This window comes from Dreissena polymorpha, chromosome 15 (genome assembly GCF_020536995.1).
Source record: "Dreissena polymorpha isolate Duluth1 chromosome 15, UMN_Dpol_1.0, whole genome shotgun sequence".
Classification (NCBI taxonomy): Eukaryota; Metazoa; Mollusca; class Bivalvia; order Myida; family Dreissenidae; genus Dreissena; species Dreissena polymorpha.
Genome location: NC_068369.1, coordinates 23,376,247 through 23,520,425, shown reverse-complemented (window position 1 = coordinate 23,520,425; position 144,179 = coordinate 23,376,247). Strand labels below are relative to the sequence as shown.

The 144,179-nt window shown below is 34.7% G+C and overlaps 3 protein-coding genes and 3 long non-coding RNA genes across 16 annotated transcripts; 4 read left to right on the top strand and 2 right to left on the bottom strand.

Moving 5' to 3' along the window:
* The first annotated feature begins 26,431 nt into the window (after window positions 1–26,431).
* Window positions 26,432–36,029, top strand: LOC127860069 (uncharacterized). The gene is made up of 8 exons (XM_052397860.1): window positions 26,432–26,689; window positions 28,600–29,727; window positions 30,706–30,804; window positions 31,549–31,760; window positions 32,467–32,567; window positions 33,211–33,452; window positions 33,820–33,864; window positions 34,177–36,029. The coding sequence occupies exons 2-8, from the start codon at window positions 28,737–28,739 to the stop codon at window positions 34,716–34,718; spliced, it is 2,232 nt and encodes a 743-aa protein (XP_052253820.1). The 5' UTR covers window positions 26,432–26,689; window positions 28,600–28,736; the 3' UTR covers window positions 34,719–36,029.
* A 4,681-nt stretch (window positions 36,030–40,710) lies between these two features.
* Window positions 40,711–81,563, top strand: LOC127860066 (uncharacterized). Of its 6 annotated transcripts, none has more exons than XM_052397834.1 (8): window positions 40,711–40,928; window positions 41,729–41,826; window positions 42,310–42,396; window positions 43,777–44,039; window positions 44,432–44,532; window positions 77,324–77,511; window positions 78,038–78,100; window positions 78,305–81,563. In XM_052397834.1, the coding sequence occupies exons 2-8, from the start codon at window positions 41,802–41,804 to the stop codon at window positions 80,038–80,040; spliced, it is 2,463 nt and encodes an 820-aa protein (XP_052253794.1). In that variant the 5' UTR covers window positions 40,711–40,928; window positions 41,729–41,801; the 3' UTR covers window positions 80,041–81,563. The 6 variants fall into 6 exon arrangements, with proteins under 6 accessions (XP_052253794.1, XP_052253796.1, XP_052253797.1 ...); XM_052397835.1 differs by lacking the exons at window positions 77,324–77,511; window positions 78,038–78,100; window positions 78,305–81,563 and adding exons at window positions 44,765–44,952; window positions 45,503–45,565; window positions 45,771–48,718 and having other exon boundaries at window positions 40,726–40,928; XM_052397836.1 differs by lacking the exons at window positions 77,324–77,511; window positions 78,038–78,100; window positions 78,305–81,563 and adding exons at window positions 44,765–44,952; window positions 45,771–48,718 and having other exon boundaries at window positions 40,724–40,928.
* LOC127860078 (uncharacterized) lies at window positions 54,214–56,235 on the top strand. Its single transcript, XR_008039594.1, has 3 exons — window positions 54,214–54,323; window positions 54,915–55,072; window positions 55,443–56,235. It is a non-coding gene; the product is annotated as an uncharacterized LOC127860078 (long non-coding RNA).
* Window positions 58,069–71,196, top strand: LOC127860065 (uncharacterized). Of its 6 annotated transcripts, XM_052397828.1 has the most exons (9): window positions 58,712–58,731; window positions 59,476–59,555; window positions 59,818–60,950; window positions 64,531–64,629; window positions 65,555–65,766; window positions 66,474–66,574; window positions 67,166–67,407; window positions 67,878–67,916; window positions 68,173–71,196. In XM_052397828.1, exons 3-9 carry the CDS (start codon window positions 59,969–59,971, stop codon window positions 70,011–70,013), a joined length of 3,516 nt encoding a protein of 1,171 aa, XP_052253788.1. In that variant the 5' UTR covers window positions 58,712–58,731; window positions 59,476–59,555; window positions 59,818–59,968; the 3' UTR covers window positions 70,014–71,196. The 6 variants fall into 6 exon arrangements, with proteins under 6 accessions (XP_052253791.1, XP_052253789.1, XP_052253793.1 ...); XM_052397831.1 differs by lacking the exons at window positions 58,712–58,731; window positions 59,476–59,555 and adding an exon at window positions 58,069–58,161; XM_052397829.1 differs by lacking the exons at window positions 58,712–58,731; window positions 59,476–59,555 and adding an exon at window positions 58,071–58,352.
* Window positions 81,564–89,145: 7,582 nt separating the features above from the next.
* On the bottom strand, window positions 89,146–101,072 carry LOC127860074 (uncharacterized). The gene is made up of 5 exons (XR_008039590.1): window positions 100,996–101,072; window positions 99,657–99,777; window positions 95,200–95,320; window positions 93,715–93,835; window positions 89,146–89,390 (listed from the first exon to the last, which is right to left on the bottom strand). It is a non-coding gene; the product is annotated as an uncharacterized LOC127860074 (long non-coding RNA).
* Window positions 101,073–103,091: 2,019 nt separating this feature from the next.
* Window positions 103,092–109,897, bottom strand: LOC127860076 (uncharacterized). Its single transcript, XR_008039592.1, has 2 exons — window positions 109,156–109,897; window positions 103,092–107,612 (listed from the first exon to the last, which is right to left on the bottom strand). It is a non-coding gene; the product is annotated as an uncharacterized LOC127860076 (long non-coding RNA).
* Between the last annotated feature and the right edge of the window lie 34,282 nt (window positions 109,898–144,179).

Sequence of the window (144,179 nt, the reverse complement as noted above, 5' to 3'; positions counted from 1 at the left end):
GTACATACGGTGCGTGTTGTTTGACTATTCGACAAATTGTAATTAGCTCATGGATTTTTATTCAAATGAGCCGCACTGTGGAAAATCCGGACTAAATGAATGTGCTTAAGATGTCGTCCGGATCAGCCTGTACGGACTGCAGTGGCTAATCTGGGACGAAATTTCACACAAATGCATTATGGTTGGTTCAATTAACAATCATACACGATCCGTTGCTTAGAAAATGTGTAAAACCTTATCGCCGTGTTCCAAATTGTTCCCGAGCAGCTTTAAACTTTAAACTCATGCCGGCGCCTCATCCGGTCGTCGTCAGAACCGTTAAACGAGGAAGCGGAGTATCGTTGTTAACTGTATTCTTTGTAGAAAGGGTTGTTCAGCGTTCTTGTGTTGATCAGTGTGGACAATACGTGTATAAAGGAACTGTTTGCACTCGAGTCCCAGAAAAGTTGTTAACCTTACACTCATTTATGTTGTCATTCTCTGAACATCCATTCATTGGTATGAGCAATTCCGTAAAATATGCAATTCATTTAAATTCGCAATGCTCTTGGAAGAACGGAAGTAATACATGTACGTAAATCGTCGTCAAAGATTAGCCCCGGCAGTCCTCATAGGGACGAACCTATCCGCATTAAGTGAACTTACGTTAAGAGGAGAACTCCTTTACACGGAAACTTCTATAAAAGCGGTATGTGTTGTCCCTGATTAGCCTGTTCGAACTGTACAAGCTAAAGTGGGACGACACTTTACGCACTTGAATTAAGCCAAATTGTTTTCATAGCGCGGCTAAAATATAGTGCTGACTTTTGTCGTCTGTCTCCTTACTACGTGTGTGATTGCAACACCCACAACCAGACACGTGATCAAAAACTGCGGTATGCCTAATAGCAGTCCTTGAATCAGATCGTAATCATCTTTTGCTTACCTAGAAATTAATAAAATAACGTGGAATTCCATTCATATTTCCATTGTTAAAAACATAGAGTTATCACTACAAAATATATAGTTAATTGGAACCATGTTGGAAATTCAGTATCTGACTTTTAGTCATTAATGGGATCAGTTAATGATAAAATAACACAGTAAGTCACAATAAATGTATACTGTAGTATAAAAAAACATTTATTCATAACTTTGAATGTATTTTATATCTTTTTACATGTATTATAAATAAGGTTTCACGTAGTTACGAGGCAACTACGTATGTATATTTTTGTGTATATTGTATTGCATTGGACCGGTGGCCTTTATTTACTTGAATGCAATTATTTGAGTTTAAATTTGAGTTTGTTGTTTGTGTCGCAGTTCTCGTTAAGCCGTCATCCGTTGTTTGAACCTCCGTTATTGTTGAAGCCTCAGTGGTTGTTGTTTCCTGAGTTGTTAATGAAGCATCAGTTGTTCTTCAAGCCTCAGTTCCTGTTGCGACCTCAGTCATTGTTGAGGTATCAGCAGTTGTTGAGGCCTCAGTCATTCTTGAAGCCTCAGTTATTGTTGTGGCTTCGATGTTTAGGCATCAGTAGTTGTTGCGACCTCAGTCATTGTTTAGGCATCAGTAGTTGTTGCGACCTCTGTCATTGTTCAGGCATCAGTAGTTGTTGCGACCTCTGTCATTGTTTAGGCATCAGTAGTTGTTGCGACCTCAATGATTGTTGAGGTATCAGTAGTTGTTACGATCTCAGTCATTGTTGAGGTAACAGTAGTTGTTGCGACCTCAGTCATTGTTTAGGCATAAGTATTTGTTACGACCTCAGTAATTGTTGAGGTATCAGTAGTTGTTGCGACCTCAGTCATGGTTGAGGTAACAGTAGTTGTTGCGACCTCAGTCATTGTTGAGGTAACAGTAGTTGTTGCGACCTCAGTCATTGTTGAAGCCAAAAGTGTTGTTGACGCCTCCGTTATTGTTGTTGTTTGGAGCATCAGTTGATGTAGGCCGTTTAGTTGTTGCTAAAGCCTCAGTTGTCGTTAAGGCTTCGCTTGTTGAGGCCTCAGTTTTGTTGAGGCCAAAGTTTGTGTTGACGAGTCAGTTTTTGTGTGCCTCAGTTGTTGTTGAGCCCTATTCGTTGTTGGGCCTCAGTTTTTGTTGAGGCATCAGTTGTTGTTGGAGGCTCAGTTGTTGTTTGGGCCAAAGTTGTTGTAGGGACCTCAGCTATTGTAGGTGTCTCATTTGTTGTTGGGGCCTGAGTTGTTGTAGGTGTCTCATTTGTCATTGCGGCATCGGTTGTAGTTGAGTTACGATAGAATTAGACTTAACTATTGCGTAAAGTTCTATTTGCTTCACATTTTATGAAAAAGCAATTTTAAGTAAACAAGTTTTTACATCTTGAGAATATAATTAGTACTGTACATGTTAATACAAGCAGAATGTTTCCTTTAACGTGTCTTTTATATCATTTTGTCAAAACTGATTGGTAGGAAGTGTTCAGCGGACGTTTATTTAAAGTAAATATGACATATAACATGCATACTAAGTAATTTTCCCACGACCGCTATGTGTTTTAATACAAACATAATGACAGTAAGTGTATGTTTTTGTAAAACAAATCATGGGTGGACCCAAATTTTCTGAAAGAAGACCCGGAAAATCCTGGAAAGTGTAAAAGAAAATTAACAAGTATAAAAGCGCGATCTAGCAAACAAATAATGTATGCATTCTACAGCGCGGTTACATCGCATAAATTAGTAATACGTGCACAGTAATGTTTTTGTTTTATGAATTAAATTTGCATTTATAAACGCAGTAGCGTATTGAATTTAACAATAATATGACATCACCTAGATTATCCACCCAATTTTATCAGTGAACTTGACGTCATTTTGAGTTATTTTGGTGTTGTAGTCATGTTAACGAATGTTTATATAATTTTAGCGGGAAAATAACGGATTATAAATCGACATTGTTCTAATAAACAGGTCTACCAGTTAGATAAATTCGTGGTAAAATCAAAACAAGAGCTGTCCCCATAGGATGACTTATGCCCCCTATAAACGCTTGATATAAGTTATGAGCTTTTTTCGAAACCTAAACGCAGATTTCGAAACCTAAACACGGACCCTAAGTTCAAGGTCAAGGTAACAGGGGTCATGATTTGTGTACGTATGGAACGGCCTTGTCCATATGCACATGCATACCAAATATGAAGGTTATATCTCAAGGGACATAGAAATAATGAGTAGTTTTCGAAACTTAAACGCAGATTTCGAAACCTAAACGCGGACCCTTAGTTCAACGTCAAGGTCAAAGGGGTCAAAATTTGTGTGCGTATAAAAAGGCCGTGTCCATATACACATGCATACCAAATATGAAGGTTACATCTCAAGGGACATAGAAGTTATGAGCATTTTTCGAAACCTTTACACAGATTTCGAAACCTAAACGCGGACCCTTAGTTCAACGTCAAGGTCACAGGGGTAAAAAAAAATTGCGTATGGAAAGGCCTTGTCCATATACACATGCATACCAAATACGAAGGTTACCTCTCAAGGGACACAGAAGTTATGAGCATTTTTCGAAACCTAAACGCAAAGTGTGACGGACAGACGGACGGACGGACAGACGGACGGACAGTCCGATCACTATATGCCCTTCTACCGGGGGCATAATAATTTACCGTTAAGTGGGGTTTTTTAGGGTCAAAATCAAGAGTTGGTCGTTACCGATAGTTATTACTGCAATAACCAAACTTAGCCGTGTCGGACCGTATTTGGTACAAAAACGAATATGTACAAGTTTGTACCATATTCGGCCGAATATGGTACAACTGTCTAATTGTACCATATACGTATCTGCAGTTTTGGGGTAAAATGCCTGACCGAATATGGTACAAACTTGTACCATATTCGGATGAAAAATGTACCACATTCGTTCCGAATATGATACACACTCATCATCGTAATCATCATCATCATCATCATCGTTATCTCATCATCATCATCATCATCATCATCATCGTTATCTCATCATCATCATCATCATCATCATCATCATCATCATCATCATCATCATCATCACATCAATTATCAACACCCCAATGATCATCATCGTTGTTATCTTTACCAACACCACCATCATCATCACCATCAAAACCAACATCATCATATCCATTATCATGATCGTAATGGTGATCACAAAAGTTTTTTTTGTGATGATAATGACAGCGATGTTTTCGGTCGATAATGAGGATGTTGTGATGATGATGACGACGATGAGAATATCATCATCATCATCGGCCAATAAACATCGCCATCATCATCATCACAAATATTTTGTTATCATCATCATCATTATCATCATCGTCGGCCGATAAACATCGCCGTCATCATCATCTAAAAACTTATCATCATCATTATAACCATCATCATCGTCCGATAAACATCGCTGTCATCATCATCCCAAAACGTTTGTTATCATCATCATCATCATCATTATCATCATCATCATCATCATCACCACAATCATCAAACCCCAATCATCATAACCACTGTCATCATCATCACCACCACCATCATCATCACAATTTTTTTACCATCATCATCATCACAAATGTTTTGTCATCATCATCATCACATATTCATTTTACATTTTGTATTTTATAATTTGTTTCATTCAAGAGATTCAACAAACTTGTACTTTTTTCATTTATTGGTATACTGACAGGATTTTTCAAAGTAATATTGAAGAACATAGAACAGCATTTAAATTTTAATCCAACTGTAGCATTTTGACAAGACATAATATACATATATACATTCATTTTAGTAGCAGCCAAAATATCCCAAATGTGCTTCGTAAAAAGTTACCAGTAAATGAGCAAATGACAACAAATTTCCGGTAGAAGAACATAATCATCAATCACAAAAATAACATAACAGGTTTCCAAACACCGATATACATGTATATTTCACCTGTAATGTCTGTACATGACATCTATGATATCATACCAACCGATTCCACTAACACGCAAACGCAGCCATGCGTTTGCCCATTTTGGCCCCTTGATGATTTCTTTTATTGCCGAAATAAGACCGCTGTTTCTGCCCGCTCTTGTTAATAGGAAACGAACGCTAACAGGATTTCTGTTACTAGTATCTAGTCCAATATCCGGCCGAATGTAAATTCTAGGTGTTTGCAAACTCATTGACCTTATTAAATCTCTAAAGGGTTTGCCGACCTTCGCCAACACAAACTGGATTGACGGGTTTGATTGTATGCAGAACTTAAAAATTTCAACTTGAATGTGAAGTGGTAACATCAGAAATGGAAAAGTCGTTCGCTTCTGTGCCCTCCTATTGTTTATCATATCTTGAAGCTCTTTCAGGGCTGAACACACAGAGACGTCACCGTTGTCGCCAGAGTCACCGTTGTCGCCGGAGTCACCGTTGTCGCCAGACGCAGCGTTGTCGCCGGAGTCACCGTTGTCGCCGGAGTCACCGTTGTCGCTGGAGTCACCGTTGTCGCCGGAGTCACCGTTGTCGCAAGAGTCACCGTTGTCGCCAGACGCAGCGTTGTCGCCAGATGCAGTGTTGTCGCCAGACGCAGCGTTGTCGCCGGAGTCACCGTTGTCGCCAGACGCAGCGTTGTCGCCGGAGTCACCGTTGTCGCCGGAGTCACCGTTGTCGCTGGAGTCACCGTTGTCGCCGGAGTCACCGTTGTCGCAAGAGTCACCGTTGTCGCCAGACGCAGCGTTGTCGCCAGATGCAGTGTTGTCGCCAGACGCAGCGGTGTCGCCGGAGTCACCGTTGTCGCCAGAGTCACCGTTGTCGCTGGAGTCACCGTTGTCGCCGGAGTCACCGTTGTCGCAAGAGTCACCGTTGTCGCCAGACGCAGCGTTGTCGCCAGATGCAGTGTTGTCGCCAGACGCAGCGGTGTCGCCAGAGTCACCGTTGTCATACGACTGTTCTAAGCGTGATATTATGTCCTTGTACACGCGTTGATTGATACGGATACTAACGTAATGCATGCCAAATCCTTCTGGGAAATACCCCAATGCAATTGTTCCAATATCACCATCGAACTTTCCATCTGCTGACACAATTGATGAGTGTTCTAGTCCTCGGGTAGAAACTACCAGGCACTGCAAATTATATTCTCTCATAAGTGCAATGAGCGTGAGGTTGTCGCCGTATGTCCCATTCTTAGACATATTCTTAACGTATTCATCAAATGTTTCATCATAGACAAAAGTTTCATAGAAATATCTGTTTTCTACAATGTGATGGACTGCTTCCTTACGTAAAGCATCTACGTCTTTGTATATACCAATTTTACCAAGTTGATGCGATATAGCAGCAAATTGACAATTTCCATCCGGATTTGGGTCCATGGCAATATTCACCCCATCCAACAACTGCAGATTTTCATGGTGTGTTAAAACATGATAGTACTTAGTTCTGTGATTTTGTTTCTCTGAGCGGTTCTGTTTTAATGAATGTTTTTTAATTTTTCGTTGTTTCTCTAACGCAACAGTTAGGCTAGTCATGTTTTCGACCCCAACCGATTTGCTTACGAATCCAAGTTCGGGTTTGTTCGGTACTTGAAATGACACGATATAAACACCATTTCGTTTTACTTTTTCTACCTTGCCTTCGATAACATATCTTTTGGTTGGCACCCTGGATTTTCGAAAGGGATAGCGAATTAATACTGTCTCTCCTACTTTGTACTTGCTTGGGGAAGTTGCGTTTTTCAACAGCGACCTGTAAGCCTTTTTATTTGCTCGCCGTATGGTTTTCTTTATTTCACGAGAACTATGACGTTCTTTGGTAAAAACATGACTTCTTCCGTAGTAGGCTTCAAAGGGCGTGAGACCCCCAAGAACTCGTTTGAAACTTGTGTTTATGGCATAGGCTAAATCTTGAAGCCCTTCGACCCAGTTAAATCCACGTTTACTTTTTGTTGCAAATAGAATCTTGGCCTTTATAACACTGTTTGACCTTTCACACTTGCCCTGTGATTGAGGATGATACGGCCTACTATTGATCATTTTGATGTTGTACTTGTTCAACAAAAGTTTCATACTAGGGCCTTTAAATTCCAGTCCGTTGTCACATTGGATGATGTCAGGGGCAAGGTTAACCATCAACACGTCCTCTAATGCCTTTGCAACTTCACGCGAACTCTTCGTTTTCAGGGGTTTTGGCATAACGTACCTAGAATAAACGTCCACGACTTGTAGAATATAACTGTATGTGGACCCCTTGTAGCTAACACTTTGATTTTTCATGTTAATTATGTCAATCTGCCATCTTTTGCCTGGTTCCTCTTCTGTAATTGTCTTTGGCTTTGGCTTGTTTGTAAATCTCGGATACTTCTCATGGTAATACTTGCTATTGTACAGTATTTCAAGGATAGCTTGTTCCGAGAACCCCGTGTAATTTACTTTCAGTTTGTTGTAAATAACCCTTGCTCCACATCCTTTGTTTTCCATGAACATCTTCTCAACAAATCTAGGAAGATCTTCTTTCACAAGGACTTGCTTTCCGCCACACAATAAAGAACCCCGGTCACCAAGCTCGAAGTCCTTACGTTTTCTAATCATGGCCAAACAATTAGTCTCTTCAGGTGTCCGTTTCTTCACAGGGACATCGAACGATCCGTTTAAACATCTGACAATAATGTCGTACTTCGACCTGGGCAAGCACCCTAATTGCTTCCTTTTTCTCCTAATTGCTTCCTTCATCTGAAATAATATAATAAGTTATTATACATTTATACTTCATTAGTTAATAGAGCTTGTATTGAACACCGCGTGTCGAAAACGAATGTCTCACGACATGAGCTGAGCTAAAATCACTCGTCTGATAGCTCCGCTAAAATTTACAATCCGAACTTCCGGGCAATATGCGCAATGAAAGTAGCAAGTACTTCATGTAAAGTTTCATTGAAATCCAACCGAATTCAAATTCAGGGGAAAAATAGCGGGCAAACTTATGGCGGTCAACGGACAAACGGTCTGTAGAAACCAATGCTACGTGGATGGAAGGGATATAAAGAAGGGGCCCTGGGGGCCTAGGTCGCTCACCAGAAGTCACGACTAGGCAGGGTTCGAAGGTCAAAGACCTATAAACTCCATAAAATTTAAAATGTTCAAATCTACAGATTACAGGAGCTCGATCTGATTTTGGTGGAAAATACACTTTCGAAAAAATGACTGTAGCTTAAATATTTTAGCAGTTTAGGAGTTACGCACCCGGAAGGAATGCCACGGACAATTGGATAGACGGACGGACAACTGCAAATGCACTCTGAGGGGGGGGGGCATAAAACATAAAAATCAATGCATGTTAAAACATCAATGCATATTAAGACAACTGAAAATTAAAATTATGTACAGTACTTACTGTCAAGAATTCTTTTGAAGTTTGAAGAAAGTTTGGATTTCAATTCTTTCTTGTCGAAAATCACAACTTTTCTTGCCGACCGCCAAGTCAAATATGGTTACTGACTTCTGAGTAAGACTCGTGTGCAAAATTCCCGCCTTTTTAAAGCGGCACGTTATCAAAGAAAAAATCGGAAACTTCAAAGCTTTGTCGGCTTCTCAGCAATATGACGTCGGAACGACAAATCAACTTTACAAAGTAATGTTTAGGAATACAGTCACACCTGTCTAAAGCAGCCAGTCAAACATCCTTATTTTTGGAGAGATATATTCATTTAAAAGAGCTCAAAATCTCTTAAATCGGATTTTGGTGAAAATACACTTTCGAAAAAAAAAGTTTTAAAAATTTGAAAATTGCTATTAATGATCTCCACGAAAGTATCTGGCCCGCCCGGGAATCGAACCCAGGCCGCCTGCGTGCCAATCTGACGCGCAACCGACTGAGCTAGCCGGCGAAACAGTTACACAACCAGCAAAATCCATGTAAAGTGTGGTTAGGTTAGCTGTTTCTGTTACTGCTAGTTACGACGACGACGACGACGACGACGACGATGATGATGATGATGATGATGATGATGATACTTTTGTCACTTCCAATATTAGGTTAATACAATGTATTTGAGTTTGAAAAAAAGTTTACACATCGGCAGACTATTTCATTTATTAAGAAATACATAATTTATGTACCATATACGTAGGCCATTTTCATTTTTATGAGTTTTTTTGGTATGTACCAAATACGTTTTGGCGAGCATAGAAAAACTTATTCCAACCGAATATGGTACAATGTTTGTACCATATTCGGTCGAAAATTGTACCATCTTCGGTCCGAGTATGGTACATTTGTACCATATTCGGCCGAATATGGTACAAATGTACCATATTCGTTTTTGTACCAAATACGGTCCGACATAGCCGGATATCATTTTAAACCTGCCTTGTGGACTCGTTAATAAACAAACCTGACTTGTTAAGCATAAAAACATTTAAACGTGAAACATTCAAGCAAAAGATCTATCAATAAAGAATAACTGTTTATTCATAGTACATACAATTGGTTTGTTACTTGGATGGATATATTCCGGTACCCTGCCTCTTTTACTGCGTTACGTAGTGAAAGGGGAAAGAACTCCAGACTAGGATGGATAGTGCTTCAAATTCTCGTTATGTCTATTTAAGTTTGTGGGGAACTTTTTGCATGGCGGGCTAAAACGAGGCTAAAATGCGATTGTTAACCATTTCTCCCGTTAGAAGCAAAGTGAAAGTGGCTTTTGCAACCAGCATAAAACCAGCAGAGCCTGCGAGTAACTCGAAGTCTGTTCAGGTTGTATGCTGTTTGCTGCTCATCAGTATCAAAGGGTTGGAAATGAAGCCTTTAAAACTAGAATTTAGTAAGTAAGGTCTTGTTTTAAACTTTCTATGGACTACACACACGTCAAAATACGAATCTAAGTGGTAAAGGGTTAAAAAGATACAAAAGTATTACTTACTGAAACACACCGAGGAATGGCACCCTATATTACAGGCTGTTACGCAGTTCGTCAGAAGCTGAAGAGGCCTGGCCACCGGCTGCAGTTCCATACGCCATTGGGTTGCCTGATCAGAGGTGAAGAAAACACCAATGAACATTAGTAGAAGTTGTACATGATAATATCAAATGTGTAAGAATCACCATGCAATACCACATGACATCGTAGTATTCGGCAAATACAATATTAAAATTAAGTATGTCTTGAACAATATAAGGTTTCTATATTAACTTTTAGAATAGAAACACCGAACAAGCAGTGTCCACCGACAAAGCGGCATGCGGGCGGAATCCCTGATACGACAGTTACAGATTTAGGCATTTATGATAAGACAAAAACACGTTATGAAGCAATCGTCGTGTTTATTGGTATATTGAAGTGAACATTCTAAAGGTTTTAAGTGCGTAATGCAACTCCGACGTTGTTTACGTGTTTGTCTTTGGTGAATAGACAATTGTTACTCTTTCGGAATCTGCGACTGACCTTGAATGATAATCAATTCGTCAATTTGTGAAAATGCATCACACATATTTTCTAAGCCCACTAATAATATCAGTTATAATGCTTTTATAAGAAAATGCATGTTGTTTTTTCCAGTCGATTCTTTGATGGTTTTGGTAAAAAAAATAGTTTGTAGCTTAATAATACTGTGGTTTAGGCGTGTCCCATTTAGAATTATATTTACATACGTTTTTAATAGTTAGTGAACATTTAAACCTACTTACCGTTTCGTATTTACATAGGACCTTGAACGAGTTTATATTGGCTACTCAAATACGGCAAACCTATAAAAAAAATACCGACCCGGTATTAAATAAAATTTAATTTAATATTAGATCAATTACTACAGATATATTTTATTGCCAGCCAGAGTACAGGGCGTTAGAGAATTTCCACATCGCTTGCTATGACTCCATAAATCTTTCCGATTGACTGCTTTGATATAATTAGAAAGCCATTTTAATCCAGTCAAGTACATACCGACAAGAGATGTGACGATTGCAATGTTACTATTACGTCTAGCATGTACCAGCTTTTAAAGTCTAAATATGATCTTATTTGTCACATGACTAACATTAAAAATACAATCTGAAACGGAGTATACGTAATATCTCATGTTTTTTCATACTTTATTTGTATATTTAGTAACAATCGCATTTTAGTGTCACAGTATAATTATAATATGAATCAGCCATTATCATCAATAAAGAAATAAAGCGAGTATACATTTCAATAGCATTTTTTTGGATGAACACAATCTCTATTTCTCACATTTTGTGTTAGTTTTTTATGTCAAATAACATAAAAAAGGCAAACTCTCCAAATGAGCAAGAATGTGCACACCGCGTTTGAAAATATAATACATAAATACACAAATAAATAATACGTTCATTTATATAATTCCGTAACGGACAGATATAAAGTAACGCAAATTCCTTTAATGCGTTTCTTTTTTTAATTTCGAAGCGGTAACGAAGAGATTATCTGGGTAATATTACACGATACTATTTATTGAAAATTGTAATCTTGCCGCACGAACCGAAATGACTCGCCAATTTTCATAGATGCACAATAAGCGGAAAAGAGTGAGTAAATTATATGAAGTTCTTCAAATCGTGTCATTTAAACGCGACAATAAATTTGGGTGTTACTGATATACTTAATGGGGTGAGACACATGTAGTCGAGTAATAAACTGTACGCAAAAATAACTAGCAAAAACATAGTGATGATTTGTCAATGTGATTTCGTACAAATATTCTCTCTTTTTTTTTTTTGAATATCCGGGGATGGGTCACACAAACATTAACTTATACATATTGTTTTTACTCTTACAAAATACGATTTTTTGTGTTGGTGTGGCGGGGCGGGAGCTAGGTATTAATTTGTCGTAAAGCGTTCATTTAATATTTGAATAAGGATATATACATGTATCAACGTCTTTTTTTTTACTTTAATTATTCCCGTCTTTTCGGTGATTGTTCTAAAGAAGGAGAAATGGAAGTGTTGATTTGAAAATCGCATATCCCAAATTTTTTAGTTGATGTATACACAGCACATGGGCTGTGACTGAAAACTGGAATTTATTTTAAAATGACATCAAATAACCGTTAAAATAATATAGTCTTAGTACGTACTACCCATTGAACAATTGAGTTTTTTTATAAATGCCATAACGGACGGTAAAAACCCTCTTCAATAGACACGAACGCCGCCCATCTGCATATGAAATAAGTAACATAAAGTAAATGTGGAATAATCATGTCAACTAGTCACGTTTTAAGCACAATTGCTAAATTCTAGCGAAACAATCTTTATTGACAAAGAAAAACGAATCGATAGATAATACAAAATAATTATTAATCATTTTAAGAGTTGTTATGGCGAGTTTAATAATTACAAGAGTTCATATATAACTCTCCCTGCTTTAAATATTAATTATCACCTCGCTACATGTATAGACCGTTTCTTGCTTTTGTAAAATCAGCCCAGTCGCCTTTTGGCTATTGTGTGCCGCCCGTGATAACGGCACTTATTTGGGAATAAATTCACATTAATTCTTTTATTTCATATGTTATTTAATTATATAATTTATTTCACTCTATGCGCTTTACTTGTCTGTCAACAACCAGTTTTTAGCTAATGGTGTATAAAACATTAATAGTTGATTGCTCTCTATCGATTTGATAGTTGTCACATTGGGTGTTATCTTTTGTATGTGAAACACGTAGCAACAAGAAAATTTGACTCAAATGTTAATTTAATTTCTTTGCAAAACGATTCTCTTACGTTCGGAAATTCGAAAAAAATGTTCTAGTGAAAGCCAAGTATTTGATGTCATTCGTTTTAAGTTGTGCATGTTCGTTGAATGAATTTTGTTCGCTATTGTTTAGTTGGCAGAAACATCATCTACAAATTTATATTTATTTATGAGTGCATTTATTTAGTTTTTCATTTTCTGGTGTTGTCAATAAAAATACTTCAAATCAGCTTGCAAGTTAATTAATTGTGGTACTTTTTTTAATTCAGATTGAATATGATTAATATATTTTTTCTTATTTTGTCTGCCATTTTATCTGACATCATATGTACGTGTTAATGGTTTAGCACACCTTGAACTATAAGCTCAGCTTTTGACACACCGTTATTTGTCATTCAAAACCATATGGGTAACTGCAGTAATATTAAAACGAAGAATTCGCCACAGAAAATATAATTGTGTGTGCATTTTCTGTTATGAATCTTATTCAGCTATTTGTCGCCATCGTATAATTATATTTCATGTTAATTTGCTCTATAAATGTGAAGTCATATTGAGTTTTTATTCAAATTGCTTCTATTTGGACTATTTTGAAAAGCTACCCAAATAATAACGAATACGCTTTAAATAACCAACACGTTAACGCAAAATGTAAATGGGCTTTTTCTGCAATTTCGTTATTATAGCAATTACTCGTTACACATATATATTTTGTATATTCGCTTCAGGTGCAAAAATCCTTAACTTTAAAGCTTCCATTAGAATTCGGTAAATAAACCGTACTGCAGTGCTCGGACTCTGACGAAATGCCAGAAAGCAAACAGGGGACTAAGAAAAACATCAAAGAGGACAATTAGAAGAGCATTTAGGAGCAATATATCAACATTGACATCAGTAAGAAGTCCTAAGGCACCGTCAATACCATCACTAAGACCAGTCAGCTTGTTGCCAGTGTTATAGCAGACGCTGACGAGAAACTTCTGACCGAAAGTGTCAAAATCTTGAACTGGTATACTGAATTACTCTATCACCCTCTATAACTACCCGCTTTAACCAGACTACTTCAAACCAGGAGCCGACGACGAAAGTGCGCCCCGTCCATTCTAAGGGAAGAGATGGAGGAGGCAGTGCGTAATCTGAAGGCAAGCATATCTCCGAAACCGGACAACGTTTTTTCTGGGCTGATTAAGCTTGGAGGAAAGGCTGCGACTGCGCAAATGTCAGCACTATTCCATAAGATCCGGGAGAAGAGATGGCAAAAGGAGTGGACTTCTTCATGACATCAGTTTGTGTCCGTCAGAAATATATGCTCTGCCACGTTCTTTTAACCCTTTTCTTGAGAAGATAACGCAGGAGAACCTACAAGACAACCAGGCACAATAAATTCAAAGATCATGGTGACCAACGCACACAACAACTGTACAGAAATCATCATAAGCGGTGACAATCTTAAATAGTTGACCAGCTTCAAATACTTTGGAACATCCCTATCCAGTACCGATGATGCCTAAATATGCATTGAGTCTATATACTTCTATTCAGCTGCGAGATCTTGACATTTCACGCGGACACAGAATGAAGGTGACATGTCTTCAACACACGAAGACTGCTCCTTATCTTATACTTATAGAACATGCCCAACGAGTACGTCAGGAACATTTCATCAGCCCTTGTTGGCCCACAAAAAAGACTCGTGACGACCGTCAATCGACGAAAACCGGCTTAGTTCGGACGCGTCACCAAACACGTCTCTCTGTGCAAGACTGTTTTCCAGTGCACCCATGATGGAGGTCGCCCCGAGACAGTCGGTAGAAATGCTGGATGTAAAATGTGAACTAGTAAACGTTCCAAACCTGGATGAGCTACCCCAGCATCCTACAACAGACCTGACTGGCGGAGTATCTCTTTTTTGTCAACCCTCATCTCCCTCAAAGGACCGATTAATGGAGCAATAAAGATACTATTGACTTCTTTGGGAAGATTTGTTTAAACGACACAATTTTGGTTCTACGGTAAATATGAGTAAACATGTCGGTATCGGCGTTATCTTTCTCATCAAAGCTTTCTTGAAAGCAAACCAGTTTTGATTGATGGAACCATACAAAGATGGTACGTTTGTGTTGTTCAACATTCCTTGGCGTTATGATTCGTAAGCAAAGAATAGTCATATACAATAATTATAATTGACAATAAATAATTACTAAGTATAATTAAGGAAAACTTAGTGTTGCATATTTAAACAGAAAAACGTAATGGACGATTCTTAACAGATTTTATATAGCTTTGTCGTTTTATTTACATGAACATTAATTGTGTTATATGTATTAAAACAATTGAGTACATATTAGTAAACGTTATTTTGAACATGGATATTTTTATATATTGTCGCATATACGCGAAATATTTATTTACTACATTAATACGGTATATTATTTGAAGCAGTATCAATATAAATAAAACACACACGTTGTTATACAAAATACAACAAAGTATCTTACCTTTTCTTTATTTAATCTCATTTTGAATATACTGGTTAAATTTCTACTGACGTGTCTCAAAAGCTCATGTTGGTATGACAATAATTTATACAAAATTATCCAATGTGTCGCTTATCGATTCAATGGTTTCAGTGGTTGCAAAATTAGTGTAAAACTTGTTTCTAATCGATTCAATGATTGCGAGGGTTGAACTGAATAGGATACAAAATTTTGTTATGAATTTTGATTAGATCATGTGAAGCATTTCAAAATCCTATTGAGAGTGTTGCTTCAAGTATTGACAATGCTTAAAAAATTATGTTTTTATAATCATCAACATCAGCACAACGGTATATTGAAAGTTCAATAGGTATACGAATTGTCGACGCTCTTTTCTTAGATTTTGTCTTATTGGAGGGGACAGTTGTCAATGTCAAGTTATCGCTAAAGCAAAATTTCTTATTTTCTGGCAAATTTTCGTTCGTACGCTCACACCTACGTTCGCGGTGCGGTACGTGTATATGGTAATTTATGTGTATTATTCATGGCATATGTTCGCGGTACGTGTATATGGTAACTTGTATGTGTTGCCTATTTGGATGTAAGTGCATATGGTAACATGTACATATATATTATGGCTGGGACATGTTCGCGGTGCGTGTATAAGGTAACGTGCATGTATTGTCTCTGGGACATGTTCGCGGTTCGTGTATACATGTATGGTAACTTGCATGTATTGTTTCTGGGACATGTTCGCGGTTCGTGTATATGGTAACTTGTATGTGTTGCCTTTTTGGATTTGCATATGTACATGTATATTATGTCTGGTACATGTTCGCGGTACGTGTATAAGGTAACGTGCATGTATTGTCTCTGGGACATGTTCGCGGTGCGTGTATACATGTATGGTAACGTGCATGTGTTGTTTCTGGGACATGTTCGCGGTTCGTGTATATGGTAACTTGTATGTGTTGCCTTTTTGTATTTGCATATGTACATGTATATTATGTCTGGTACATGTTCGCGGTACGTGTATAAGGTAACGTGCATGTATTGTCTCTGGGACATGTTCGCGGTGCGTGTATGCATGTATGGTAACGTGCATGTATCGTTTCTGGGACATGTTCGCGGTTCGTGTATATGGTAACTTGTATGTGTTGCCTTTTTGGATTTGCATATGTACATGTATATTATGTCTGGTACATGTTCGCGGTACGTGTATACGGTAACGTGCATGTATTGTCTCTGGGACATGTTCGCGGTGCGTGTATATGGTAACGTGCATGTGTTGTTTCTGGGACATGTTCGCGGTGCGTGTATATGGTAACGTGCATGTATGGCTTCTGAAATATGCCATAGGAACGCTTGCATGTGTAGGGCATTGATAAATATACAACGCATTTATTTTTAAAAGAAGGAATGTAATTTCGCCCCGTTTGTTGTACAAATGTAACATGTGCTTATAAATTGTAATGCCACATGGTACCTTTTTGCACCAAGGGGACGATTTTAAATAACCAATACAATAAAAGTACGTTTTAATCTGTGATACAAAATGCCTAGTAAACTTTTTCTTAAATGTAATACTGGTCGACTATTTGAGCAAGCCTTGAAAAGGAATATAGGTTATTGACAGACCTAACGCTGAAGTTTTATCATTCCAACCCAAAATGGTAACTGCTATAGTATTTAAACGACGTTTTGTCGACAGAAAATGAAATAATATGTTCATTTTGTTTCCAAAACCAAGAAATGCGTTTGTGCCATAAATACTGTGCAGCTCGTTGTTATCTTCGTTTAAATATTATGGCATTTTTATTTGAAGCACAAATGCAAAGTCAAATTGAGTTCTTGTGTCAAAATTTTTTAGTGCGATTTTTTTAAACAAATCTCTCACCTCAGGAACATATCAATGTGAGTGTCCATTATCTTTATATTTAACGTTATTCAAAGAATAATATAGACTGTATGATGTTTTTTATTTGAAATTCTTTTCTTTAATACGAGTAACGAATTAGCTAAAGATTGATTATAATTGGACTATTGCGATTGATTTCAATCAAGGATTGGGTTTGCCGATGTTCGGCTCATATTTCATATAGTTAATGATTTCCTAATACAAACCAATAAAAGTAGAGGACACAAGATATGTTTGTGTTAATATATCTGGACTTGAGTTAACTCCGATGTTTCACATTCTTCTTCTTTATACTTTGATTTAATCACTGAGCTAAACATAAAGTCATGTCTCACGTATTGCAGTTAAATCGACCACTAGTTTAACTCTACAATTTGCATGTGTCACAATTATAAGTGACCACAACAGGAACAGGCAATTTTTATCTCACACTTGTTTAACACTCTTAAACCTTGCCCAATTGTACCTGCCTATAATAAACATTATTAATTATGTACCTATGATTACTGTTCTATCATTAATAATGGTTTTATGCAACCGTGAGGCACGCACACTTTTGATTGTTCTCATCACACCTTGTCAACTACGGTACTGGGCACCATACGAACTCACTTTGATGTCAACCAAAATTTTGTATAACGTACACGTAAACTGCTTTCTATGAATGACAATGACAATATGCATGGCGCTTTCAATAATTTCACCAATTTGCAATGCAGTTGTGCTAAAGCATGGGTCTTCTCCCTTCCCGTTATCGTGTGATTATCAGAATTATAAAGCATTATTAAGAAACACATCAGCATAAAAAATGCCATACACATAAACATTGTCTGTTTATTTAAAGACTTGCAGATCATTATGATGTTGCTATTGTTGTCGATGGCCATTATTAAAATGTTAATGACGACGCTGGTATTGGTGATAAGGAAAAGGAGGAAGAGCAGGTAAAGGGAACGGTATGTAAAAAAGATGCGGTGATGATGGGGCTGGTGATTCCCAAGATGTCAAGGTATTAAAATGTGTGTTTGTTTTTAGATTAAACTAAAGGTATTTCAGAAACGATGGTGCAGGCAAGAGCAGCGGAGAAGAGATGCGTACTCATGTAAGTAGTAATTTTAAAGAACGGGGATGTTGTACATAACTCAGCAACTCAAGTAACTTGATAATGTGTAGAAGAAAAATGAATATACAGCATAGTATATGGGAAACGTCCGGTTAAAATGGTTTCCACTATAGAATGCGCGATATGATTTTTATACAAAATATAGTGCTGTTCTCAATAATAAACATGAACTTTACGATCGTTTACATTTTCGCGAGAAATGAGAAGTTAGCTTGGATACAGTCGTCACTAACAGAGTTTAATCTGCCTACAGTCGGTGGTGGTGATAGAATCTCCGCCATTGAGACAACATAGAGTATGTTTTAACGTGTCAAATTAAAACGTTCCAGTGATTATAATCCATGTGTCATTAGTTCAGTTAAGATCGTGTCAGTCCATCTTTATTTCTTTAATTTCTACTTTTTAAAGCACGTACTCTGCCTTGAGTGAACGATCTTCTGAAGATGACATAAATGATTTCAATAATACCCGCATCTCAAGTATCATACAAACAATAGTATCCAGTGTCTTTCTATATCGTTTTACAATCATTACGCAGTTTACATTTTCTAAAAATGTTACATTAAAATTTTTTGGTATCGCGAAATACGTTAAAACGAAATTAAGGCCATGTATTTGATGAAAAGTAAAACCTGTACGCACTACTACATCGTTTATTATCCTTGCTAATTATGGTACAGTTTATTAACTTTTTCTTGTGTTATGCTAAGTATGTTATCCTAAATGATGCGACATACAACTTTCGTCTTGCAGCACGTTTGAATGTACCAGAAACGTCAACCAGCCCAGCCTTTCAACCAAAGTCTTTTACAATTATCTCTGAATATCGCCTTTTGACCTGTATTAGAACCAACCGAATCAGACACGCCAAGGGTCCATATTTGTTTAATATTTTGTAAATTTTGTAATGAATTCAAGAAGCCTAAACAGCCGGTACATTGAATAAACATTGTGATTAATCAAATATATTATACAAATATACCTTTCCAAAGAATAATATTTACTTTGAATTTAGCCAACACATTTTGAACAGTATGTAAGTGAACGGTAAGCAAATAGTCTATACTCGTTACCTAAGTGTGTACAAGGTCAATTTAAGTACAGCAAATACAAGGGCAAAACCATTTAGTGAAAACAATACCTGGATTTATAAAGGGGCGAAAATAACATGCATCGCTATATATCTTTAAATAGCATATATAAAAATTGAATAATACTAATTACCGACCTATATAATTATAATAACAATTAATATGCGTCACAAATATTGTTAACAAGTTTAAGAAACTGTCATAATTAAGATCAGCGTATTCAGTAGCAATGCATTTTTTATTTTATATTTCATGTTTAATTGTCTATGCCATCCGAAGTTCCATTTTATAAACGGTGGCATAAACGTCAGAATACTCTGTTCCATGCCTAATTATACGTGTATAAAAGGCGCATGATACATAACGACGCTAGATAAAGTATTGTATTTTGATGAAAGTCATGAACATCATTTAAGTAGATTTTATGGTAACCATCATCGATGAAAAGATCAGAATACCCTCAACAAAACTATTCATATCAAAGTATAAAAACACATATATTAAATTTCTAAAATAAACAATCTTGCTCTCTCCGAATAAATGCAAAAATCTGTGCAATAACAGAACGATAATAAGGACATTATGTTTGCCTGTTAAAGCTTTTTGAAGAGGACCAAAGTATCAGTAGACATAGGGCGTTGTGGGTTATTTATTGGAAGCCCTCTTCACCTCCCAGTGTTATTTGTTAACCATTTAAATGCGCTATTTCGATAACCGATAAAGTAAATTTATAAATATGGGGTGGAGCTTTCCTCCAGGCAAAAGCTTATTGAAATGTAAAGGAAGTGCTATAGAAACATTGGTCAGTTGCCTGTGAAGAGAATGATTGAAATAGTGTGATTACTCTGGTCTGTAACGAATACTTTAAGTAGGTGATAGGTGAACATTAAAGTTTAGTATGTCAAAAAGATCATTTTTTACATAGAAACGAGTGGACCCGTGTTAATTGAAACAAGTTTGTTGTTGTTGTGGACAACAATTATCATTTAAAAGGCATTTAAATGTTCCAAAATTCGCACAGTACACAAGTCGCGTACTTCAAGACTATATGGGGCATACTTCTACCGGAGACAGTATACAAACACTGTTCAAGAGCTTTATAACACATTCTTGTTACCCAACTCCTCCATTCAGCACGGAATTTAATTGCAACACACTGATCTACTTATCTATTCAATCACAATTTGTATTCATACGTCCATTTATATTTCACGGTATGCACATATTTGTTTAAGCTATTGTACTTATTCAATTATAGCTCTACTCAATTAACACGGCCGTTAATCACGCGCGCCACTTCTTTTTGAGATGCATTAATAAATGAGCCAATTCAACTTCCGAGGTTGCGCTCAGGTCCGGATGTTTTGAAATTTAATGGATAATTTTACAAGGTGATTAGGTTTTTTCAGCATATATCGCATTATTTTTAAAATCGGGCAATGTAATGCGATTCAGCGAAAATAAATTCATCAAAAAATGTACAGAAACATACATTTTCAGCCCATTAAAAACGTGAGAACCTTTATGTGTTGTGGCATGGTGGAGTTTTAAAAAGCATTTCGATGAGTTTTGTCCTGTGTGACGAGCAAATTTCCACCCAATTTAATCGCTAACGACATCAAACGATTGCATATAACGTATATTAGTTGCTGCATGCACAACATATTGGCTTCTTGACGACGTAATAGATAATTTTGCATTTTTTTAAGAGATGGAGCCAATGCTAAGGAGATGGCGCTAATGATAGGAGGTGGCTCCAATGCACGATGTATCAATTAACAGTCGTATCGCAATGACATCATCACATGACGTACATTTGATAGATAATGTAATTTGTAATATTTACTATATTTTTCAATGAACATACAAAGGCCCCAATTCTTAACAAAACATAAACACATTTTATAATGAATACTATGTAAGATATGAATAAATATATAAGTTATCAGCTCAACTAACAAGTCACCAACACGAATAAAACATATTGTACGATATATACCAAATATTTGTAATACTCAATAAAACCAATAACTAAATTCTCAACATTATCAAAATAGTTCATCGACATCAATTTGTGTATACAGTATGATAATACATGAAATAAATATAAGATAATACTTTTTGGAACAATAATATGTGTCCCTTAATCCGAATGCTTAATTCACTAAAAGGCCAAGGTCAACGAATCTTAATTAGGCTCACATATGTTGTGTTTTATTTTCCACTATCAACTCCAACTTTTCTGTTAACTTGTTGTATGATTGTATGTAAAATGTTCTTATCTTAAAAAGACGAACGTTTAAATTCATCAAGATATTATTACATAACTTTTTTTTCTAATTAAAAACGCACGCGACTCAAATGTGCTGAAGTGGTCAATTTACAAAAATAAATGTTAGTCCTGTAAACATAACATAACATAACATTACCATTATATAACATTTGTCACTTAAAACGTGCATTGGCGCCACTTCATATTCTTAGCGCCACCTCATTGACATTGGCGCCATCTAGTTTTGAAAAATGCAAATTTCTCTATTAGATAGGCTAGAAGCCCATGTTTGTGTGCATGCATTAACTTGTACATGTTCAAAGCAGTCGTTTTATGTAATGAGCGATTTAATTGGCTGGGAATGTGCTCGTCACACTGGTAAACGACATCAATCTGCTTTTACGAATTCTCCCATGCCACAACTTATAAAGGTCCTCGTGTTTCCAAATGGGTTTTAATTGTATGTTTCAGTACATTTTTGGATGAATTTATCTTCGCTGAATCGCACTACCTTGGCAATTTTTTTTAAATATAATGCGAAATTAAAAAAAAAAAACATAAAACCAAATCACCCTGTAAAATTATCCATTAAATTTCAAAGCATCCCGGCCTGAGCGCCACCTCGGAAGTAGCATTGGCTCATTTATTAATGCATCTCAAAAAAGAGATGGAGCCCGTAATTAACGGCCGTGCTTAAGTGACCAGTTTAGTTGCATTTGTGAATTACGCGTTTTCAACGCGTTTAACTTGAAATTCAAGAAAGTATCTGACATGTAATAACTGAGTGAAAACATTTACCCTTTTTAGATACATTTTTCCGTCATTTTAATTACCCAGACCCAATTAATGTTTTATCGTAAAAGGTTTGTATGGTTTTCCCACAAATTGTAAATATTATACCCATCATACATGAACGATCAAATATCTTTTAATACCCAATTTGTGTTTGGCGACAAAGCAAACGTGGGATTATTTTCGCCCATACTGAGACCATACTGAATCAACAACGAATGACACTTTTTCATTTAATTTTCGAAGTTTATATAGGAGTCTATATTTAGATGTCTACTACACCGTGACAAAAGCGGCACCCATGACATAGTTATGAACAGCAAATGGCTGTGTCATACTGGCTCAATGAAAACCGTATTTTAACACCTATACGGGATGGGTGACCAATTACTACGTTTACACTTATACCTACAATCTGAGGCCTATTTTCAAACCTAAAGACCAACGTAGAATACATATATAAACCTAAGCACTATAAGGATATTGACGACTGAAAAGCGAGTATGTACGCAGTAGTTAGGTTTCGCCTTAATGTTCGTGTTTGCGATTGGCAGATTAACAAATATTGTCATTCCATAACAGGTCAATGATCTTAATCTTTAGGGTAACAATGAGATAAAAAGCGGGCCGTTTACTATTAAACATACATAATTTGTGTATTAAAAGGGTGAGTGACCATTCAGAAGTTCATTTGATATTATCGGGTTTACATAACTATTTTGAATCCATTCAAAATGTTCTAAAAAATAAAAACTGTTCACGAGTACCTTTATAAACCATAAATTTAACGCCACATTGCACAACTCTCTGCACTCTATGGTATCGTGTGAAGATGCTAAAAAGGGTATTATGAAAGCAAATGCGACCGTACATTAGTAAATACAAAATATGTTAGGTCTTAGGAACCACATGTAGCCGAAAATAATATTAACTTACTTGCGATCTAAGGCAATTAGAAACACCAAACGCAACCCTAATCGCAAACACACAAAACAATCTTCAATAAAATGTTTAACTAGTGTATGCAATTGATAGATGTACGACAAGATTTCATAACGGTCCGATGTAATATTTATGAAGATGTTTACATGAGCGATAAATGTGTTCGATATTATCATGTGAGAAAATATTTTATCTCATGTTACATCTTGTTCTTCATGTAATATCACAAATATAACAATTGTTTCTCTTAAGCACGTGTAATATAGATTTGCGCGTATGAATTTGCTACAATTTTGTATTATTGGCCAATCGCGATCCTTTATATGCTGCCATGACGTTTCAACTTAAAGTGAAGTTACAAAATGAAAGCAACTGTCCGGTTTTATCCTGACGTCAACATGAATAATAAATAATAAAATGTTTCCTAATTTTAAAGCATGCGATAAAAAAATCTGACTCGTCATTTCATTCCATGATGTATGCAACTCTTTCGGGCTGTGTTAGTGACACCAAAGGCTTACCTTCTAACATAATTCCGGAATCTTTTTATTAAAATATTATGAATTGACAACATTGTCAGATCCTACATTTCTACGTGCTAGTGTACTTTGAAGCGCATCAGATCCCTCCGCACCGAAACTAATTTTGAAACCCGAGTATGTCCCAGCACCCTTGTATTACAAAAGTTCTTAGATGTGTATTTATTTATAGCTGCGATGTTCAGAGTCGATGCTTTTCGTTTTTTCTGACATACATTTACTGCTGAGGTGAGCTTATGAGCTGGAAAGGACATTAATTGAAGCATGTAAACCCCCACCCCCTGACAGATATGATCACTTAACTTACGTCAACTTAGTTTAGACCCCACATTGGCTGTCCATGAACACTTAAATCACCGCCTTGATTGAACCTACTTGTTCTTACCATCGATTTCATTTATTTGTTTTTGTATATTTTAATGACCATTATATGTTATGTAATTTTATGGATTTATACTTTTTACGTGACGAATAATAATGTGTGTCTTAAAGCATAACGACTTTTTATAAGCCTGTCTGTCTGTCTGTCTGTCTGTCTGTCTGTCTGTCTGTCTGTCTGTCTGTCTGTCTGTCTGTCTGTCTGTCTGTCTGTCTGTCTGTCTGTCTGTCTGTCTGTCTGTCTGTCTGTCTGTCTGTCTGTCTGTCTGTCTGTCTGTCTGTCTGTCTGTCTGTCTGTCTGTCTGTCTGTCTGTCTGTCTGTCTGTCTGTCTGTCTGTCTGTCTGTCTGTCTGTCTGTCTGTCTGTCTGTCTGTCTGTCTGTCTGTCTGTCTGTCTGTCTGTCTGTCTGTCTGTCTGTCTGTCTGTCTGTCTGTCTGTCTGTCTGTCTCTCTGTCTGCCTGTCTCTCTGTCTGCCTGTCTCTCTGTCTGTCTCTCTGTCTGTTTGTCTTGTAACATATTTTTTATGTACAGCCTCATTGAATTATTTGCTTGGATGGGTTGACAAACTATACTTCGGATCGAAGTGAACCAGTATATATGTATGCAATAATCAATCGTTTTCTAAATACAGTAAATCAGGAAACAAGCTCTGTCTTCATGTTTTAACAAAACTTGAAAGGCTCGAATGTTCGCCATAAAAAAAACATCGTATGATAAGTGTGAACGGTACTTGTTCAAAGATTGTCGAATTTTTGTCACATATTTAATACTTATTATAACAAAACACTGCTCATCGGTGAACGAAATAACACAATACCTTGCTTTTATATGTAAATACATTTTTAACGAGTTATCATGATAAGAAACTGATACAATAATAAAGCGTAACGGTGGTATTATTTGGTGTGTTTCTGTTGTTTTCGTTGTATTTCGTGATAGGCTGCTTTTATAAAGTATATACTGCAAACTGCGACCTAACAGAAAGAAACGCCGAGAGTTTAAGGCGATTGTGAATTAATCCAAAGTTCAGTGTTTAGAGCTCGAGTGGGGGTAAACCTGTTTTATTGTATTCTATTCATTCTTTAAAGTCTATTATTGTTTTATTATTGAGTTATTCCGATTTTTGCATATATACACTTAAAGCATTTAATGCGACCTTTTTAAAAAGCAAACATCTGTTATAACATCTATTTATGTTCTTTCAAGATAGACATCTTTAAAGGGGCCTTTCACAGATTTTGGCATATTTTGAAGTGTGTCATTAAATGCTTTATATTGATAAATGTAAACATTGGATCTTAAAAGCCCCAGTAAAAAATCAAGAATAAAATTAAAACAAGGAAAAAAAGTAGCCGGTACCAGGGCTTGAACTAGTGAACTCCGGAGTCCTGGAGTTAGTCTGAAGTAAAAAAACCTTAGCCCTCTCGGCTATTCCGCCGAGTATACACATAATAAGTATTTTATACCTTATATAAGCAATCTTCGTAATTTCGTAAATTTAAACGACAACAACAGAACTCTCCAAATTATTCAATCGTTTCGCGTCGCAACGCTTTATAATTTTTAGGTTTTCAAATCGTCAAAAGATACATATAATGGCTATATTGGACTATGGTAAATGTTCAGTAATACTGTTTCCTCACAAAAATCATAACTCAATCGAAAATTTGCGAATCTGAAACGACTTTTTTTCAATTTTGTAAATTTACCAAACCGTGAAAAGATCCCTTTAAAATACCAATGTCAAGTGTGATTTTACGAAGAACTCATTCCTTCTCTTTATATCAATTTGTAAACCGTTTTTAAAAGAATCCGATAACGGCGCATTTTAAACCATTGAAGCCTAGTGGACTCTCCCATCCTTCTAAATCGGATCAATTTATTTCCAAAATAAGGAATGTCTAGTATATTTATTTCTATATTTATAATATTTCTAACAGAAATTCCTTAAAGCAAACAGCGCAGACCCTGATGAGACGTCTCATCTGGGTCTACGCTGTTTGCAAAGGCCTTTTTTCTAGACGCTAGGCATAAATGGGATTAAACTTGTAAAAGGATACATTAAGGCTGCTTTTTCTGCGCATACAATAGCAACATATGAGTTATACCTTTTTAGATCGCTGAAAGAGAGGTTACTCCATGAAATTCACAACAACTGTGATATTACAGTGATTCCCCTTCCTCGTTATCCAGGATTTTATTAAATCCGCAGTTTTGAAGGTTGCCGTTGGAAAACCCCAAATAGCCATTTGCGTTCACAGCATGTTAAGTTTTATAGATTAAATGATGTAATAACGGAATTAATTTTGTATATTAGAATATTAATGTGATAAATTATTAGCTTAAATATAGAACACATAATTAAATATAAGTTGTTGTTTAAGCGTTTATATAACACTTGTTAACTAAATCGAAAATCGAAAGTAGGAAATAGCACAGGTAATTACAGATACCGTTGAAAAAACCACAAAAAGCCACTTGGCAACACGGAATGTAAGTTTATGATAAAATGCTGTAGTAACGGCATTTATTGTGTACATTAAAATACGTTATTGCTTAAGTGTAGGATTTAATGTCGAATACAGAATGAAATTTAAAAGTTGGTCTTTTAGCGTCTGTATAACACATTTAAACGAAATGTGAAATCGAAAGTAGGAAATAACACAGGTAATTTCAGAGGTTGCCTGTGAATTTAGTATTTATTAATATAACATTTGTGTTATGTAAATGATATTAACGTTTTGTTGGAATACTTTAATTGTCCCCTACCGGTTTCACCGGAGGGGACTTGCGGTTTGCGCTTTGTGCGTCTGTCTGTGAGTCTGTCACACTTTTCTTGATCCTGCGATAACTTTAAAAGTTCTTCATATTTTGAAACATGAAACATGGATAGATGACAATATGGACATTATGCACGTCATTTCATTTTGTTCCTACGATAAAAATTCTGGTTGCTATGGCAACAAATAGACTAGAAATACTGCTGAAAATGGTGGATCCTGCATACTTTTCTGGATCCTGCGATAACTGTAAAATGTCTTCATATTTTTCATGAAACTTGAAACATGGATAGATGGCAATATGTACATTATGCACGTCATTTCATTTTCTTCCTACGTCACAAATTTTGGTTGCCATGGCAACACATAAAAAAGTCTGACAATGGTGGAGCCAGTAGGGGACATATATTGCTTGGCAATATTCTTGTTTATCATATTTTCATTATGTCCTCTTTATTGTAAAAATGTAGAAATGAAACAACATTTAGCAGCAATCCAAATTCGTAATATGTAAATATGATAATGGTGAAATGTGCAATTATTCATTACGTTTGTAGTACGTGCTTTTTGTTGTTAAATTTTATAATAAAATATATCATTGAGGACATTATAGCTAGTGGTAGCGAGTGCAGACATTACCTTTTTTTTACGTAAATATTGTTAAGTTTATTGTATACTTTGCATAAAAAATAGTTTTAATTTTTTGATTGTTGTTTACTGATGACTAATAAACATGAAATCGAAGAACCGTCGGTACAGTTAATTTATGGACAAGCATATTTCGGACAGAATAGTTGAATGGTCCAAGGGTAATTAAATTGCAAAATCATTGAAACTTGAAACGCGACGGCGTTATAAAAAAGCCAGCATTTAACATCGGAATGTCCGATTGAAACTTTCGAATTGAATTTCTATTGTGTGCATTTGCGTATTATCTAGGGCATTATGTATGTTTTATTATTGAAAAAAAAGAAAGAAATAGAACAAACAAGTGTGTGTGTGTGTAAGTTTTAAAAAATGCTTCAAAATGTCGCATACACTTTGAAAAAGATGTGGACTATATGTAAATAATACGGAATATACTAGGGTAATGTGACTTTAGATTTATTTCCAAATTGATATTTTTAAGCATTTGCAAGCTTAAACAATAATGTGCACAAAAACCCGTAAGGTAACATCCAGATTACATATGCATGTGTTTAAAATATATGCTATCTATAATTTTTGATACAATAACTGTGTCAAGTGTTTAACGTACACGTTTTTATCTTACAAACGAAGATTTAACAGAATAAACCCACATTCCCTGAGAAGGATTGCACGTTTAATACCAACATATTTTCTGAAGAAATAACAAGAAGTAAGACATATTAACAAATGAAACGAACATTATAAATGTCATCTCTTATGGAACAGTTATTAATCCTATCGTAAAGGGCTAAGTTTCGTGACTGCATAAATGCATAAATATCGGCGACTGTGAACATAAACAAACTATGATGTTTAGTAAAAAATACACTTGTTTTATGTGGTCACACACACACTGATATTTATTTACTGAATCCTTTGAAACGACATTACAATGTGCATATGTTGCGAAAATGTGCCTTTTTATTTTTTCAGAAATCCGTTCTAAGTATCAAAATGAGGGTCGAAACTGCAATTCTGCCATGTGCGAGTATGCTTAACTAAAAAGTGCGTTAAATACTGCAAAATTACCAAATAAGCCGTTCAAAAACTACCATGCAATAAATCGGACCATGACAGACCGGAATGTATTTCTAGTTGTCTTCCGCACACCACGTGGTCGGTTGTCTGAAACTCGCGGTTCATCTGAAGGTCCAGTCATAACCGAGTTACCAGATGATTACGAGGTGGACAACGTTAAAGCTGTTAAAGGCGTAAATGACTCTTCAAACGATTCTAATGATAACATTGATACTTATACTGACGTCGCAGCTAACGCTCTGGTCAATGATGATAATGCTTTGAATACGAATGCACGTGCAAAACCTGTAGAAAACAAGCAATCAGGATGTGCTTATACTAATTTGGGGGCTTTCGAAGAAACTGCTGAAAAAACGAACGATCAATGTACGCCTAAACATGAAGATGGACATACGCATTTCACCTTAGGATTTCAGTTTACAACCAAAGATTTGCCGTCTAATCATCCTTCCAATTTCATAAGAAGTAACGACCGAGATTTCAAACACGTCTTCACTAATGAACCAACGAAGCACGATACAAAAGAACTCGAAATCGAATCACCCACAGGCCATGAAAGCGATTTAAACGACAGCTCTAAACCACGTGTGTCCGCCAACAGGAATGGTACCCATCTTTCAACTGTATCCGCTTATCATCCAGACTACACGCATAAGCCCGATGCTTCCCAAGATGTGGCAGAAGCGAAGAAACAGAATTCATGGAATGCTACATTTAGTGACAACGATCACAAAAATCTTTCAGATCGTTCACAAACGGAGCCTTTTGTCTTTTTTGGTGCAGGTAAACCAGTTACAGCTAATGACGCCCACCGCATAGAGGCTGTTACGTCAAAGAACGGGCATTCCAACCAACGCGAAAATGACGAACATATAGCCAATTGTCCAAAGTGCTTTAAACAGAAATACTGTCAACATAAAGAAATTAAAGAAATGCGGTGTTGTCAAGGTTGTTGTAAGTTAAGTATCCAATGCACAAGTTGTAAGAAAAAGTTTTCAGAAGAAGAGCTCTTAATTTTAACAGGTATGTCTATTGTTTTGTATCGTTAAGGTTATTACTATTTGTTTAAATAGATTATTTGCATGTTAATATGTATATGAATATGTTACAATCTTCTTTGATTAATACTGGTTTTAGTTGTCATATTAAAGCACACTTTGTTTTTTTAAATAAGTTTATTCGCTCAGTTAAACAAATTATGTATTATTTCCGTCATAAAGTACTGTGTATCGCTGTTTTAAATTTCCATGTACATGTAGTATGTCCGATCCCGAAACTTAAGATTAATTCTAAGTTAAATGTCGGTTCATTTGTTAATTTACTTTTATCTGATACTCTTTGCTTTGAGGTAAAATGTGCTGTCCGCACCGGCTTATCAGGGACGACACTTTTCGCTGTTATGATATTTTTCGTTTCAAGACAGTCTCTTCTTAGCAAAAATTCCAGTTTAGGCGGAAAGTGTCGTCCTCACAGGCAAATCTGGGACACTCTACGCACATGCATTAAACCCCTTTTTCACGGAGCACGGCTCAAATGTATGATATTTGTCATTTTTGCTTATTAATGTTGATTGTGATGCTAAGAGGTGTTTTTTTCGGTTACACTTAAATGTGTGAATTACTCAAGGTAAAATGTCAGGTACGTAGCTTTGAATGGCAGTTCAAAGACGGTGACCCGGTTCTATACATGTTTATGTGTTGATTGCGTATTTGTTTTTGCGTCTATTGCTTTATTGCTGAGTCTCGCTGTTTAGTGACAGGTCCATTGCTATTAATTACCAGCAATGCAATATCAACAGGCTTATATCCTTTTGGATAAGCGGAAGTTTGACTTCATTTATATGTTCGAAAGCATCAATTTTGAACAAACAAAATGTTTACAATAGCAGCGATATGTATGTGGAATATTTATTTACGTGAACAATGAAAAGAAAAATAGTATCTGAATGCTATATATTATGCTTATAGCATGTAACCAACACTTCACACACTTATATTTCAGAGAAGCGTTCTGCAAAACTAAACAAAAATACAATCCCAAGGAAATCCAAACGTTCGTTTGTAGAATCCAAGGAGGCGCCGAATAAACCATCTACAAAAGGTATTTATTTACTTTCGTTGGCACGTGGTTTGCCCATCTGAATGTGGGTACACCGTTTTATGCAAGATTTTTTGTCAGTTTTCGCTTTATGAATGTTCTATAAAAAAAATACCACGTGAATTTTTTTAATGGAATCAATATAGGCCACATGCTATATACATATATTTAATAATTTAAAATGGAAATGCCTGAACTGGCGAACTATAGTTTAACTTTGACAATAACATGTTGGTTCATGTCATACCATCAAACAATTCGCAATCCAAAGTAGTTTGTTATTTAATAAAGTCCTTAAGTAATTGAAACAAAATACATTATACAGTAAGTGATTTTATTTTTGACGTTTTCAAATGTCAGACTCTTTATCATGTAAATTTTCGAAAAATCAAAGACAATTAACACCACTCACAAAGTAGTTTGCTATAAATCTAAATGTGCAAAAAAACTCCTATATATATATATATATATATATATATATATATATATATATATATATATATATATATATATATATATATATATATATATATATATATATATATATATTGCTATAGGAGTTTTTTGCACATTTAGATTTATATATATATAAATTATAACTATTATGGCACATATCAATGTTTGGAACATTATACCGAAATGGACTAAATAACTTAAAGATAACTGAATAAATAATTGATATAAATTACCTGTAGATGAAAAACGTAGTAATAAGATTAAGTTTCCAGGGATAACTTTGTTTTACAGAGAAATATCCTTCCACTAACAGTTTAGACCCGCAGTGTTTGTTCGATGATCTGGTTGCGTCTGTCGGCCTGAATGTGAGGAACGTCAGCGCGGACGGCAACTGCATGTTCACCGCTGTTGTGGATCAACTGCGTATCCATGGAAACTTCACATACACGCCCCGTATGCTACGTGCCGCTGTTGTTGGGTTCTTGCGACAGAATCCTCAATTGGTATGTTCTTGTATTTTTGCTTTTTATTCAGTGGACAGCAGTCGATGTCTGGCGTCAGTTTCTTGTGCTGTTCGTCGTGTGGCGTCAAATACTACGTCATAACGACTTAAGAGGCCACAGTTTGAGCTCTATCTTGATGAAATTTGTCCGAATATTTATGTTGCTAAAATCTAGGTCGAGTTCGGATCTGGGTTAAGTATTATCAAAAAACGAGGAAGCATGATCAGATGTTCAAACATGTCGTTGATAATATCTAAGGCAAGTTTCAATCTTGGTCAATCGGGAGATAGAAAAAAACTAGGTTACCAGGTTAAATCTTTAAAAACCTTATGAACACAATAAAAAACGTATTAACAATAGGTTTACTGAACGATTATATAATACCAGTTTGTTTAACGAAAATAAGGTACAGTGTGCTACAATAGTGTAAACCCGGTCTGCGTTATATAGCACGTCATGCTATAATAGTTTTATAACGTCAAATAGGAAAAGTGTGAACAATGGAGGTAACAAAGGCAGAAGATACACTATTGTTAACATATTTCAAGCAAAATACGCAAATAGAAATGTTTCATTCTAGCGTACATGTGTTGTTTTGTTCTTGTATGTTTTAATAAAAGACGTATGCTTGCAATTTCGTTGACACGAAAAGCTTGGTTTTTGGTGATTAGAAGCATCATAACATGGACAACTTGTTTGATTTAAGGACAACGACACACATCTACAGGAGTTCGTCGAAGAGCCTTGGGAGAAGTACTTGGACAATATGAGTCAGGACGGACACTGGGGAGACCACGTCGTAATACGGTATAATAAGTTCTTCATTTCTGATTTTTTTTTCGAAGACATATTTTTTTGTTATGGTTACATAAATAAATTATATTTAAATCTGGATCTGACAACAACTTATACGTTTTTGCGGGTATTGAAACACGTGTAGACAGAGCCATATGGTGGATAAGCAGGTTACTAAAGGAATTGTTTTCGTCAGATTAAGTTGTTGTTGCTATGATTATTTAAACACTAATTTCAGCATCTGCCATAACTACTTATTAATTTTTAGTTAATCAATCTTATGGAGATCCTGTTCTTATTCTAAAATAAAGTAAACTGGCAGATGACTGTCGTGTTATCTGTGACAAAGCTCTTTTTTAATTTGCGCTGAGCTTTTTCGGCGCATCTTTCAACTGAATAATCCCATATCTCCATATTGCTTTCCATTTACCGTTTCTATGCGGTGACATCAGCTTTCATCATGTTTATGTTTGATTCTGTTTTAAATGGTATGCCTTGTATTGCAAGTTTAAATAAAAAAACATATTAACTGAAACATCAAAACCAGATATAAATTCCTTTCGCAATGTGTCTCTCATAATTACATGTATAATGTTCATTAGTGAAATGGAAAATGCAATATACAATTATTACATAAGCAAACACTGCATTTCAGCGGTCTTGCAAATCTCTTGAACACCAAAATACGAATTTATCGAGAGTTGTACGACGGTCTCAATACAACAGATACTTTACCTGACAACGTGAAAGAACGGAGTTCCAGACTTGAAAAAGATATCACAAAACATGAACCAATTGAGACAGATGAGGCTACCAGAGTAATTAATCTTGGTCACCTATTTGAAATGCACTATGTAAGCCTTCGACCGCAGACATGGAAGGAGCAATTATTAAAAGGTACATACGTATACGACTTTTCACGGGCAAGATACAGTAAGAATATTACTGCTCAGCACCCGTCTGCTTTTTGGTTTTTTTCCGGCCGCCCATCTTGCCTGTAAACATATGACTGTAGATAACTGATGAAACTTAATAGCAGATTTATTTTTATGAAATGAATTTATACAAATTTCATTTTTAAAAACAAGAATTATCATCATCTAATTAAAAAAAACATTTATTTAATTGTGAACAAATTGGAATCGCAGAATGTGAATGTAGGAGTATATTTTTTAGATAAGTATACACAATTTATTAAACAAGTGCTTTAAAAATTCCGGTTTTGGATTTCTATTCACCACACACGGATTTTTTGTCTGTCTAGTTTTAGAAAACGAATGCGAGGGGCGTGATTCGACATATCCAGCTGGTAAGTTTCTGTATTTTACTTGAACAATATTTGTTCATACAATATTAACCTGTTTGTTTTTGCAATTTAATTCTGTAATATTTCTCTAGTGTTCATGAACCACCGCTGCTTTTTGAATTATCCTTAGCCATCTTTAGTTGGCTTACATACAGTCTTCGAATACCAAAGTAAAGTTTTACGGTAGCAAACAAAAATTAATCAGCGCTTCTTTTATCAGTAGCGATAAACAGACTCTTTTTATCATCATTCATTTATTTTTTGCATAATCAATAAAAACACAAATGGGACGCATTTTAGTGTTTTATTTTGCAGGTAGCGCAAATGTATTTGAAGTTCCAACTGTACACATGTCTTTCGCCTTAAAATATTTTGCACGGCAGAAGTTGACTTTACCGTCATTGGATATGTCTACATTGCGCATAGAGGGACAGATGCACGATTGCAATGTGGTTCATAATGAGCACCATGATGTTCTTTATGAGTATACATCCGTAACACAAAGATTATCCGACATGTACAATAGCGTGGCGTTATTAAGTCCAAATGACACATTCGTAATAAGTAAGTCTGCGCCCATCCCAACTGAGTATAGATACTACTTACAGCCTGTAATAAATACAAACACCACGGTTTTGCTACAACCAACCGAACCCACAGTTTGGAAAAGATGCCTCAATGATGAGAATTTTCTACGAATAATGTTCCCGTCTAGAACTCCCGATGATCGACTACTGACCTGCATGGCATTCTTTTGCGAAATGCCAGAACACATGTCATCTCAGTGGATGACACGAAAAAGGCCACACAGTTGGCAGAAGTGTCATATGGCTCAGCCGATCCGACAGCAAACTTAGATGCAAAGGAAGCGATCGTGTGGGACATGGAGTTCCTAATGCAGGACGTTAATGATGTCATAAAAGAGCAACACACGAGGCCAGTGAATGATCTACATATGCCTGTTCTACAAAAGATTATCAATCTGATGACTCTGAGGAAACGCTCAGGGTCGGGTCAAACGAGACAAAATCGAAGAGAGAATGCGGCAGCGTTGTTGAAAAATTTCATAAGCATTATGAGTTCCATGAGTCAGGGAGGCACTGAATTGCCCATGTATTCCGAATAAAAAGGGTTGCTGTCAACATTGTACTTGCAACTTCAGTAAAAGATTTCATCGGAGTTTTCTTGCCCGAAAGGCGAAAGCTCTGAGATTGCTTAACCAAGCAATCTGAAAGTTTGTCCTAAATGTTTGCTGTTTATAACGAACTTATAAATATTGATACGTTTTCATAACAGTTTAAGGAAAATGTATTTCCATGTGATATACATGCTCGTATGCAAATCGTTATGGAATATTATCAACATGTGTTGCATAAATTGTAAAATTAGTCTCGATGATTATGGTTTAAGACACATACTGATAAACATTAAGCATATAATATATGTCGATACTTATTTATTGCAGTCATCCAATGAGCGGTTAAAATAAGTTATGTCTTAATTAATCCAGTTGTTTGTTGGTCATATGTACATCATAAATGCATCCAGTTTTGTATCGCACATTTAAATATACCGATATGAATAATGAAGCAGTTGATTTTCTATTTTGTCTATCGCATTCCAATCAATCCTCGTGTTTTTATCGATATCTTTAATGCGATTATTTTACAAACAACTTTGGAAATTGTTTAATTTTGTTTTTAAATGTTCTTTAGACTCATTTAGTCTGATTGAAACTCTATTTTTCAACCTGCTCCTGTTGAAAATCAACATTACAGCTGCAGTTCAATAAAATGTTTTAACGCTTTAGATTATAACTTAACAATTTAAAATACAAAAAGCGAATTCACAATTTTTGACATACAATATTTTCTTAATTAAGATCGCTTATTTTGTATATGAAAATGTGCGAAGCGTCAATAGTAAATCTGCATTTTCATACGTGTATATTCCGGTTATACGTTATAAAAGTTATGTACGGTTGTTTTAAAACACAATCTTGCTGTTAGAGTTTCATTTATGAACTGTTCGACGCCTTATTCTTTGCAATCAATGGTTGCGTTTATCTATTGCTTCAGTTAAAACACAGCGTTCCCTTTAAAGTTTCAATGATGTTATATCATAAATCAATTATTTTAGTTGCCTAAATAAAGTCTGTATGATACCAATTTAAGTTTGTTTAATTAATTGTTTTGTTTATTGTTATTTCTGTCACAATCGACGCGTTTACAGGCGTTTTTTGAGAAACTAGCACATATTTATCTCTCATGTCGCATTCTTTTCGTTTATGATTTAAACCAAACGTATTAATGCCCTGTTTAAGGGATTGATTAATTAAACATGGATTGTCCTATGATTAGAGAATTTTTACACATTGTATGAATTTCAAAAATACATTGCCAGTAAGTGTTAAGGTGAATAATTATTAAGAAAAGAAAGATGCAAAAAATGCAGTATTATGAACCGCTGTGCGATGGCGTAGATCATCGTCGAAACACACATCATTTACTCCATAACAATAGATAATACGAAAGAAATATCATTAAAAAATCAACCAGTTTTTTTTTAATAAAACATAGTTTTAAATAAAGTCATGCAAAAAAGCTCTTCAGGTCAGTTATAAAACAAATAAAATAAAAAATAAATATGTGAGGATTTTCCAAGAAACATTTTACTAAAGATTTTAAAATTCAGCCATCGCTTAATGACTATAAATTGATTTGTTTAGCTTTTTTAGGCAAAATTCATTATTAAACAAATCAACATTATTTGGAAAAAATCGGAAAAGGTCGCCCTATGAATGTGTAGGTCATATTATTTCGAACTCCATGACATAAACTTGTTAAATGTGTTAAATACAACTTATAAAGAATACTTCTCCGCTAATGATTGCCAAGTTTTAACGAATCAAGCTAATTTGATCAGCCAAGGAAAATGTGTTATACATTATTTTGAAATCCATTAGGCGGTTCGGACAATACAGTTAATATATAGCCAATAAAGGACAATTGCGATGCCGTTACATGTTTAACTCCATCCCACCAGACGGCCATGTTTTCGGTAATCAAGGTCACAATATACCAAAAGATTTCCTTAACAAATTCAATGTAAAACCGACAACTTCAACGAAAATTAAAGTCAAACTTTTGCGCGTAGACACCCCCATACCCATACCTTTTCTTAAAGAGCAAGCCAAGCCGAATGGATTTACACAATAACAAAGATAGGTCATCCAGTATGTAAGAAAGAACTCGACGCGAATCAACGGTCACTGTTTTAAGGCCACCTTTTTACCGGCTGATCTCCAGTTGATGAGGGTTTCCCGCCATCTGTCAAAATCTCATGTAGTCTCCAATCTATAAGCAAAACACTGAATTTGTAGTATACAACAATGTTTTCCCTACCACATGCACACAGAAATGTTCAAAAATAAAGTCATGGCAAGTGCCTATACAGAGATTTGTGTCTTCAAATAAATGACGTTCCATTCTTTAGAGGGTATAGCATTGAATACAAAAATGATTTAGTATATTGTAACCTAAAGGAGAAATATCTTCTGATTAAAATGTGTTTTTATTGCATATTATTATCTGCCTATTCATATTGCACCAATATATTAAGTTTGGCTGGATTATCTGTCCATTCGGCCATTTTATATCATATTTTTACACGCTGATGTTTTCCGTCCGAAGAAGGCGATTTTAGGCCTGTAATAGCTTAAATGTCCCTTTAAGATTTAAAGCTGTTGTGTTCAATATCTGCAACAATATACCAAAACAAACCAAATGGATGGACACGTGGGGCTTATGCGGGGTGGGAAAAGAATGAATTTGTTAGATATTGTCACTCTAAGCAATTTTGATTATGTCTCTTTAGTGTTGTTTTTTTTTTTTAAATCACCCCAAAAATGTCAATTTCAAAGCAAAAAAAATCCAATTTCATCCAAAACAACAAACAAATTAGTAAAAATGGGAGATAATAGATACTTTAAAGTGCAGAAATCAATGAGCTTCAATAACCTGTTGTTGCGCAACAATAAAAGTGTGAAATCTTGAAAGCGCCTTGTCGCTCGGAGCCCCTTTATTTACCAGCAGCCAATGATATATTCTAGCATATAATGTCGTGGGTGCCTTTAAACTGCAGCAGACGGTCAATATGCACTGCCAGCTCTCATTTAGAGGTTCAAGAGAATACAAAATTTCATATTTTGGGCACAAAATAAGTACTTTTGACTATTTTTATGGTGGCAATCAGGTCAAAATGGAGGTTCATAACCGAGCGAAAGAAAAAAATGCTCATGTTGGGTGTAAAGACTGGAAGGAAAGGTTAAAATGAACAAGATACATATATGTAGGCAAGCATTATAAGCTTAGCAATGAGGTTCCATGTACTAACAGGGGCAGAAAGGGAGCTCAGATCAATGTAGGCTTCCTGAAAGGGGTTTCTAGTACTTCTCGGGACACAGCTTCACGCAGAATTCTCAACACAACAAATATCATCGATCCATGTCACCTTTTTTGCAAAGACACGCGAATAAGGTCAATACTTCCCTTACACTGAATGAGAGAAGCATGTACCAAATAAAAAACAAAACTGGTTGCTGAAAGTGCCACATTTTGGCAAAAAGATCCCTCTAAGGTAATTACATGATGAAGGGGACACTTGCTACAACAATCCTATGTTTAAGTCAGACGCGACATCCTTTCAAGCCAGAACATTAACAGTAAGCATATTGTGAGAAAACAATACCAAACACAAGCTAATTGTAGGGTTACAAGTAGCAAATCAACTCAGCTGTACTGCATACATGCTTAGGAACGAGGATAAACCTGTTAAGTGCCAACTTCCGCTGCCAGCAAAGCACGAGCTTTACATGTCGGGACGCGGAACTATAGATTCAAACTGCACGGAGAATTGCACAACGGCAAGGGTTTGAGTGAAGACAAACCTGATTATGGCAGTATTTCACACCTTAAGCATCATTTATATGCTTATTTGCTTGTGTACATGATAATAATTTAGTATTATTACCTGTTTGCCATCAATAACCCTTATGCAGTGGCCCTCGGCTTAGTCGCAGACATTCCTCTACCTGAAAAAGTCAAAATACCCAATAGAAATAGATATGAAATGAAAAAACACACATGCATTTATGTATTTTAAGTGAATTTCTATGAATAATATGAAGTGATAAAGCTTGTTATATTCATTATTGTACTAAACATGAATGCTGGCTCAGCTAAGCATCTGCTGCACTGTCCAAACTGTAAAATTGTCCGCCATTCCATGTCGGTGAAATGGGGCTCTGTTTGAATGTTAATGCTTAACGCACAAGCTATTGTTGCGTTACTGTATCACGGAGACCCAGGCGTTGAATTCTGACTTCATGTAGCACATTAATGCTAGACGGTCAACCAATATGCCTTTGAATTTAAGTTGGAAAGCAATATAGCACTTATTCGGCTATATAAGGGTGGGGGATCAACTTGAAAAACAACTATTCCAGGTCAAATCATCTGAATTCATGCATTTAATGCACTTATAATCTTCTCTTTTGCTAAGAAATGACCAAAATTCAGCTTTCCCAGTCATATTTTGCACTTGCAGATGATTTGTCATTTTTACCTAAATTTAGTTTAGGTCACAATATACCAAAAGATTTCCTTAACAAATTCAATGTAAAACCGACAACTTCAACGAAAAATAAAGTCAAACTTTTGCGCGTAGACACCCCCATACCCATACCTTTTCTTAAAGAGCATGCCAAGCCGAATGGATTTACACAATAAAAAAGATAGGTCATCCAGTATGTAAGAAAGAACTCGACGCGAATCAACGGTCACTGTTTTAAGGCCACCTTTTTACCGGCTGATCTCCAGTTGATGAGGGTTTCCCGCCATCTGTCAAAATCTCATGTAGTCTCCAATCTATAAGCAAAACACTGAATTTGTAGTATACAACAATGTTTTCCCTACCACATGCACACATACATGTTCAAAAATAAAGTCATGGCAAGTGCCCATACAGAGAATTGTGTCTCCAAATAAATGACGTTCCATTCTTTAGAGGGTATAGCATTAAACACAAAAATGATTTAGTATATTGTAACCTCAAACCCCGTTGCAATTCTGATGCGTGGTATTTAGTTGGTCGCATTAGCGGCCGACTAAATTTACAGAGCATGTTTTGCAAATCAGTATGTGCTTAGGTAACTTAGGTACGCTAAGGACTGTAATTCACTTTGCTAGGAACGATTACCGCTGCCTGTCTGCACTGCAGACGACGAATGTTTAGGAGCGTCTGCTATACTACTGCAGTGGGTGTATTTACAAGCTTGTAAGTCGACATTGGCCAGTCTAGTGTTTATCATTGAAATATGTACATATTGGCTGCTTTCAGGTAAAACGGGGCTTAATGCATGTCAAATAAGATTAGCCTGTGCACACTGAATAGCCTGTGCAATTCGCACAAGCTAATCAAGGACGGCAACAGCGAACAACTTCATTTCACTCATCGCTTTGATAAGTTGTGAGCGTTAGCTAACGACTAAATTTACAGAGCACGTTTTGCAAATCAGTATGTGCTTAGACGCCTTAGCTACGCTAAGACCCGTAACTCACTATGCTAGGAACGATTACCGCTGCCTGTCTGCACTGCAGACGACGCGTCTGCATCTACTACTGCAGTGAGTGTATTTACCAGCTTGTAAGACGACATTGGCCAGTATAGTGTTCATCATTGAAATCTGTACATATTGGCTGCTTTCAGGGAAAACTGGGCTTAATGCATGTCAAATAAGATTAGCCTGTGCACACTGATCAGCCTGTGAAACGCGTTTAATACTCTATAGCTTTATTGAGTATTGTGTTAGATATCAGTTTGCAAATGTTTATGCCAACGTTTTATGACGGTTTTAATCACATGTATAGAATAAAACATTAAGTGTGTAAAGAACATGTTAAATACGTGGGTTTCTAATCGGGAGTGGTTTTAATTTCCTCCTGATACTTATTTTTTTATTTTCGATTTACTAGCTTGAAGCTGCTGGTGGCTAACCATATATACAAGTAAGTAAAATGTTTTAAACTTTATAGCTTTAATGGATTTTGTTTTAGATTATAGTTTGCAAATGGTTCTTTAACGTTTAATGAGAATTAAATTGATAAGTATTGAGTAAAACATTAAAAAAAAACTGTAAATGAAAATTTGTCATCCGTGGTTGTCAAATCGAAAGTGGTTTATTATCAATTCAATTATGAAACAAATTTGGTTGTAGTAAGCACAATACCTAAAATAATTATTTAAGTAAATGTGTTTTTGAAGGTATTTTGAAGGCATTCAAAGTGAAAAGAACTCTTTATCGTAATACTCAAATCGAAAGTACGTTTGTTATAACGAATTCGTTTTTCATGGCAGTTTGCCAATTTCAAGTAGAGAAAGCCCCCTTAGCAGTTTCCGTTATTATACATTATACTTTTTGATGTGTGACGAATTTATGTGCAATTGTAGGCACTTTAACATATGTATAGTTTTATCGATGCGTTTTTGTTCAATATAACACTGACAACCTCGCTAACAAATTACCGACGTTCACTTTAAATCAAATTTTCCAACAAATCTTATATTTGTATACCCATGTTTAAAATAGATTAGAATTCAAAAATAATTCAACATGTGGTAAAAAGAAGATTTTTTATTCAATGGTCAAAAGTAGATCGTTTATTCTATATATATTTAACCGATACATACAGATCGCAAAGATTTGTATACCCATTATTCTGGTTTATTTAAACTTGAACAACTGAAGACGAGCTTTCTTTGTATTTATACGAACATATGTAACAGAGAATAGAAAACTTGTTTACAGAAATTGACTAATATAAAGTGAAGCCGTATATGGATGTTATTGCAACAGTGCATCAGAACAACCATTCTGTGCAATGGACGAAGTGAACAAACAATGGGGTAAACACAAATCCTTTTTTTAAATCTTAACAAAAGACATATTCTCAATATGATTATGTTATGACATTTAAAGAGCATATAATAAGTTCATTTTAGTTTAAATGTTTATTCTTGTTAGAGGAATATGATGTGGTGCCACTTTATTTGATGCTGTGTGGTAAAGAAGCAGAAAATATCAGTGAATGACAGCTCAATAATTTCACGCAAGCCCGAGTAACTTGATTGGGTTGGATAATTTAACTCTGGTAAAGTGGCAAGTTTCGGGGGAGTAATGTCCTTACTCGTTTATATCAACATGTAAAAATAACATCGTGCAATTTAACAATTTAAAATGTTAAATAATGCAAAACAAATAAAATCACATTATGTAATTAAGCTACAACAATACAGAAACTTAGGTACTTTTAATGATTGTTAGAAACAATACGAATATATGACACCCAAAACGGTGAAAACAATAGTAAATATCCAGTTCGTTTTCAGAGGCGCCGGTTGCACGAATCAACAAAAACTTTGCGACAAGACGAAAAACCGAAGCAGCAAACAGGCTGCGGGAAACAAACCACTGTGGTAAATATAGACATTACTTTCAGACAAGCCGTTTCGCGAAAACAACCGCTCATTGCAAAGTTTACCACATCTTCCTTTTTTTTCTTTAATAATGGTCGTGCTATAATAATGAAGCTTCTTAGAATGCACATTAAAGGGGCCTTTTCACAGATTTTGGAATTTTTTTAACTTATTCAATTAATGCTTTATATTGATAAATGTTAACATTGGATCGTTAAAGCTCCAGTAAAAAATCATTACAAAAGAAAAGAACATTGCCTGAAGCAGGTTTCGAACCAGTGACCCCTGACTCCTCCGAAGTACCTGAATAAAAACGCTCTACCTACTGAGCATTCCGCCGAGTACACATTCGTGCAGTATTTTATACCTAGATAACAATCTCGATATCAACAAAATTTAACGACACAACACGAACTCTCCATTATTCAATCGTTTCGCTTGACACGTTTTAATTTTTAAGGTTTTAATCATCGTCAAAGATGCATATAAGGCTACTATAGACGCATGGTAATGTACATATACTGTTTCTCCCTCTACTACAAAGTACTATCTATAACTACCTACTGAATACTACTAATCTGAAACTACTTTTTCTACAATTGTACTTATACCAAAGCTATTACGACTACTACTTAATATACTCATAACTACTACTACTACTACTACTACTACTACTACTACTACTACTACTACTACTACTACTACTACTACTACTACTACTACTACTACTACTACTACTACTACTACTAACTACTACTACTACTACTACTACTACTACTACTACTACTACTACTACTACTACTACTACTACTACTACTACTACTACTACTACTACTACTACTACTACTACTACTACTACTACTACTACTACTACTACTACTACTACTACTACTACTACTACTACTACTACTACTACTACTACTACTACTACTACTACTACTACTACTACTACTACTACTACTACTACTACTACTACTACTACTACTACTACTACTACTACTACTACTACTACTACTACTACCTCTACTTCTACTACTACTACTACTACTACTACTACTACTACTACTACTACTACTACTACTACTACTACTACTACTACTACTACTACTACTACTACTACTACTACTACTACTACTACTACTACTACTACTACTACTACTACTACTACTACTACTATCATTAAACGTTATTGTTGATGTTGTTGTTGTTGGTTGATGTTTTTTGTTCTTTATTGGTGTTATTGCATTGTATTGTATTGTTGGCATTAGTGAGTGCGATAGTCGTAACGATTTTTATTGAACATTTGATATTCGTTTTATTATGACTAAAACGTGTAAATAAATAATAATACACATGCACTCACGAAAACAATCTGTTTAGTACATTCCGAGGCTCAATGCGACGTAAACGATTTAGGCAACCCAGAAAACAAGATATTGAAAAAGACCCGTGAAGAAAACAAAACACATTCGTTTGATGCAATGTTTTCCCTCCTTGGATTCACTATGAGGAATGTCAGCTCGGATGGTAACTGTTTGTTCTCAGCGATGGTGGACCAGTTGAGGATTCGAGGAGTGTACGAGTATACACCACGTTCACTGCGCACAGCTGCAGTGAATTATCTTAGGCAGAATCCACAACTGGTGAGTTTTCTTTTCGTCTGGCCCGATCTGTTTGGATTGACGCGCGAAAGGTGGTACTTGGTCGTAAAATAGGTGGATAGGACATCATATGTAACTATATTTCTTGGGAGTAGAAAGCCGGGAATGGTGAAATGTGTTCATTTTGTTCTTGCCATGTTAAGGCATTTTATTTTGGAAAATAAACCTCATAGTTATAAGTAAACAATATTTAGATAGGTTTTAAATTGGTGTGAAATACTAAATGTTTGATTTGTAAATTGATCCAAACGTTTAATAAAATAGTAAATTAATTCCAGAGAGAGGTTTTAATGGTGAGATTTTCATACAGATGGATTTTTTGCTTAAAAGTGACTATTTGTCATATTTTATCAAAATATGTGCGGATATTTCAGGATGACAACACAGACATTAGGAACTTCATCGAAGGAGATTTAGAAGACTACTTTCAGAAGATGAATAAAGACGGAGAATGGGGGGACCACATTGTGATTCAGTATAACAGTCCATACTTAAATGCTGATAGTTTGATATCGATTCTTTTACAATACAGCGCATCGGAATTTAAGAATTCACTGTTGCTAAAATTATCGCTTTTGTTATTGCTAATGGAAATGTGATTGAAATATTTGCAGTTGTTGCGATATGGAAGGCTTTAACAATAAAAATTAATTGAAAGTTAAGTTAATGTTGTTTTTTAGTAACTCTGATTTGTGTTTGTTATTCAGTGGCTTGGCATGTTTCTTGAAGACCCCTGTCACAATCTACGGTTGCGATGAAAAGGGGATGATTAGACCGCAACCGCATATTATTGCAGGCAAACATACACAAAATTCTACATTGTACTTGGGCCATATTTACGGTGCTCATTACATTAGCCTCCGACCTCAGACTTGGAAGGAAGATCTTCTTAAAGGTAAGTTGATTTAAAAATATGTTCGTTAAAAGATTTGAAAAAACATTCACCTTTTTGGCTTTTTTTTCATAATGAGATGTGTATATATCCAATTATACAAATAATGGTGGAAAATGAGTTCATTATTTAGTTTAAAACTTTTTATTTAAGCTTGATTGCATAGAAAGCCTAAGGCTTATTTTAAAAGTTCTCGAGTCCATATCCTGGGCCTAGAACCAGTACTTGGTGTCTATTGGGAAGATCTAAAGAACGCTCCTACAGTTGGGATCAAACCCGTGACCTCCCGGTCGCTAGGCGGACACCAGGTCCACTACGCCAGGCGACCTTTTTTTTAAAGTTCATATTTGGACGAATAGCAAATATATTGCTGGTAAATAAATACCTACAGGTGTACTCTTTGAGCAAATAAGCGATGTTATATGTAAAGAAAAATTGTCAAACATCTTACGTTATAAACAATATCGTGTGGTTTGTAGAAATGTTTAAGAATATTTGGAATAATAATCTTTACAAAATGCCATACATTTTTTTCTAATATTGATGCATATAGTTTTAGGAGGGCGTTCTGACTCGTGTGTTATTTCTGGACGCAATTCAGACCCAGGTGTCGCAGGTTCGTGCAGCCAAGCAGTTATAAATATGTTTAAACGTGCATTTACATTTTCATTGTTATTGTATACTCATATAAAGTGCGTTCAAAGAAATCATTTAATGGAAACTTACATGAATTTATTGTCATGTGTACTAAACGTTCATATACTGATGCACGATACTGCTGGAATAAGCTATATTTTTGTATTTTCTTTTATCTAAAATAGGAATAGGTGGCGATGTCCCAGACATGTATTTGTCCTTCGCAATGATGTATTGCCTAAAACAGCAGATTATTCAGCCTCTTGTTCAACAACAAATTCATAGAATAACGAATCTCTACCGGTTATGTAATCTTTCTACAGACCACTCTGATGCTCTTTGTGTCGGGATTCTAGGATCCAATCAGGAAACATGTTCTTTTAAAGAGGATATGTTTTTTATCCCACTTGATACAGTTGTGGTTGATGATTTCACATCTAGTGAAGTGCACAAGAGGAATCAACTAAAAGCCGTTAGACAAGCGACTGGTAATACCATAAACCTTGTACCTGAAAAGCCTGAAAATTGGATGAGATGTTTTAACCAAGAACACTTTCTGCATCATTTACAAATGCCGTCTGACATGATGGAGTCTCCTCGATGGATTGCATTCCAAACAAAAATGCCAAGTACCGAACGATGGCTCAAAAGAAGCCGCCGGTACGGTTGGCCACATAACAGGGCAATATATGATTTATTAACTGGGGATGGATTTTTCGTGGTCCCTGAGCCCAAATGTTCTAAATATGCCTGGAAATACGATTTTAGATTGGCAGAAGATATTCTCTTTGCGAAGGCGTTTTCAGATTATCAGAAAGATAGTTTCAAGATTACGAAAATCCTTTTGGACGAAACAGAAGTCAGTCAGTACTTACCGTACGTTTGTCTAAAGCACGCGTTCTATTATCAATGTCAAGAAACACCGGCTAATGTTTGGAAGTCAGATCCTATGCTCTGTCTACGGTCATTGATTGGTCGATTCATATCCAACATAAATGATGCATATTTCCCCAACTTTTTTGATAGCACGTTGAATTTGATGCCAAATAAGCTCACATCTGATGAACGAAGTCTAGTTAACCAACGACTGCTTATTGTACAAAAGCACACATTTGTCTGTCTATGTAATGCGTTCAGTACTCCAGCAACGGACTTTGAAGATAGATGGTCGAGAGCATTTGCCGCCATGTTCCATCGACTGGTAGAAAGCATGCAATCGAGCGATACTGAAAGAGTTCTCGAAGAATGCTTTATACCAACAGCTGTAGCCGGCATACAAGAGCTTGTGGAACGTGAAAGGTTTTCACTAGCATACGAACGATGCACTGAAGCTGCAGAGGAATTGAATCATGTTTGCAGGGCTGAGTTGGCTGTCAATTACATAGTTAGCCTGGTAGTTGTCCCTGCTTCTTGTAATGTGCGACATTGGTTGTTTGCATTCTACGTGGCCTTTGTCACGGGACACTATTGGTTCGATGAAGTAAATAAGGATTTAGACTCAGTTTTACTTGTTGATGTCTTTGGAGAAGAGCCTAACGGAATGTTATTAGATACATTTGGAAAAGAAGTAAGCATCCCGACACATTTTATTGAGCCAGAACGTATCTGTCAAACAACCTTTGCTTTGGCAAAGGTTCTGGAGCAATGTGACATTGATGAAGCTGTCATAGCCAAAGTAGAATTAGAAGCCCTGGATTACGTGATCATTCAGCTAGCAAAGCGCACATCAAATGTATGTGTCTCAGATATTACTATTGCTGATAAAGTCAGAGAACTTTGTGCGGAGGTGAGAAAACGAACAAATAGAAAAATGATGGAACTAGCTATCATCCGAAAGGATATAAGCAAATTACAGGAGGATATCAATAGAATTAATCTGATTTGCTCCAAACTGCGAGAAATGAATATGCAATAAAACAAAAACAAAACATGTATGTTAAGGACGTACACTGGCAATTATGTCAGTGTCAAAATATTGCCAACCTTTCTTCATTATTATCAGCATTAATTTTGTTATTAAGCTTGGACAAGAATGTTACTAGAGTGTTATTGTTCATATAATGCGATTGGTATATAACTGTTTTCCAATATAATCTTTAAAAAATGCATAAACTTTAACAGAAGAGTTAAAATAAAAGGATATTTACTATCTCATCAAATTATATATACTCAGTTGCAATTAACAAGTATGTTTCATTATTATGTAACCAAACTTCCATACCAGCCATAATTTTTGTGTTAGTATAAATATTGTTTATTGTAAATAAATAATAATATCTTCCGAACAAGTTTTGACATTGCTGTTTTGTTTCTTATTTTCATAATAGTCGGACATGGCTTACATTTTTTTTATTTGTTTTATATTTCACTTAGTTTGAATGAATACTACATTTATCATGTGTTTTAATAGTTTTTCTTTATATTTGATTTAATTCTGTTATATTTGTTATATTTGCCAGTCCTGTTTTGTCTTTTATTTAAAATGTACCCTTTAATCTGTATTTACTTGTATAATTTTGACTGTTTGAAGTCTAGTTATAAATATCTTGTCTATATCGTTAAATGTTTTTCCGAGTCAAAAGTATCACAATATTGCATAAGTATGAACTTGTCATGATGCCATGAGCTCTCGTTCTATTTGATTTCATTCTGTTTTATTTGTTATTATTTGCCAGTCTTTTTTGTCTCCTTTTTTTGTTTATTGAACATGTACCCTTTTTCCTGTATTCACTTGTATAATTTTGACTGATTGCAATTTCAGTTATGAATAGCTAGTCTTTATCGTTAAATGTTTTTTCTAGTCAAAAGTATCCCAGTATTGCATTAGTATGAACATGTCAATATGATCCCATGAGACAGGGACCTATACATTGCTGTTTTGTTTGTATAGGTCCTTGCATGAGCTCTCGTTGTAAAATGTGCTCAAGATTATATTGGAATTAACAATGCAATAACATATACTATTTTAACAAGTAAGAAAGCAATAATCAAGTTAGAAATGTTTTTATACAAATAACCATCTATTCTTCATTGTTAATTTTAAGTTTTTTCTTGGTCGAAAGTTTTACAATGTATAATGTATGCATCATATGTTGAAAATTGAAATAATCTTAGTAAAAGTTTTAGTTGTTGATATATGCGTTAGTTTTTTTATTTGTTTATTTAAAAATATCTGTTTTAGAAATATCGGCATAATGTCGGTTGCACATCTTCAATGGATATATATATAGTCTATATCGGGTCGATATATAGCCGTGTTGCACATCCGATGTCGAACCAATATAAAACTCGATATCGGCCCGACATTGGAAATGATATCGGGCCGACAAAGAACCGATATGAAATGTTTGCTGGGAAGTGTTATCATTATGATATCATGATAACGCCGTAAAGGGGGGCGGACAGTTTTGCTTATACGGCTAAAGTGAAACCTTGTCTAAAAGTCACATTTATAGTCCAATCTTCATGAAACTTGGTCCAAATATTTGTACCAATGATACCTTGGCTGAGTTCGAAAATGGTTACGGTTTGTTGAAAAACATGGCCGCCAGGGTAGCTGCAGTTTTCATATGTCTATATTAAAACCATGTTAACACTCTAGTTGTTGTGCGGATGTCGGTGCACAATGATGATGATGATGATGATGATGATGATGATGATGATGATGATGATGATGATGATGATGATGATGATGATGATGATGATGATGATGATGATGATGATGATGATGATGATGATGATGATGATGATGATGATGATGATCATGATGATGATGATCATGATGATGATGAAGATGATGATAATGTTGATAATGATGATGATGATGATGAAGATGATGATGATAATGATGATGATGATGATGATGATATTGATGATGATGATGATGATGGAGGTGATGATGATGATGATGATGATGATGATGATGATGATGATGATGATGATGATGATGATGATGATGATGATGATGATGATGATGATGATGATGATGATGGATTCAGAAACATTAACCACAACCCAAATATCTAATTATAATTATTGCATTACTCAAATTAATTATTGCCATTACTTCAGATTGTTATCTATATTTTTGCAGAAATTCAACATAGTGGAAAAATCAATAAAACAACAAGAAGTGTTACATATGGATCTTATTTGACCTTTCATTCACTTATCCTAATCTCCATAAAACTCATTTATACCTGTACTAGCAATGTTGCCAGGTGGTGATTGTGTAACACTCATGGCAATTGACCCCAATTAATTAAATGGGCACTTTCGTCAAAGACCTTTGTCTTGATGTCAGATGGAAACCATTTATAAGATAGATTACAACTTGAAATGTTTACCCCTTCAATTTTCAGTTAGTCAGTAGTTTTTGTGTGATTATGAAAAATTTATGATTTTAGCAGGTTTTATTGTTGTTTCAATTGGAAATATCATTGCAAGGTGAGTCCGAAAATTGGTCCAGTTGTTTAAAAACACTTTGTCAAAAAATGTGAACAAGTTGGTAGTAAAAAAACAACTTATCACATATCTTAAGAAGCACAAACAACTGTTCGGTTAAAAGGAAAGTTGTTTTGCAGTTGTTTTTGCAAAAATAATGTATTTATGCTACAGATTTTTTGTGCATTTAAATTACAAATAGTTTGACAGTCGTTTTAAAATAATACATTTTCCAATGTCTTGTGTGTGTTTAATTCTATATTTGCACACGTTTGTAACTATAAGAAAGATCAAGTGATGTTTTGTACTAAAAAGAAGATCAATATTAATTTTCTAGTAGCTGTACATATTCCCATACTCATTTACTTCTTTTTAACTTAATTTGATATATGATAACAATTCAACATATTGTATTTAATTATGCAAAAACTATTTTATGAACACACAATCTATTGAGCAAATACAGTTGTTTTTGGTATGTAAAAGTGTTAATTCTTGCTAAACAGGTTGTAAACAGTCATCCCCTATAAGATGCTGAGATGCTTATCTCATGATCTCAAAGCGCACGTCAATTTGTGGAAAAATGTACTTTTATTTTCTTTTGCTGATGCTCATTATTTAATTACTGTCCTCATATTACTTTTATCCAAAACACAGCTTTGTCGCAACGGGTAACAAATGTCTATTTTAAAAAACTTAAACACACACACACAAAACTACTTATAACGCATATATGTATATATCTGTCAAAACAGCAAACCTTTTCTTTTCATAAAACAACCTTTGTATAACGTTAATACTACTCAGGTGAGCGAACCCTCTTGTTAAAACATGCTCATAATACCACAAAATTAATATTATACATATGTGTGTGCCCAAATTAAGCGGAATAGCCCCTACGTACATAGCTGTTGACATTGACAGTCATGAAAGACGTATTTTTTTTTCAATTTAATTATTATCTATACCATATTGCAGATATATATCAGTTCATAATTAGATGATAAACAGTATTTGTTTAAAAATTAGCATCAACTTTCTGAATGATTTTGATGTCTCTATGGAAACATGCAAACGATCGCCATATTGGATTAGAAAACAAACATGGACGACGGTGTTTAACAAAACTTTTTTTTTCATTTTCTCCCAATTAATCGCGTAAAAAACAAAAATGGCAACTCAAACACAAACTCTTTGAAAAGCTCCTTTTCAGCTGTCAGGACACACGATTATCTCTACGGTAAGGCTTGCAGTCAAAACGGCCCCAGGTCAAAACGTCCCCTAGTCAAAACGACCCCAAAATTGGTCAAAACGTCCCCATAATTGGTCAAAACGGTCCCACTTTGGTCAAAACGACCCAAAATCAGTCTTTAAGTTGGTCAAACCGGCCTATTTCAGATACAGGGCCGGGACGCTGTCGACGAGTGGGTTACTCAAGCGGTGTAGAACTTTCTACAAGACAGTGGTCACCAAGAGACCAGAAGACATTCCAGTGAATTAGGATGATGTTTAAACATAGCCGGTACTGATCGATAAAAAATAGGATATAATGTGTTATGATATGTTATTTATTTATCTCATTTTTGTTCTTTCTTGTTAATTATTATGTTTGATTATGTAACATGTATATCGTCTAATGTTATCAAATAAATACAATATTGTACAGAGTTCTTTGTTGCACATTGGGGCCGTTTTGACCAACTTAAAAACTGACTTTGGGGCCGTTTTGACCAAAGTGGGGCCGTTTTGACTAGGGGACGTTTTGACTTGGGGCCGTTTTGACTAGCTACCCTTATAATAGGGTTTACGGAGGTTTCGTCACACTACACTTTCGTCACACTGAATTTACTGTAGAAAACGGGTAGAAGGTTTGTCACAATGATAATAGGCCTATATAGGTGTGAATAATACCGGGAAACTTTAGCATCTTTGATTTTTCTTCCATGTTAAAACAACATAGTTTTTTGTATTTGTTCTGTTCTATTAATGAATTAAATACATGTAAGTAAATTGAAATATTAAAAATATTATTATACACATGCAATTACATTACATAACACAAGGTTGATTATTATTCCCAAAAATCCATTAATTCAAATACAACACAATATTACACAATACATTAAAATACAACTTTTCTCAGTAAACGGTAGAATAATAAAGAATCTACTCATCAATTTACATTTCACAACACAATGTTACCTCAGAGGTTATTTGGTATTACATCAAACAATCCATTTAAAATGCAAACAATATTACACAATACATAAAAATAATATTTACATATATAACATAGAGACATAGTCACAAAATAAATGCAAATATATATTATATATCAGTGTGACGAAATCTCCACTGCCCGTCTTCATAAAATCAGTGTGACGAAACTGCATTGTGACGAAACCTCCATCAACCTAAAAAGACTGTTCTCTACTGTTTTAATAATTTCACTGATTTTATGTTCTCCTACCTTGTGTCTTCTAGGGACTTGCAATAGCTCTTACAGCTAGTTGATCCCTTTACACTTCTTCAATTATAATATTTCCATTCCAGTCTGAATTTTATTTGTTATATAGTTCCTTAAATTTACTCTTATAAATACACTTCTGATATGTCAAACCGCTTATCCAACCATACTTTGTCTAGTTGTGTCTTGAACGAAATTACGGTATCATATGTCACAATATCTTGAGGTACATTGTTCTAAACTGAGAATGTGCGATGTCCAAAAAAATTCAATCTTGTCGATAGTCCATTGAAGGAAGATTTAATTCAGTCAAACGATCTTGATATGATAGTTCACGGATTTCAGGTACTAATCATGTGGTCCTACACTGTGCGTTTTCAATTATTTGTTTACATTTCTTAGTGTGAGGATAGTAGACCAAGTTCCAATAGCCCAGATAAGATCTAATGAGCGATTTGTATAATGAAAAAAACAAGCAATTGTCTACATGGTTGAATTTTCTCCTGATTAGTCCAATTATTATGTTGACTTTATTAACTGTGCTGCTAATGTGACTTTCAAAATTCAATTTGTTGGTGGGGAGTATACCCAGGTCCTTCTCAGCATCATCTCTGATAAGATTATGAGCATTTCAATCACAATCCAATATGTTATAATTAAAATGAAATTTCTCATTTAATAATGACGCAATTTTACATTTGCTAATGCTGAAATTTAACGACCATTTGCGAAGTCAACTAAATTTCTTGTTTTCATCATTTGTTGTTGTGTATGTGACGTGCTATGTTGATGATGATTGTGAGTACTGAGATAAAAAATAAGTGGAATATTTCATTGTTGTGGTGTTTTGATGGGTACTTCTTCTTGAATGCTTTGAGCTTTTTTGATAACATGAAATCCAGTATTCTCTCGGTACTAAAGGAATACTATAATCATAGTTGTCTTAATATCATGTTTAGGTATCGGATAAATGATTGAATATACAATCAGTATGCCATATTTGACTTTTCTTAGTGTCAGAATAACTTTTTATAACAATAAAACATTCATTGTAACTGTAGTCACAACAAAAACAACACAACTTCCCGTCATTTTGATGTATTATCACATCAGGTATTTCCGTGGTAAACAGTTTCAATGTATTTTGTTTATGAACTTAATCTTATTTAAATCGGACATAAATTTGTTGCATTGTACAATAACATGAAATCTCTACTGGCAATTTATTTTGTAAACCTTCAACATTGTGTTTTTAAAATCAATGCTGTTTGTAATGATTGTCGAAAATGAGATTTTTTTAAAGTGATCATCTATGATTCATTATAGGACATATGTTTTTGTATAACCATACCGTTTCATTTTGTAGATAATCTCCATGTTTTGTTAAGTGAAAGGAATCATGCTAGGGCAACATTTAAGGCACACACAGGGACTGATAGAGTCGTAAGCACCTATGGTTTGCTTAGAAACAAATATTACTATGCAGATCCAATTTTATTTTAAGATTTATTATGTTGATTGAATTAAATGACAGCATCTGTTTATTGTTGGTTGGTGTATGGTTATTATGAAAGCTTACATTTAGAATCAATGCATTCCTCAAGCAAGTAGCGTTAACATATTGTTTGTGTTATAGTACTGTAAAGCCCTTTGCAATAAATATATTGAAAATATTCAACTTAACCCCAAATAGCCATTTGCATTCACAGCATGTGAAAAGCATGTGAAGTTTTATTGATAAAATGCTGTAAGGACGGCATTACTTGTGTACATTAGCATCGTTATGTGCTAAAGTATTGGTGTTAATATGGAATACAAAATGAAATGTGTATTTTGTAGTTAAGCATTTTTATAACACTTGTAAACGATATGCATCTGTTTATTGTTGGTTGGTGTATGGTTATTATGAAAGCTTACATTTAGAATCAATGCATTCCACAAGCAAGTAGCATTAACATATGGTTTGTGTTATAGTACTGTAAAGCCCTTTACAATAAATATATTGAAAATATTTAACTTTGCCAAACATATTCGGATTATTCCCATTGGACAAATTACTTACTAAAATAACAATTGCATTGAGATTGGTAAAATGTTGATGAGAAGGTAACTTTGAATTATATAGTTTAGTAGTGGTCTAGAGTAAATCATCATTTACATAGTATGTGTACTTCGTTTGGACTAAGCATATGTGAGTTTATTCTAATCTCATTCAGCATGTTTAGCATACACATTATTCAATAATGGATTAATAATACCGGATGAGTGTCATGAAATTCCATAAGGTCCAATTCTTTTTTATAACGCATTCAATTAGTATACTGACTGTGGTTAGAAAGTCATGAACGTTATTTCCACACAAAAGAAACTGTATTTCTTCAACCATAAAGGATTATTTTCCCTCATTATATCATTATAGAAAAGGGTCCCTGTGTTCAACACGATGTTCAGCGAGCTACGTCATCACCCTGGCTTTCAAATGAGACTGGACGTGACAGACCCTGTTCCCAAGTTCATTTCCAGACAAAGGAGAGGTTAGGCAGATCAACACAGGGAACAACTGATAAGATATACAAAGTAAGATTTGTCAAATAATTTCTGTTTCAAGTAAAAAAAAAACATCCCTAAACTGATGAAGAAAAGTGTTTTTTAATGATATTTTCTGCGTAAAAAATGTATCCGATTTTTTATAAATTTGTAGAATTGGCATCTAACTGTCTGTTTGTAAAATTTGAACATTGGAATATTTATGTAGTCATATTTGATTTTGTTTTAAAAAAAGTAATAAAGTTCTGAAGTGTACAGTATTATATTAATATGATGTCATAACTCACAAGTAACTTTATGTGAACAGTAATTTCTGTTGCTCAGCCATTCTTTATTGTTTTCAAATTGGGACTTTCAAATGCCACTTAATAATTAGTATTCTACTTGTCTTTTTCCCCAGATTCAACTATGACCCCAGTGTGCAAGTTCCTTCCAAGGAATATTCCTCAGCACATGTCCGCGGTTCAGACAGATTTAAATTCTTCAGAAGGTGATAAAGTAGTATTAGACTAAAAGAATTGCAAGTGTGTTAGTTCAGGGCTTGCAATAAGACAAGTAGTGAAATCAGTTACCATACTCGCAAGTTTCTCTGTATTTGTCATCATGTCACATCCTTGAAAACGATATAATTATGAACCGATATAAAAGTCAGAAAAAACACACCAAACACAGCCCTAGTCGCAAAACAAACATCACAATTTTCTTTTAATAAAATGTTTAGCTAATGTATGCCATGGATAGATGTACGACCAGATTGTATAAGGGCCCGATGTGAAATTTATGAAGATGCTAACATGATTGATGAATGTGTTTTATCTAGTTATGTGAGAAAACATTTTATCTCATGCTACATCTTGTTTTCTATGCAATATCACTAATATTACAATTGTTTCTCTTAAGCACGTGTAATATAGATTTTGCGCGTATGCATTGGCTACAATTTTATTTGATTGACCAATCGCATTACGTTATCATTCTGCAATGCCGTTTCAACTTCAAGTAAAGTTACAAAATGAAAGCAACTTTCCGGTTTATAATGAAGAATACGTAAAGGCCCAGTCTCACTATGATGCCGGCGGAGCCCCGGTGCGTGATCCGGCATCTACCGGGATGAACCGGGGCTCTACCGTGATGAACTGTGGCTCTCCCGGGATGAACCGGGGACAACCGGGGCTCCACCGGGAAAGTATTTAAATGTTTAATACCTCCGGGATGAACCGAAAGTCACCGGGAAGGACCAGCAACGACCGGCGTGGCACCGGGAACAACCGGGACGGCACCGGGAACAACCGGGACGGCACCGTGGCTCCACCGGGGCCCATACAGAACCCGGCAGAGCTACGGCAACGCCCCGATGGAGCCCCGGTGAATGCCGGCAGAGTCCCGGTATAGCTACGGTACATAAGTAAACCGGCGCTCTTCCGGGACGCCACCGGCATTCACCGGGGCTCCGCCGGGGCATTACCGGCGACGACCGGGGTTAAACCGGGGCGTTGCCGTAGCTCTGCCGTGGTCTGATGCCGGTATAGCCCCGGTGAGTGCCGGCGGAGTTACGGTATACCGAGGTCTGCCGGGACGCTTCCGGGGCTCTGCCGGGACGCTACCGGCTTTCACCGGGGCATTACCGGCGACAACCGGGGCTCTGCCGGGACTTCACCGGGATAAACCGTAGCCAGTCCGGGGTTGACGGGACTCTGCCGGGCTGTTGACCGGCTTCAACCGGGGCGGCACCAAGAAATAGTGTGACTGCGTTAAAAAATTTATACGAATCATCCCGGTTCTCGCCGGTTGACCGGCGTTAGCAAACCGGGATGGACCAGGGCTCTACCGGCAATATTGAGACTTGGGCTTTATTTATATTAATTTTGTTTCCTGATTTTAAAGGTACTTTTGAATAATATATTATGGTTTGACAACTCGTTTCAGATCCTATATTTGCATATGCGAGTGTTTTTCGACGCGAATCAGATCCCGCCGCAATGAAATTCTGTCTGTCTTTCTGTCTGTCTGTCTGTCTGTCTGTATGTCCGTCCGTCCGTTCGTCCGTTCGCCCGCCCTCCCGTCCGTCGATCTGTCTGACTGACTATTTTGCTTGGATAGGTCGAACAGTTATTCTTCGGATTGAACTGAATCAGTATATCTGTATGCAATAATCATTTGTTTTCTGAAAACAGTAAATCACGAAACAAGCTCTGTGTTCGTGTTTAAACAATACTGGAAAGTCTCTAATGTTCGCCATGAAAAACAAACATGAGTGACAAGTGTGAAAGGTACTTCTTCAAAAATTGTCGCATTGTTGTCACATATTTAATACTAATTACAAAACACTGCCAATCAGTGAGCGAAATAACACAATATTTGCTTTCATTTGGAAATAAACAGAAATTGATACAATAATGAAGCGTTATGAAAGAGAAACGGTGGTATAAGTTTGAGTGCTCCTGTTGTTTTCGTTAAATTTCTTGATAGGCTGCTTATATAAAGTATATAATGCATAATGTGACCTAACAGCCTGAATAGCCGAGTGTTTAAGGTAATTGCTGTTAAATCCGAATGTCTGTGTTTAGAGCTCGAGTGGGGGTAAACCTTTTTCTCTTTTATTCATTCTTTAAAGTCTGTTATTGTATTATTATTGAATTACTCCGAATTTTGCATATATCAACTTAAAGCATTTGATGCAACCATTTTAAAAAGCCAACATCTGCGATCACATCCATTTATGTTCTTTCAAGATAGTCATCTTTACCATCGCCGTCTTTAAAATACCAATGTCAACTGTGTTTTTTTTACAAAGAACACATTCCTTCTCTTTGTACCAATTTAAACCGTTTAAAAATAATCTGATAACAGCGCAATTTTAAACTTGTAAAATGATACATTTAGGCTGCTTTTTTCATCGCATTCAATAGCAACATTTGAGTTAAATCTTTTGTTCGATCATTAAAGAGAAGTTACTCCATGAAATTCACAACGACTGTGATATTAGAGTGATTTCCCTTGCTCGTTATCTAGGACGTTTATTAAATCCGCAGTTTTGCAGGTCGCCGTTGGAAAACCCCAAATAGCCATTTGCATTCACAGCATGTGAACAGCATGTGAAGTTTTATTGATAAAATGCTGTAAGGACGGCATTACTTGTGTACATTAGCATCGTTATGTGCTATAGTATTGTTGTTAATATGGAATACAAAATGCAATGTGTATGTTGGTCGTTTAGCATTATAACACTTGTAAACGATATGCAAAATCGAAAGTAGGAAATAACAAAGGTCGTTGGAAAACCCCAAATAGCCACTTGGCAACACGGCATGTTAGTTTATTGATAAAATGCTATTATAACGGAATTAAGTGTGTACATTAAAATATTTATTTGCTAAAGTATTGGTTTTAAAATAGAAAACGGAATGAAGTGTATAAGTTGATCGTTTAGTGTCTATATAACACAAACGAAATGTGAAATCGAAAGTAGGGAATAACACATGTAATTTCATAGGTTACTTATGATTTAAATACTAATTCATATAACATTTGTGTTATGTTAATGCTATTTACGTTTTTTTTTTTTGGAATGCTTTTATTCATCATATTTTCATTATGTCCTCTTTATTGTAAAAATGTAGAAATGAAACAACATAATATATAGCAACAATCCAAGTTCGTATAACGTAAGTATGATAACGGTGAAATGTGTAAGTATTTATTATGTTTGTTGTATGTGCTTTTTATTGTTAAATTATATAATAAAATATATCATAAAGGACATTATAGCAAGTGGCAGCGAGTACATACATTACCTTTTTCTAACGTAAACATTCTAACATTTATTCGTTTACTTTGCATATAAATAGTTTTTATGTTTTGATTGTTGTTTACTGATGACTAATAAACATGCAACCGAAGAACCGTCGGTACAGTTAAATTATTGACTAGCATATTTCGGATAGACTAGTTCCAATGTCCACTGGTAATGAAATTGCACAATCATTGAATTGTGAAACGCGATGGCGTAATAAAAAAGCAAGCATTTAACATTGGAATGTCCGATTGAAACTTTCGAATTGAATTTCTATACTGTGCATTCGTGTATTACCAATCACGTGCTGAAGGTTTTATTATTAAAAAACGAAATGGAATTAACAAGTTTGTTTGTTTAAGTATGATTTAAAAAAATGCTTCAACATGTCGCATACACTTTGCAAAAGACGTGGACATTATGTAAATAATACGGCATATTCTAGGGAAATGTGACTTTCGGTTTTTTTCTAAAATTATATTTTTTTAACATTTCAAGCTTCGAACAGTTAGGCTTAAACATACACGTAAGGTAACATCCAGATTGCATATGTATGTGTTTAAAATATATGTTATCTATCATATTTGATACAATAACTGTGTCAAGTGCTTAACGTACACGTTTTTATCTTTCAAACGAGGATTTAACCGAATAAACCCACAATCCTTGAGAAGGATTGCACGTTTAATACCAACATATTTTCTGAAGAAATAACAAGAAGTAAGACAGATTAACAAAAGAAACGAACATTATAAATGACATCTCTTATGGAACAGTTATGAATCCTATCTTAAAGGGCTAAGTTTCGTAAATGCATGAATGCATAAATATGAATGACTGTGAACATAAACACACTCTGATGTTTAGTAACTAATACACTTGTATATGTGGCTTCACACACTGACATTTATGTTTTGAATCCTATGCAACGATATTTTAATGTACATATTTTGCGAAAATGTGCCTTTTTTTCTTTTTTCAGAAATCCGTTCAAAGTATCAAAATAAAGTTATGCATAGGGTCGAAACAGCAATTCTGCCATGTGCGGGAAGTATGCTTAACTAAAAAGTGTGTTAAATACTGCAAAATCCCCAAATAAGCCGTTCGAAAACTTTCATGCAATAAAATGAACCATGACAGACCAGAATGTATTTCGCATAGTTGTCTGCTACACATCACGTGGTCGTTTGTCTGAAACTCGCGGTTTATCTGAAGGTCCAGTCATAACCGAACTACCTGACGATTATGAGGTTGACAACGTTAAAGCTATTAAAGGCGTAAATGCCTCTACAAACGATTCGAATGATAACATTGATACTAATACAGACGTCGCAGCTAACTCTCTAGCCAATGATGATAATGCTTTAAATACGAATGCCCGTGCAAAACCTGTAGAAAACAAGCAATCAGGACGTGCTTATACTGATTTGGTTGATTTCGAAGAAACTGGTGAAAAAACGGGCGATAAATGTAAGCCTAAACATGAAGATGATGATGTGCATTGCAACTTAGGACTTGAAGTTACAACCAACGAAATGCCGTCTAGACATCCTTCCAATTTCATAAGAAGTAACGACAGAGATTTCACTAATGATCCAACGAAGCACGATACAAAAGAACTCGAAGTCGAATCACCCACCGCACATGAAAGCGATTTCAACGACAGTTCTAAACCACCTGGGTCCGCAAACAGGAATGGTACCCATCTTTCTAACGCTTATCATCCAGATGGCATACATAATACCGATTCTTCTCAATTGGCGACTGCGGTGCCAAAACAGAATGCATGGAATGCTACATTTGGTGACAACGACCACAAACATCGAACAGAACGTGCACGTGTGGAGCCTTTTGTCCTTTCTAGTGCTAGTAAACCAGTTACAGCTAAAGACGCCCACCGCATTGAGGCTGTTACGTCACAACACGGGCATTCAAACCAAGACACGAATGACGAACATATAGCCATATGTCCAACATGCGCCGAACAGAAATACTGTAAACATAAAGAAATTAAGGAAATGCATGAACAGTGTTGTCATGGTTGTTATCATTTACTGATCCGATGCACAAGTTGTAAGAAAATTTTTTCAGAAGAAGAGCTCCTAACGTTAACAGGTTTGTCTAAAGTTTTGTATCGTTCACGCTAATACTATTGGTCTTAATATATTTGTATAAAAATATGAATCTGTTACAATCTTCTTTGAATTGTACCGGTTTTAGTTGTCATATTAAAGCACACTGTTTTTTATAAGTTAATTCGTTCAGTTAAACAACTTATGTGGGCGTTTTCTGTCATAAAGTAATGTGTATCGTTATTTTAAAATTCCCTGTGGTATGTCAGATCCCGACATTAAAACTAGATTCAAGAAGGTAAAATTACAAACTTCCTTTAAAATATAACCACATTTCGTTTTCAAATACTTAATGTCAATATCGATGAGTTTATTCAGTTATGTTTTATTATCTTATTCTATATTGTACGAACAATGAATGGGTCCTATAGTTATTGTTTCATTTTGTGCAATTTCCAAACATGGACTGCATGCGTATTCAAAGAAAGTCTTTGCTTGGTGTTTCAGTGTGTTTCGTACGAGTTAATGATTGATTTGAAGGGCAACATAATTTACATCATTTACAGTCTAATCTTTGTTTAACTAGATGTATGGATTTATTTGTGGGTAGGGTAAATAGCTGGATTGTTTTTATGTCCGCCAGTCTATACTTTGCCCTATCTGTTTGTTGGTTTGTTGGTTTGTTTGCGTCAAACTTTAACATTGGCCATAACTTTTGCAGTATTGAAGATAGCAACTTGATATTTGGCATGCATGTGTATCTTATGAAGCTGCACATTTTGACTGGTGAAATTTCAAGGTCATCCTTCAATGTCAAAGGTCAAATATATGGGAGGGGACATTGTGTTTCACAAACACATCTTGTTTCTTACTTTTAGTTACATTTCATCTTGCATAAGAAAGTTAAAAGTAAGTTGTTTTGGTTCGCATCTAACCATTAATTAGTTAAATGGTAAACAATTAGGCCGTGCTCTGTGAGAAAGGGGTTTAATGAATGTGCGTAAAATGTCGTCCCAGATTAGCTTGTGCAGTCCTTATAGGCTTATCAGGGACGACACTTTCCGCTGTTATGACATTTTTCGTTTCAAGAAAGTCTCTTGTTAGCAAAAGTTCAGTTTAGGCGGAAAGTGTCGTCCCTGATTAGCCTGTGCGGACTGCACAGACTAATCTAAACGAAACTTTACGCACATGCATTAAACCCCCTTTTCACGGAGCACGCCTCAAATGTATGTTATTTTTCACTTATGCTTATTAATGTTGATTTAAGTGATATCAGGGTTTTTTGTTTCCACTTAAAATTTGTATTGTTCGAATTACTCAATGCAAAATGTACGGTATGAAACTTTCAATGGCAGTTCAAAAGCAGTAAACCGGTATATATATGTTTCTGTGATTCTTTGTTTTTGCATCTATTGCTTTATGAGTCACACTGTTTAGTGACATGTCAATTGCTATGAAAAAACAGCACTGTAATATCAAAAGGACTGATTGTTTTAAAAGATTTCTGGAAAGACCTTTTACATTTTACATTACATTTTAAGAAGTCTTAATTATGCTTTTATTTCAGGAGCTATGTCAATCACTCAAAAACAAGTATACACAATAGCTTCAATCGCAAAATAGCCTCAATCGCAATTGCAAACAGGCTTAAAACAGTACTTGACAAACTAATTTCCAAAGATCAGACTGGATTTATAAAAGGAAGATATATAGGTGAAAATACAAGACTATTGTATGATGTCCTAAAATATACAGAAGATAACCTTATCCCGGGACTTTTATTAACGTTAGACTTCGAAAAGGCATTCGACTCATTGGCGTTCAATTTCATCGAATTCAACCAATTTTAAAATACTAGGTATCATATTTTATGTCAACCTAGAGAAAATGATTGATTTTAATTATTCTAGCAAATTGACAATGTTACAAAATATCATATTTTTTTGGAAAAAGATAAACATCTCACTATTAGGGAAGATAACTGTAGTTTAAACCATGTTACTCCCCCTTTTTACACATTTATTTATTGCTCTTCCTAGCCAAGATTTACATGTATAAAATCAAGTACACAATTGTTTTTACAACTTCATTTGGGACGGTCCTTTAAAAAATCAAACACAATGTTCTTATCAAACCTTATGAAGAAGGAGGGCTCAATATGAAAGATTAACACTCATTCGAAAATATTATAAAGCTAACATGGATAAAGAAATTTACACTATGTACGGGTAAATGCTTTGTATAAGTATAATCATTGTTTGATGTTAAAAAAATGTTAAATATGGGTAATGCATATGTGCAAAAAATTGTTGAAAGATTAAGTAATAAATTTTGGAAAGATGTTCTTAATTATTATAGCATATATGTTAATAAATGTAAGGTTTGTACATTTGATGATGTATTAAACGTGCCATTATTTTACAATGACAACTCTAAAATTGGTCTGAATTGCATTTATGAAAAGAACAGGTATGAAAGAGGAATTAGACTTGTAATGGACATATTATGTACCTCTGGAGGGTTCAAGGCCAATAATGATATTGAGAATTACACTGGAAAAGAACAAAATCTCTGTTATATAAAATGAAAATTGTAAACGCGATTAATCTATGTTCTTTTTGCAAAAAAAACACGAGGGAACCATAACTCATCTTTTCTAGGAATGTGAACACATTCAATCTATTATTAACTATATAAAACATTCAATGATTCTAAACAACATCAATTTTCCCAACATTTGTTGCCAAGATATGCTCCTTGAAATTTGTTCTGAAAAAAATGTCCCCCATCAATATTTTATTTCTTGAAATAAACAGATATGTTTTTATTTGTAAAAAACATAGTAAAATCCCAACAGTACCAGGGCTCAAAAGGAGTTTTCAACTAGCATGGGAAATTCAAAAGCACACCATTTGCCAAGACTCGGAATTTCCAATTTGGTCAGTTGTAAGATTATTAATACAATGAACCCATAACTAAAATGTACTTACTTTACATTGATGTGCACTGTAATGGATATTTCATCTATACACTGTGGTGTTGATTTCTCATTTTTCTTTTTTTTTTTCAAATCTACACTGTATTTACCATTTACACGAGAAAACAATGGTATGTGTAGTACAAATCTCCTCCATATTATGTATAAAGATCCCTGTCTTATATAGAAAGTATAGTTGCTACTTGTATTGTCTGTGCTTTTACAAAGATTTTCATTTACTATGTACACATGCATACATTGTACAATGCTTATAAACTTGCATCTTGATTGTAAACATGCAAACCATTTAGCTATATACTAACACAACTGTATTCGATTGCTACTAACACATAATGATTATAAGGTATGGAGTAAGATGGCCTCGACCTACACATACCTATTGACGAGGTAAATAAAAAAAAATATATAAAAAATATCAAAAAGACTATATCCCTTTGGATAAACGGTAGTTTGACTTCATTTATATATTTGAAAGCATCAATTGTGAACAAACAAACTGTATAAAATAGCAGCGATATGTACTTGGAATATTTATTTACGTAAATAAAGAAAAGAAAAATAGTACCTGAAAGTTATATATTATGCTTATGATATATTTGCAACACTTCAACCACTTATATTTCAGAAAAGCGTTCTGCAAAACTAAACAAAAATGCAATCCCACGGAAGTCCAAACGTTCGTTTGTAGAAGCCAAGGAGACGCCGAAGACACCATCTACAAAAGGTATTAATTTACGATGGTTTTTTCCATCTGAATGTGGGTTCAACGTATTATGCATGTTCTTTACAAGTTTAAGCTGTATGAATGTTCTAAAAAATACTACGTGCATTTAATTAAAACTGACGCAATAAATACCATATACTATATACATATATTGAATAATTTAAAAATGGAATTGCGTGAACTGACGAAATCTAGTTTTACTTTGGCAATAACATTTTGGTTCAAGTCAAACCATCAAACAATTCGCAATTCCAAAGTAGTTTGTTATTTAATGAAGTTCGTAAGTAATGGAAACAAAAGACATTATACACTAAATTATTTTTTTTAATATATTTTATCTTAGAAGTTTTCAAATGTCAAACTCGTTTTCATGTGACTTTTCAAAAAATCAAAGACAACTAACACCATTCACAAAGTAGTATGCTATAAATCTAAATGTGAAAAAAAACACCTATAGCAATATATACATTTATAATTATGCCCCCCTTCGAAGAAGAGGGGGTATATTGTTTTGCATATGTCGGTCGGTCCGTCGGTCGGTCCGTCCGTCCACCAGATGGTTTCCGGATGATAACTCAAGAAAGGTTAGGCCTAGGATCATAAAAACTTCATAGGTACATTGATCATGACTAGCAGATTTTCAGGTCACTAGGTCAAAGGTCAAGGTCACAGTGACAAAAAATGTATTCACACAATGGCTGCCATTGCAACTGACAGCCCATATGAGGGCATGCATGTTTTACAAACAGCCCTTGTTATAATGGCACATATCAAGGTTTGGAACATTATACCGAATAACGGAATAAATAACTTATAGATAACTGAATAACTAATTGATAAAATACAGATGTTGATGAATAACGTAAAAATATGAAATTACCAATGATACATGGCTTAAGTATCAAGGGATAAGTTTGTTTTACAGAGAAAGATCCTTCCACTAACAGTTTAGACCCGCAGTGTTTGTTCGATGATCTGGTTGCATCTGTCGGCCTGACTGTGAAGAACGTCAGCGCAGACGGCAACTGCATGTTCACCGCAATGGTGGATCAATTGCGTATCCATGGAAACTTTACATACACGCCGCGTATGCTACGTGCCGCTGTTGTTGGGTTCTTGCGACAGAATCCTCAATTGGTATGAACTTGTATGTTTGGTTTTTATTAAGTGGACAGCAGTCGATGTCTGGCGCTAGTTTTCTTGTGCTGTTCGTCGTGTGGCGTCAAATACTACGTCATAACGACTTAAGAGGCCACAGTTTGAGCTCTATCTTGATGAAATTTGTCCGAATATTTATGTTGCTAAAATCTAGGTCGAGTTCGGATCTGGGTTCAGTATTATCAAAAAAACAAGGAAGCATGATCAGATGTTGAAACATGTCGTTGAAAATATCTAAGGCGAGTTTCAATCTTGGTCAATCGGGGGAGAGAAAAAAACAGATCACCAGGTCAAATCTTTATAAACCTTATGAACACAAAAGAAAACGAATTAACAATAGATTTACTGAAAGGTTGTATAATAACAGTTTGTTTAACGAAAATAAGGTACATTATGCTACAATATTGTAAACCCGTTCTGCGTTAAATAGCACGTTTTGTTATAATAGTTTTATAACGTCAAATAGGAAAAGTGTGAACAATGGAGATAACAAAGGCAGAAGGTTCACTATTGTTAACCTATTTCAATCAAAATACACAATTACAAATGTTTCATTCTAGCGTACATGTGTTATTTTGTTGTTGTATTTTTTAATAAAAGACTTATGCTTGCAATTTCGTTGACATGAAAAGCTTGGGTGTTTGTGATTTGAAGCACCATAACATGGACAACTTGTTCAATTTCAGGACCACGACACACATCTGCAGGAGTTCGTCGAAGAGCCGTGGGAGAAGTACTTGGACAATATGAGTCAGGACGGACACTGGGGAGACCACGTCGTAATACGGTATAATAAGTTCTTCATTTCTGATTTTTTTTCTCAGAATGACTTTTTTGTTATGGTTACATAAATAAATTATATTTAAATCTGGATCTGGCATCAACTCAAACAAGTTCTTACGGTCAATGAAACACGCCATGCGGAGACAGAGCCATATGGTGAATATGCAGGTTACTTCAGATTTTGTCTTCGTCATGCAAATTACTTTTAAGTTAATAATCTTATGGACATCCTGCTCTTATTCCAACAAAGTAAACCGGCAGGTGACTGTTGTGTTATCTGTGAAAAAGCTCTTCTTTAATTTGCGCAGAGCTAATTTGGCGCGCCTTTCAACTGGTTAATCCCATCTTCTCCATATTGCTTTTCATTTACCGTTTCAAGGCGGTGTCCTCAGCTTTCATTATGTTTTTGTTTGTTTCTGTTTTTTAAATGGTTGGCCCTGTAGTGTTAGTTTAAATAAAAAAAACTTAAACAAAACATCAATACCACATTTAAATTTCTTTCGCAATATGTGTCTCATAATTACATGTATATTTGTCATTAATGAAATGAAAAATGCAATATTAAACTTTCATATCAGCAAACACTGCATTTCAGCGGTCTAGCAAATCTCTTGAACACCAAAATACGAATTTATCGAGAGTTTTACAACGGTCTCAATACAACGGATACTTTACCTGACAACGTAAAAGAACGAAGTTCCAGACCAGACAAAGATGTCACACAATATCGGTCAGTTGAGACTGACGAAGCTTCCAGCGTAATTAATCTTGGCCACGTATACGACATGCACTATGTAAGCCTTCGACCACAAAAATGGAAGGAAACATTATTTCAAGGTATATACAAATACGGCTTTTGATCGAGATGCCCAGCAAGAAATAATACGTTGATTCATCCTGCTCATTTTTGATTTACCAGGCTTCCTCTCTCTCTCTAGTAAAGATAAAATGAAGATATCCGTTAAAATTAAATACCAGTTATTATATGAAATTTTGTCTACTCCATGTTCAAACACATTTATAATCAGTGTTTAATTAATCTACAATCAATTAACAAATTATGATTCGATTTCAAACTTTTTTCCGCTAGTCGTTTTGAGCAGCACCGTGCAGCAAGTTATTTCTTAGTTTGTTCTTTATATGATATATTTATGTTTGACAAACAAATATAGAATCCAAGAACGTACATACATGGGTATATTTGAAGGATAATTGTGTATCATTTTTAAGATTAAACTTTAAGTATTCTGCCTTTGAAATTTCATCCGATACACACAGCATGTTTTCTTTTGTCTGTCTTGTTTTAGAAAATGATAGAGAAGGGTGTGATTCGACATGTCCAGCAGGTGAGTTTTTGTTTTTACTTGAACGATTTCTTCATACAACAATCAATTATTTGATTTTGGAATTTTCTTTGAAAATGTTCCGCTGATGTTCTTGAACCGCTGCTTGTTAATGCTTAGCTATTTTTCGTTTGCTGACATTCATTCTAAATATATTGGAATACTAAAGTTTTAGCGCAGGATAGTAAACTTTTCATATTACCCTTATATCGAAATAGTATATCGAAATCATTTAAGTGTGTGTGGTGTTTGTTTGCAGGTATCGTGAATGTTTTTGAAGTTCCAACTGAACATATGTCTTTCGCCATTAAATATTGTGTAAGGCAGCTGTCGACCTTACCGCCCTTGGATTTGAATGCAATGCGCATAGATTTACAGATGCATGAAGGAAATATAGTTCACAATGAGCACCACGACGTTCTTTATGAGTATACATCCGCAACACAAAAATCATCCGACATTAACAATGTCGTGGCGTTTGTAAGTCCAACTGACACCGTCGTCATTAGTCAGTCTGCGCCCATCCCAACTGAGTATAGATACTACTTAGAGCCTGTCATAAATACAAACACCTCGGTTTGGCTACGACCAACCGAACCCACAGTTTGGAAACGATGCCTCAATGACGATAATTATCTTCGCATTATTTACCCGACCAGAAATCCCGATGCTCGACAAAAATGCTGCATGGCATTCTTTTGCGAAATGCCGGAAAACATGTTATCTCAGTGGCTTACACGGAAAAGGCCACACAGTTGGCCGTCGGTAACGGTCGTAAAAGACGTGTTACATAAAGGTTTTAGACTGATTCCCGCGCCGTCAGTTTCATCGTATGACTGGCAGTATGATTTCAGGTGTGCTGAGAATATAATCGTAGAAAACGCCATGAACAAGGATCAAAAGGAATGCTTCAAAATTACCCAGTTTATTTTGAACGAAGCAATGGTTACCGAATCGCTACCGTATGTCGCCATTAAACACGCGTTCTTCTTCCATTGTGAACAAACAACAGATGATGAATGGAAGCATAACCCAGCAGCGTGTGTTGTGTCATTCTTCGACCAACTATTAAGTTTTAACTCATCAAGAAAAGACTTCTTTCCAAACTTCTTTGAAGGTGCTAATGGTCCGACGTATTATGGTTTCAAAATAGAAAATCAACGTGTTTTACAGAATCGACTTCTTGCTGCGAAACAACATTCATTTGAATGCCTTTACTTTGCCGTTTGTTCTTTAAATCCATCACGGTCACTTGGACAAATGTTCAATAGTATTATTGAAAATATACTGACCAATAATGGAACCAATGCGTATTCCCAATGCTTTCTTCCAACAACAAGAGATGAAATTGTGGATCTTGTGGTTGCAAGTGAATACAGTGCAGCACACGTTCTATGCTGCAAAGCTTCAGATGATTTAAATAACATTTGTGGATCACAATTAACTTCGACATATCTATTGCAGCAAGTCATAAACCACGTTGGTGACCCAATCAAACGATGGGTGTTTGCTCTTCAAGCCGAATTTAAAACCAAACAACACTTCTTGGAAACTGTGTTGGTGGACCAGGATATTGTTCCAATATCGAGCATCTATGGTAGAATGGTCGATGACATTTTGTCAAGTGAGACTGGTAAGCGGGTAATGCTCCCAGGACAAATTATTGAGGCAAAGAAATTCTTTCTGACCACGCGTGAGTTGGTGAAATTCATGAAACAGCAACTATTCGACAGTTCGGTCATATGTACAGCAGTGACAACAGGCTATATGTATATTAGCCCACGTTTTAAAGAAATGTTACATGGCTATACTGATAAGACAGCAGCTTTAGACGCAATGGAAGCGGTCATATGGGACATGGATATGCTCATGAAGGACGTAAAAGATGTTATACAAGAACAACATACGAGGAGCGTGAATGATCTATATATAACTCATTTACAAAAGATAATGAATGTGATGAGTCAGAGTAAACGCTCAGGGTCGGGTCAAACGAGAAAAAATCGAAGAGAGAATGTTGAAGCACTTTTGCAGAATGTCATAAGCATTATGACTTCCATGAGTCAGGGAGGTGCTGAATTGCCCATGAATTCCGAATAAACAGGGTTACTGTCAACATTGTACTTGCAATTTCTGTAAAATATTTCTTGTGAATTGTCTTGCCCGATTCAAATGCTCCGAGTAATGACACACAATCAGGTAGTTTGTCTGAAATATTTGATTTTTATATTGCACTTATAAATATTGAAACGTTTTAATAACAGTTTAAGGCAAATGTGCTTCCATGCGATATACATGCACGTATGCAAACCGTTATGGTATGTAATTAGAATGTGTTGCATATATTGTAAAATCAGTCTTGATGATTATGGTTTAAGGCATATACTGATTTATATTAAGCATTGGGTATATGTCGAAACTCATTTGTTTAAGTAATTGCATGAGCGGTTAAAATAATGTTTACCTTAATTTTTATCCAGTTTTTTGTTGGTCATGTGTGTATCTGTACATCATAGATGCATGAAGTTTTTTGTATCGCATATTCAAATATACCGATTTAATTAATGATAATGTAGCTGTTGTTAAGCTATTTTTCCTTCTCATCTCAATCGATCCTCGTGTTTTCAAAGATAACTTAAGTGTGATTATTTAACAAACAATTGATGACAGTGAACATTTCTGTGTGAAAATGTACTTTTACTAATTTATACTAATTACAACTCTATGTGTCAACCTGCTTCTGTTGCAAATCAACTGTGAACGCGTACAGCAGCAGTTCATTATCATGTTTTATCGCATAAGATTCATAACTTATCCATCAAAAATACAAAAATCGACATCAAAATTATTTACATACAATATTTTGTTAATTCAGATCGCTTATTTTTCTTATAGGATGCGATGCATCAATAGCAAATCTGCATTTCCATACGTATATTTTCCAGTTAATCGTTAGAAAAGTTACGGACGGTTGTTTTAAAACACAATCTTGCTGTTTGAGTTTGATTTTGGAATTAATTGATGCTTAAATCTTTTTTGGAATCAAGAGATGCTTAAGTTAAAACCAAACATATTATCGTCTTGTAAATACAGATATTTCTAAATACCTTTTTGGTAAAAGATAAGTGTACAATAGTCTTCGTAAACTGCATTCTGCCATAAGCAGTAGTATGAATTTAGTTCGGTGGTACTTTGTGTAAGCAAATGTAATCTTACAAAGCACGAATCAGTTTATTATCTTCATGTTCACGCTATATAATAAAATAATTTATATTTTGACAAACGTTTCGTTATTTTTTTAATATATGCACATGCGGTTTTGCTTTTTAAATATTTTAGAAAAAAAACAGTTTCAACTATGTTATATGAGAAATCAATTATTTTACTTGCCTTAATAAATTTGTATGATACCAATTTAAGTTGGTTTAATTAATTGTTTTATTTATTGTTATTTCTGTCACAATCGACACGTTTACAGTCGTTTTTGAGAAACTAGCACATATTTATTTCCAATGTCGCAATCTTTTCGTTTATAATTTAAACCAAAATTAGTAATGTTCTCTTTAAGGGATTGATAAATTGAACATGCATTGTCCTTATGATTAGATAATTTGTATACATTGTATGCATTTCAAAAATACATTGCGTGTAAGTGTTAAGGTGAATAATTACCAAGAAAAGAAAGATGTAAAAAATGCAGTATTAAGAACGGCTGTACGATGGCGTATATCATCGTCGAAACTCGCATCATTTATTCCAAAACATAAGACGAAAGAAATATGGTTTTTAATTAAAGTAATACTAAGAACACTTGTGTCAGTTATAAAACAATAAAAATAAAACACAAATAGGTGGTTTTTTCCAAGAAACATTTTACTAAAGATTTTAAAATTCAGCAATCGATTAATGACAATAAAATTGCTTTATTTAGCTATTTAAGGCAAACTTTCATTGTTAAACCAATCAACACTATTTGAAAACAATTCGGAAAGGCTGCCCTAGAAATGTTAAGGTCAAATTATTTCGAATTCCATAACATAAACTTGTTTATGTGTTTAATACAATTTTTAAAGAATACTGCCCCGCTAATGCTGGCCAAGTTCTCAACGAATCAAGCTTATTTAATCAGCAAAGGAAAATCTGTGGTAAATTACTTTGAAATTTATTGGGCGGTTCGGACAATACATTTTTATATATAGCCTATCATAGACAACGTTTCACGATGTTATCATAAGTCCTGCGTATCAGAAATCGTAATCGACGCTTAATAAACGATCCACGACGACAAATAAAACGTTTTAAACATTATTTAAAGAAAAGCTGTCCTTTCGAAATTTCGGCACAGCACACACACCAGAAAAGTATTACACGGTTATAGTTCAATGTATTCTAAGCTTTGTAGTTTCGATACACGTAAAGCTCATCGACTTTAATCAAATATCAGGGTAAGAAATGCGTTTAATACTCTATAGCTTTAGTGAGTATTGTGTTAGATATCAGTTTGCAAATGTTTATGCCAACGTGTTATGACGGTTTTATTCACATGTATAGAATAAAACATGTGTGCAGTGCCGTAGCCAGACCCAAATTTAAGCCGAGGCAGTCTTTAACGTCCTTCTAGGGGGGTCCAGGGCATGCCACCTCTGGATTGTTTTTTTACCTAGAACGTCTCTGGTGCGTTTTAAAGGCATTTAAAAAAACTACATTTTATACCTAAATTATCGGAATCGTGGACGCTACATATTACCGTTTAGTATCAAAATAGTTCACACAAAAATCTGCTACACGTTCATTGTCAATTTTATATTCTGGTACCATAAGCCGTGTTTGAAGTGACAATGATGTAACAAACTTAACTTTAGAAAAATAGTCATATACTTCATTTGAAGTCAGATAGAAAAAAATAAAAAATTGAGACGCAGCTCTCTCATACAAGCCATAGTATGTATATGGATAATATAATGTGCTTAATATATTTATTATTGAAATACTAAAATAAAAAAGATCTACCTTATAATATGAAGAAAGAGATCTATCTAGCGAATAATGTTTCATGAACTTGTTTTATTATTCTTCAACTTTTAAATATCAATCTTATTGAACGCTAATTCAACTCTACTGTCTCCAGTCGAATCCCACATTTGAAGAATTTGTTTTCGATCAACTGGAATGTGTGTATGCACAAACATTAAAGCGATGCCATTAAGCCGTTCCTCTTTTATGGTAGAACGTGTCCACGTTTTAAGCCTTCGCAATGCGCTAAAACTCCGCTCACATGTACAAGAACCAATAAAAACTATTATTTCTTAAGTTAAAATCAAATCAGCTTCCGCAAACTTGCTGTTGTAGTTCAGACAAGTTCACCGTGAAAAAATTCGTGGACGATTTGTATTTCCGTTTAGAGCTTGAAAGCACAATAGGGCTCTTAAAAGAAATATTTAAATGCATTAAATCAAAAGCGTTTTCAATCATAAACACATATAAAAAGGATCATTGATGGAATTTACTTAAACACGGACCTTCTGGGATTCGAACCAACGCAGTGACAGTATAATAGTGAGCAAAGGATCCAGAGTTTGACGCCGTACTGATTGCGTCACAGGGGCATATTGTTTATCATGAGGAGTACAGATATTTAACTTAAATCAATAAAGTTTTTGGCCATATTTTTAAATTTTCTTGTGTAACATTTTGCTTTAGCACTGCGTCATCATTTTCTGTCAGTTGACAGTTCTATCATCAACGTTCTATCATCAACTTCATTGACTATTAAAAAGAAAATACTTGAACTTCTTTATATCAAAAAAGTTTAATACGCGGGATATCATAATTTGAAAATTCTAATGTAAACAAAGATTCTTACCACCTGAAACGATCCCGGATTAAACTCGACGCCGGCCATAAAGAGGAGAATTCCAATAAAGGCGAAAACGCCAACCACCCGAAGTGTGTCTAGGTCCAAAATAGACCCAGACTCTGGCCGTAAAACACCCGATTCTCGCTCGGTACGTTCCGATGTCCACAATGATTGTAACATCGAAGTGTACAGTGCGACGCTTTGTTTAATAAACGGATTTTCCTTATCTTTTTTCTGAGCCATTTGGCCTCAATTGAAGTTATTAAAATGAATAATTATCTGCCTCAACATGAACCAATTGGACTCAATAATAATATTTGTGAATATCATAGTGCCTTAAATTCATTAAATTGCCTCAATTTCTTATATAGATATTATTCTTTGATATAAATTTTCCTTTTTTTCCTTGTAATCTCAATATTGCTCTGCAAATTTAAGCCGAGGCAACTGCCTCGGTGTGCCTCAGCGTGGCTACGGCGCTGGTGTGTGTAGAGAACATGTATAATACGTGGGTTTCTAGTCGGGAGTGGTTTTAATTTCCTCCTAAGTCTTAGTTTTGTAGTTTCGATTTACTTGAAGCTGCTGATGGCTCACCAGATATACAAGTAAGTAAAGTGTTTTAAACTATATAGCTTTAATGAGTTTTGTTTTAGATTAAGGTTTGCAAATGGTTCTCTAACGTTTAATGAGAATTAAATTTATAAGAATTGAGTAAAACATTAAAAAAAATCTTTAGATGAAAATTTGTCATCCGTGGTTGTCAAATCGAAAGTGGTTTATTATCAATTCAGTTATATACTGAAACAAATTTGGTTGTAGTATACACAATACTTTTAATCATTATTTAAGTAAGTGTGTTTTTGAAGGTATTTTGAAGGCATTGAAAGTGAAAATAACTTTTTATTGTAATACTCAAATCGAAAGTACGTCCGTTGTATAGAATTCGTGTTAATGGCAGTATGCCAATTTCGAGTGGAGAAAGACCCTCTTAACAGTTTCCGTTATTAAATATTTTACTTTTTGATGTGTGACGAATTTATGTAAAATAACATGCACTTTATGTATAGTTTTATTGATGCGTTTTTGTTCAATATAACACTGGCAACCTCGCTAACAAATTACCGACGTTCACTTTAAATCAAATTTTCAAACAAAACTAAAATGTGAAAACCCATATTTAAAATAGATAAGAATTCGAAAAAAATCAACAGGTGGTAAAAATAGATTTTTGTATTCAATGGTAAACAGAAGATCGTTTATTCTATTTATATTTAACCGATACTATAAGATCGCAAAGGTTAGAATATCCATTATTCTGGTTTATTTAAACTTGAACAACTTAAGACGAGCTTTCTTTGTATTTATACGAACATATGTAACAAAGAATTGGAAACTTGTTTACAGAAATTGACTAGTATAAAGTGAAGCAGCATATGGATGTTATTGCAACAGTACATCAGAACAACCATTCTGTGCAATGGACGAAGTGAACAAACAAGGGGGTAAACAAAAATACTTTTTTTTTAATCTTAACAAAAGACCTATTCGCAATAGTTTATGACACTTAAAGAAAATATAATACGTTCATTTTAGTTGAAATATTTATTCTTGTTAGAGGAATATGATGTGGTGCCACTTTATTTGATGCTGTGTGGTAAATAAGCGGAAAATATCAGTGAATGGCAGATCAATAATTTCACGCAAGCCTGAGTAACTTGAATAGCTTGGGTAATTTAACTCTGGTAAAGTGGCAAGTTTCGGGGGAATAATTACCTTAATCGTTTATAACAACATGTAAAAACAACAATACAGAAACTTAGGTACTTTTAATAATTGTAATAACAATACGAATATGTGACACCCAAAACGGTGAAAACAATAGTAAATATCCAGTGCGTTTTTTAGAGACGCCGGTTGCACGAATCAACAAAAACTATGCGACAATACGAAAAACCGAAGCAGCAAACAGGCTGCGGGAAACAAACCATTGTGGTAAGTGCATAACATAAACGTTACTTTCTTACAAGCCGTTTCGCGAGAACAACCATTGCATTGCAAAGTCTACCACATCTTCCTTTTTTCTTTCTTTAATTATGGTCGTGCTATAATAATGAAGCTTCTTAGTTCCCCCACACACAAAAATGAGCTTGACAACCAAATTCAATATGTGTTCAATCATAAATAAATTCTTACAAAGAATGTACATTAAAGTAGTACGTCAAATTTTATAATTATAATTTTTATAATTATGATTATTTATTATTATTATTATTATTATTATTATTATTATTACTGCTGCTGCTGCTATTACTACTACTACTACTACTTCTACTGCTTCTACTACTACTACTACAATCATTAAACGTTGTTGGTGTTGTTGTTGTTGGTTGATGTTTTTTTGTTCTTTATTGTTGTTATTGCATTGTATTGTATTGTTGGCATTAGTGAGTGCGATAGTCGTAACGATTTTTATTAGACATTTGATATTCGTTTAATTATGACTAAAACGTGTAAATAAATAATAATATACATGCACTAACGAAAACAATCTGTTTAGTACAATCCGAGGCTCAATGCGACGTAAACGATTTAGGCAACCCAGAAAACAAGATATTGAAAAAGACCCTTGATGGAAACAAAACACATTCGTTTGATGCAATGTTTTCCCGCCTTGGATTCACTATGAGGAATGTCAGCTCGGATGGCAACTGTTTGTTCTCAGCGATGGTCGACCAGTTGAGGATTCGAGGAGTGTACGAGTATACACCACGTTCACTGCGCACAGCTGCAGTGAATTATCTTAGGCAGAATCCACAACTGGTGAGTTTTCTTTTCGTCTGGCCCGATCTGTTTGGATTGACGCGCGAAAGATGGTACTTGGTCGTAAAATAGGAGGATAAGACATCATATGTAACTATATTTCTTGGGAGTAGAAAGCCGGGAATGGTGAAATGTGTGCATTTTGTTCTTGCCACATTTAGCCATTTTATTTTGGAAAATAAACCGCATAGTAATAAGTAAACACTATTTACATAGGTTTAAAATTGGTGTGAAACACTTATTGTTAGATTTGTAAAATTGATCTAAACGTTTAATAAATGGTAAATTAATTCCAGAGAGATGTTTTAATGGTAAGATTTTACTACGGATGGATTTTTTGTATAAAAGTGACTATTTGTCATATATTTTAAAAATATGTGCGAATATTTCAGGATGACAACACAGACATTAGGAACTTCATCGAAGGAGATTTAGAAGACTACTTTCAGAAGATGAATAAAGACGGAGAATGGGGGGACCACATTGTGATTCAGTATAAAAGTCTATACTTAAATGCTGATAGTTTGATATCGATATGTTGTTCTTTAACAATACATCGCATCGGAATGTGATATGTCACTGTTGCTAAAATAATCGCTTTTGTTATTGCTAATGGAAATGTGATTGAAATATTTGCAGGTGTTGCGATAAGGAAGGCTTAACCAATGAAAATTAATTGAAAGTTTAGTAAATGTTGTTTTTTTAATAACCCTGATTTGTGTTTGTTATTCAGTGGCTTGGCATGTTTCTTGAAGACCACTGTCAAAATCTACGGTTGCGATGAAAATGGGATGATGAGACCGCATCCGGATATTATTGCATGCAAGCATAAGCAAAATTCTACATTGTACTTGGGCCACATTTACGGTGCTCATTACATAAGTCTCCGACCTCATACTTGGAAGGAAGATCTTCTTAAAGGTAAGTGGATTGAAAAATGTGTTCGTTTTGGCTTTTTTTCATAATGAGATGCGGATATATCCAATGATACAAATAATGGTGGGAAATGAGTTCATTATTTAGTTTAAACCTTTTTTATTTTAGCTCGATTGTATAGAAAGCCTAAGGCTTATTTCAAAAGTTCTCGAATCCATATCCTGGGCCTAGAACCAGTACTTGGTGTCTATTGGGAAGATCTAAAGAACGCCCCCAAAGTTGGGATCAAACCCGTGACCTCCCCGTCGCTAGGCGGACACCAGATCCACTAAGCCAGGCGACCTTTTTAAAGTTCATATTTGGACGAATAGCAAATATATTGCTGGTAAATAAATACCTACAAGTGTACTCTTTGAGCAAATACGCGATGTTATATGTTAAGCCAAATAGTAAAACATCTTACGTTATAAACAATATCGTGTGGTTTGTAGAAATGTATAAGAATATTTGGAATAATAATCTCTACAAAATGCCATACATTAATAATTTTTTCCAATGTTGATGCATATAGTTTTAGGAGGACGTTCTGACTCGTGTGTTATTTCTGGACGCAATTCAGACCCAGGTGTCGCAGGTTCGTGCAGCCAAGCAGTTCTAAATATGTTTAAACGTGATTTTCATTTTCATTGTTATTGTATACTCATTTAAAGTGCGTGCAAACAAATCATTTAGTGGAAACATACATGCATTTATTGTCATGTGTACTAAACGTTCATATATTGATGTAAGATAATGCTGGATTAAGCTATATTATTGTATATTCTTTTATCTTAAATAGGAGTTGGTGGCGATGTCCCAGACATGTATTTGTCCTTCGCAATGATGTATTGCCTAAAACAGCAGATTATTCAGCCTCTTGTTCAACAACAAATTCACGGAATACCAGTAACGAACTTTTACCGGTCATATACTCTTTGTAAAGACCACTCCGATGCTCTTTACGTCGGGATTTTAGGATCCAATCAGGAAACACGTTCTTTTAAAAAGGATCTGTTTATTATCCCACTTGATACAGTTGTGGTTGATGATTTCACATCTAGTAAAGTGCACAAGAGGAATCAACTAAAAGCTGTTAGACAAGAGGATGGCAATACCATAAACCTTGTACCTGAAAAGCCTGAAAACTGGATGAGATGTCTTAACCAAGAACAATTTCTTCATCATTTAAAAATCCCATCTGACATGATGGAGCCTCCTCGATGGATTGCATTCCAAACAAAAATGCCAAGTACCGAACGATGGCTCGAAAGAAGCCGCCGGTACGGTTGGCCACCTAACAGGGCAATATATGATTTATTAACTGGGGCTGGATTCCTCGTGGTCCCTGAGCCCGAATGTTCTAAATATGCATGGAAATACGATTTTAGATTGGCAGAAGATATTCTCCTCGCGAAGGCTTTTACAGATTATCAGAAAGATTGTTTCAAGATTACGAAAATCCTTTTGGACGAAACACAAGTCAGTCAGTACTTACCGTACGTTTGTGTAAAACACGCGTTCTATTATCAATGTCAAAAAACATCGGCTAATGTATGGAAGTCAGATCCTACGCTCTGTCTTCGGTCATTGCTTGGTCGATTCATATCCAACATAAATGATGCATGTTTCCCCAACTTTTTTGATAGCACGTTGAATCTGATGCCAAATAAGCTCTCACCTGACGAACGAATTCTAGTTAAGCAACGACTGCTTATTGCACAAAAACACACATTTGTATGTCTATGTAATGCGTTCAGTACTCCAGCAACGGACTTTGAGGAAAGATGGTCGAGAGCATTTGCCGCCATGTTCCATCGACTGGTAGAAAGCATGCAATCGAGCGATACTGAAAGAGTTCTCGAAGAATGCTTAATACCAACAGCTGTAGCCGGCATACAAGAGCTTGTGGAACGTGAAAGGTTTTCACTGGCATACGAACGATGCACTGAAGCTGTAGAGGAATTGAATCATGTTTGCAAGGCTGAGTTGGCTGTCAATTACATAGTTAACCTGGTAGTTGTCCCTGCTGCTTGCAATGTACGACATTGGCTGTTTGCATTCTATGTGGCTTTTGTCACGGGACACTATTGGTTCGATGCAGTTAATAAGGATTTAGACTCAGTTTTACTTGTTGATGTCTTTGGAGAAGAGCTTAACGGATTGTTATTAGATACATTTGAAAAAAAAGTAAACATCCCGATGCACTTTATTGAGCCAGAACGTATCTGTCAAACAACCTTTGCTTTGGCAAAGGTTCTGGAGCAATGTGACATTGATGAAGCTGTCATAGCCAAAGTAGAATTGGAAGCACTGGATTACGTGATCATTCAGCTAGCAAAGCGCACATCAAATGTTTGTGACTCAGATATAACTACTGCTGATAAAATCAGAGAACTTTGTGCGGATGTGAGAAAACGAACAAATAAAAAAATGATGGAACTAGCTAGCATCCGAAAGGATATAAGCAAATTACAGGAGGATATCAATAGAATGAATCTGATTTGCTCAAAGCTGCGAGAAATGAATATGCAATAAAACAAAAACAAAACATGTGTGTTATGGACGTACACCGGCAACTAAGTCAGTGTCAAAATATTGCCAACCTTTCTTAATTATTATCAGCATAAATTTTGTTATTAGGCTTGTACAAGAATGTTAAAAGTGTGTTATTGTTCATATGATGCGATTGGTATGTGACTGTTTTCCAATATAATCTTTAAAAAATGCATAAACTTTAACAGAAGAGTTAAAATAAATGGATATGTACGATCTCATTAAATTATATATACTCAGTTGCAATTAACAAGTATGTGTCATTATTATGTAACCAAACTTTCAAACCAGCCATAATTTGTGTGTTAGTATAAATATTGAATATTAAAAATAAATAATATTATCTTCCGACCAAAGGTAGTTTTGATATTGCTGTTTTGATTCTTATTTGCATAAAAGTCGGACATGGCTTACATTTTTTTTATTTGTTTTATATTTCACTTAGTATGAATGAATACTACATTTATTATGTGTTTTAATAGTTTTTCTTAATATTTGATTTCATTCTGTTATATTTGCCAGTCCTGCTTTGTCAAAACCTTTAATGAAAATGTACCATTTTATCTGTATTTACTTGTATAATTTTGACTGTTTCAAATTCTAGTTGTAAATATCTTGTCTTTATCGTTAAATGTTTTTCCGAGTCAAAAGTATCACAATATTGCATTAGTATGAACTTGTCAATATGATTCCATGAGATCTCGTTTTATTTGATTTAATTATGTTTTATTTGTTATTATTTGCCAGTCTTGCAAGGCTGAGTTGGCTGTCGATTACATAGTTAATTTGGTAGTTTTCCCTGCTTCTTTTTATGTGCGACCTTGGCTGTTTGCATTCTATGTGCCTTTTGTCAAGGGGCACTATTGGTTCGATGAAGTTAATAAGGATTTAGACTCAGTTTTACTTGTTGATGTCTTTGGAGAAGAGCTTAATGAAATTTTATTAGATAAATTTGGAAATGAAGTAAACATCCCGACTCATTTTATTGAGCCAGAACGTATCTGTCAAACAACCTTTGTTTTGGCAAAGGTTCTGGAGCAATATGATATTGATGAAGATGTCATAGTTTTGTCTAGTATTTTTTTGAAAATGTACCCTGACAATTTTACCTGTATTCACTTGTATAATTTTGACTGATTGAATTTTTAGTTATAAATAGCTAGTCTTTATCGTTAAATGTTTTTTCTTAATCAAAAGTATCACAATATTGCATTAGTATGAGCATGTCAATATGATGCCATGATTCAGGGACCTATACATGGCTGTTTTGTTTATATAGGTCCCTGCACGAGCTCTTGTTGTAAAATATGCTCAAGATTATATTGGAATTAACAATGAAATAACATATACTATTTTAACAGTTAAAAAAGCAATTATCTAGTTATAAATGTGTTTTTTGACAAATACACATCTAATCTTCATTGTTAATTTGAAGTTTTTTCTTGGTCGAAAGTTTCACAATGTATGCATCATATGTTGAAAATTGAAATAAACTTAAAGCCGTATAGGAGGCTATGTTTGTTTCGTTTTGAGTGTTTGTTTGACTTTTTATATAAAAGTAAGTCAATTAAAACACCGTGTCATGTTCTAAACTGCTTTGATCATTTGTGTATAATGGAAGGGGACAAAATAAATGTTTGCCTTTACCGGTAGGCTCTATGTGTGCTTTCCAATTAAAACGTATTTTGGATAACTCTTATTACTTTTGAGGTTTTTAATCTGTAGTGAACTTCGTGTTAAATTGCCTTATTCCAAACGGCTTCTGAGTAAGTACGTTAAACTGAGATAATGTGACCAAAATAAAAGACACGATTCTGGTTCCCATACGCACAAGTATGCTATCAAAATTCCCTAAGGTGTCGAGATAAAGCATATATTTTTATATCGAGAGGTCCCGGATTCATTTACATCGACAGCCAAACTTTATTTATCAACGTTTTTTGTTTCTGTTATAATTATGTTTAACTATTCTAAATAATAAATTGTTGTAAATAAAACAAAACAAAAAACAATAATATTGCATTAAAAAGGTCATACTCATTTGTACAAACATGGATGCCATAGAAATTGAAGTTTGCACTTGAAATGTGTGCGTTGAAAATAAAAATGTAAATATTTTTCAATCAATGGTACATGATGATAAATCTATACTCAGTTTGTACAATCGTAATGCCGTTATTTTGTATTATTATTTAAAACAAAAGAAATATGCCATAATATTTGGATTTTTTTGTCTTTGGGGAGAAAACAACACTTGTGTGGTGATATTTGTATATTCGTTACACTGTATGTTCTGTATCAAACATATTAGCGCAAAATATTCTAAATAAGTCTTGCTTTGTCAATATCAATTTTCATGCAAGTGAACTTTGTAATCAATTAGTTATAAAAAAAGACATATATTAATGGTGGGTTACTGAAAAGTCTTGATAATGTTACTTTTTAGGTAATAATTTCTTAAACTTTGATTTTTGGTTCAAAATACCATTGCCATATGAAATGTGCAAAGAAGGAATATGAAATAAATTTGTTGTATAGCAGATCTCAAAACTTTTATCCTGCCTCTGTTGCAAACATTTACCAAATAAAGCAGGGTCGAATAAATTGTCCTATCTCCGGTCAACAGGAAGTTGTGTATTTCTACGCACGCTGTGACGATTAACATGTTCTAATATTTGACCTTAGAATTTATTGGGACGCATCATGAATGTTATCGTTATATTATATATCGTCCTTTTTCATTCTTCTTTAACATATTACCGAACCAGCTTTCCGTATTTATCATTTTCATTTACTTGATTAAGCAATTTATGACTTATCAAGTGTGACGTCATTTCCTAGGCAAAACATACTATCCTTCATTCCTGTAGGTTCGTGAATGTGTAATAATTCGTGAATTTTTTTTATGACGTAATTTTTAAGCCGTCCGTGCACTGCACGCGTTTGAATTCGATACAGTTACAACTCGAATAATTTTCAGTGTCAATAAAATTTAAAAAAATGAGGACAAAGAAGGTAAGTAGTTGTGTTTTCACCATTACAATTTAACACACAATGTACACAAGCATCATATCAATTAAAAATCACCTTTTAAGTAAAATATTTCCAATATGTACGTTTTCGAATAATCCGGGTTCCTCCGCTCGCATTTTTCAATGTCAGTTTACTGTACATTATCGACTCAGATCGGCGTTGTCATATTATAGAGGCCCATAAAGGGGTTTATGGTATCCACACGAAAATCAATTAAAATCTTATTAACGCCACGCCGATTTTTTTAAACGTTGTAGGCCAATCCTCAGAGAAACCATGGCAGGTATAGATCCTAAGACCCCGATATTCTGCTTAAAGCAGTAGATGATGTAAAGATGAAAAAAAAAGTTCGTCGAGTGGCGCTTCAATATTCCATCCCCTATCAACATTAAGAGATAGGATTAGTGGACGTGTCCCAACACGTTTATGAAGGAGACCATTTTTACACATGACAAGAAGTAAGGGCTTGTTGAGAATGCGGAAAACTACGCAAGGCTTGGCTACGGGTTAAGCAATACAGCCATGCAGACGTTGGGTGGTGAATTGGCGCACCACCTAGGGAAGCGTGATTCAGAAAAACCACTAAGCAACTTCTGGCTGTATGGATTCTTTACACGGTGGGAATCAAGGATCTCTACCCTCAAACCATCCGCGCTGGAGTCCAACAGGGCAAAATACTCAACCCCAGAGGTTGTTGAGCAATTCATCAACAATCTAGAGGCGGCTGTGGCGGAATACGGGTTACAAGAGAGGCCGGACTTCATTTTTAATCTCGATGAAACCGGAATCTCCCCAGAGCATCGTCCCCCGAATATAATCGCTCCTGTGCATGAAAGGCGCAGGCAGTAACATCTTCACGCTCAGCGACAACAACGCTGATCGCATGCGCCAGTGCGTCTGGAAATCACCTTCCGCCATATTTAATATTTAAAGGTTGATAAAAATACGATTAACAAACGAAAATGAAAATATTTTACGAACAATATCACCAACATTAGTTCAATTCTAACTTAATAAAACTTTTTAAACACATAATATAACAGTATACATTCAGTTAGCCCAATTAGTAAATTAGTAAAGACATCAAATACATGAGAATATGCTTTCATTAATTAAGTGTTACAAGCAGTAAATATGATCATATTTAATCAATTCAATTAAAACAAATTATGATAAATATCTTCAAATGTTGATATCTTTCATAACTGCGGGGAAGAGAACCAATGAAAATCTGGCGAAAGACCTGACGCCAGGTGTGAAAGTTACAATGTCAGAAACAGGGTGGTCAACGACCTAGACATTCAAAGATTACCTTGAAAATCATGTCCTGAAAAATATCAATAGGGGTGATGGCAGTCAACCCGTGATCTTATTACTTGACGGACACACAACGCACACGTCAACGGAGATGATGAAATGGGCCCGCGAGAGAAACATTCATATGTTCTGCTTACCAGCACATACTTCTCATATCCTTCAACCGCTTGACGTCGGTATGTTTGGTCTATTCAAACGATTCTACTACAGCGAATGTGCTTCGTACATGAAGGCCAATCCCGGGAAAGTGGTAACGAAGTATGAAGTTGCTGGAATGGCTTGCAGCGCTTACCTGAAGGCACTTAGCCCTTGGAACATCGTGTCAGCCTTCAGGAAGGCCGGTGTTGTACCCACTAAACAAGAATGCGGCGCCTTCAGAAAAGTTCGTGCCATGCGAGTCATTCCGAGACTCGACACCTCTTCAGAAGTTACAAGCAGTATGTGCCGACAAGCAGGCAGTTGAAGAGTATCTCCGGGCAAAAACAGAGGCACCAACCCCTACCACGTGCAGATGCCAAAAGAACATGTCGGCGAAACCAAAACCTGGCGGGAAATTGATGACAAGTGATGCATACATCGAAAAGGTGGAGATGTACGACGCCAAGAAAAATGCCAATGCCGTCACATCTCAAAGCCAGATGATATGTAAAAGCCCGAGGCCGTCAACAAGTGGCATACAAAAATTGCACACCAACATTGTTAGAGAAGACTCTGATACCAAATCGGACACGGACGATTCCGAAAACTGTTGCGTATGTGGACAATTTAGTCCAACAAATCTGGACACGAAGCCGCACATAAAAATCGTTAAATGGGGGTAGTGCGACATGTGTGGGCATTTGGTCCACCTTTCCTTCTGCCATACAAAACTGTGCTGCGAAGAGGAGACAGCTTCCTTTGCCCACACTGTTGTTAAAATTAAAATTTGTTTTGCACCGTTTATAAGTTATGCATACGTTAATAATGGTTAAATCGTTCAATGCTGACCATTCATGATTCATTACATTCGCTTGAATGTATCATTTGAATGCGTTTAAGACGTGTGTGAACTTAGCCTATTTAGCAAGTTTAGTACATAGGTTGAATCATGCATCCATGATCCTATTTAGCCTTTTTAGCAACCTTTTTAGCCTATTTAGCCTATTTAACACGTTCAGTACATAGGTGGGAAAATACATGATAATTAGCCTATTTAGTATATTAAGCAGCTTTTCAGCCTTTTTAGGAGGTTTGGTACATATTTTGAAAAAAAATTATCCGTAAAGAATATGTACCAGTATTTTCCGCCTATTAAGCGAATTTAGCAAGTTTAGTACATGTCTATTATAAAATACATCCTATTTAGAACATCAAGCTTATTAAGCAGCCTTTTAACAAGTGTATAAAATAGGTTAAAACAAACTTCATATTTAGGTTATTTAGAAATCTATTCAGCCTATGCAGTATATTTAGCTTTTTAGCAATCTTATTGAATAGGTTGAACCATTCATCATATAATTAAGTTTTAGCCTATGTAGCAAGCCATTTGCATTATTGCACAGCGAGTTTGTATGCACCGTCAAGTGCCCCTTTCGAACAAACAAGAATAATCCCAAGGAAGTGACATAGCGCACGCTGATCTACCGTCAGCTGCCTGTCGGGCTGACCTAGTTTCGGCTCAGGGTTTTAGTTAGGGTTGGCGCCAGGAGGACGTTCATCAAGCTTATAAAGCGCAGTCTACGAAATATTTACGGCAAGTCGATATGCAACTTTAAGGGCCCCTTTCAAAAAAACAAGAGGAAGCGACCTAGTACACGCTGATCTCCCGGCGGCTGCGTGTCGTGATTACCTACTTTCGGCTCGGGTTTTAAATTATGGTCGGCGTCAGAAGAACGTACGTGAAACCTATTTGACGTATTATGCGATATATCGACGACGAATTGGTATGCAACTTTAAGGGCACTCTTCGAACAAACTAGAGTTATCCCCCCGGCAGCCACCTATTGCAAGCATATCTCCCGTCGGCTGCGTGTCGGGCTGACCTAGTTTCGGCCCGGGGTCGGCGTCAGGGACACGTTGATACAGCCTATTAAGTGTAGGATGCGATATATCGACGACGAGTGGGTATGTACCTATAAGGGCCCTTTTTTACAAACTAGTTATCGCCCGGAATCGACCTTATGCGCGCTGATCTCCCGTCGATCGCCTGTCGGACTGACCTTCTTTCGGCTCGGGGGTTTAATTAGGGTCGGCGTCAGAGAGACGTTCATGCAGCCTATTTATTGTATTATGCGCTTTATTCAAGGCGAGTGGTTATGCACTTTTAAGTAACCCCTTCAAACACACAAGAGTTATCCCCCAGAAGCGACTTATTGAAAGCATATCTCCCGTCGGCTGCGTGTAGGGCTGACCTATTTTCGGCTATTGTTTTTAATAAGGGTCGGCGTCAGGGGGGGGCGTACATACAGCTTTTTTAGCGTATTATGCGTGTATCGAAGACGAGTGGGTATGCATCATCAAGTGTCCCTTTCGGACAAACAAGAGTTTTCCCCCGGTAGCGACCTAGTGTAGGCAGATCTCCGGTCAGCTGCCTGTCGGCCCGGGTTTTAATTAGGGTCGGTGTCAGGGGGACGTATTTACAGCCTACGGCGAGTGGGTATGCACCTTTAAGGGCCCCTTTCGGACACACAAAAGTTATCACCGGAAGTGGCCTAGTGCACGCTGATTGGCTGCCTGTCGGGCTGACCTAGTTTCGACCCGGGGTTTTATGTAGGGTGGGCTTCAGGCGGGCGTACATACAGCCTATTAAGCGTTTTACGAGCTATACATACGGCGAGTGGATATGCACCTTCAAGGTCCCGTTTCGGACAAATAAGCAGGGCCGGCTTCAGAGAGGGCTCAACTGGGGGCACAAATTTACTGGAGGGGGGCACAAAGTTTGTTACCAAAACAAATGCGAGTGTGTGTGTGTGGGGGGGGGGGCAGCAAGAAGTATGTGTTCAATGAATGTTCATACATGTATATTAAAACGTTCATACTTAATATTGGTGCATTCAACATAAAGAAGTGAAATAAAATGCCGTGTTTTCAATTTATTTAATTTTTATTAAAATTGTGATTCACTTTCAACTGTTCAAAAGGTTACAAATATACACAAACTGACAATTGTCAAGCTGCAATAAGGCACATTTACAAAATAAACAGTCTCTTTAATTTTACACAAGTCCTTTTCTTCATTGTTTAAATCAGACTCCAAAATACAACGCAGTTTCATTTTTCTTGGATTCTTCCTTGCAAATTGTTGGACAATATTACATGGGTATACCTAGATGCCCATGTGCACTGACATTAGCCACATACCAGTGAGTCTTTCTCCCCCTATAGTTGAACGACATCTTGTTTTGACATTCCCTAACGTTGATATGCTCCTTTCGCATTCACAGCTTGTCACTGGAAAGGTTGCTGCATTTTTAAAAATGGTATAAATGTTTGGGAATATTTATTTATTGCATGCTTTCAATGCAGCACCTTAAGTTGCAGGGGGGATGGGGGGTTGGGGTCATTTAATTACTTAATTAACTTAATTCCCCAGCACTCAATGTCGACCTGAAGTGTTCCAGGTGAAGGGAGGTCATCCATGTAGTAATCCAGACTGTGTTGTCTAGGTCCTTTGATCATCAGTAAGTAATGAAAAGTTCAGCCAACTCACGTATATGGGGGCAGGGGATATATTTTTGACCAAATTTCGAGTTCCGAAAGGCCGCAAACAGTCAAATCCATTGCATCAAAACTGAAAGTGACACAAGAAAGCATTTTTGTGTCAGTGTCATAGCATAGGTAATATACATTGAAAATACAACCAAAGACAAGGCTGGCTTCTTCACTTGTGAAACTATGGCCCTTGATCTTTCCCCCCACCCACCTCATTTTTAATGAAAAATTGAGAAAGTTGATCCATTTCATGGCATGCACAGAACATTCAAACAGAATGCAATCCTAGTTTTGGCTACATTACTCATTAATTTCATCCCTGTGCTTTGTTTATTTACCTAGAAAAGTGTCTCCCATACGTTTAGATTTTTCACAATTTACCTTCAAAATTTTGTTCTGTTTCTGCAGCGTGAAATATTGACTTCCGACAAAAGTGAAAACCTCCTTTTTGAAGATTCAAAATTTCCTTGCTAGGGAGCTGTGGCTAGTTGTAATGTTTTTTTCCAAAATTTTGAGACATTCTTTCTACAACCTTACACAAGAAATACATCTTATAAATACCTAATTGATTTTTAAAGACCATAGGTAACACCTACCTTAAAGATATGTAATTTTCATGGACCCCCCTTTCACTGATATATCCCCTGCCACCTTAAGTTTTTTAATATATGCATAATAAAACAAAATATAATTGAAATATAATGTTTAATGAATTAAATGCAACATTTCTGAACTGTATCCTGTGTTTTGTTTGTATTTTATAGTAATTCCAAAATTTCACACAATTCAAGGGAAACAACCAGAACAGAAATAATCCAAAAAATAGTGTTCCTATTCACAACATTTGACTCTATTTAGTAGAGAAGCACACAAGTTATATGTCAAATGTTTAAAATGATTATTGACACTATCAATCAGTCTTACAGATGTATATTCCCACATGATTACAAAATACATGCACCAAATATTGATATTCATTTATTAAAATACCATTCAAAATGAGATTACTCTATAAGAAATCACAGCAAAGTTATTAAAACAATCACGCTAGGAAAAACAAAGGTGTACTTTTCAAAAAAGGAGTATTTCCAAACTATAAAGTTTCTGCAGGCATGTGCCCTGTGTAGAGAAACAAGTTCAAGATTCTATTCCGTTGAATTCAGACCCTGACCTGGAAAGTGTCGTGCGATTGGGTGATTCTGTGGCTAACGATGTCTTGAATGCGTGTAATCGTTCTCGGGGTCCACTCGTTCTCCCTTTTAAACTGCGACCACGTCAAACAGTACCACAGTCTGAAAATCAAAGTGCTACAATTGGAAACAGTGGGCAAATATATCTGACTATGAGAACATCATTGTAAACAAGACACAGCTTGGAAACATTTTCAAGTGCATAGGGAACCTTCATGAGCACATATTTTCCTTTTGTTAATGCTTTGAGGCCCATAACTTAAGTGCTTGATGTTGACACAAAGTTTACTGTGGCGTAAATGTGACACATGCATTTTTGATGACATGGCATGTTTATTTTCAAGATAATATAGTGCATGGTGAGCTTTAAGCCTTAGCCTTTTGCCGCGGAAACTACACCGCAGAACACCATAGACGCTTGGAGTGTACGCCCCCTTCCAGATGTGGCATTCACTTATTATTTCGTATTTATTATCAAATAAATGCTTCAATCTTAGTCTTTCTTCATCTGTTAGGTGTCACATGAAGAAATATGTTGCCATAATGACTTCAAATAAGAAGAAAAAAGAATTTATGTTTGCGGCATGTTGCAAACCACTATTTTGCATAATTTTCCTATTTTTACCAACTTTTTCTACAAAACTACAGACTTATCTTGCTTATTTAAGTATTCAAGCTCAGAAAATGTGCAAATGTAGATGCTATTACATAAATATGAGTTTAAACATGGTTTTCCAGTGCAAAACCAGCACACGTGAAATTTTCCTAAAATTAGCAATGGTTTTAACATTATTACCTCCCTTTGTTTTTCATAGCGGTTAAAAGATATATGCAAAATTATGTTCGATTTGTTACCGCAACACATTTGTGGAAAACATGTATCAATTTTCGTATGATATACACAATTATAAAATTTTGCGTTTTGCTATTAAGTTTTTTAATATATGCATAATAAAACAAAAAGCTTTTGTTATATTGAAATATAATGTTTAATGAATTAAATGCAACTTTCTGAACTGTATCCTGTGTTTTGTTTGTATTTTATAGTAATTCCAAAATTTCACAAAATTCAAGGGAAACAACCAGAACAGAAATAATCCAAAATATAGTGTTCCTATTCACAACATTTGACTCTATTTAGTAGAGAAGCACACACGTTATATGTCAAATGTTTAAAATGATTATTGACACTATCAATCAGTCTTACAGATGTATATTCCCATATGATTACAAAATACATGCACCAAATATTGATATTCATTCATTAAAATACCATTCAAAATGAGATCACTCCATAAGAAATCACAGCACAGTTATAAAAACAATCACGCTAGGAAAAACAAAGGTGTACTTTTCAAAAAAGGAGCATTTCCAAACTATAAAGTTTCTGCAGGCATGTGCCCTGTGTAGAGAAACAAGTTCAAGATTCTATTCCGTTGAATTCAGACCCTGACCTGGAAAGTGTCGTGCGATTGGGTGATTCTGTGGGTAACGATGTCTTGAATGCGTGTAATCGTTCTCGGGGTCCACTCGTTCTCCCTTTTAAACTGCGACCACGTCAAACAGTACCACAGTCTGAAAATCAAAGTGCTACAATTGGAAACAGTGGGCAAATATATCTGACTATGAGAACATCATTGTAAACAAGACACAGCTTGGAAACATTTTCAAGTGCATAGGGAACCTTCATGAGCTTATATTTTCCTTTTGTTAATGCTTTGAGGCCCATAACTTAAGTGCTTGATGTTGACACAAAGTTTACTGTGGCATAAATGTGACACATGCATTTTTGATGACATGGCATGTTTATTTTCAAGATAATATAGTGCATGGTGAGCTTTAAGCCTTAGCCTTTTGCCGCGGAAACTACACCGCAGAACACCATAGACGCTTGGAGTGTACGCCCCCTTCCAGATGTGGCATTCACTTATTATTTCGTATTTATTATCAAATAAATGCTTCAATCTTAGTCTTTCTTCATCTGTTAGGTGTCACATGAAGAAATATGTTGCCATAATGACTTCAAATAAGAAGAAAAAAGAATTTATGTTTGCGGCATGTTACAAACCACTATTTTGCATAATTTTCCTATTTTTACCAACTTTTTATACAAAACTACAGACTTATCTTGCTTATTTTAGTATTCAAGCTCAGAAAATGTGCAAATGTAGATGCTATTACACAAATATGAGTTTAAACATTGTTTTCCAGTGCGAAACCAGCACACGTGAAATTTTCCTAAAATTAGCAATGGTTTTAACATTATTACCTCCCTTTGTTTTCCATAATCTCAACCATAGCGGTTAAAAGATATATGCAAAATTATGTTCGATTTGTTACCGCAACACATTTGTGGAATACATGTATCAATTTTTGTATGATATACACAATTTTAAAATTTTGCGTTTTGCTATTAAGTTTTTTAATATATGCATAATAAAACAAAAAGCTTTTGTTATATTGAAATATAATGTTTAATGAATTAAATGCAACATTTCTGAACTGTATCCTGTGTTTTGTTTGTATTTTATAGTAATGCCAAAATTTCACACAATTCAAGGGAAACAACCAGAACAGAAATAATCCAAAAAATAGTGTTCCTATTCACAACATTTGACTTTATTTAGTAGAGAAGCACACAAGTTATATGTCAAATGTTTAAAATGATTATTGACACTATCAATCAGTCTTACAGATGTATATTCCCACATGATTACAAAATACATGCACCAAATATTGATATTCATTCATTAAAATACCATTCAAAATGAGATCACTCCACAAGAAATCACAGCACAGTTATAAAAACAATCACGCTAGGAAAAACAAAGGTGTACTTTTCAAAAAAGGAGTATTTCCAAACTATAAAGTTTCTGCAGGCATGTGCCCTGTGTAGAGAAACAAGTTCAAGATTCTATTCCGTTGAATTCAGACCCTGACCTGGAAAGTGTCGTGCGATTGGGTGATTCTGTGGCTAACGATGTATTGAATGCGTGTAATCGTTCTCGGGGTCCACTCGTTCTCCCTTTTAAACTGCGACCACGTCAAACAGTACCACAGTCTGAAAATCAAAGTGCTACAATTGGAAACAGTGGGCAAATATATCTGACTATTAGAAAATCATTGTAAACAAGACACAGCTTGGAAACATTTTCATGTGCATAGGGAACCTTCATGAGCACATATTTTCCTTTTCTTAATGCTTTGAGGCCCATAACTTAAGTGCTTGATGTTGGCCCAAAGTTTACTGTGGCATAAATGTGACACATGCATTTTTGATGACATGGCATGTTTATTTTCAAGATAATATAGTGTATGGTGAGCTTTAAGCCTTAGCCTTTTGCCGCGGAAACTACACCGCAGAACACCATAGACGCTTGGAGTGTACGCCCCCTTCCAGATGTGGCATTCACTTATTATTTCGTATTTATTATCAAATAAATGCTTCAATCTTAGTCTTTCTTCATCTGTTAGGTGTCACATGAAGAAATATGTTGCCATAATGACTTCAAATAAGAAGAAAAAGGAATTTATGTTTGCGGCATGTTACAAACCACTATTTTGCATAATTTTCCTATTTTTACCAACTTTTTCTACTAAACTACAGACTTATCTTGCTTATTTTAGTATTCAAGCTCAGAAAATGTGCAAATGTAGATGCTATTACACAAATATGAGTTTAAACATTGTTTTCCAGTGCGAAACCAGCACACGTGAAATTTTCCTAAAATTAGCAATGGTTTTAACATTATTACCTCCCTTTGTTTTCCATAATCTCAACCATAGCGGTTAAAAGATATATGCAAAATTATGTTCGATTTGTTACCGCAACAGATTTGTGGAATACATGTATCAATTTTCGTATGATATACACAATTTTAAAAGTTTGCGTTTTGCTATTAAGTTTTTTAATATATGCATAATAAAACGAAAAGCTTTTGTTATATTGAAATATAATGTTTAATAAATTAAATGCAACATTTCTGAACTTTATCCTGTGTTTTGTTTGTATTTTATAGTAATTCCAAAATTTCACACAATTCAAGGGAAACAACCAGAACAGAAATAATCCAAAAAATAGTGTTCCTATTCACAACATTTGACTCTATTTAGTAGAGAAGCACACAAGTTATATGTCAAATGTTTAAAATGATTATTGACACTATCAATCAGTCTTACAGATGTATATTCCTACATGATTACAAAATACATGCACCAAATATCGATATTCATTCATTAAAATACCATTCAAAATGAGATCACTCCATAAGAAATCACAGCACAGTTATAAAAACAATCACGCTAGGAAAAACAAAGATGTACTTTTCAAAAAAGGAGCATTTCCAAACTATAAAGTTTCTGCAGGCATGTGCCCTGTTTAGAGAAACAAGTTCAAGATTCTATTCCATTGAATTCAGACCCTGACCTGGAAAGTGTCGTGCGATTGGGTGATTCTGTGGCTAACGATGTCTTGAATGCGTGTAATCGTTCTCGGGGTCCACTCGTTCTCCCTTCTAAACTGCGACCACGTCAAACAGTACCACAGTCTGAAAATCAAAGTGCTACAATTGGAAACAGTGGGCAAATATATCTGACTATGAGAACATCATTGTAAACAAGACACAGCTTGGAAACATTTTCAAGTGCATAGGGAACCTTCATGAGCACATATTTTCCTTTTGTTAATGCTTTGAGGCCCATAACTTAAGTGCTTGATGTTGACACAAAGTTTACTGTGGCGTAAATGTGACACATGCATTTTTGATGACATGGCATGTTTATTTTCAAGATAATATAGTGCATGGTGAGCTTTAAGCCTTAGCCTTTTGCCGCGGAAACTACACCGCAGAACACCATAGACGCTTGGAGTGTACGCCCCCTTCCAGATGTGGCATTCACTTATTATTTCGTATTTATTATCAAATAAATGCTTCAATCTTAGTCTTTCTTCATCTGTTAGGTGTCACATGAAGAAATATGTTGCCATAATGACTTCAAATAAGAAGAAAAAAGAATTTATGTTTGCGGCATGTTGCAAACCACTATTTTGCATAATTTTCCTATTTTTACCAACTTTTTCTACAAAACTACAGACTTATCTTGCTTATTTTAGTATTCAAGCTCAGAAAATGTGCAAATGTAGATGCTATTACACAAATATGAGTTTAAACATGGTTTTCCAGTGCGAAACCAGCACACGTGAAATTTTCCTAAAATTAGCAATGGTTTAAACATTATTACCTCCCTTTGTTTTCCATAATCTCAACCATAGCGGTTAAAAGATATATGCAAAATTATGTTCAATTTGTTACCGCAACACATTTGTGGAAAACATGTATCAATTTTCGTATGATATACACAATTTTAAAATTTTGCGTTTTGCTATTAAGTTTTTTAATATATGCATAATAAAACAAAAAGCTTTTGTTATATTGAAATATAATGTTTAATGAATTAAAGGCAACTTTCTGAACTGTATCCTGTGTTTTGTTTGTATTTTATAGTAATTCTAAAATTTCACACAATTCAAGGGAAACAACCAGAACAGAAATAATCCAAAAAATAGTGTTCCTATTCACAACATTTGACTCTATTTAGTAGAGAAGCACACAAGTTATATGTCAAATGTTTAAAATGATTATTGACACTATCAATCAGTCTTACAGATGTATATTCCCATATGATTACAAAATACATGCACCAAATATTGATATTCATTCATTAAAATACCATTCAAAATTAGATCACTCCATAAGAAATCACAGCACAGTTAAAAAAACAATCACGCTAGGAAAAACAAAGGTGCACTTTTCAAAAAAGGAGTATTTCCAAACTATAAAGTTTCTGCAGGCATGTGCCCTGTGTAGAGAAACAAGTTCAAGATTCTATTCCGTTGAATTCAGACCCTGACCTGGAAAGTGTCGTGCGATTGGGTGATTCTGTGGCTAACGATGTCTTGAATGCGTGTAATCGTTCTCGGGGTCCACTCGTTCTCCCTTTTAAACTGCGACCACGTCAAACAGTACCACAGTCTGAAAATCAAAGCGCTACAATTGGAAACAGTGGGCAAATATATCTGACTATGAGAAAATCATTGTAAACAAGACACAGCTTGGAAACATTTTCATGTGCATAGGGAACCTTCATGAGCACATATTTTCCTTTTCTTAATGCTTTGAGGCCCATAACTTAAGTGCTTGATGTTGACACAAAGTTTACTGTGGCATAAATGTGACACATGCATTTTTGCTGACATGGCATGTTTATTTTCAAGATAATATAGTGCATGGTGAGCTTTAAGCCTTAGCCTTTTGCCGCGGAAACTACACCGCAGAACACCATAGACGCTTGGAGTGTACGCCCCCTTCCAGATGTGGCATTCACTTATTATTTCGTATTTATTATCAAATAAATGCTTCAGTCTTAGTCTTTCTTCGTCTGTTAGGTGTCACACGAAGAAATATGTTGCCATAATGACTTCAAATAAGAAGAAAAAAGAATTTATGTTTGCGGCATGTTACAAACCACTATTTTGCATAATTTTCCTATTTTTACCAACTTTTTCTACAAAACTACAGACTTATCTTGCTTATTTTAGTATTCAAGCTCAGAAAATGTGCAAATGTAGATGCTATTACACAAATATGAGTTTAAACATTGTTTTTCAGTGCGAAACCAGCACACGTGAAATTTTCCTAAAATTAGCAATGGTTTTAACATTATTACCTCCCTTTGTTTTCCATAATCTCAACCGTAGCGGTTAAAAGATATATGCAAACTTATGTTCGATTTGTTACCGCAACAGATTTGTGGAATACATGTATCAATTTTCGTATGATATACACAATTTTAAAATTTTGCGTTTTGCTATTTAGTTTTTTAATACATGCATAATAAAACGAAAAGCTTTTGTTATATTGAAATATAATGTTTAATAAATTAAATGCAACATTTCTGAACTGTATCCTGTGTTTTGTTTGTATTTTATAGTAATTCCAAAATTTCACACAATTCAAGGGAAACAACCAGAACAGAAATAATCAAAAAAATAGTGTTCCTATTCACAACATTTGACTCTATTTAGTAGAGAAGCACACAAGTTATATGTCACATGTTTAAAATGATTATTGACACTATCAATCAGTCTTACAGATGTATATTCCCACATGATTACAAAATACATGCACCAAATATTGATATTCATTCATTAAAATACCATTCAAAATGAGATCACTCCATAAGAAATCACAGCACAGTTATAAAAACAATCACGCTAGGAAAAACAAAGGTGTACTTTTCAAAAAAGGAGCATTTCCAAACTATAAAGTTTCTGCAGGCATGTGCCCTGTTTAGAGAAACAAGTTCAAGATTCTATTCCATTGAATTCAGACCTTGACCTGGAAAGTGTCGTGCGATTGGGTGATTCTGTGGCTAACGATGTCTTGAATGCGTGTAATCGTTCTCGGGGTCAACTTGTTCTCCCTTCTAAACTGCGACCACGTCAAACAGTACCACAGTCTGAAAATCAAAGTGCTACAATTGGAAACAGTGATCAAATATATCTGACTATGAGAACATCATTGTATACAAGACACAGCTTGGAAACATTTTCAAGTGCATAGGGAACCTTCATGAGCACAAATTTTCCTTTTGTTAATGCTTTGAGGCCCATAACTTAAGTGCTTGATGTTGACACAAAGTTTACTGTGGCATAAATGTGACACATGCATTTTTGATGACATGGCATGTTTATTTTCAAGATAATATAGTGCATGGTGAGCTTTAAGCCTTAGCCTTTTGCCGCGGAAACTACACCGCAGAACACCATGGACGCTTGGAGTGTACGCCCCCTTCCAGATGTGGCATTCACTTATTATTTTGTATTTATTATCAAATAAATGCTTCAATCTAAGTCTTTCTTCATCTGTTAGGTGTCACATGAAGAAATATGTTGCCATAATGACTTCAAATAAGAAGAAAAAAGAATTTATGTTTGCTCATGTTACAAACCACTATTTTGCATAATTTTCCTATTTTTACCAACTTTTTCTACAAAACTACAGACTTATCTTGCTTATTTTAGTATTCAAGCTCAGAAAATGTGCAAATGTAGATGCTATTACACAAATATGAGTTTAAACATTGTTTTCCAGTGCGAAACCAGCACACGTGAAATTTTCCTAAAATTAGCAATGGTTTTAACATTATTACCTCCCTTTGTTTTCCATAATCTCAACCATAGCGGTTAAAAGATATATGCAAAATTATGTTCGATTTGTTACCGCAACACATTTGTGGAATACATGTATCAATTTTCGTATGATATACACAATTTTAAAATTTTGCGTTTTGCTATTAAGTTTTTTAATATATGCATAATAAAACAAAAAGCTTTTGTTATATTGAAATATAATGTTTAATGAATTAAATGCAACATTTCTGAACTGTATCCTGTGTTTTGTTTGTATTTTATAGTAATTCCAAAATTTCACAAAATTCAAGGGAAACAACCAGAACAGAAATAATCCAAAAATAGTGTTCCTATTCACAACATTTGACTCTATTTAGTAGAGAAGCACACAAGTTATATGTCAAATGTTTAAAATGATTATTGACTATATCAATCAGTCTTACAGATGTATATTCCCACATGTTACAAAATACATGCACCAAATATTGATATTCATTCATTAAAATACCATTCAAAATGAGATCACTCCATAAGAAATCACAGCACAGTTATAAAAACAATCACGCTAGGAAAAACAAAGGTGTACTTTTCAAAAAAGGAGTATTTCCAAACTATAAAGTTTCTGCAGGCATGTGCCCTGTGTAGAGAAACAAGTTCAAGATTCTATTCCGTTGAATTCAGACCCTGACCTGGAAAGTGTCGTGCGCTTGGGTGATTCTGTGGCTAACGATGTCTCGAATGCGTGTAATCGTTCTCGGGGTCCACTCGTTCTCCCTTTTAAACTGTGACCACGTCAAACAGTACCACAGTCTGAAAATCAAAGTGCTACAATTGGAAACAGTGGGCAAATATATCTAACTATGAGAACATGATTGTAAACAAGACACAGCTTGGAAACATTTTCAAGTGCATAGGGAACTTTCATGAGCACATATTTTCCTTTTGTTAATGCTTTGAGGCCCATAACTTAAGTGCTTGATGTTGACACAAAGTTTACTGTGGCATAAATGTGACACATGCATTTTTGCTGACATGGCATGTTTATTTTCAAGATAATATAGTGCATGGTGAGCTTTAAGCCTTAGCCTTTTGCCGCGGAAACTACACCGCAGAACACCATAGACGCTTGGAGTGTACGCCCCCTTCCAGATGTGGCATTCACTTATTATTTCGTATTTATTATCAAATAAATGCTTCAATCTTAGTCTTTCTTCATCTGTTAGGTGTCACATGAAGAAATATGTTGCCATAATTACTTCAAATAAGAAGAAAAAAGAATTTATGTTTGCGGCATGTTACAAACCACTATTTTGCATAATTTTCCTATTTTTACCAACTTTTTCTACAAAACTACAGACTTATCTTGCTTATTTTAGTATTCAAGCTCAGAAAATGTGCAAATGTAGATGCTATTACACAAATATGAGTTTAAACATTGTTTTCCAGTGCGAAACAGGCACACGTGAAATTTTCCTAAAATTAGCAATGGTTTTAACATTATTACCTCCCTTTGTTTTCCATAATCTCAACCATAGCGGTTAAAAGATAGATGCAAAATTATGTTCGATTTGTTACCGCAACACATTTGTGGAATACATGTATCAATTTTCGTATGATATACAAAATTTTAAAATTTTGCGTTTTGCTATTAAGTTTTTTAATATATGCATAATAAAACAAAAAGCTTTTGTTATATTGAAATATAATGTTTAATGAATTAAATGCAACATTTCTGAACTGTATCCTGTGTTGTTTTGTTTGTATTTTATAGTAATTCCAAAATTTCACACAATTCAAGGGAAACAACCAGAACAGAAATAATCCAAAAATAGTGTTCCTATTCACAACATTTGACTCTATTTAGTAGAGAAGCACACAAGTTATATGTCAAATGTTTAAAATGATTATGGACTATATCAATCAGTCTTACAGATGTATATTCCCATATGATTACAAAATACATGCACCAAATATTTATATTCATTCATTAAAATACCATTCAAAATGAAATCACTCCAAAAGAAATCACAGCACAGTTATAAAAACAATCACGCTAGGAAAAACGAAGGTGTACTTTTCAAAAAAGGAGTATTTCCAAACTATAAAATTTCTGCAGGCATGTGCCCTGTGTAGAGAAACAAGTTCAAGATTCTATTCTGTTGAATTCAGACCCTGACCTGGAAAGTGTCGTGCGATTGGGTGATTCTGTGGCTAACGATGTCTTGAATGCGTGTAATCGTTCTCGGGGTCCACTCGTTCTCCCTTTTAAACTGCGACCACGTCAAACAGTACCACAGTCTGAAAATCAAAGTGCTACAATTGGAAACAGTGGGCAAATATATCTGACTATGAGAACATCATTGTAAACAAGACACAGCTTGGAAACATTTTCAAGTGCATAGGGAACCTTCATGAGCACATATTTTCCTTTTGTTAATGCTTTGAGGCCCATAACTTAAGTGCTTGATGTTGACACAAAGTTTACTGTGGCATAAATGTGACACATGCATTTTTGATGACATGGCATGTTTATTTTCAAGATAATATAGTGCATGGTGAGCTTTAAGCCTTAGCCTTTTGCCGCGGAAACTACACCGCAGAACACCATAGACGCTTGGAGTGTACGCCCCCTTCCAGATGTGGCATTCACTTATTATTTCGTATTTATTATCAAATCAATGCTTCAATCTTATTCTTTCTTCATCTGTTAGGTGTCACATGAAGAAATATGTTGCCATAATGACTTCAAATAAGAAGAAAAAAGAATTTATGTTTGCGGCATGTTACAAACCACTATTTTGCATAATTTTCCTATTTTTACCAACTTTTTCTACAAAACTACAGACTTATCTTGCTTATTTTAGTATTCAAGCTCAGAAAATGTGCAAATGTAGATGCTATTACACAAATATGAGTTTAAACATTGTTTTCCAGTGCGAAACCAGCACACGTGAAATTTTCCTAAAATTAGCAATGGTTTTAACATTATTACCTCCCTTTGTTTTCCATAATCTCAACCATAGCGGTTGAAAGATATATGCAAAATTATGTTCGATTTGTTACCGCAACACATATGTAGAATACATGTATCAATTTTCGTATGATATACACAATTTTAAAATTTTGCGTTTTGCTATTAAGGGGGCAGGGGATATATTTTTGACCAAATTTCGAGTTCCGAAAGGCCGCAAGCAGTCAAATCCATTGCATCATAACAGAAAGTGACACAAGAAAGCATTTTTGTGTCAGTGTCATAGCATAGGCAATATACATTGAAAATACAACCAAAGACAAGGCTGGCTTCTTCACTTGTGAAACTATGGCCCTTGATCTTTCCCCCATCCCACCTCTTTTTAATGAAAAATTGAGAAATTTGACCCATTTCATGGCATGCACAGAACATTCAAACAGAATGCAATCCTAGTTTTGGCTACATTACTCATTAATTTCATCCCTGTGCTTTGTTCATTTACATAGAAAAGTGTCTCCCATACGTTTAGATTTTTCACAATTTACCTTCAAAGTTTTGTTCTGTTTCTGCAGCGTGAAATATTGACTTCCGACAAAAGTGAAAACCTCCTTTTTGAAGATTCAAAATGTCCTTGCTAGGGAGCTGTGGCTAGTTGTAATGTTGTTTTTTTTTCAAAATTTTGAGACATTCTTTCTACAACCTTACACAAGAAATACATCTTATAAATACCTAATTGATTTTTAAAGACCATAGGTAACACCTACCCTAAAGATATGTAATTTTTCACCTTTCACTGATATATCCCCTGCCACCTTAACTGTCACTGTGGCTCCAATTGGTAGGGGGCTGCTAGCTTTAACCACACTTGAGTTTCTAGGTGAACTCTTACAGTTTTCTTCACGATGAGTTCTGAAAATAGCAGAGAATGAGTGTTAGGAAATGCGAAATTCAGTAAAATTAACTACGCACACATATCATTAAACAAAATATATTAATACTCTTGGTCTGTTTTATATTTCAATTACCATAGTTTATCAGAGCTTATATAAAGTGTGATAAAATGTGAACGTTATCAGTTGAAAATGCAATAAAATGCTGGAATAAATGCACAAAAAGTTTGACAAAGTTCAATAATTTTAATGAAATTTATATCAGCAGGGACCTATACAGGTCCCTGATATCAGCAAGGTGTGTAGAGAGCGGAACATGCATATATCATTGGATGGGTTTTATTTATTATATTATCAGTTTAAAGACATTTGTTAGTAAATTTGCACTCAATCTTTTTGTTCTTTTATTTCAGAGTTGAAAATATAACATACTGAATATACTTAGCGCAATAAACATGTCAAACTTTTTTAAAAATAGATTCTTACCTTAGACTCAACAACTTTGGCTCAGAGTCCGACTCTGTGTTGTTTTTTTATGCAAAAAACGATCCAGCGTTGTTGCCTGTCGCTTCATTATTATAAAGACAATGCCGTGATACGCTGTATCACAGAGATCGTAAGGCAAAAAATACTCTATTATACTATATACATATATACAAGGGATACAACTGTCAAATTTCCTGCACAACATCATGGTCTTAACAATAGCAAAAAAATCGCTTCCAAAAGCAATAATTACACCAAAAAAACTGTATAACAACAGCTCAGACATTTATCTATCAGATAATAACTATGTTTATAACAGTAAAAGTGTTCATAGTTGTGTTTGAAACGAGAGTTTCATGAAAAACGGTAAAATTTTCGAAATGCGACACAGGTGTGCACACCCACTTTGACACATTTTGTTTCATAATTTAATAATTACAGAGAAGTTGAGCAAATTTTACCTTCTTTTATTATCCATAGACACTTTATTTATCAAAGTAGACATCTTCCATAATTGCATGTAACTGCATATTTGTAAAACACCGTAAATATTAAATTTGTGTACATTTCTACTATCTTCAAGGATTTGTATGCAATTTGTCAGATAATGTTACGTGGAACGTGAATGGCTGGATTTATTACTGCAGTGGAATTTCAACCAATCAAATCGCATGTTAGAAATACATGTGAACTATCCGAAATGAACGTAAAACATTGTCATTGTGAAATTGAAGCAGATTGATATGAATTTCTAGCAAAATATGCTCACTAAGTAGTAATTATGTTCTATTTTAGTATGAAAAAAACTATCCAAGGAATATGTACCAGCAAAAGAGCTTTATAACAAAGGAATACGAAAATTACTTCTAGAATTCTCAGTTTTCAGCTGTGCACACCTGTGTCCAAGTAAGGATTTTTGAGCATTTTGAATGAAACTTTCTCTCTTAGTTCAATGAAAAGCTTGTACTTTATTGCCAAGTGTATTATTTTCTGAAAGATAAATGTCTTGGCTGTTGTAATACAGTTTAATTGGTGTATTTATTGCGTTTGGAAGCAAATTTTTCGCTATTGTTTACACCATGGTTGTGTGCAGGAATTTTCACAGTTGTATCCCTTGTATATATATGTAGTAAAATAGAATTTACTCATAGTTATGAGTAAATTTATTATTCTCTATTCTCAAAATACTATTAAAATCTCATCATCTTTATAACCCATATCATCATCATTATCATTATCAAACAAATAATAAACCAAAGACAAAATAGGAGTGAGTGCTTGTATTTGACAGGACTTTCAACAAATAAATGCAAAAAAACAATTCTTCTGAAGCCCGTATATGTTGTATGCGCAATGGATATAGACCTCAACGGCACCGCTCAGTTGAGGAATCTCGAGACGACTGGAAACGGTGTAACATCTTTGTTCAGGTGTATAAAGAACTGAAACGATACTATTTAAATGCTGTAGGGCATGTAATTATGAATACTTCACATACACATGTGTGTCATGTGAAAAAGTGCAAATGTATTCATAACAATTAGACGTCAAGTATATATCTCAAAAAAGAGTTACTGTTTGAATAAACTGATCCCCGCCGATGCCCACAGTGCACACAGGACGCCCCCAATGCCCATCAATCACGCTAACTTGCTTAAATATTATAAATTAACAAATGTAAAACATTAATTTGTTCAAAGAAGCTGCTAATATCTGCAAGATTCATCTACCACCACCAATCAAGAGAAGTGTACATGACTTCACGTACACCCCATACAATACTCAGTAGTAATAAACGATTCAGGTAAAACCGCGAGCGGGATACGCAACCCTACTGCCATTTTTGTTTTCTTATTTTTTCTTTTAATGGCAGGGGGACGTATGAGGACCCATGGCTCGAGACCGGTGTCTAGGTGCCTTCATCACCTCCCGAAACCTCTAATTTAGAGAAATCTACAAATAAGCAGCTATTAAGATACTGTAACATTAAGTATTTTATAGTAAAAAATGTAATTAAAACATTATCAATTCATTGCGCAAGTTAACATAACAAACAAACATCAAAAGCATCCTGCACACACCCCGGACATCAGCAAGAAACAAACAAATCACTCAATCCATAAAGCATCTATAAAGAATGTTGATAAATCATAAATATTCCGAGAAATATATAAATGCATATGACGAATTTAACAGCTATATTAAACCGACTTCAACATCTAACCAGTCACACCAAAATGAAAATATTAAGTAATCGTACAATAAAAATGTCTTTAAAATTAAACGTTCATTACGAACTACAACAAAAAATAATAACACTTGACATTTAAACATACCAATATTTCAATAAGTATGCTGGAGGTACTATCTCCAGGAAGTGAGAGTCTCGAAAAACATGACACCCATAACTTAAAAGACCTCATTCAAACACAATATTAAGTAACAAATGAGTCAAAATAATCAAGAAAACTTAGCTGCTTCAGACTTTAATGAAAATTCACCCATCGTCTTTCCTAGTAAAGAAATCGGTTCGTGTTAAGATCCCATCTCACATGGACTAAAAACCGAACTGAAAATATACTAAATATAGACTTTATAATAGCAAAATTATAAACATAAAAGCAATGTAACCAATTATTTAACCATACATATGTTCATTAAGGGAGGGCGGGCGGGGTTATCACCCTTTCGTTTTCTTGCTCCATAACTTTGCCTGTCAAAAACAACCCTCGAATGGCGTCTCACTAGATGTGCAAATCATATATAACCCAAAACGAAAAACTCGTGCGCTTTCGCGCTAAAACATGCACACAAAACCCGTGCATTATACGCGCTAAACCATTACCATAATCTCTCTTCTAAATAACACGTATTAAACCATACTATACCGTATTTCTCAAACCGAGAATAATTTCATTTACTCATAGTTATGAGTAAATTTATTATTCTCTATTCTCAAAATACTATTAAAATCTCATCATCTTTATAACCCATATCATCATCATTATCATTATCAAACAAATAATAAACCAAAGACAAAATAGGAGTGAGTGCTTGTATTTGACAGGACTTTCGAATAAAACAAAGAGAGAATACAAATAATATAAAACATAAAATGAATACCTAAATATTCTCCACCACGTTATATACCTCTCGAACTGTGTTTTAACTGAAAAGATACAATTACAAACATTTGTAAAAGCAATAAAATTAATTCAATCAAAATAGGCACACTATGGCCTTCAACAACGGTCAACTGACCACACAAGCCAACTGGCTTATCAACATCAGGCACACTCTGGCCTTCACAAACGGTCAAATGACCACACAAGCCAAACGGCTAATCAACATCAGGCACACTCTGGCCTTCACAAACGGTCAAATGACCACACAAGCCAAACGGCGAATCAACATCAGGCACACTCTGGCCTTCACAAACGGTCAAATGACCAATCGAATAATGCACAAGAGAATTAAACAGATATAATAAAACAATATTTACAAAATTAATGATAAACATTAAAACGGAAATAAAAAATATCATAATCATAATCCTTATAATAATAATAACATACTACATAAACCATACCTTTATATTCCCCAATACTTAATATACCATTCGTACTGTCCAGTTACTGCACTGCAAAAAATAAACTTGCAAAGATTGTTAATTCCATGTGAACATGCTTTTTAAGAAAATAAGTTCAACTCACAAAAGCCAACCGGCTTTCACACATCAGATCAACTTGCTTTAAAAAACGGTCAACTGACCATACAAGCCAACTGGCTTACCAAATCAGGCCAAATGGCCGTAAACAAATTGGTCCAATGACCACAAGGAACATACACACAACACAAACACAGAACTTAATAATACTCAAAAGCATTTCCAAACCATTTATATAATAATATATTATAGTGTCTTTAAATGTGCTACGAACAACACATCATACATTTCAAATCACACATACATTAATAATGACTTTTCACAAATCTAAATTTAGCGACACCGATAATCTGTCTTTCAAAGAATCTTTAACATATCCGTCCTTAGTGGAAACACTTTTTCATCTACCATGCCTTTGCCAAAGTCTATCCACAGTCTTATTATTGGCACTTATAGATGCTCCACCAGCACGAAAAGAATGAAGTCCATATTTAGAAGAAACATAACCCAATAGACTTAACTTCTTCTTAAAACTATCATTTATAGTAGAATAACTTATATGCTTATTATTAGAAATCAATTTGAAACAGTGTTTAACATTACACTAATAAACTGGTCTAAACACATAATCAGTATATGAACATGCAATATCTGCAACACACAAATACTTTTCAAACAATTTCACAGGTCATGTGTCTGTATTAGTTTTTGCAATCAGAACAGTATTACCATCTCTTAAAATGTCCGTTTTTGACTTTTCAACTTTAATATCACAATGCGTATCTAAAAATACAACATCTGATCTTTTAACAGACAAAATTTCACTTATCCTAAAAAAACAGCATAAAATAAGAAAAAGATTGTAACGCCTCTTAAATACCCCAAAGAACAATCGCTCTCAGAAACAAAAGTGTGATAAAATGTCTTTAATATATCTGATGTAATAGGCTCTTTTTTAACTACCGGCTTTGCAATTCTCCGAATGCACCCAAATAAAATACATCATAATAATCCTAGTAATAATAATAACATACTACATAAACCATACCTTTATGTTCTTCAATACTTAATATACTATTCGAACTGTCCAGTTACTGCATTGCAAACAATAATCTTGCAAATATTGTAAATTCTATGAGACTTTCGTTCCAAGAATGTTCGGTAACCTGACAACACAAGCCAACAGGCTTTCACACACCATATAGAATGGCTTTAAAAACGGTCAACTGACCATACAAGCCAACTGGCTTTCAAAATCAGGCCAATTGGCCTTAAACAACTTGGTCCAATGACCACAAGAGACATGCACAAATACCAAACACATTTTACTAATGTTCTCACAATCAATACGTATGTTCTGCTCTTAAAATTAAAACTACCGACTTGACATTTGTTTTTAGGTTCAATTCACCAACACAGACATACTTTAAGCTACTGATCGAACCCTGGCTCAAATTTCCATGGCAATAGCATAAGCTCAATTGATATACTAGAACACCGTATTAATTTTGATTTACTAATTTGAAAACAACAAAATGCTTAACACACTCAAATACAAAGCTATAGGTACTTGGTCGGCTGCAAAACTCATAAATTTTTGGAATTTTAACCCATCAAACAAATCTCAAAGAAAACCGGTATTGATGCAAAGTTGAATTTCTGTGACTCTAAAAGGAATACATGTACCATCTGAGAATAATCCCTGTTGCTGAACCGTTACTTGTTTTTGTTCAATTAAACGCAAAACCTAGAAACTCGTTCATTTTTACGTGCTAAACAATAACCATACTCACTTTCTCTTCTAAATAATATGTATAGACCAACATCATTCGGTATTTATCAAACCTAAAATAATTTCATTCACTCAAAATTCGTTAATGTAGTATTATCCATTCACAAAAATACTGTCAACTATTCCTCCTCCTCATCAATAACGTTAGCATCATCATCAACATTTATAACATCATCATCATCAATAAAAGCATCATTATTAATCTTAACAAGTTATTTTCTAACACATAATTACACAAAAAAAAACAATTTTTTTTTATACCTTTCGAGCTGCCCTCTTACTATAATGTTACACTATTCATTATTTATTCTTCGAACTGTCCAGCTTCTGAAAAAATAAACTTCGCAAACATGTGTAAATGCAATTTCAACATGTGTTTTGAGACATTTTAGTGAATTGACACGCAAGCAAACTGGCTTATACGCATCTGAAAAAATCTACTTTCAACAAACTGTCAACGGACAACCCGAGCCATCCGGTTAATTTACATAAGCCAATCTGGCCCTTAATAACATACATTTAATGTTCTCCAATATATATAATATCCTTCGAACAGTACAATCTTAACATTAAATAAAAACAAAAATGTAAATGTAAACGCACGTTTTAACAAATTTGGTTAACAAACTACACGCGCTAACTGGATTTATCCACATCTGGTCAACTGGCTTTCACCAAAACGATAAGCAAATTACACATGTTAACTGGCATTCAAAAAACGGCCAAACACCATAAAAGCAAAATGTCTTTACACATCAAGCCAACAGGCCACCAAACAAGAACACAAACTATCACGAAAACAAAATGACTTATATTGCAAATAAATCCGGTCTACTGTTGTTATCATTACAGTACCTAATCTTTAAAAATGCATTTAACTATGACGAAACTAAATTTAACAAAACCGATAAATGCCTTTCATCTAAGTTTAAAACAACAGTCTTATTGTCAACGCTCTTTTCAAACCAAATTTATACCACAGTTTATCCAAAATATCTTAAATTAATTAGCACATATGCATGCACCATTATTGACACCAACCTTGCAGGGAAAACTTAACGTCTTAAATTATTATGAAAAATATAATAACTCTAAATGTTTTAATTCAATTTAGAGAAATTTTTTAATTGTATACAACAATAACATATAAACTGTTTATTCAATATCCAGTGAACGAGATGTAATATATGCACAACACAAACATGTTTCGAAAAAAGTTTACAAGACAAGTCTCTATAGCTGTTTCATAGATGAATATAATATATATTTCAGTAATGTACCGATTTTTTATGTTTCATTCTTAATTCACAATTGGAATACCTGAATAGTTTAAAGATATGTTTGCATAAATTTTCATCCGCTCATTATCATACCACGTCATATATCGCACACAACCATCTAGCTGAATTATAAGGAAAACGGCAGTTAATTGTTATTAATCGTTTGTTGAATTATACGCTTGGAACTAATACACAAACTTGTAACACATGTATTACCATATAAGGTTTTATATCTTAAAAACAATAAAAATAAAGCAAGGTGTTCGTAAAAACATGAGGGAGAGTGATCTAACTCTGCTATCAAAACAACCTGGAGTGACACACTATGTGGCCTTACCTATATATAATCCTACCAGACCATTACATTTGCGACATCTTTTTGAACTTAAATAGTTTCATTTTTACCCAATAATCAAATCAATTGATGTATCTGAATAGTTGGAACTAAACAAAAACAACAGCACAAATAAAGATATGGAGCATGTTATTGAATATACTTATTAAAGTTAACAAGGAACACAACCTGTGTTAATTTCAATCGGAATGTTTTTGCCAGTGTTATTACAATAAACAGAACCAACAAGTCTGACCTTTGTTCGAAGTTCCAGCTCACCATTCCGCTTCTAGCAGAGAATCAGTCCTCTCATCGAAAATCTCCTTCCGAATACTATGTATTTCGCAAATGAACGCCTAAACTACTTTATCACCCTTTCGTTTTCTTGCTCCATAACTTTGCCTGTCAAAAACAACCCTCGAATGGCGTCTCACTAGATGTGCAAATCATATATAACCCAAAACGAAAAACTCGTGCGCTTTCGCGCTAAAACATGCACACAAAACCCGTGCATTATACGCGCTAAACCATTACCATAATCTCTCTTCTAAATAACACGTATTAAACCATACTATACCGTATTTCTCAAACCGAGAATAATTTCATATTTTTACTTAACGGTCCCTATGCGCTGTATTACATACCGCGAGAAACGTCTACTTATATAATGTTACCATAGTTATGACATCTGACAGTACAGTGTTAATTGGTATACTAGTCAATATTAATTGCCGCCTTAGAGTCTTTTGATGATTTTTGATTTGGCAGACTCTCAGATTTATTCTGAACGCGAATTATTTCAGCTTATTGGTATACTTGCCATCAAAACAATGTTCGAGATCATCCAGACGCTTATTTAGTGTAAATGACAGACGCTCAATAAACGTTACCCAGACGCTTAAAATATCTGCCGAAAAGAGAGCATATCCCACTAAAGCGATTGTTGCGACGGTGATAATCTAGTGTTAACGTACAACAGGTGCCCCCTGTGGATAGTAGACTGTAATTAAGGTAGGTAGGGGCACGTCCTCTGTCAGAAATCGGGTAAATCGGAACATCTGGCCAACTTTGTTTCACAAAAAAAAACACTTACACGAAAACAGAAGGCTTTCATGGCTGGGGAGGGACACGTGTCCCTAGTGCCTCCCCCCCCCCCGGTAAAACCGTGCCTGAATAAGAGTTATCCCCTGGAAGCGACCTAGTGCACGCTGACAAAGTTTCTTCCCTGGATTTTAATGAGGGTCGGCGTCAGGGGTGGGGGGGCGAACGTACAGCCTATTTATTTAGCATATTGTGCGCAATATCCACGGCAAGTGGGTATGAACTTTTAAGGAACCCTTTCGGATAATCAAAATTTATCCCCCGGAAGCGACCTAGTGCAAGCAGATCTCCCGTTCATCATTACAAACACCAACATCACCATCACCACCACAGCCATCACCTTCACCACCACCTTCACCACCACCATCATCACCAACACCATAACCACCAACACCAGCAACATCATCATTTCCACTACCACTACCATCATCGCCACCACCATCAACATCATTATAACTAACACCACCACCATCAGCATCACAACCATCGTCACCAAACCACCACCATCACCACCACCATCACCACCACCATAACCACCAGTATCACCACCACCATCAACACCACCATCATCACCACAACCATCACAATAATCATCTCCACCATCATCACCACCAGCAACACCACAACCGACTTTATTGAAGAATCTTCGTGGCATCCGTAAACGTTGCGCCATCCTTCTCCAGCAGTGGAACCGTATCGTGATAGAGTCCCATCTGACACGAACTAGTAACTGAAATGAAAATAAATTAAACACTACTATATTGAAAATATACACTAAAGTATCATTTTAACCAACGAAAAAATTTAGGGGCGATAACAGATACATAAAATAAACACGTATGACAGTGTGGCCATACCATGCATGCACGTGGTCCGTGGCGTCATTTTTGCTAGCACGCCAAGTAGAAAATTGTAAACATTGCCTCCGCTAAGAAACTTCAAATCCACGTAAGCACCTTATTATTTACTCTTTTTTGACGTAATAAAGCGCAGGCTATGGGTTAAGTGGAGCACTATTCCCGATTATATAAATAGTTGACACCAGATGAGTAGTTTAGTCTATCATTCGTGGCAAATTCCTAGGTTTTACTTTACAATGCACGCAAGCACGACAAGCACATGTTAAATCTTCTAAAATATCCGTTTTATATTCATTTTTGCAGTGTTCTTATATATGCGGACGTGAATAATTCCATATAAAATGTGTTTTGTCCGATAAAAAATCTGTAAACACCATCTCATGACATTTCTAATGTACACCAACAATTTGGCTAACACGACAAGCTACGAAATTCTAGGCCATCACGACAAGTCGATATTCGGCTAAGACGACCAGTTGTTAAAAACTATGTTTCTGAAGCCATGTTATTGTCAAGTTAATACACAAAAATATAATTAGAATTTCAAAACATGCTCTTGATCCGGCACATAAAACACAGCAAACACAATAGCTTCGATGCTGTCTTGCACAAGTGCTATAAAAAGGTGAAACTTTCACAAAAACAAGCCTCGGAATCTGATATAGAGCCTATCTATGTCTTAATAAAAATAAAACTTAATCTGGCGACTGTCTGACACACCCTTCTGGAGTCTGGTTTCAATTTAATCTTTTGAGTTCGATGTTCAAACAGTCCACAATAACTCCAATATCGTTAAGACAAACTGACTGATATAAAATGGCACATTTGACGCAACATATCAACACATGTTTTTTTGATCGTTGTAAACTTTAGTGAAAGATGCTGACATATATTTGCACTTGTATTTTTGGTAGGATTATATTAGTATTATTTGGTTAGTAGCATATTTATGTACGTTTTGATAAAACAATTCTCAATGCACACATAGATTCATAACAAGTGATATATCGATCGGAGTTGCAGTTAACTTGGATTTCGATTGGTCCTACTGTTGGTTATGTCCATGCTCTTTCCACCTGTTAAAGGGGCCTTTTCACAGATTTTGGCATGTTTTGAAGTTTGTCATTAAATGCTTTATATTGATAAATGTAAACATTAAATTTTAAAAGCTCCAGTAAAAAATAACATTTAAAAAAGGAAAAAAAGTAGCCCACAGCAGGGCTCGAACCACTGACCCCCGGAATCCTGAAGTAAAAACGCATAAGCCAACTGAGCTATCCTGCCAATCAAAAATAATATGCGTATTTTATACGTTATATAAGCAATCTTCGTAGTTTCACAAATTTTAACGACAACAACAGAACTCTCCAAATTATTCAATCGTTTTGCGTTGCAACGCTTTATAATTTTTAGGTTTTTAAATCGTCAAAAGATGCATATAATGGCTATATTAGACCATGGCAAATTTTCAGTAATACTGTTTCCTCACAAATATCATAACTAAACCGAAAATTTGCGAATCTGAAACAACTTATTTCAATTTTGTCAATTTACCAAACCGTGAAAAAATCCCTTTAAGGCCATTGCAAGGATTAAACTGTAATGTTGTAAACGTTGATTTTAATTACTTTTACATGTAGATTTAGTAATGCCAGTTGTCTTGTAATTTTAAATGGTTAAGTGGATGAAATAATTGAAACGGTAACACACAGGACACATACATTACATGTATATGATTATAATACTATAATGGTGACAGCACGATGAATACAGAATTAAAAATGCATTCGTATTTGATTTAACATATTTGATGTTTTCAGATACGCAGCACAACGACAGAAGCGCGACATACATGTATATATGTGCTATAGGCGCCAGAGGATATAAGCACAGACGCAAATTGGTATATCATGAAATATCACACGTTGGGATTTTGCCCTTTAAATGTTGCGAGGCTGCATTTCCATCTAGACGACAATAACAGAGACACATGTCGTTGTCATAATAGCGCTCTCGAGAGATAGAGTGTGAGATGTGTGAGCACAAGACAAGTACTCGGGCGCATATCCGAGAACATCTGAAAACACATAGTGAAGAAAAAACACATGTCTGCAGATTGTGCAAAGCCCCCTACAAAAGTATCAGCTCACTTTGTAGGCGCTACGGGCAAAAACATAAATGACGTGTATAACGTGGTTTCACCTGTCAGTGATTTATTTGTGATTTAAACGTGATTAAATAGTTGTGATAATAGCTTTATCATCAAATCTCAGTCATAATTAACATTTGAATCTTATCTGTTTATACCGCGATGTTTACTTAATGCGTTTCTTTATTTTTATGGTATTTTATTTTTTGTTAGCGCTACAATTATAGTATAGCAAGATTGATTTAGATTGTGATTTACGTGTGATTTAATGATGGCATTTAATATTATTTCATTAATAAAAAAAAAATACAACATACACTGTGTAGTGTTCATTTCTGAAACAAACTAAATGAAAACAACTAATGTTTATTCGCTTCAGAATAAACCATTTTATCCTACGCAAGATACGAATTATCAGTCATACAAGAGTTAACTTTCATGAAAATTATTCTCCCGCAAGGGGCGCTGAACCATAGTATAGAACGGGCTCCATTTCCACGTGCGTTCTTTTACCCTGTTGTCTCATTGCTGAGTAAGTTGCATTCATTGCTTATTTAGAATTCTAACACGGCACGTGACTTGTTTTCTATAGACAAAGAAGGAAATCAAGCGTGGGTTATTCTGCAATAACTTATGGGCGGAGCTTAATGTTTCGAAAATAGTTCCGAATAAATAAAGAAAATATTGCAGTAAAATGCACGTGCTAAAACCCGCTCTAAAAGAAATGTAATGAATGAAGCATGTATATAAGTGTAATAAAACAACTAATTGTATATTTGGTGATTATTGGCATAACCACGCCTACAAAGAATGTTATTTGTTAGGAAACGTAATTCAAAACATTTATAGCATGTCAGCTTTTCAGTAGCATCAATAAACATGACGTCATTAAGTTTCTACGATTGTTGTTTTCAATGAAAGTGACGTCATTTGCAAAATATGGAATGAGTGATGTATTGGACGTCATCATTGATGACGTTCATTCGAACGAATGATAAAGGGGGCTAACTTTCGTTAAGCTGGCGAGAATCGTCGCGATTTGGGTTTCTTGAAAACTGGCCTAGCACGTTTGCTGAAATTTGACATGTATATGGACAAGAATGCGATCTACCTGTTGGCGTAGGCGTTATACCTGGGAAAAATATAGTTTTTGATTAAATCACGAAAAAGTTTCGCAAGTTTTACATAACCGGAATTACAAAATGCGGTATGTGGATATACCGAAGTCCTACCGAAATCCCCGAAATCAAACTTTGATAAAACAATGTTTCATTAGTGATTTCAGTGTATTTCGCAACGATCTATATTAAAATACGCAGTTTTTCAATACACAATCAATATTAATGGGGATTTCGTGGGATCTCGTGGATTTCTGGGGATTTTGGTAATTACGGGAAATTCGGTATTTCTTCACACCCGTCAAAATGGTCGACTTCGTCAGAATGAACGCTTAGAAAGTATTTACAAAAAACATCATCTCAAACGATGTAAAGTGAACGCTACTTATCTGTTTTGTAGATAAGTATACGATCCATTGGAAAACACTAACATTTGACATAAAAAAACGCCAGTGGATATGGAAATCTTCATCGTTTGAAATAGCAGACGGCGTCGACCAAAGGCGAAAAGATCGCGAGAAAGTATTCACAAAATAACATAATTAAAAATGATGTCAAGTGAACGCTAATTCGCTGTTTTGTAGATAAGTATACGATCTATTGAAAAACCATAACATTTGACATAAAACACCCGTGGATATGCAAATCTTCTGCGTACCAAATAGCAGACATCATGCGGCGTCTAATCTGAGTCTACGCTGTTTGCCAAGGCCGATAGTATAATGAATGGAAATGCACAAACTCAGCAACTGGCAAGCATATATGCATTAGTAGATTGTTTCGTGATTATTTAGAAACGACTACATAATTCTTTTGGTTCAGCCAGTGCAACTTAACAGAAATAAGTATAATAGTTTCTACACCTGACAACAATGTGCCAACTTTATACAAGGTAAGTTGTTTACATTATTTAAAATATTTCAAGCTTACAGTATACAACAATAAACAGCTGGTACAATGTAATGTCATCGTTTTAATTTTAATAAGCCCGTGGTTAATTACCCTTTTTAATCTTATGGTTCAATGCATCTCTAACACCTTCAATTGACATTCTCGGCTCGGGTACTACTTACCGGTACATGTACCCCGGGTACTCTTAACTTTACTTACATGTAGCCCGGGTACGGTAAAGAAACTTAAACATACCCGCAAATATTAGATTGTATCCGAGTTGTATATCTGCCAAAAATCCGATGTCGTTAAACATGCTAGCGATTAAAGTAAAACAATATTGTTTACCTTAAAGAAACTTCTCTTTAAAAAAAATCTGCATCAACATGCTTTTTAGTATGAGTGTTGAGAGGACGCCGTAGGAATAATCAAGTAATCAAGAATACGTCTCTGTTTCTGCTTTTATTTCCTTCATGTATAATGACGATAAGGATTGACGACTAACATTGACGGCAATGATAACAAGCATTGAAAACTAACACTAACGACAAGGATTGGCGACTAGATGTAACATTGACGATTCTCTACAATAAATGAAATTAACAATAAAGAATGAATAATACGATTATAGTACAACAGATCTGCTATTCGAAGTATAATATGATAGCATACACTCATTAGAATAAAAGGTTTCATAAATAACAATTTGAAACATTTTCAATAAATATCGAAATATCTTATACAATATTTATTACACAGCATGAATTATTTGTTAAAACATAATATAAATACCAAATATGGTGTTCCCCATTTAACGGACCTCGCAAACCAAAAAATGTTTCTTTAACAAAATCTATGATGGTAAAAAGTGAACGTGCGACATCGCGGAAAATATACTTGACAACGTCATACAATGATGCGACTTTAAACAATTTAAGATTTTAAATTGAATCACATTAATGATTGTAAAAATGAGTTTTGATAATACATTGTATAAATGCCATTTAACAGAAAATTGACATAAATGTAAACATAATTAATTTTTACAAAATAGCCGACAACAACCGATTTAGTGTTTAAATTCCCGGGTATGTTTTAGTATATTTACCGTTCCCAGGGTACGAGCCTTACTAACTGTATTATTATTATATCTCACCGACTACCTTTACCTTGTTGTGTTTCAACCTGAAATTTATGTAAAATCCGGCTTTCTTTACTTTTATTTTTCATTCATTTGATTACGCAATTGTTGACATATCTCGTGGAAAATTATTTGAATCTTTGGATTTTAGTGACGACAAGCTGGAAGTGTCAATTTATTTTTTACAATGAATCTAAGATGTATTTAATTTTTTTGTGTTTGTCATGCATAGTTCAGTGTTTTCCAGAAAAAATTTGAGTAGCCAGTTATATGGCCGGCAACTATGCAGTAAAACCAAAGCATTTGTGACATTTACTTGATATATTTGGGAAAAGTAGCCGGCATCAAGAGTTAATGTAACCGGCAAGATCGCTAGCAGCCGGTATTTAAAGAGAACACTGATAATAGTAAACTAAATCTCTACGACGGGATTACAGCTTTGTAAAATTGTTTTTTGGGTGATAATGGTTAGTAATTCATACTAATGTTATTAAAAAATATCGGCTTTAAGTTTAATTTTGAGAATGCGATGGAAGAACAGAAAATGAAGAGCATACAGGGATGGAAATAATTGGTTTACCGTGAACCCGGGGCAAGTAGATTTTGGCCTGGGCAACTCAATTTCAAAAGTTGGTAAACTTCTTTTTTTTAAAGCTTAAAACAATTCACTGCAATAAAAATTGAAAAACAATTGATCACCATGGATCAATACTAGTTAAATAACATTCATTATTTAGGAATAGGACATGATTCAATTCAGGCTCATAATAAAACATCATGCATTGAACATGTGTTGTCAGCAAATGTTTTTAATTATCTATTATTTTATTAAAAGAATGTATAATATTCACATGTTCATATTTCTGGGCTCGTTATTCTTTATCTGGGCAACCAAAATACTAAAGATGGTTGCCCACAATAGTAAACAGTTAGTTTCAATCCCTGGCATATCATTGTATCTCTATTGTTATAAGCATTGCATTAAAGTTGTGATTGAGGTTAGCCTGTTGTTTATGGTATATTTACATTTTAGCTTGACTGTTATATATGAAATATATATAGTCGAGCTATCCTACTCAACCCGGCGTCGGCTTGCGCATTGGAATGTTTGCGTACCACCTCAAATATATTTCCTATGTCCATTGACATATTGCTTTTATATTTTGCATACTTCATTACCGACATAAACCCAATCTATAAACAAGAGCAGACAACTCATTTACTGTATCAAGCATTTTAACAGAATTAGGCCCTTTTTCACTTAGAATAATATGCATATTATTGATAAATCTATGTTAAAGTTTGCATATGACCTCAAATATTTTTTATGTCCCTTGACATATTGCGTTCATACACCATGTATTTTGCTTATTAACCAACATGACCCCAATGTATAAACAAGAGCAGATAACTGTATCAAGCATTTTGTAACAATTATGGCCTTTTTAACCAGGTTTTCCGAAGGAAAAAACTGGTTATTAGATTGGCGAATGCGGGCGGGCTGGCTGGCGGGCTGGCGGAATAAGCATGTCCGGGCCATAACTATGTCGTTCATTGTCAGATTTTAAAATCATTTGGCACATTTGTTCACCATCATTGGACGGTGTGTCGCGCGAAATAATTACGTCGATATCTCCAAGGTCAAGGTCACACTTTGAGTTCAAAGGTCAAAAATGGCCATAAATGAGCTTGTCCGAGCCATAACTATGTCGTTCATCGTCAGATTTTAAAATCATTTGGCACATTTGTTCACCATCATTGGAGGGTGTGTCGCGCGAAATAATTACGTCGATATCTCCAAGGTCAAGGTCACACTTTGAGTTCAAAGTTCAAAAATGGCCATAAATGAGCTTGTCCTGGCCATAACTATGTCATTCATTGTGAGATTTTAAAATCATTTGGCACATTTGTTCACCATCATGGGACGGTGTGTCCCACGAAAGAATCACGTCAATATCTCCAATGTCAAGGCCGCCACGACTAAAAATAGATTTAAAAAGAAAAAAAACTTTCAAAGGGGGTTAATTTTTTTTGGTCATTTCAAAAGTTCAGTTTGAGTTTTCTCCCTTTATCAGATTTTTTTTTCACAATGAAAACCTGGTTTTGTGACAATTTTGTCCCTTGTTTTCACTTACAATAAGCATATAATTGATAAATCTATTATTAAGTTTGCGTACCACCTTTAAATTGCCATAACTTGTTTATTATGCTCCCCCCCAAATTTTTTAGGGGGAGCATATAGTCGCCGCTTCGTCTGTCCGTCGGTGCACAAATTTGTTTCGTACCCAATTTTTTTTGTACCCAAATTTATATATGTACCCTTTTTTTTCGTACCCAAATAGTTTTTTGTACCCTAATTTTTTCGTTCCCTATAGGTTTTCATAACCAAATTTTTTTTCGTACCCAATTTTTTTTTTACACAAATTTGTTCGAACCCAAATTTCTTTGAACCCATTTGTTCGTACTCAAATTTTTTTCGTACCCAAATTCGTTTTGTTCCCAATTTTTTTTGTACCCAAATTTTTATTTGAACCTTTTTTTCGTACCCAAATAGTTTTTCGTACCCTAATTTTTTTTCATAACCAATTTTTTTTTCGTACCCACATTTTTTTGTACCCAATTTTTTCGTACACAAATTTGTTCGTACCCAAATTTCTTCGTACCCATTTGTTCGTACTCATTTTTTTTTCGTACACAAATTTTTTCGTACCTTATTTTTTATTTGTACCCATTTTTTTCGTACCAAAATAGTTTTTTCGTTCCCTTATTTTGTTTGTACCCATTTTATCGTACTCAAATTTGTTTTCGTACCCAAATTTGTTTTTTTTTTCCTACCCGCATATTTTTTCGTACCATTTTTTTTTAGAAATAATCGATTTTCAATTTGATTTCATCTCTCCACTCATTCCATCCCGCGAAACCCTTAAGGTGTCGCAAGTCTAGTATGGAATGAGTGATGTATTGGACGTCATCATTGATGACGTTCATTCGAACGAATGATAAAGGGGGCTAAGTTTCATTAAGTTGGTGCATATAGTCGCGATTTGGGCGCCTTGAAAACTGGTCGGTTAATTTTGCTGAAATTTGACATGTATATGGACAAGAATGCGATCTACCTGTTGGCGTAGGCGTTATACCTGGCAAAAATCTAGTTTTTGATTAAATCACGAAAAAGTGGTGTGTTTTTATGGCGCACGCGCTATAAAATGAGTTCTCGCCGGAAGCCGATTCACCCCAGGAGATAATTCACGCGCTAGGCTATTCAAATTTGATTTTAAATAATACATATTGCGATTGTATTCTCAAATTAATTAATAATTTCATCTTGCGTTTAACATACGTTTTAGAAAATATTAACAAAACAAACAAAAACAAACAACCGTTAAATTTTATTGTTGTAAATATGGTAACCTGATTACATATCCACTAGCGTCTATGCATATTTACACATAAAAAATAGTTCGCAAGTAAGCAACAAACAATCAAATTTAAACGCAAATTATTTAACAAAATATATAAATTTGAGTTAGAAATCGAAACTTAAATACAATTTCTGCACTAAAAACACAATACCAATAGTTTTTACAATAACACATTCGACATGTACATGTACTTCCAACAACACGCCAACCGCTATTTTGAAAGCGAATGTGTAGAGTAACATTTCAAACAATAAAGACAAAATGGAACTGGAGTTTAACGTAGTGCGCAAATGGGAAGTGATTAGAGTAATTTTTTTTTCAACTTGTCAATCTCCGTAGTATACGTTTAGTTGTGAGATGTTAACGGTTTCCCCCAAAAAACATGCCTTCGCTGCGAAGTCAAAGTGGGTGGGGAACGAGACTGCTTGTGGATTTCGAGTTGCTGGAAGTTTGTAACGAAGCTGCTTTTGTGCAATATTCATCGATTTTGCAAGCTGTGTGTTTGAAGTCGGAGATATATATTGCTGACATTAATGATGTTGTGTACGTTCTTGTGACCACTGATCTGCATATGATACCAGTGGGAGAGCATCCCGAATCCCACATACTATGTGACATAGTCTGTTTCCTGGTCGAGTGGTTGGTAAGTTTAATCGTTATACATGCATATTACACATTTTACATTATTTGTGCTATTTTTGACACCCATTTTTCATGCTGATGAACCAACGGTCAGTGCCAGTAGTCCTACTGTCATTGGTCTGTGTGCTTGTTGAAAGTACATGTAGAAAGGGTTGTTTAGCTCCAATAAGCCATGTTGCTATTTTTTGGATAAAATTTCAGTGGGCTTTTTTATCTTTGTGCAGCAACCTCTGCCGCCTCATTTTGTGAAAACATTAGGCGCACACTGTTCATATTGTGGTAAAAGGAGTCGCGCAATGTTCAAAGTGAGAAAAATTGTTGGTGACTATTCAACATTGTGAAAAATTTGTTGCGCATTGTTTAAAATTCCTAAAATATCAGTAGCAAACTTTTAAAAATTGTGAAAACAAGTGTCTCGCAATGTTGAAAATTGTGAAATATGAGTCGTGCAATGTTGAAGATTAAAAAATGAGCCTCGCAATCTTGACAATTATGGAAAAATAAGTTGCACACTTTTCAAAATTGTGAACAAATGAGTTGTGACTGTTGAACATTGTGAAAATAATTAATTGAGCATTGTTCAAATTTGTGAAAATATGAGTCTCACTCAGTAACGACATCAGCAACCATATGCCACTTAGCGTAACAACATCAGCATTAGTCGCTAACTGTTGAGAAATGTGAAAAAATAAGTTGCACGCTTTTTAAAACATTGACCATTTGCATCGCGAATTCCTTTAATTTGTGCAAAAACAGCTATCACTATTAATAATTTAGGAAAAAAAACAAGTCTATTATAAAAAAGGTTTTCAGTTTAAAGAAATTCATAATTATATTTTATTTAAAGTTGTTAACGGCCATTTCATATGACTATCATATTTTTTTATTATGATATTGTGTGCCTGTCTAATTTGTAATTTGTTCAAGTTGTGCTATAAAAATGTTATTTTAATAATCTTTATTTGACATTTTGTCTCATGTTGGATTATTTGTTATATTTTATTATTATATAAAAATGGCATGGCATGAACCAGTAGTCATAGTATAAGCAACATTGAAGCCTAATATTCATTCATCTATTATTATTTTGGGCACAAATAATTTTACCGTGTGAAGACCCTACATAAAAATGCTGATTTTTTTCTTACTTGGTAACTGGCGACACACATTTTCAAGTCTATTTCATTAAATTTGGCATAGATATTTATAAAATTGGCTTCATATGAACCAGTAGTCATAGTATAAGCAACATTGAAGCCTAATATGCATTCATCTATTATTATTTGGGAACAAATAATTTTACTGTGTGAAGACCCTACATAAAAATGCTGATTTTTTTCTTACTTGGTACCTGGCGACACACATTTTCAAGTCTATTTCATTAAATTTGGCATAGATATTTATAAAAATGGTATCCTATGAACCATTAGTCATAGTATAAGCAACATTGAAGCCTAATATGCATTCATCTATTATTATTTGGGCACAAATAATTTTACTGTGTGAAGACCCTACATAAAAATGCAGATTTTTTTCTTACTTGGTACCTGTCGACACACATTTTCAAGTCTATTTCATTAAATTTGGCATAGATATTTATAAGATTGGCATCGTATGAACCAGTAGTCATAGTATAATCAACATTGAAGCCTAATATGCATTCATCTATTATTACTTGGGCACAAATAATTTTACTGTGTGAAGACCCTACATAAAAATGCTGATTTGTTTCTTACTTGGTACCTGGCGACACACATTTTCAAGTCTTTTTCATTAAATTTGGCATAGATATTTTAAAAAATGGCATCGTATGAACCAGTAGTCATAGTATAAGCAACATTGAAGCCTAATATGCATTCATCTATTATTATTTGGGCACAAACAATTTTACAGTGTGAAGATCCTACATAAAAATGCAGATTTTTTCTTACTTGGTACCTGGCGACACACATTTTCAAGTCTATTTCATTAAATTTGGCATAGATATTTATAAAATTGGCATCGTATGAACCAGTAGTCATAGTATAAGCAACATTGAAGCCTAATATGCATTCATCTATTATTACTTGGGCACAAATAATTTTACTGTGTGAAGACCCTACATAAAAATGCTGATTTTTTTCTTACTTGGTACCTGGCGACACACATTTTCAAGTCTATTTCATTAAATTTGGCATAGATATTTATAAGATTGGCATCGTATGAACCAGTAGTCATATAATAAGCAACATTGAAGCCTAATATGCATTCATCTATTATACTTTGGGCACAAATAATTTTACTGTGTGAAGACCCTACATAAAAATGCTGACTTTTTTCTTACTTGGTACCTGGCGACACACATTTTCAAGTCTATTTCATTAAATTTGGCATAGATATTTATAAAATTGGCATCGTATGAACCAGTAGTCATAGTATAAGCAACATTGAAGCCTAATATGCATTCATCTATTATTATTTGGCAACAAATAATTTTACCGTGTGAAGACCCTACATAAAAATGCTGATTTTTTTCTTACTTGGTACCTGGCGACACACATTTTCAAGTCTATTTCATTAAATTTGGCATAGATATTTATTAAAATGGTATCGTATGAACCATTAGTCATAGTATAAGCAACATTGAAGCCTAATATGCATTCATCTATTATTATTTGGGCACAAATAATTTTACTGTGTGAAGACCCTACATAAAAATGCTGATTTTTTTCTTACTTGGTACCTGGCAACACACATTTTCAAGTCTATTTCATTAAATTTGGCATAGATATTTATAAGATTGGCATCGTATGAACCAGTAGTCATAGTATAAGCAACATTGAAGCCTAATATGCATTCATCTATTATTATTTGGGCACAAATAATTTTACTGTGTGAAGACCCTACATAAAAATGCTGATTTTTTTCTTACTTGGTACCTGGCGACACACATTTTCAAGTCTTTTTCATTAAATTTGGCATAGATATTTTAAAAAATGGCATCGTATGAACCAGTAGTCATAGTATAAGCAACATTGAAGCCTAATATGCATTCATCTATTATTATTTGGGCACAAACAATTTTGCCGTGTGAAGATCCTACATAAAAATGCAGATTTTTTCTTACTTGGTACCTGGCGACACACATTTTCAAGTCTATTTCATTAAATTTGGCATAGATATTTATAAAATTGGCATCGTATGAACCAGTAGTCATAGAATAAGCATCATTGAAGCCTAATATGCATTCATCTATTATTACATGGGCACAAATAATTTTACTGTGTGAAGACCCTACATAAAAATGCAGATTTTTTCTTACTTGGTACCTGGCGACACACATTTTCAAGTCTATTTCATTAAATTTGGCATAGATATTTATAAAATTGGCATCGTATGAACCAGTAGTCATAGTATAAGCATCATTGAAGCCTAATATGCATTCATCTATTATTACTTGGGCACAAATAATTTTACTGTGTGAAGACCCTACATAAAAATGCTGATTTTTTTCTTACTTGGTACCTGGCGACACACATTTTCAAGTCTATTTCATTAAATTTGGCATAGATATTTATAAGATTGGCATCGTATGAACCAGTAGTCATATAATAAGCAACATTGAAGCCTAATATGCATTCATCTATTATACTTTGGGCACAAACAATTTTGCCGTGTGAAGATCCTACATAAAAATGCAGATTTTTTCTTACTTGGTACCTGGCGACACACATTTTCAAGTCTATTTCATTAAATTTGGCATAGATATTTATAAAATTGGCATCGTATGAACCAGTAGTCATAGAATAAGCATCATTGAAGCCTAATATGCATTCATCTATTATTACTTGGGCACAAATAATTTTACTGTGTGAAGACCCTACATAAAAATGCTGATTTGTTTCTTACTTGGTACCTGGCGACACACATTTTCAAGTCTATTTCATTAAATTTGGCATAGATATTTATAAAATTGGCATCGTATGAACCAGTAGTCATAGTATAAGCATCATTGAAGCCTAATATGCATTCATCTATTATTACTTGGGCACAAATAATTTTACTGTGTGAAGACCCTACATAAAAATGCTGATTTGTTTCTTACTTGGTACCTGGCGACACACATTTTCAAGTCTTTTTCATTAAATTTGGCATAGATATTTTAAAAAATGGCATCGTATGAACCAGTAGTCATAGTATAAGCAACATTGAAGCCTAATATGCATTCATCTATTATTATTTGGGCACAAACAATTTTGCCGTGTGAAGATCCTACATAAAAATGCAGATTTTTTCTTACTTGGTACCTGGCGACACACATTTTCAAGTCTATTTCATTAAATTTGGCATAGATATTTATAAAATTGGCATCGTATGAACCAGTAGTCATAGAATAAGCATCATTGAAGCCTAATAAGCATTCATCTATTATTACTTGGGCACAAATAATTTTACTGTGTGAAGACCCTACATAAAAATGCAGATTTTTTCTTACTTGGTACCTGGCGACACACATTTTCAAGTCTATTTCATTAAATTTGGCATAGATATTTATAAAATTGGCATCGTATGAACCAGTAGTCATAGTATAAGCATCATTGAAGCCTAATATGCATTCATCTATTATAACTTGGGCACAAATAATTTTACTGTGTGAAGACCCTACATAAAAATGCTGATTTTTTTCTTACTTGGTACCTGGCGACACACATTTTCAAGTCTATTTCATTAAATTTGGCATAGATATTTATAAGATTGGCATCGTATGAACCAGTAGTCATATAATAAGCAACATTGAAGCCTAATATGCATTCATCTATTATACTTTGGGCACAAACAATTTTGCTGTGTGAAGATCCTACATAAAAATGCAGATTTTTTCTTACTTGGTACCTGGCGACACACATTTTCAAGTCTATTTCATTAAATTTGGCATAGATATTTATAAAATTGGCATCGTATGAACCAGTAGTCATAGAATAAGCATCATTGAAGCCTAATATGCATTCATCTATTATTACTTGGGCACAAATAATTTTACTGTGTGAAGACCCTACATAAAAATGCTGATTTGTTTCTTACTTGGTACCTGGCGACACACATTTTCAAGTCTATTTCATTAAAATTGGCATAGATATTTATAAAATTGGCATCGTATGAACCAGTAGTCATAGTATAAGCATCATTGAAGCCTAATATGCATTCATCTATTATTACTTGGGCACAAATAATTTTACTGTGTGAAGACCCTACATAAAAATGCTGATTTGTTTCTTACTTGGTACCTGGCGACACACATTTTCAAGTCTATTTCATTAAATTTGGCATAGATATTTATAAGATTGGCATCGTATGAACCAGTAGTCATATAATAAGCAACATTGAAGCCTAATATGCATTCATCTATTATACTTTGGGCACAAATAATTTTACTGTGTGAAGACCCTACATAAAAATGCTGACTTTTTTCTTACTTGGTACCTGGCGACACACATTTTCAAGTCTATTTCATTAAATTTGGCATAGATATTTATAAGATTGGCATCATATGAACCAGTAGTCATAGTATAATCAACATTGAAGCCTAATATGCATTCATCTATTATTACTTGGGCACAAATAATTTTACTGTGTGAAGACCCTACATAAAAATGCTGATTTGTTTCTTACTTGGTACCTGGCGACACACATTTTCAAGTCTTTTTCATTAAATTTGGCATAGATATTTTAAAAAATGGCATCGTATGAACCAGTAGTCATAGTATAAGCAACATTGAAGCCTAATATGCATTCATCTATTATTACTTGGGCACAAATAATTTTACTGTGTGAAGACCCTACATAAAAATGCTGATTTGTTTCTTACTTGGTACCTGGCGACACACATTTTCAAGTCTTTTTCATTAAATTTGGCATAGATATTTTAAAAAATGGCATCGTATGAACCAGTAGTCATAGTATAAGCAACATTGAAGCCTAATATGCATTCATCTATTATTATTTGGGCACAAACAATTTTACCGTGTGAAGATCCTACATAAAAATGCAGATTTTTTCTTTCTTGGTACCTGGCGACACACATTTTTAAGTCTATTTCATTAAATTTGGCATAGATATTTATAAAATTGGCATCATATGAACCAGTAGTCATAGTATAAGCATCATTGAAGCCTAATATGCATTCATCTATTATTATTTGGGCACAAATAATGTTACTGTGTGAAGACCCTACATAAAAATGCTGACTTTTTTCTTACTTGGTACCTGGCGACACACATTTTCAAGTCTATTTCATTAAATTTGGCATAGATATTTATAAGATTGGCATCGTATGAACCAGTAGTCATAGTATAAGCAACATTGAAGCCTAATATGCATTCATCTATTATTATTTGGGCACAAACAATTTTACCGTGTGAAGATCCTACATAAAAATGCAGATTTTTTCTTACTTGGTACCTGGCGACACACATTTTCAAGTCTATTTCATTAAATTTGGCATAGATATTTATAAAATTGGCATCGTATGAACCAGTAGTCATAGTATAAGCATCATTGAAGCCTAATATGCATTCATCTATTATTACTTGGGCACAAATAATTTTACTGTGTGAAGACCCTACATAAAAATGCTGATTTTTTTCTTACTTGGTACCTGGCGACACACATTTTCAAGTCTATTTCATTAAATTTGGCATAGATATTTATAAGATTGGCATCATATGAACCAGTAGTCATAGTATAAGCAACATTGAAGCCTAATATGCATTCATCTATTATACTTTGGGAACAAATAATTTTACCGTGTGAAGACCCTACATAAAAATGCTGACTTTTTTCTTACTTGGTACCGGGCGACACACATTTTCAAGTCTATTTCATTAAATTTGGCATAGATATTTATAAAAATGGCATCGTATGAACCAGTAGTCATAGTATAAGCAACATTGAAGCCTAATATGCATTCATCTATTATTATTTGTGCACAAATAATTTAGCCGTGTGAAGACCCTAGATAAAAATGCTGATTTTTTTCTTACTTGGTACCTGGCGACACACATTTTCAAGTCTATTTCATTAAATTTGGCATAGATATTTATAAAAATGGCATCGTATGAACCAGTAGTCATAGTATAAGCAACATTGAAGCCTAATATGCATTCATCTATTATTATTTTGGGCACAAATAATTTTACCGTATGAAGACCCTACATAAAAATGCTGATTTATTTCTTACTTGGTATCTTGCGACACACATTTTCAAGTCTTTTTCATTAAATTTGGCATATACATGTATATTAATAAAAATGGCATTGTATGAACATGTCGTCATAGTATAAGCAGAGAAGCATAATACGCATTCATCTATTATAATTTGGGCTCATACAATTTTACCGTGTTAGCACCATATATCAAGTTGATTTTTTTAATATTCGCCACATACCCACAGGCATTTTCATTAATATCTCAGAAAAATAGACCTATATATTAATACACATGGCATCTAAAGAACATTTTATCATAGTTAAACATGGTTCCCAGCCAACCTGGAAATCAGGGAAAACCTGGAAAAAGACTTTCAATTTTTCCAGTCAGGGAAAAGTCAGGGAATTTGGGAAAAGTTCCTGAAATCAGGGAAAAATCAGGGAATTTTGTTTGGGCAGACTTTCCCAACTTGTCTCGAGAAGTCCATACACTTAAAACAGAAAATTATTTCCTCTGCATGGCTATGGTGACTTTATAGTATACATGTAGCTTTAAAAATAAGTTATGTCTGCAACTGCTTTTTATTCAGGGTGTCTAAAACAAGAAAAAGGTCGAAATTATGATCCTGGACGTTTTATTTTCCATCAGGGAAAAATCAGGGAATTTTGTTCATACAAAAAGCTGGGAACCCTGTAATAAAGCAATCTAGAGGCATGAAATGCATTTTTCTATTATGATATGTCCACAAATTATTTCACTTAGTGATGACCCAGCTTGAATATGAGGATTTGTTGAATATTTCATGCTAACCAACATACATTTCATTTTTAGTCGTATATCAGGATTCAATACCTATACCTTAGTGAAAATGGCATCAAAAGAACATTTGTTCATTGTACTAGATGGAATGAAACATTACATCTATCCATCTTATAGTTTATTGCAGTTTCAGTAATATTCTGTCTATAAATGATTTCAACATGATATAAATATAAATCATTGCTAGCAAATGTGTATATATGAAACAAAAATTAAAAAATAGACGGTTTATTTTTTACCCATTTATGTATATATATCTATGTATACATCTTTTGTTGTAAACAGTTATGCGACATGTGTCAGAAACGCCCAGTATGATTTTTTCACTTACCGGTATGTGGGTGTATGTTGGCTCCACTTCACAAGATACAGTCATTGTAGTTTAATTGAAAAACGCATCTTACAATGTGAGATGAGTTCTGGGTTCAAGCCCCAGCAGTGGCCTATCAAGTGTGATATACAGAGCCATTATGATTAAATATACACAGTTATCTTTTTAAACAATACAATTAAATATAAGGAATAATGTTAAAGGGGCATTGCTGCTTAGCCATTTTTGGGATTGTATTGTGATTTTTGGCCAAATTTGACACTGAATAACAGGGTTTATATACATCCCAAGCATACATGCTTCTAAATTTGTAAAAAAAAACAAGTCGAAGTGTGCAGAATATTAAAAATTTGCAACTTTCTGATGTCTAAAGGTCATTAAATGCCACTTAAAGTTTACATTTTTTGTACAAAATGACCCATTCTGTGCTGTCCATTTTTGTTTAATGTTTTACGCTGTCAGGTCCAAAAACGCTCATTCTGTAGCTTGTTTGGACTGTAATCTATAATGTGGCCATGTTTCAGCAGATTCGGCCCAGTGGTTCTGATTTTATACGCCGTGCCTAGCTTTTATTAGTACACTACCGGATTCACCTGAGGGGACTTATGGTTTGCGCTCTGTGTGTCCGTCAGTTAGTCAGTCAGTCAGTCTGTCACACTTTTCTGAATCCTGCGATAACTTTAAAAGTTCTTAATATTTTTTCATGAAACTTGAAACAAAGATAGATGGCAATAAGGACATTATGCACGTGATTGCATTTTGTTCCTACGTCAAAAATTCTGGTTTCTATGGCAATAAATAAAAACATAAAATAAATTCTGACAATGGTGGAGCCGCTAGGGGACAAATTTGCTTGACAATAGTCTTGTTGAGTATTACTCACTGACTTATGCATATGCCCTCGGCTGTTTTCGGAGAATACCTGAGGTATTGCATAGCCAGCTCATCGTGTCGTGTCGTGTCTTTTCGCCGTCCGGCGTCCGCCATGCTAAAACCTTAACATTGACCCATTGTACCCACAATTTTCGTACCCACATTTTTTTTCGTAACCAAAATTTTCGTACCCACATTTGTTTATTACCCAAAATTTGTGTTCCCACATTTTCTTACCCAAAATTTTCGAACCCACATTTTTTTAGTTCCCACTCATTCCATCCCGCGAAACCCTTAAGGTGTCGCAACTCTAGTATGGAATGAGTGATGTATTGGACGTCATCATTGATGACGTTCAATCGAACGAATGATAAAGGGGGCTAAGTTTCATTAAGTTGGTGCATATAGTCGCGATTTGGGCGCCTTGAAAACGGGTCTGTTAATTTTGCTGAAATTTGACATGTATATGGACAAGAATGCGATCTACCTGTTGGCGTAGGCGTTATACCTGGGAAAAATCTAGTTTTTGATGAAATCACGAAAAAATTTCGCAAGTTTTACATAACCGGATTTACAAAATGCGTTATGTGGATATACCGATACCCTACCGAAATATCCGAAATCAAACTTTCATAAAAACAATGTTTCATTAGTTATTTCAGTGTATTTCGCAACAATCTATATTAAAATACGCAGTTTTTCGATAAATAATCAATATTAATGGGGATTTCGTGGGATCTCGGGGATTCCTGGGGATTTTGGTAATTGCGGGAATGTCGGTATTTTTTCACACACGTCAAAATGGCCGACTTCGACAGAAAGAACGCTTAAAAGTATTTACAAAATAACATCATCACAAACGATGTAAAGTGAACGCTACTTATCCGTTTTGTAGATCAGTATACGATCAATTGGAAAACACTAGCATTTGACATAAAAAAACGCCAGTGGATATGGAAATCTTCATCGTTGGAAATAGCAGACGGCGTCGACCAATGGAAGTTCGAAAAGAACGCGAGAAAGTATTAACAAAATAACATAGATGATGTAAAGTGAACGCTAATTCGCTGTTTTGTAGATAAGTATACGATCTATTGAAAAACCATAACATTTGACACAAAAACACCCGTGGATATGGAAATCTTCAGCGTAACGAAATAGCAGACATCGCACGGCGTCTCATCTGGGTCTACGCTGTTTGCCAAGGCCGATAATATAATGAATGGAAATGCACAAACTCAGTAACTGGCAAGCACATATGCATTAGTAGGTTGTTTCGTGATTATTCAGAAACGACTACATAATTCTTTTGGTTCAGCCAGTGCAACTTAACAGAAATAAGTATAAAACGTTTCTACATCTGACAACAATGTGCCAACTTAATACAAGGTAAGTTGTTTACATTATTTAAAATATTGCAAGCTTACAGTACTCAACAATAAACAGCTGGTACAATGTAATATCATCGTTTTAATTTTAATAAGCCCTTGGTTAATTACCCTTTTTAATGTTATGGATCAATGCATCTCTAACACCTTCAATTGACTTGTTCATGAAAAATATACACCCTCAGTGCATGTTATCCCATACACCATCAATCACTTACGAAGGCTCGATTGGTCATTCTCGGCTCGGGTACTACTTACCGGTACATGTACCCCGGGTACTCTTAACTTTACTTACATGTTCCCTGGGTACGGTAAATAAACTTAAACATACCCGCAAATATTAGATTGTATCCGAGTTGTATATCCGCCAAAAATCCGATGTTGTTAAACATGCTACCGATAACGTAAAACAATATTGTTAACCTTAAACAACCTTCTCTTTTAAAAAATCTGCATCAACATGCTTTTTAGTTTGAGTGTTGAGAGGACGTCGTAGGAATAAGCAAGTAATCAAGAATACGTCTCTGTTTCTGCTTTTATTTCCTTCATGTATAATGATGATAAGGATTGACGACTAACATTGACGACAATGATCACAAGCATTTACGACTAACACTGACGACAAGCATTGTTAAATTAACGATTTAATTTGAATAATAAGATTATAGTACAACAGATATGCTTTTCAAAGTATAATATAATAGCATACACTCATTAGAATAAGAGGTTTCATAAATAACATATGAAACATTTTCAATCAATATCGAAATATCTTATTCAATATTTATTATACAGCATGAATTAATTGTTAAAACATAATACCGAATATGGTGTTCCCCATTTAACGGACCTTGCAAACCAAAAAATGTTTCTTTAAAAAAAATCTATGATGGTAAAAAGTGAGCGTGCGATGTCGCGGAAAATATTATACTTGACGACGTCATACAATGACGCGACTTTAAACAATTTAAGATTTAAAATTAAATCACATCATTGATTTTAACAATGAGTTTTGATAATATAAATGCCATTGAACAGAAAATTGACATAAATGTAAACATAATTAATTTTTACAAAATACCCGACAACAACCGATTTAGTGTTTAAATTCCCAGGTACGTTTTAGTATATTTACCGTACCCAAGGTACGAGCCTTACTAACTGTATTATTATTATATCTCACCGACTACAAGGTACCTTTACCTTGTTGTGTTTATCAACCTGGAATTTATGTAAAGTCCGGCTTTCTTTACTTTTTTTTTTCATTCATTTGATTACGCAATTGTTGACGTACCTCGTGGAAAATTATTTGAATCTTTGGATTTTAATGGCGACAAGCTGGAAGTGTCAATTTATTTTAAAAACGAATCTAAGATTTTAAGTATTGTGTGTTTTTCATGCATAATTCAGTGTTTTCCAGAAAATTGAGTACCAGTTATATGGCCGGCAACTATGCAGTAAAAGAAAAGCATTTATGACATTTACTTGATATATTTGGGAAAAGAAGCAGTCATGTAAATGTAAGAGTAAATGTAACCGGCAGAATCGCTGGCTGCCGGTATTTAAAGAGAACACTGATAATAGTAAACTAAATCTCTACGACACGATTACAGCGTTGTAAAATTGTGTTTTGGGTGATAATGGTTAGTAATTCATACAAATGTTATTAAAAAATATTGTGCTTTAAAATTAATTTTGAGAATGGGATGGAAGAACAGAAAATGAAGAGCATACAGGGATGGAAATAAGTGGTTTCCCATGAGCCCGGGGCAAGTAGATTTTGGCCTGGGCAACTCAATTTCAAAAGTTGGTAAACTTGTTTTTTTTTTAATCTTAAAACAATTCAGTGCAATAAAAATTGAAAAACAATTGATCACCATGGATCAATACTAGTTAAATAACATTCATTATATAGGAATAGGACATGATTCAATTCAGGCTCATAATAATACATCATGCATTGAACATGTGTATTGTCAGCAAATGTATATAATTATCTATTATTTTATTAAAAAAATATAATAATATTCACATGTTCATATTTCTGGGCTCGTTATTCTTTATCTGGGCAACCAAAATACTAAAGATGGTTGCCCACAATAGTAAAAAGTTAGTTTCAATCCCTGGCATATCATTGTAACTTTATTGTTTAACTGCATTGCATTAAAATTGTGATTGAGGTAAGCTTGTTGTTTATAGTATATTTACTTTTGAGCTCGACTATTATATATGAAATATATATATAGTGTAGCTATCCTACTCACCCCGGCGTAGGTGCGCGCATTGGAATGTTTGCGTACCACCTCGAATATATTTCCTATGTCCATTGACATATTGCTTTCATACATGTATTTTGCTTCTTAACCAACATGACCCCAATGTATAAACAAAAGCAGATAACTGTATCAAGCATTTTGTAACAATTATGGCCTTTTTTTCACTAAGAATAAGCATATAATTGATAAATCTATTTTAAAGTTTGCGTACCACCTTTAAATTGCCACAACTTTTTTATTATGCTCTCCCCAAATTTTTTAAGGGGGGAGCATATAGTCGCCGCTTCGTCTGTCCGTCCATGCACAATTTTTGTCCGGACTATTTCTCAGCAACTAATGACTGGAATTCAATTTAACTTAATGGGAAGCTTCACTACCAAGAGGAGACATGCATATTATCAGCCGGTTCTGGTCAGATGATTTTTGACAGAGTTACAATGTATGGCCCTATGAAATTTTCCATTAACTGTACATATAACGCGATCTACCTGTTGGCGTATTCGCTATTACTGGGAAAAATCTAGTTTTTGATTAAATCACGAAAAAGTGGTGTTTTTTATTGCACAATCGCTATAAACATGTGGCTTGGCCGGAAGTACATGTAGCCTTAATAGCAACCCCAAGACAATTCACCCCCAGGAGACAATTGACGGGCTAGACAATTCAAATTAGATTTTTCATACCCCAATTTTTCGATTTTCGTAATCATTTTTGTCGTACCCAAATGTTTTTCGTACCCAAATTTGTTCGTACCTAAAAAAAAATTCGTGCCCATTATTTTCGTACCCAAATGTTTTTCGTACCCAAATTTTACGTACCCAATTTTTTTCGTACCCCTTTTTTTTCGTGCCCAATTTTTTTCGTACCCATTTTTTTCGTACCTAAATTTTTGTTCGTACCAAATTTTTTCCGTAACAATTTTTTTTTTTCGTACCCATTTTTTTCGTACCCAAATGTTTTTTGTTCCTAATTGTTTTCGTACCCAATTTTTTTTTCGTACCCATTTTTTTCGTACCAAAATGTTTTTCGTACCCAAATTTGTTCGTACCCATTTTTTTTTTCGTACCAATCTTTTTCGTACCCAAATTTGTTCGTACCCAATTTTTTTTTCATACCCATTTTTTTCGTACCCAAATAAAAAAATCGTACCCATTTTTTTAGTACCCAAATTTGTTTCGTACCCAAATTTTTATTTGTACACATTTTTTTCGTACCCAAATAGTTTTCGTACCCTATTTTTTTTTGTTTCCTTTATTTTTTTGTACTCTAATTTGTTTTCGTAACCAAATTAGTTTTTTTTCCTGCCCATATTATGTTCGTACCCATTATTTCTTCGTACACAAATTTGTTCGTACCCAAGTTTTTTCGTACCCATATGTCGTACTCAAATTTTTTTCGTACACAAATTTGTTCGTACCTAATTTTTTATTCGTACCCATTTTTTTCGTACCCAAATAGTTTTTCGTACCTTTATTTTGTTTGTACCCTTTTTTTTCGTACTCAAATTTGTTTTCGTACCCAAATTATTTTTTTTTCGTACCCACTGCCCACATATTTTTTCGTACCCAAATTTTTGTCGAAATAATCGGCTTTCAATTTGATTTGATCTCCCCACTCATTCCATCCCGCGAAACCCTTAAGGTGTCGCAACTCTAGTATGGAATGAGTGCTGTATTGGACGTCATCATTGATGACGTTCAATCGAACGAATGATAAAGGGGGCTAAAATTCGTTAAGCTCCAGCGTATAGCAGCGATTTGGGAGTCTTGAAAACTGGTCTGTAACTTTTGCTGAAATTTGACATGTATATGGACCAGAACTCGATCTACACGATGGCGTATTCGTCATATCTGGGAAAAGTCCAGTTTTTGATAAAATTACGAAAAAGTGGTGTTTTTTATTGCGCAATCGCTATAAAATGAGTTCTCGCCGGAAGCGTTAATAGCGTTAATAGCAACCCAAACACAATTCAACCCAAGGAGACAATTCACGCGATAGACACTTCAAATTTGATTTTAATTAATACATATTGCGATTTTATTCCCAAATTAATAAATAAATTCATATTGCGTTTAACATACATAGCTGAACCCGTTTAGAAAATATTAACAAAACAAACAAAAACAAACAACAGTTAAATTTCATTAATGTAAATATGGTAACCTGATTACATATCCACTAGCGTACACATGAAAAATAGTTCGCAAGTAAACAACAAACAATCAAATTTAAACGCAAATAAGTTAACAAAATATATCAAATAAATCCGAGAAATTGATACTTAAAAATACAATTTCTGCACTAAAAACATTTTTGAGAGTCATTAAAACACATAATTTCGGAAGTATACAACCAACATTCAATATGGCTGCCAATGAACGTTCGAAAAGAACGCGAGAAAGTATTTACAAAATAACATCATCAAAATAATTAAAGTGAACGCTACTTCGCCGTTTTTTAGATAAGTATACGATCTATTGAAAAACACTAGCATTTGACATAAACACACCCGTGGATATGGAAATAGACATCACGCGGCTCCCGCATTTTGCGCTGTGTACGGTTGTTCAGAAAACTTGGTAAGTGTCATTGTGTTCTTGAATTTGTCCGATGAGTTGAATTTTATATACCATTACCATGCGAGAAAGTTTTCAAACACATTTATTTCTCACGAAACTTACCTTTAAAAATAAACAACACAAATATTAGTGGCACGAACTGGTATTGGCACGAAACGACAATCAACCGTTAAAGTTCAAGGGCATAATTTGAATGGAAATACATGTGTTGAATATTGGATAAATTAATCGTTTTGCCGTTAAAAGGGTAATTTTTTTTGGTTTGCTTTGCTTATTTTTTTTATCAAAACACAAGTTTTATAGTTTGATTTCTGTATAACAGTTCAGTTAACGTTATATCTTGAATTTATAAATATCGAAATAGATGTCGGAGTTTGCACATTTCGGACGTTGCTATGCAAATTGCAAGTTAGTTCTCGATAGAATATACTGTTTTACCTTTCGCATACAGTTGTGCAGCTGTTTTCCATGTAATGATGCAATGTTTTACGTCTGGAATACCCCCCTCGATGATTATAAATCATTAACTTCTCAAATTATAAGCATCGTCAACTTGACAAGGTTCTGTTTAATTAATAAATGGTAGAATATGTAAAGCTGAGTAACATTAATTCAGCACACATGACTTGATATGAAATACATATATATCTCGTGTGGCGTATTTTCATTTAAACTCTGGGTTTAATGACTACAAGTCGGCCGTGCAGTTAAATATTTTTTAAAGCATAGAAATATTCCAAAATTATTTTGGATTTTGTGTTTGTCATGCATAATTTAAATTTTCATAGGAATAAAATAACTTACAGCGACAGGATTACGGCTTTGTTATGGTAAGCATTTGATACAAATGTTATTAAGAATGAGTGTGGTTGTAAATAAATTTTGACAAAATGGAACGAAAAAAAAACACACAAAATGGAAGTGCGTGCATGTTACTGTATCTTGCAACTTTATTGTTTTAAGAATTGGATTAAAGTTTAAATTTAGGTAAGCGTGTCGCTTATACTAAATTAAGTTCTTAATATCTCCTTTGCTCTTATATGGTATGAAATGCGTATCTCGTGTAACGTAATTTCATTCAAACTCTGGATTTTAATGACGACAAGTCAGACGTGTTATTTTATTTAACAGTAAAATATTTTTAAAGCATCAAGAGATTGTAAAAAATATTTCCGATTGTATTTTTGTCATGCATAATTTAATCTTCCATAAGAATAAAATAACTCGCTGTGTCAATATTTCGGTTTCCTTAATCATGTTTTAGGTAAGAATGGTTAGCATTTGATACACAAGTTTAAAAAAAAATAGTGTGGTTTTTAATAAATTTTGAGAAAGAGACGGATGATCAGAATTGGAGGTTCAAATCTTTGTCAAGTATAAAATGTTAACCATTCTGACCTAAAACACAATACAGGAAACCATACATCCAACTTGTCGTCATTAAAGTCCAGAGTTTACATGAAATTATGTTACACGAGATATGTATTTCATACTATACAGAAGCGAAGGAGTCATAAAAAAACTCAATTTAGTATTAACAACATGCTTACATGTACATCAATTTTAACTTTAATTCTTTGCTTTGAACAATAAAGTTACAAAGATTTGAACCTCCAATTCTGGTCATATTACATTAATATTTGCATATTTTAATACCATATAAATATTGTTTAAATCTATTTGTTGATAAATTTAAAATAGCTGACTTTCCTCTTACATGCCCTTGTATTTCAAGATAGAATACTTTCCTTCACAGAGGAGAGAGGTCTGAGTTTGAATCTCAGTGGGGGCTTCAGAGGATGATTTATTTTTAGAAAAATGATTATATTTGCTCATCTTTTTAAATGACTTTGAGCCACACACCTTAAAATTAACTGCATGGCATAGTAAATTTAAGTATAAATAAGAAACATATCTTTATCTTTGCCATTTAGAATATATCTGGTGATTACAAGGTAGAAATCCGTCTTTTTTGCGCTTTAAAACTTAAAAATAATCGCGTTTGTAGAAATAGACGTAAATGTCTACAAATCCTACTTTCAGTTTAAAAGCGGTACCGTTTGAACAATAATATATTACTTTGTAACTAGGCTATAGATTTAATTTTATCTATGCCAATTAGAATATACAATGTATCTGGTGGTTACAAGGTAGAAATCCGTCTATTTTGCGCTTTAAAACTAAAAAATAATTGCCTTGGTCAAAATATGAGAATACGTATATAGAAATCCTACTTACTGTTTTTAAATAAAAAAATAATAAATTACTTTCTACCTAGGCTATAGATTAAATGACCCTATAATGATCAGATTTGTATGGAATGAGTGCTATATTGACGTCATCATTTGATGACGTTCAATTGAACGAATGATAATGGCGACTAAAATTCGTTAAGCTCCTGGTTATAGCCGCGATTTGGGAGTCTTGAAAACTGGCCCAACACTTGTGCTGAAATTTGACATGTATATGGACCAGAATGCGATCTACCTTTTGGCGTATTCGTCATATCTGGGAAAAGTCCAGTTTTTGATAAATTTACGAAAAAGTGGTGTTTTTTATTGCGCAATCGCTATAAAATGAGTACTCGCTGGAAGCGTTAATAGCGTTAATAGCAACCCAAACACAATTCACCCCCAAGAGACAATTCACGCGCTAGACACTTAAAATTTGATTTTAAATAATACATATTGCGATTTTATTCCCAAATTAATTAATAATTTCATCTCTCGTTTAACATACGTTTTAGAAAATATTAACAAAACAAACAAAAACAAACAGCCGTTAAATTTTATTGTTGTAAATATGGTAACCTGATTACATATCCACTAGCGTCTATGCATATTTACACATAAAAAATAGTTCGCAAGTAAGCAACAAACAATCACATTCAAACGCAAATTATTTAACAAAATATATAAATTTATGCTAGAAATCGAAACTTAAATACAATGTCTGCACTAAAAACACAATACCAATAGTTTTTACAATAACACATTCGACATGTACATGTACTTCCAACAACACGCCAACCTCTATTTTCAAAGCGAATGTGTAGAGTAACATTTCAACAATAAAGACAAACTGGAACTGGAGTTTAACTTAGTGCGCAAATTGGAAGTGATTACAGTAATTTATTTTTCAACTTGTCAATCTCCGTAGTATACGTTTAGTTGTGAGATGTTAACGGTTTCCCAAAAAAAACATGCCTTCGCTACGAAGTCAAAGTGGGTGGGGAACGAGACTGCTTGTGGATTTCGAGTTGCTGGAAGTTTGTAACGAAGCTGCTTTTGTGCAATATTCAGCGATTTTGCAAGCTGTGTGTTTGAAGTTGGAGATATATATTGCTGACATTAATGATGTTGTGTACGTTCTTGTGACCACTGATCTGCATATGATACCAGTGGGAGAGCATCCCGAATTCCAGTTCCCACATAGTCTGCAACAGATGTTTCCTGGTCGAGTGGTTGGTAAGTTTCATCGTTATACATGCATATTACACATTTTACATTATTTGTGCTATTTTTGACACCCATTTTTCATGCTGATGAACCAACGGTCAGTGCCAGTAGTCCTACTGTCATTGGTCTGTGTGCTTGTTGAAAGTACATGTAGAAAGGGTTGATTAGCTCCAATAAGCCATGTTGCTCTTTTTTGGATAAAATTTATGGCAGTTGGCTTTTTTATCTTTGTGCAGCAACATCTGCCGCCTCATTTTTTGAAAACATTAGTCGCACACTGTTCATATTGTGGAAAAATGAGTCTTGCATGTAAAAGTAAGAAAAATGGGTGGTGACTATTCAACAATGTGAAAAAATGAGTCGCGCATTGTTTAAAATACTTAAAATATCAGTCGCAAACATTAGAAAAATGTAAAAAAAGTGTCTCACAATGTTGAAAATTGTGAAATATGAGTCGTACAATGTTGAAGGTTGTAAAAAATGAGCCTCGCAATCTAGACAATTATGGAAAAATAAGTAAGGGGACAAAAATTCCACTCGTCTGCTCATATTGACGAGTGAAATCTTTAAAGGACAAGTGAATTTCCCTAAAGCGCTCGTCCTACAGGACGAGAGAAAAAGCTGATGTTAAAATATGTTTTTTAAGACCCGTAAATAATTAAATAAAATCATTTTCTTAAAGCATATCTATTCCGAAAGTAGAACGAGAATGAACTGGAAATTGTAATTGTAAATTTCATACAACAGGTGCGCATTGTTATGCGAGACTAAGTCGCGAGTAAATATTGGTGTCAATGTTGACAGGGAAACATCCGACTGCATTCACTGTAAGTATTGATTTTTAAAGAATTATTTAACTGCAAAGTACAGTTTATAACTAGTCTGAATTTCGTCCGAAAAATGTCTGACATTTGAGCGTTCTTTAAAGGGATGGGGGGGAGTTTGGTGTTCAAACATCCCAAACAGGAAAGCACGCAAGCATTAGAAAAAAGTAAAACAGCAGTCTTCATTTATTTATTTTGTGTTCCTCATAAATAACTTATTTCACTGCTCAACATTTCTTTTTTGATCAGCTGGCATGAATAACTGAGTAAGCAGCATTTTAGCAGTGATATAGTAAATTTTATTAGTCATATTAGCCCTTTGCAAACTTTATTTCACACATATTCAAGGACGAGTGCATATGTGTTTGCAGGACGAGTGCACATTTAAATGCACTCGTCCTGCAGGACGAGTGCAGTTTAGAAATATTTTTGTCCCCTGTAAGTTGCACACTGTTCAAAATTGTGAACAAATGACTTGTGACTGTTGGAAATAGTGAAAATAATTAATTGAGCATTGTTCAAATTTGTGAAAATATGAGTCTCAAACTATTCAAATGTGTGAGAAAAAAAGTCGCTAACTGTCGAAAAATGTGAAAAAATGAGTTGCACACTTTTTAAAATACTGACCATTTGCATTGCAAATTCCTCTACCGGTAATTAAAATACTGACCATTTGCGTTGCAAATTCCTCTAATTTTTGCAAAAACAGCTTTCACTATTTATTTATTTAATAATAATCAGCGTTCTAGATAAGCTGCGTATCAGCGTAAAATACGCATTCGAAATATCAAGATACGCTCAATTTATCATTTCCGTGCGTACATTTAAGCAAGCCAATCTGGACTTACGCTAATGCTGTAAATTCTCTGCGCAGTGCCCCAGATAATTATTTGAGAAATAGGGTTTTCACCCATTGATTTGAAAAATAGGGTGATTTCCTTCTTGAAATAGGGTGAAATAATTTATAAAAATGCATACCTTTATATCATTAATGTTTTACTTCTGTGGAAGATGCTCACTTGTACTGATTCAATAAAACTTTAAACTATCATAATTAACTTTAATAAACTGATGTTTCATAACATCTTTAATCATTGAAACTGTCCTTAATATAAACTTAAAACAAACAAAAATTCGATAACACGAATGATCATTTGGCTCTTGCTTTCTTGGTTCGGAACAGTTTGCGATCGACTGATATTTTTTTCTCAACAATAGCGGAAGTCTTTCGACCTCTCTTAGACATTTTTATTTTGCATCGTTATAGAAACTGAAAGTACGGGCACTTTATAAATACATGCACAATGAGCGACGGATAAAGTCAGATTGAAAACGCATGTATGTCGAGGAAAACAATTTGATCACACTTTATTTAACTATGAAATCTAGAACGCAGAGAGTTTGAATAAAGCTTGACTGTTTTCATGGTCCGTCATCCAGGCGCTTGCTTAATAAATACGCGTGACGATAATAATTTCAAAGAGAAAATACCGAAAATGAGCATTTAGTATTTTCGATTGAAGCTATAGTGTTGTACGCATTGAATTTGACGAATTTGCGCACAAATCAAATGGTTGCGTTTTCAATAGGCATGTTATTGAATTTCTTTGCGTTTTTAGACATTTTAATAGGGTGAAAGACGCAGATACACAGCTTATCTGGGGCACTGATGCGTATATCATAAACAAAAAATATAAACAGCTGATTGTCTTTAGCCAAAAAATGAGACTGGTTATCGTAAAAATTAGAGCTGGTTGTAGAAATAGTTAGCCAGTCGGTATGTATACTCTGTAGCATCTAGATGCATGGTAAATTTAGTATTGATTTTTTAACAGACAGTCAAGCGCTTATGTGTTTATTAAATTACATGAAGTGGTCAGCATGGCTTCTTCCAAGCCAACACAAATTACTTCTCAAAGTACAATTGATTCTTTGTGTATGGCAAAAATTGTATCGAGTAATAAAATTGTACTGCCAATACTGAATGATTTAAATTCCTCTGTTTTAAAATCAAAAAGGAACCACTAAAATGCTAATAAAACAACTGTTGAAAGTTGGCAAAAAAGTTCTCCGTTGGCCACGGTGGTGGATAATAACGACGAAGATCTTAAATGTAATCTGCCAACAAGTTAAAATAACAAGAAATTAAGAAACCTACTAATATGAAGGAATACACATAGTTAGTGGTTAATTGTTATTAAAGTAGAGTGTCTGTACCCCGGCTATATTCTGGTTTTACTTTTAGCAAATTACCCTTCAACCAAGGCGAAATTTGACCATTTACCCCTATGCTTTGAAAAGTGGGGGTATTTACCCCCATGGGTACATTTTTTTTATCCTATTACCAGCTGAAAATCGATAGTATAACAACGATCGTATAAACTTTACCTTAATACTATCGCTATTTTTTCCGACCTCTATCTTAAGAACACTATATGTTTAAATGTGACGTCATAGCAAATGATGACGTTGAAGTAAACAAACACTTTGAAGTCAACTTGGAAAACCAGCGCTGTTTCTTTGAATTTTAAAGTATTTATACTTTTTTTGAACGATAAATGACCACAAAAAAGGATAAATAGAAAATTATGTGGATAAACTGGATAAAGATCAAGTTTATCATGCTCGGCACGAACCATGTTAGCGGCAAGCCTCGCGCTTCATCGGTTCTAAGCCTCGCATGATAAACTTGATCCAAAACTCACATAATATTCTCTATATCTATAATGCTGAATAATTGAGGTAAAAAAACAAGTCTATTATAAAAAAAATTCAGTTTAAAGAAATCGTAATTATTTTTTATTTAAAGTTATTTACGGCCATTTCATATGCCTATAATTATTATCATTTTTTTTATTATGATATTGTGTGACAGAGGTCCTAATTTAACGACAACTCTTGTGTTTAAACTGTTAAACAAATTAACAGTATACTATATGCAAAGACTCACACTGGACAAATTAATCATTAAATCTACAATGAATGGGAAGTAAGCATTTGTCCCTCTATTTACATTGTTTTTTATCATGATAGAGTTTTTTTTCTCTAACCCGTGATATTAAAGAAAAGATGAAACTGATCAAACAGCAAAGCTCAGTCTTGTATGGTATGAAATTACTGAGGGTGTATATCTCATACACCATCACTCACTTACTAAGGCTCGATTGGTCATTGTTGGCTCGGGTACTACTTACATGTACCCTGGGTAGTATACTTACATGTACCCCGGGTACGGAGTATATACTTAAACGTACCCGGTGATATTAGACTGTACCTGAGTTGTATATCCTCCCAAAATCCGATACGCTACTGATTACCGTTTAAACGATATTGTTTACCTTAAACAAACTTCTATTTTAAAATTTCTGCATCATGTTGCTTTTTATCCCCACACTTTTTGAAAAGCGTGGGGATATTGATCATATTGTGGGTATCTCCGCCGTCCGTCCGTCCTGGCCTGGCCACTATCTCCTCCTACACTATATGCACTAGAACCTTGAAACTTACACACATGGTAGCTATGAGCATATGTGCGACCCTGCACTATTTGGAATTTTGATCTGACCCCTGGGTCAAAAGTTATGTGGTTGGGCCCGGGCCGGGTCAGAGATTTTTACTCATTTTTTAGGTTATTTTACTATAATTTCTTCATTTCTACACTGATTGTCTTCAAATTGATACCAAACCTCTCTTATGACAATACGGTAAATCTCAACTATGCATGGCCCCATTACCAACCCTGGGGGCCCCGCCCACATAGGCCACTCCCACTAAAAATTGCAGTTTTACTATAATTTCTTAATTTCTACACCGATTCACTTCAAATTGATACTGAACCTTTCTTATGACAAAACTATCAACCTCAGATATGCATGGGCCCCATTACCAACCCTGGGGAACCCCACCCACATAGGCCACGCCAACCCAAAAATGCCTTTTACTATAATTTCTTCATTTCTACAACGATTCACTTCAAATTGATACGGAACCTCGGCCCCATTATCAACCCTGGAGCGCCCCGCCCACATAGGCCACACCCACCAAAAATTGCCTTTTACTATAATTTCTTCATTTCTACACCGATTTACTTCAAATTGATACTGAACCTCTCTTATGACAATACGATCAATCTCAACTATGTATGGCCCCATTACCAACCCTGGGGCAACCCGCCCACATAGGCCACGCCCATCCAAAATTGCCTTTTACTATAATTTCTTCAA

Bases quoted from the DNA above. Each gene is read 5' to 3' on its own strand.
- LOC127860069 (XM_052397860.1), top strand. From the start codon at position 28,737: ATGACAGACCGGAATGTATTTCTAGTTGTCTTCCGCACACCACGTGGT. The intron at 31,761-32,466 runs GTATGTTCTTGT...GTTTGATTTAAG, and splicing joins TGCGACAGAATCCTCAATTG to GACAACGACACACATCTACA. The intron at 33,453-33,819 runs GTACATACGTAT...TTGTCTGTCTAG, and splicing joins GAAGGAGCAATTATTAAAAG to TTTTAGAAAACGAATGCGAG.
- LOC127860065 (XM_052397831.1), top strand. From the start codon at position 59,969: ATGACAGACCAGAATGTATTTCGCATAGTTGTCTGCTACACATCACGT. The intron at 60,951-64,530 runs GTTTGTCTAAAG...CTTATATTTCAG, and splicing joins AGAGCTCCTAACGTTAACAG to AAAAGCGTTCTGCAAAACTA. The intron at 67,917-68,172 runs GTGAGTTTTTGT...GTTTGTTTGCAG, and splicing joins TGATTCGACATGTCCAGCAG to GTATCGTGAATGTTTTTGAA.
- LOC127860066 (XM_052397834.1), top strand. From the start codon at position 41,802: ATGGACGAAGTGAACAAACAATGGG. The intron at 44,040-44,431 runs GTGAGTTTTCTT...CGGATATTTCAG, and splicing joins TTAGGCAGAATCCACAACTG to GATGACAACACAGACATTAG. The intron at 78,101-78,304 runs GTTCGTGCAGCC...TATCTTAAATAG, and splicing joins TTCAGACCCAGGTGTCGCAG to GAGTTGGTGGCGATGTCCCA.